The 121,896-nt window shown below is 37.0% G+C and overlaps 1 protein-coding gene and 1 pseudogene across 3 annotated transcripts; both read left to right on the plus strand.

The window, feature by feature from the left end:
- Positions 1 to 22,681: 22,681 nt before the first annotated feature.
- GLCE (glucuronic acid epimerase) lies at positions 22,682 to 120,554 on the plus strand. 2 transcript variants are annotated; one of them, XM_079118669.1, is made up of 5 exons: positions 22,682 to 22,876; positions 74,580 to 74,668; positions 107,100 to 107,698; positions 109,397 to 109,642; positions 116,536 to 120,554. In XM_079118669.1, exons 3-5 carry the CDS (start codon positions 107,113 to 107,115, stop codon positions 117,558 to 117,560), a joined length of 1,857 nt encoding a protein of 618 aa, XP_078974795.1. In that variant the 5' UTR covers positions 22,682 to 22,876; positions 74,580 to 74,668; positions 107,100 to 107,112; the 3' UTR covers positions 117,561 to 120,554. The 2 variants fall into 2 exon arrangements, with proteins under 2 accessions (XP_078974795.1, XP_078974796.1); XM_079118670.1 differs by lacking the exon at positions 107,100 to 107,698.
- Positions 31,311 to 31,979, plus strand: LOC306655576 (zinc finger matrin-type protein 2-like; annotated as a pseudogene). Its single transcript has one exon. The product of its transcript is annotated as a zinc finger matrin-type protein 2-like (transcript).
- Positions 120,555 to 121,896: the final 1,342 nt, after the last annotated feature.

The following is a 121,896-nucleotide window of genomic DNA, read 5'->3' on the forward strand; positions in this document are numbered from 1 at the left end:
CTAGAATAGAGGTTGAGCTTATTGCCAATGAGTAATAGTTTAATCAATCACATTATATAATGGAGCTTCCATAACCCCCCACTTCACCCCTCCAATTCACATGGATACCTGGAGCCTCCTGATAGCTAAACCTATGAAGTTTCCCGAAGGGTAGTGTGCTCAGAGAGGGCGTGGAAGCTCTGGGCCTCTTCCTCATGCCTGCCCTATGCATCCAATGATTCGTTTCTATCCTTCATAATAAATGGGTAGGTGTAAGTAAAATGTCTCCCTGAGCTCTGTGAGTCACTCTAGCAAATTCATCCAACCCAAGGAAGAGGTCATGGAAACCCCAAAGTATATCCCATAGTTCCATTGATTAGAAGCACAGACCACAACCTGTCCTTTTGACAGACAACTAAGGTGTGGAGGGAGGGAGGAGGCTTGGAGGACTGAGCCCTAACCAGTGAGATCTGATACTCACTTCAGGTAGATATGGCCAGAATGGAATTAAAGAATGCCCATATATCTGGGATCACAGAAGCATTGAGTTTAGTGTCGTGGTGAGTAGAAAATAAGAAAAACATGCTTTAACTTTTCTTCCACATGTTAAAGGTACAGATCCAATGAGGTTGTGCCTCATCATGTTCTCTACAGTCTCTAGTGCAACCGATGTGGTGGTAGTCCCTGAAAAAAGGCTGGCCAAAGGAACGAATAGAGGAGTGAATTAGTGGAAGGAAGGAAGGAAGAAGGGAGGAAGAAAGAAAGAGAGAGTGTGATGGGATGCCATCTCTGGAGCCAGTGCTACTGATCTCTTACTGATCAGCATTTGCATTTCAGTTTCCTTCCCATCCCTCTCCTCGTCTTTTTTTTTTTTTTTTTTTTTTTTTTGATACCAGGGATTGAGCCCAGGGGTACCTAACCACTGAGCAACATCCCCAGCCCTTTTACCTAACCACTGAGCAACACCCCCAGCCCTTTTACCTAACCACTGAGCAACATCCCCAGCCCTTTTACCTAACCACTGAGCAACATCCCCAGCCCTTTTTATTTTTTGTTTTGAGACAGGGTCTCACTAGCTTATAGCCTCAGTAAGTTGCTGAGGCTGGCTTTGAACCTGTGATCCTCCTACCTCAGCCTCCTGAGCTCTGGAATTACACATGTGCACCACCATGCCTGGCTTCATTCCCTTCTTTCAATAAATCTCTTGCTTCCTTTGTTTTCATCACCCTCATCTCATCTTTTCTCCTTTGTGAGCTTCCTTTCTCATGGTTTCACTCTTCCTAGATCAGAATGAAAGCCTGGATCAATTTTTCATTAATTAATTCATTAATTAATTGAGTCGATAACTATTTATTGATCTCCAGCTGTTCCTTCATCCATTCATGTAGTCATTTGACAAGATGTTTATTGAGCATCTGACCAGCAGTGTGTCTGATGTGGTGCCAGGAGTCAACTAATAGGGAGACAGAAAGATCTAAGCAAGATCTCTGCTCTCTAGGGTCCAACAATAAGAAGCACAAAACAGACAGGAACCGGCAATCACTGAGCTTTGCTGACCTGTGGTTCCCATCCTGATCAGTTGCCCCAGTTAAGGCTGTGAAGGCCAACTCTCAGACCCACACCTCCATGTTGTTTTGCCTCTTGCCCTTTGTTATTTGGCCTAACACACTGCCTGTGGTGGCCACATTATTAAAATGGCATTTATGAAGCAGCCAGGTCCTCTCTCCTCACTGCCTCCCTTCACCCTACTCCTCTCATTTTCCAGAGGCTCACCTTCAGTCTTCCCTGCTCCTCCCTATCCTCAGCTCTTGGAATTAGAGGAGACCTTGGAGTATTTTTGGCACTCTGACACCCAGCATGGAAGCCCTGTCCACAGCCTCCCCAAAGCTGGTCCCTCAGCTGGGGCCCACACCTCCAACAATAAGCTAGCTCTCTCTGCTTCATGAGCCTCCTATCTTGGCTCCACAGAGGCCAATTCACACGTTGAGCTCAAGTTGAACCACTTTGTCCAGATTGCACAAGTTAGAGCTCAGGATAATCCTTATTCATCTTTTGAGGTGCAGCCTGTCAGATATTAAAAGTATAGCTTTTATGTTCCTTTTCAGAATTGTGTTCTTTTTTCATTTTTTTTAATATATAAATTTTTAGTTGCAGATGGACAGAATATCTTTATTTTATTTATTTATTTTTATGTGCTTCTGAGGATCAAACCCCAGTGCCTCACACATCCTAGGCAAGTGCTCTACCACTGAGCTACAATTCCAGCCCCAGGACTTTCTTCTTGATGATAAATATTTCCAAATTCTTAAAGTTTTAAAATGTAAAATATGACCTCTCACAATACTGAAGAACTTTCTCTGGTCAGACTAGTTTTCCTCTAGACTCTGAAATGAACCCTGTCTCCACAATGGATGACTACCCAAAGGGCTGCCAGGCAATCGAGGTCAGCTGGGTCATTGTCTGGTTGTAAGTGACCATTATATCCCCATTTGTTTAAGTTTGCATTAACTATGCTTTACATACTCTTCCTCTTATTGAACTGATAGACAATAAAAACCACCAAGTCTTCTTGAATGGATAAAATAAGAGAATTCTATGTTGAAGATAAGAGAAACCACAGAATTATCTAGTAGTCCAATTCACTAATTTCACAGGATAGGAAACAGGACCAGAGAGGGCAAGGCACTATGCAGAGGCTCACAGCTTATGCAGAGTGGAGGTGGTTTGGGGCTCCTGACTCCTGGTGCTCCTTCTGCTACAGCAGACTGCCTCCTGATTGGCAGCCATTTCAGTCAGTTTTTCTCATTCAGTATTTTGTGCTGTTGGGTTTCTGAACTCCATGCATGACCCCAAGTGTAACCCTTTTAGGTTTCATCTTACCTATTCCTTCAGTCTGTCAAGATCCTCCCAGCCTTGATTTTGCCAGGCTTGGCTGTGTCAGGTCCTCTCTGTCTTGTGTCAGACTCATATATGGAACTTCCTCTAGCTCTGGAGGCTCTTGTTCTGTGCCATGTGCCAGCTTGTCCCACTGCAAGCCTGGCAGGGAGGACATACTGCCTGGAGACAGACACTGTGGCTTCCTCGTCCGCTCCCCTGCTGCCTGGCTCTTGCCTTCCATGTGAGTCCTTCTCCTTCCACTTGCTCCCTGTCCTGCTTATTCTATTAGGAGCCCCACAAATCCATTTCAGACCCTACTATCAGAAGGTCATAGTGGAAGTTCCCGGACTAGGCACACATAGATGCTGGGTCCTCTCACTTTCTGGACTCACATTATTTCTCTCTTTCTCCTCTACTTTCTCATCTATGTAGTGGGAGGAGATGGAAACTCACAGTTAGCGAACATGTGTTCTGTACTAGTAGCTGCTAGAGGCTTCTTATAATTGTCACCAACATCCCATTTCCCTCCCACTCAATAGACAATTTCCCTGTTTCAAAGATGCGAAAACTGATGTCAGAGAAGTTAATTTGCCAAGGATTTTCCAAGCTGGTAAGTGACAGAGTTTCTTTACCCACTGCCCTCCCTTGTTGAATTATTATAAAAATCAAATAATTTAGTAATGAATGTGAAACTGCTTTGAGAAATATAAAGCATGTTGTAAATATAAGGGAGTATTATAAAAGACTGAGGTTCCTTGCTTGCATTCTCTGCTTCTCCTTTTCTGTCACCTCCCTAAAGTATAAACTGCTGCCTTTGGTCCAGACCTATCAAAGAAATGTCATAAAACCATTTTTCAAAATGTCAAGTGCCCATGTACTTTAGCCCAAAGTAATTAAGCCCTTTTATTTTCTCTAAGTCACAAAGCAGAAACCTGGGAGCTTCCAGAATGTGCCCTTTCTCCTCTATCCTGGACTAATGGAAATCAAGACTGAAGGCTGAGCTTGCTGGGGAGTCCTCGAGAGCCCTTCAGTGCCACAGAGGCCTGGCCTGACTTTGGCAGGTCTCCAGCAGTGACCACAGAGTGCTAAATAATAACAGGGTTGAATTATTTATCCAGGGGCCAATGACTCGTGATGGCATGGTCTACTTCTAGCAGAATGCCAAGGTCCTGGGTCTAAGGTAAGTGGGTGCCAGAGGGAGGACTACAGTCCTGGTGTCTGGACTGCCAATCCTGCCACCTCCCCCACTGCTCCCCAGAATCATCCCACCTGTGTACAGCAATCCAAGCAAGAGCACCATGCCTGGGGGCAGCTGACATTTCAGTGACATTATTGGATGTTATTCTGAGCTAGATATTTGTTCATACATTTTCCCACACATCTCCACAGCAACCTTTATTTTGCCTATTCCCTGATAAAGAAATTGAGGCTTATCCTCCCAGTGACACAGTTGGCAAAGGGCAGAACTAGAATAAAAGCCTGGGTCTGGAATGTCTAGGATACCATGTGTACTGTCTCTTAGAATTCCTCCTCCCTGACAATTGTATTTATGAGCACAATCCAGGAAGTTTAGATGGTGCCAGGCACAGTCTTGGGGAGCAATGGATTCTTGACCTGGTACTTACAGCCCTTCATGATCTGGTTCTGTTCTAGCTTCTTTTTATCAATCCTCCATCAGAACACCTGGAAGCTTTAAACTACAGATTCTTGGATCTCATTTTTAGTTCACTATAATCCTACAAAAAACAGTGCTGGGACCCAGGAATTGGCATTTTTAAGCCCAAATGATTGTGATGATCAGTTAATTTGGAAATCATCATCTTAGGCCAGCTTTCTCGTTAGTCCCTTTCCAAATTACCACCTATATGCCCATGCCAGTGACCTTGCTCAATTCCACGTACTTCACTTAGATTGACTTTTCTCTTCTTCCACCCATAATTCTGTTAACCCAGCTTATACCCCAGCTTGCAGGAATGGCCCTTTGTCTGTATTCCATTATCACTGCTGGCTCTCAGCTGGCACATGTGAGTTAGAAGCTATGAGAGACCCAAAATCTTAGTTTTGCCTCATTTGACACCAATAAATACATGTCTGTCTTCTCTAACAGTGCAGGAATGATCAGTTCAGTTGTGGTTCCAGGACATCAGGAACCCAGGCTCCCACAATTTCGATACTCATCCACAGGGTAGTTAGTGTCTTTGGTTCCATGACCTGACTCAGCTCATCACCATGCCCACACTCCAGCCAGTGAGAAAAGGAGAGATGGAGGAAGGGAGACCAGGAATTGCCCGGAACAATTCTGATCACATCTCACTGTCCCAGGATTGGATCACATAGCCATGTTCAGCTGCAACCAAGGCTGAAATTTTTAATTTTATTTTACTCAGTATAAATCCTATTAATTGTGCTAGAGAAAGGGGAGAATGGATATTGGGGAACAACCTTTCAGGTTCAACTTATACCTTGGTTTGTTATTCTCTGCTTGTATCTCTGTTCTCAGCTAGACTATGAAAGCTCTGTAAGAACTGGTTCCCAGACTGTACCTGTTCGTGATCATTCTCTATGTCTAACATATGGAAGCACTAGATGAGTGCTGCTGATTGGCAGGATAGACTAAAGTGATTGACAAAGCTCTGGAATATGTCATTTTTCTCCAGTCTTCAGTTTCATAGAAATATAACATTTAGTTGAAAGGCACCTTAGATCTTATCTAGTTCAATCCTCTCATTTTGTAGATGAGGAAACTAAAAACCAGAAAGGGTAGTGACTTATCCAGGACACAAAACTTCGTAAATAGAAGAGTCAGAGTCTAGACCTCCTGGAAACCAACCTAGGACTATATGAAGTTCTCTTGCCACATCTGGAAAATGTGTTCTAGGGACAAGGTGTTCTTGAAACTTCCTTCCAACCCAGAAACTCTGATGCACATACAGAATATTTTTACCTTTCAATCAAATTAAATACAAAACTGGGATAATTTCTGAGCACTCAACCACTGCATCTGCTAGATGTTGCTATGTATTGTAGCAGCTTAGATAGGTGACCAAGAGGTAGAAAAGTTCAAAGTGTTGGGCTCCAGGGTCAGTGAAGATGCAAAACTGGTGGAGAAGGCAAAGGAGAGACTTGTGAATGGGCCCCTACTGCCTGGTCACGAGCAGCAATATCCCCTGTGAGCTTCTCTAAGATGACACTGTTCTAGGTGCAGCTGTGGAGCAGCTGCCCTTTGGGATTTGGGAACCAGGTCACACACAGTTAAATGGCAGTAGAAGAGGACATGTGTAACATTCAACAGAAGAAATGTCACAAGGCAAACTGGTCATCCTAGTAATAACAGCTTCCATTTATTACTAACTGCAATGTGTGCCCCACACTGTGATAGGTATTTATTTTATAGGCTTGATCTCATTAAATTCTCACGACAAGCTTCTGGGATTACTGAAGGTCATACAGCTGGTAAGTGGTGATTAATTGTCGGAGGAGTGGTGGGAAGAACATAAATTATGGAGCAGTTTGGAGAGAAGCCTGTGGAGAGAGAGTGGTCTGCAAAGGCTCTGTGAGGGAGGAGAGAGTTAAACTGGGTCCTGCATGTAGGTGGGATTTGTGGGGGAGGGAAGAGGAAAAGGGAGGGTGGATGGCAAAGGCAATTCTGGTGAGGGGAACAGCCAGTGAGCGAGGTCCCAGGTAAAGTACAAGTCAAAGCCAAGGGCAAACACCGAAGCTGTGGAATTGCAGGGTTAGGGAGTGGTGAAGGGAAACAACACACCAATAATCATTCTCAGGGGAAAGGAAGGGATAAAAGTCAATGGACTCTCCATGGCTCACCTGTGGCCTACTGCCAAAGAGAAGAGAAAATGACTGGAAAACTCTGAAAGCAATTTGTGTCAAGTACCTTACAAAGCAGTATATATCCTTTCATCCAGGAATCTTGCTTCTAGGATTAACCCAAAGAAAATTTCAGAGACAGAGTGAAACCTGGAACCAACCAAAAGTCTTAATAGTAGGGAAATCGTTGAATACATTATGGTACATCTGCATGACTAAATGTTATATAGCTTTTACAGAACATACATTTGAAGAATGTGTGATGATAGCACATAATGTCAAGTAAAGAAACATAATGCAAAACTGCACAGAAGTTCTTAACTTTAAATTATACACATTACATGAAATTGTGAGTGTGTGTGTACATATACACGGGGAAAAAATGAAAGGATAATGTATTTAGTGTGGTTAGCATCACATAGTAGGAATATGGGTCATTTAGTTTTATTTTAGGCTTCAATACTTACCAATTTTTATTTAGTGAGTACCCACTTTTATAGTAACGAAATTCTCATTTTAAATTTTTTAAAATTTTAAATCTCTAAACACTGTGATACCATACCTTGTTTTGTCTTTAGAGATAATTCATTATTTATTCCCCCAGGCTGCAGACACAAATAGTCCAACTAAATGATTGCTCTGTGGTTGCTCCATGGAGTCTTTAGAAGCTCATGCAAAGCTGGTTTTCCTGGGTTCCCATGTAAAGCTTCCCGCCTCACGGCTTCCTCTGCATTGCCAACACTAAAGTCTCCCATTAATGTTCTGTGTAGCCATTTAGATAAATTGTCTTCCCCAGGGTCATAAATCCTAAATGAACAGCACTCTTATTTTAGAGGACAGGCACCAATGCTTCTTTCCAATTTGAAGATGTATATATCTATGGCTTTCAGAATGTCAGGGGTCCTTCATCAATATCTGCAGGGCCTTCCCAAGTATAGGAATGTACCTTGTCTGGTGGAAAGACATCACTGTACTTGGTTAAGTACTTTTCACCTTTATCCTTCCTGCTGGATATTTATTTTTATACCTTCCTTTGAAATAGTTGGGATTTTAACAGAGTAGGAGGCAGTGCATTAAATATAACTTGATCATAACACCCCCTGTCTTCGCCCTCACTGCTAGAGGGGCAACAGAAAGGTTAATAACTGAGAGAAGCCCCCATGCACTTAACCACAGTGCAGCACCCCATCACCAGGTGACAATGAGAAACCTTCCATGAATGCCAATGACCAGTGATCAAGCAGCGCTTCATCCAAACCAGGCGGACCACTGCATTAGCTCAGCTCTCCATTCATCATGGAGCTGACAGCCTGCTGAGCTCCAGGTTGAGTGCCCACTGTATTTCCCAGTGAAATGGTCCATGCTGCTAGGACTGAGTGGGAGAGGAGTAGGGGAGGGAACGAGGGAAATGAAATAGGCTTGTCTTGGGCGTGCTTGGGCAACAGCTCAAAGTGTCTGTTTGAGACTTGAAGAGAAATATTGCACAAGGATTTTGCTTGTTCCTACTTGCAACTTTCTGGCTCTCATACAAGGATGGTCCTACCTCAAACAGTTTTCACTTTTTGGAAGCAGCATGAGAAATTGGAGCAAACACCTAGACAGTTGTATGACTTTAGACAAGTCACTCTGGGCCTGTTTTCTCATCAACCATAGAATAAAGGGGTTATATGAGAATCACAGTTTTAAAACTGGACTTCTTGGGGTATCAAGTTCCACAGAGATGCCTCAAACCCTGCAAGGTGTGCTTCCTGTGTGGGCAGGAGTTGGGGAGGCTGATAAATACTAAACAACATTGCTCCATGTGAACTCATTGAATTGTATTTGTAGACTACTAAAAAGGGGCATATCATGGTCTTACCTATGAATCTCGTTTGATCCTCACAACTGTTGTGACTTTCTGCTCCCCTCATTGTGTAACAAACCACCCCAAACTTGATGGCATAAGACAACCACTGTGTTATGTTCATGGATTCTTTGAAACAAGAATTCAGCTGAGCACAATAATAATGCTTTTCTCTGCTCCATGATGTCTGGGACCTTAACTGGAAAGACTCCAAGAATGGGACAACTCAATAGCCAGGGGCTAGACTTACCAGGACGTGTCTTCACTCACACGTCTGTCAGGGCACCTCAGGTGAGCTATTGATTGGCATACCTACACATGGCCTCATTCTTATGGTCTCATCACCTTGGCTAGTTCGGGCTTTCTCACACAATGTCAACTGAATTTCAAAAGCTCTTGTCCCATGAGTGCATCAGAATTGCACTGCATTTTTATAATTGAACCTCAGAAGTCACATAATATTGCTCTTACCATGCCCTCATGATTGAGTCAATCCCAAATCACCCAGCATCAAGGAAGAGGACACAGTGGGAGAAGAATCAGTGTCACAGTGCAAGAAGAGTATGTGGATGGGAGATAGCTTTGGAAAAATATGATCTGCCAAGCCCTCTTCATTTGAAAGATGAGGAAACAGAAGGATTAATATACATCTAGTAAGAGCAGAACAGGGACTAGAGCTGATTCCCTCAGATTTGAGCTCCTTCTTCACCATGCTACTTTGGGCTCTTCATTTTATCTTTTTGAGTTAACTCATTAATTTAGTAAATAGATTGATTTGAATATGAATCCTAACAACCAGTATCAGAGAACAATATCTTCTGGTGAATAGAACATTTTGATTTTATCTCTTAGAAAATTGGAACAGAAAATGTATATAACTTTCATCAATGTTAGGGTAAAAGCAAGGGTTATTCATGTTTCCTTGTAGCCTCCAGCCCAGTATTAGGAACATAATCAGTACTTAGTAAAGTGTCAAAGTTTCTGTTTGTTTTTGTTTTATGAATTGACATTTTAAAACTTTTCCAAAATCAAAGCCATGTAAGCCACTCTTTAAGGTTGCTTTGATGGTTTCTATGTGAAGTTTATTTTTATCTGTATCCTCACAACACCTAAGTATGTATTTCTAACTTATTAACAAGAAAAATGAGAGCTAAGTGATCAAGAGAGACCTAAAAACACAGGGTGGAGTCTGAAAAAACAGACTCTGGGGAAGTTGTGAAGTGGAAAATTTTTCATTGATCCAGCAGCTATCTACTGAGACATGGAAATGCCTGGTCCTATGTTCAACATAGAATCCAGAGGTGAGGCAAGAGTGCTCTCTCTCATTGAAGGCCTCACATTCTAAGGAAAAAGGTATACAACACAGTCAGTGCTGAAAGGGAGCTTGGACAAAGTGCTGATGGAACACAGAGGGAGCAGCAGTGGGTACTGCCTGGGAGATCAGATGGCTTCACAGAGGAAATAACACTGAACTTGTCCCTGGAGGGAGAGGCAAGAGCTTCCCAGGCAGAGACAGTGGGGTAGAAAAAAATCCTGAGCTAAGGAAAACACACAGAAGACACAGGGACATGAAAGGACAAACGTGTCTTGAGAAAGGTAGGCGGCTGGCAGTGTTAGAGGTTAGGTGTGATGGGTGAGCAGACAAGCAGGGAAGGAGACTGGGAAAGTTGAGGTCAGATTGTCAAGGAGTGTCAGCAGCATTCCTAGCTACTCTCTTTCTGTGAACATTCCCTTCTTCCCATTTATCCTTGCTTCTGAGTCCCTGCTCCCTTGGTCTCTGGATAAGATTTTAATTATCTCAAGAGCTGCTAACACTTCTCCCAATACAGTACAGTACATCCCTTAATGATCAACTTGCAGAACTCCTATCCTTTGCATACAGCAAGCCAAACTCCCAGGCACAGGCAGAATGTAAATGTTAATGACTTCCTAGCTCATTGCCTATAAAAACCACCTTCATGGGTGCCTTAATGGCAGGCCTTGTCCAGTGCCTCCAGCTACAGCGATGACCCTGCTTCTACTGGCTGAATGAGAGGAGTGTTGATTCTCTGTGTGACAACGTGCAGGTTGTAGTGGTGTTCACGGAACACAGACCTTGCCAACACATGAACACAGTGCCTTCATGATGCTGCAAGGGAGGGAGGAGGACCTTCCCTGGGGTGATTGGTTTCCTTTCCTTGTTGATTGGGGTTGGGTACTGCCTGATCTCTCAACTCATCAGAGCTTGTTTTCATCTCCCACTTGTGGCTGTCCTCCAAGTCTACCTCATCTGCTACTAGAAGGCAGAAGGCAGCTGGCTGATCATTAAACTCCATTCTTGCTAATTTTTTCTAGCCTCTTATTCCCACCACCTCACCACCTAACCACACAGATAGCCTCCTGATCCTTTTCTCACCTCTTTTTTTGGGGCAGAGGGGAGGCTACCAGGGATTGAACTCAGGGGTACTCAACTACTGAGCCACATCCCCTGTCCTATTTTGTATTTTATTTAGAGACAGGGTTTCAGTTGCTTAGTGCCTCACTTTTGCTGAGGCTGGCTTTGAACTCATGATCCTCCTGCCTCAACCTCTCGAGTCACCTGGTTCACCTCTTGAGCTCTGGTTTCCTGACCTCCACTTGCTGATTGGCTTTGCTCCATGGCTTGCTGTCCTTTGACTGTGGTTGTTAAGGCCACCTTTTGCCCACTTATATGTCCAAATCTATCCACCTTCTTCTTGAGTATTATTTCCCCAGAGGATTGACATTACATCACCATGCTGTGGCTACCACTTTTGTTCCCCTGACCTGAAGGGAAAAGGTTCTTGTTTATTCCCCTGTGTCCAAACCTCTGCCTGTGTCATGGTCCAAGTTGCCAGGAGTATGTCTTACCCTTTGCTTAAACCTCTACCTCATTCTTTTCTAAGTGTTCTAAATGTTTTCTTTGGAACAGAGGACTTATCTGCCCTCACTGTGCAAACTGTGCTTCCTGGGTTGGAATCCAGTGAGAATTCCAATCCTTGCATTTCAGGACCTTGACTTCTGGGCTCTGATTCCTTACCTGTCCATCTCATTGCTGGTCACCGTACTTTGTTTCCCTGCATGGACTTCCTGTTGTCATCTGTTGCTGGGTCTGCCTAGAAACATGCCATATCTCACTGATTAGTGCCAGGGTAGGTCAGTAGCTTAACACAAGAACAGGTTTCTTTCTAATTTACCTCAGTTTGAGTGTTCAGTAGTGTACTATATGTTGGTTCAGTTTCTATCCAGTAACCTTCTCCAACTTCTAGGAACATGGAATCCTTAACTGCTTCCTTTGTGTCCAGTCAGCCAGTAGATGAGGGTAAGGTAAGGTAATGAGTAGGTAAGGTAGCAAAGGGTATCTCAGGAGAGTTTAGGAGCTGGTCAAGAAGTGGCATTCATTGCTTCTACCCTCATCACTGGCTAGAACTAAAAATGAAAACTTCCCTACTTAAAAATGAAATTTTCCTGAGTGTCAAGAGGAAATAAAATGCTCTAGGACACAAGTAGCACTGGCTCTGCTACTTAGGGGAGGCATCTGTTTCCTAAGGGTCATCTCCTCTAATCTAGCCCACCCCTTCATTTTCTCCAGTCTAAAAAGATTTGGACTCCCAAAAAGACCTGTAAGAAGTGGCAGAAGATGTGATGTGGGCTTCTATCTTCTCACTACCTGAGCAGAAGGTAGATCCCATGGAAAGGCCCTCTAGGGAGAACCTCAAACTGAACATAACATTGGAAATTAGGCTCTTTTTGACAAGTGACAGCCTTTCATTTCTCCCAGGAAATATTCTTTTTCCCCTCCTGTGGACTTGTTCAGAGAAGAGATACCCAAGTGATAGGTGCTTTGCAAATATCTAGATGGAGGAGAAAAAATGGCACTAGGAAAATTTTAGACAAAACAATGTAGATCACCATGGAAACAATCTTGAGAACACACTAGGGGGAAGGAATCATTGTTAACATGGTTCACATTTTGAAGACATATCTAATCACCAAATTCGATTTAAGGCCCTTCAATCATGCTACCTTCAAAATGCTGGATTGTTGTGACCACAGAGCACAAGCTGATTTTCAGGAAGCCCTTCTCTTACCCATCTATCTAATCATCTTTAATGAAGATAATGTTTTAATGAAGGCAACTTACTGTTATCCCATTGGTTAATTTGAAATCAGGGAAAGGTCAAGTCACCATTAACACAGCAAATTTACTCAGTTATTTCAGGAGTGTTTTTATTCTGATAGCAGAGGCTTATAAGAACATGGCAAAGATGCATATTTAGTTGAAATGTGCACAAGGAAAACCGAAGGTTAGTCTTTTGTATATCATTGAAAGAAAAATGGAAACTTCTTCACTGCACAAAAGCAGTTTTTCTTAGACTTTTCTACCCTAACATATGCAAAAATACCTATGGGTATAGATGATACTCTGGCAAAAATACTAATTCATTATGGCTGTTTAACCAAAACCTCTGGAGGTTGCAAATAAACAATTTGTTCCAAAATGGAGAGTCTCTACAGTCCAGGGCTGGGTCTCAACCTTCACAGGCATGGGAATGCAGAGTCTGTCCACTGTTACCTGCCCACCAGCTTCCCCGGATTCCCATACTATCTACCTATTCCCCAGTTTCCCAGTCTTCTTGGGAAAAATTGGGTGTCTTCCTCATTTTCAGGCAAAGCCATAGTCTGATCTTGTAGTCCCAGGATCACAAATCATGAAATATGCACCCTAAAGCCTTCTGGAAAATATATTTGTGTGGTTTCCTGCTTTCCTTGGCCCTAATTTTCCTAATATGGCCATCCCTTATTATGAGAGATTGCTTCCAGGAGCCCCTACAGACACCAAAATCCACAGATGCTCAAGTCCCTTATATAAAATGATTTAGCATTTGTATATAACATATGAACATCTTCCCATATACCTGAAGCCATCTCTACATTACTTATAATATTTAAAACAATGTAAATGATATGTCAACAGTTGCTATACTACATTATTTAGGGAATGATAATAAAAATAAGCAGTTATTCAGACACAATTTTTTCCCTATATATTTTCAACACAAGGATGGTTAAACCCATGGGTGGGGAACCCAAGGATACAGAGGACTGACCATGTATGGTATGTTTGGGTTTGGGGAGAAAAGAGCTTTCTTGAAATAGAAGATAAGTCTAGATCAAAGCATGAGCTTTCTTTTCCCTCCCTCCCTCCCTCCCTCCCTCCCTTCCTTCCTTCCTTCCTTCCTTCCTTTCTCTCCTTTCATTTCTTCCTACAAATATATGTCAAGCATGTGGCATGTACTGGGTATTCTGACTGGTGCCACTAATATTTCTTTTGTGTGCTTCTTACCCCTCTCTGTGACTTTTCTTCCAACTTTAGCTACCAGATTTCCTCCTGTACTCCAACTCCTTGTGACCTCAAAATCTGTTCTCAGGAAAGTTCAGCTACCTGTTGTTTGTGCTTTCGTGCAAATAAAAATTGCTGCACTCCTCATCCTAGAAGAATTAGCTTTTGACGTTTGATCTTCATTGTATCAAATGATTCCCTGTTCAAGAATTTTTAGACATCAATTTGCAAGCAGGGGTGATATTTTTCAAAGCAGAAGCCCTTTTCCAAAACCTTAGAGTCATACCATCTGTTGACCACCCACTTGAAATATGCATGAAGTTGGTCCCTTCCTTTGCTCCTTTTGGTGATCAAAACAGAGGATGGAATTGATCAACCTCAGAAAATATGCTAACATTGCTCTTAGGATAAGAGCAGAAAAGCCTGCATAATCCTATCTCCTACCTAACTCTTCAGACTCTTTCTACATCACTGGAGGAAAGCCACACTGGAATTTTATCAGATCTTTGATCAAAATACCATCTAATCTTAGCATGCTGCTGCAGGAGCATACCACTCACCAACCCCTTCGGCATGCTAACTCCTACTCCTGCCTCAGGAGTCTTTGTAGATGGTTCTTCTGGGAAGTCTTTTCTAACTTTCAGGGATCTGAGAGGACTGGGATAGACCCCTTGATACATAATCTCATAGCACCCAATACTTTTCTTTTTTTAAAAAAATTGTTCTAATTAGTTATACATGACAGTAGAATGCATTTTGACACATTGTACACTAATAGAGCACAACTTCTCATTCCTCTGGCTGTACATGGCATAGAGTCACACCAGTCATAATCATATGAGTACACAGGATAATACTGTCCATCTCATTTCCACATCCTTCCCACCCCCATACTACTCTCTTCCCTCCCCTCTGCCCAATCCAAAGTTCCTCCATTCCCCCCTATTATGGATCAGCATCTACTTATCAGAGAAAACATTTGGCCTTTGGTTTTTTTGGGTTTAGCATTTCACTTAGCATGATATTCTCCAGTTTCATTTACCTGCAAATACCATAATTTCATTCTTCTTTAAGGCTGAGTAATATTCCATTATGTATATATATACCACATTTTAAAAATCTATTCATCTATTGAAGGGCATCTAGCTTGCTTCCATAGTTTAGGTATTGTGAATTGAGTTGTTATAGACATTGATGTGGCTGTGTTACTGAAGTATGCTGATTTTAAGTCCTTTGAGGATAAAACAAGAGTGGGATAACTGGGTCAAATGGTGGTCCATTCCTAGTTTTCTGAGGAATCTTTATACTGCTCTCCATAATGGTTGCACTAATGTTCAGTCCCACCAGCAATGTACAAGTGTACCTTTTCCCCCACATCCTCACCAACACTTATTATTGCTTGTATTCTTGATAATTGCCATTCTAACTATAGGGAGATGAAATCTTAGAGTAGTTTTGATTTGCATTTCTCTAATTGCAAGAGATCATGAACTTTTTTCCATATGTTTGTTGATCAATTGTATTTTTTCTTCTGTGAAGTGTCTCTTTAGTTCCTTAGCCCATTTATTGATTGGGTTATTTTATTTTATTTTATGTTTCTTTGGTGTTCAGTGTTTTGAGTTCTTTATATATCTTGGAGATTAGGGCTCTATTTGAGGTGCATGTGGTAAAGATTTTCTCCCATTCTGCAGCCTCTCTCTTTACATTATTGATTGCTTCCTTTGCTGAGAAGAAGTTTTTTGGTTTGAATCCATCCACTTATTGATTCTTGATTTTACTTCTTGCACTTTAGGAATTGTGTTAAGGAAGTCAGGTCCTAAGCCCACATGATGAAGATTTGGGCCTACTTTTTCTTCTATTAGACACAGGGTCTCTGTTCTAGTGCCTAAGTTTTTGATCCACTTTGAGTTGAGTTTTGTGCAAGGTGAGAGATAGAAGTTTAATTTCATTTTGCTACATATGGATTTCCAGGTTTCCCAGTATCATTTGCTGAAGAGGCTATCTTTTCTTCAATATATGTTTTTGGTGCCTTTGTCTAGTATGAGATAGTCATATTTATGTGGGTTTGTGTCTATATCTTCTATTTTGTACCACTGGCCTACATGTCTATTTTAGCACCCAATACTTTTCATAGCACTTATGGTGATTGTGCTTCATCATTTGTTTCATGGAAGTATACACCCCATTGACTTAAGTCTTCATAGTTGTCTTATCTATTGTTGTGTATCAAATGTGCTAGGCACATAGTAAATAACTGTGGAACGTGTAAGGACCAATCTGAAGTACTGTTTCCAAGTCAAAACGTCACTAGGAGTTACCTATTTGGTAATAAAACACTGATTAGCTCTGCCTTGCGGAGTGGTCACCTACTGTTGAGATTACTAATCTTGGGATTTTAGGTTCTTCCCTTATTGTCTCATGCCTGGGATATCCCCACTTCAGTTCAGCTCGTGAGATCATTCAGGATTAATCTTCACAAACACTGGTTTGATCAGGCTACTGTTCTGCTTAAAAGCCTCTGACAGACTGGAGTTGGCTACAGAATAAAGTCTATCCAGACTCTGTTGGGCCTTCTGTAATCAGACCCTGACCTGTAATTCTTATTAACTTAACTTACTCTCTGTGGTGAGTTGCTTGTTCCATCACACTTTTTTTTTTCTTGTTTACTCCATTCAGAAGTGACCTTCTGTTTAATAAGCTTCCACCCATTCTAAAAGTATACTCATATCCCTCTTTCTTTGTGTAACAGTACCTGGCCACCAGTTTTAGGATTCCTTTAGGTACAAGTAACAAGGTCCATTTCACATTGTTTTAAGTAAAAATAACTTACTACATGCAAGATATTATATATTTCTGATTCTCATCTAGTCCAAGTGGCTTTTTTTCAAACCCAAAGGAAAATCGTCAGAAGGGTAATAGTGTCTCAGGTTTCCTCTGGGGACCATGCAACTCAAGTTCCATTCATGCAGTTCTGTGGGGTTGATTCACCATGGGTTCCAGGGATAGATGTTTTTTCTCTCTCTGGGAAGGTCCTCTCCCCATCTGTTCTCTTCCTCCTTCTGTTTCTTGTAGGAACTATGATTGATAGCTTGCATTCTTCACCATGCTTTATACTTTGCAGCTATCCAATAAGTGTTGATTATATTTGACAGAAGGGGTTGAGAGCAGTGTGGAGAACTAAGATATTCTCTGGGATCATGTGGTTCAGACTGAATTTTTCCCCTCGCTGCTAAGGAAAATGGAAGGTTTATAATACATTCATGTTATAATCATTTGAATTGTGAAGATGCAAATCCATCTCAAATATATTTTCTTAGCTGTAAGTCATTTCCTGGTCAACTTACAAAGTTATTTGATGCTTTCATTGTATGAATGGCTAATCTATGTAGCTCTTTATATACGTAAAATGAAGTTAGACATGCAATATACCTGACTTGGCTAATTGGTTTCCTTTTTATGTGAATTTCTTCATTTTTAATTTAATAAGAGAATTTCTCCTCTTACTGAACCTTAATTCACAGCAGTAAGAAATATAGTATTATATTATAGAATTCAATCTTCCTGCTGTCAAACATACTTTATTCTCATATGGACACTTTATGTTGTCAGGATGTCAATTATTTTGACAGGGTCCTGAGAGATGGAGTTTTCAAGTTTTTATTCTTAGCCAATATGGATAGGTAAGAGGATGTTTTCCCCCTCTGTTTTCATAGAAACATATACTTTTCCACAAGATTGGATGAAAGTGGTACATTTGTAAAGCACTGTAAGCTTTGGGGAGGAAAAGGTTTCCCTACTGCTCAAGACCTACTATTAACTGCCTCCAAATGGCTCCACAGTTGTTGTTATCTCCAATTGCCGTAATGCTCTGAAGGGTCTGAATCTTAAAGCACTGAAAATGTGTTTGTTTCCACCAAGAAATGACTTCCTCCACTTTCTTTGAGCATAGTGCCACTTGCATTTTGTATGCAGTAAGTTATGGTACCGATCCATTGTCGTTTGCTCTTTGGGTAATGTTAGTGCCTGATGATTAGTAGGCTGTGAGTTTGTCAGGTATTTTATTCCAGGAGTAGGAGTAGATTGAACTGTTCTCAACACTCTTGTATTAGCCATTGATTGTTGCATAACAAGTGATCTCAAAATAAAGTGTCTTTACAATAGACATTTATAAACTCACAGTTTCTTTGTGGAATCTGAGAGAGGTTAGGCTGGGTAGTTCTGGCTCAGGGTCTCTTATGAGGTTATGTCAAGGTGTTGGCCCCAGGCTATAGTCATCGGAGGCTTAACTTGGGCTGAACTAGGCTTTCTAAGATAGCTCACTCACACAGGTAATGTCTGGAGGCTTGTGTTTCTGGCCATGTGAACCCCTGCTTGAATGTCCTTATGCTTTCGTTACTCCAGAGTGTGTGATCAAAGAAAGAAATCAAGGAAGAAGCTTCCGTGCCTCTTATAACCCATCTCAAAAGTCACACACTAATTTCTGCTGTATCTATTCAGAAGCAGTGAGTCACTAGGTCTAGCCCATGCACAGTAGGGAAGGGAATTAATTAAGCTTCATTTCTTGAGAAGGTGTATCAAATAATTTTAGGACATATTTTAAACAGTTCTATTGATTTCCCCCCTCTTTGTGGCTAGTTATTTGCAAAACACAAACCAAAGTCAAGGGTTTAGTCAGGGGTCAGCAAATGGACAGATGAATACTGCTCCCTCAATCTTAGGATAATTCACACAGAATTTCAGCCTTCTAATCTAACCAAATAGGTATCCCCACACACTCTAAAAAGATGGAAGAGAAGTTGGAGAGTCAGATTTCTTCGTCTACTTTTTTAAACAATATTACTTGTGAATATGCAGTGGCCAGGGAGCACTTGGTAAAGCTTCAGAATAGGGACTTAGACAAATAGGTCAGAACAAGGCAGCAGTGGTCAGAACTGAGTAAGAAGCAGATGGGTTCTGTTCTGCTGCTGGTTGGCAAAGACCAATCACAGATGGTGACAGTGAGGCTATGAGCAGACAGACCCCAGTGCTGGATCAAGCAAAGTGCCAATGCCTAACACTGAAATCATCTGCAGCACCACTGAGAAGTATGCAGGATCCACGAGCAGAATTCCAGGCTTGGAGCTCTAAAAGAGACCAAGGTGGCTCTGGCCCCTTGGTGACTTTCAGTGCAAAACACCAGGAAGGGAGCACTTGGTAACAGATGGAGAGGTTGCAGGAACAGAGCGTGACTGTCAGGCCACGGAATGACGCATCGTGCCATAAAGACAGATGGGGAGAGGGTGCCCCTGTGAGCGGTGGCTTGCTGCCTTTTCAGTACTCACACTGCTTGCATACCCTTCCTGGGGCCTCAAGAGCTTCTACTTCCAAAGCATTTTATTTAGAAGGCAAAGTAAAGTGTGACAAGCTTTAGTCCAGGCTGAGAACACTTCAGAGCTTTCTTATTTTTCTCACATTTACAGTCACACAGATTTCTGATATACTAAGTAATAAGGGAATCTTATGGGATGATATAATTTATGAGACTGAGCATTGGAGAAAAGATGCCCAAAAGGATACAGAGTATTCTTTCTAGTACATCCCTGCTGTTAAGACAAGAGCCAAGGGGGTGGGAAGCATAGAATACATGCAGATTTTTGTTTCAAGATACAGATAGAATCTACTTGTCACTATTAAAAAATTCATTGGATCTGCTAGTACCATATTTAGAGGCAGACAGGAGGGGTCTGCCTTAAAAGGGCTCTACTGAGTTCTCCAGTTGTACTCCTACAAACTGCCAAGGAATGTGCCCACCTGGAGCTGACTGGAGTTGACTTTACCACTTTGGACCTCATCAGGTGCTCAGCAGCCAGAATTCCCTGCCCAAAGTCCCAGAGTTAACTTGCAGGGCCTCTGTGAACTTCTCCCTAGATCCTGAAATATGTACCCCTGGGCTTGTGGCATGCCCATGAAATTCCAGGGGTGGAGAAGTGGAAATGGAGCTTGGACATGTGTACCCACACTGGGGGTTAACTTGTAATGTGGGGTTGCACTGACTATAGAAAGTAATGAGAAAAGGCTGCTCTCTTTAACCTGCCTTTTTTTTTTTTTTTTTTTTTTTTTTTTTTCAGCAGGGTACTATGAGAAGTCCTATCCCAGAACTCTAAATCCAAACACGGTCTTTCAAGTTATTATCAAAGTGTATTTGTAAAAGGATACAATTTTTTAAAGTTCACAGTTTGTTAGCTTGTTTTATAACTTTTACATATTTAGACATTTGATATGTGGGCCTCCAGATGTAGCTTTTCATGGGTCCTACAAATGCTAGGATTGGTCCTGGCTCCCCATTTAATACAAAATCAGGCCAAATCAGCGTGGCTTGGTATTTAAGGCCTTTCATTCTTTGGTTCCTTTCTGATCTTATCTCCCACTACTTTTCTGCAGCAATCAATCAAACTGGCCAACTCATAGCCAGGCTCAGCCCTCAAGCTTTTCTTTCACATAATTTTCCCCCCCAAAGCCTCCATTTCTGCCCTGCATTTGTGTGGTCAACCTACTGTCTTACCACTCAACTCAAGACTCACAGCCATGTCTCCTCCCTTTGGACTAACAGTTTTTAAAAATTATTTTTACAGAATGCATTTTGATTCATCGTATACAAATGGAACACAACTTTTCATTTCTATGGTTGTACTCGCTGGAGATTCACACAATTTATGTAATCATACATGTACATAGGGTAATGATATTTGTCTCATTTCACTATCTTTCCTTCCCTTGCCCCCTTCCCTCCGCTCTTTTCCCTCTCCACAATCCAATGCTCCTCCTTCCTTCCCTTATCCCCTCCCTGCTCCTCGTTATATGTCAGCATCCACTTATCAGAGAAAACATTCACCTTTGGTTTTTTGGGGTTGACTTATTTCACTTAGCATGATATTCTCCAACTCCAGCGATTTACTTGCAAATGCCAAAATTTTATTCTTCTTTATGGCTTAATAATATTCCATTGTGATATATACCAGTTTCTTTATCCATTCATCTATTGAAGGGCATCTAGGTTAGTTCCACAATCTAGCTACTGTGAATTGAGCTGCTATAAACATTAATGTGGCTGCGTTACTGTAGTATGCTGATTTTAAGTCCTTTGGGTATAAACAGAGGAGTGGGATAACTGGGTAAAATGGTAGGTCCATTCCAAGTTTTCTGAGGAATTTCCATACTGCTTTCCAGAGTGGCTGCACCAATTTGCAACTCCACCAGCAACATATGAGTGTACCTTTTCCCCCACATCTTCACCAACAACTATTATTGCTTGTATTCTTGATAACAGCCTTCTAACAGTTTTTGTCTGAGCCAATTATTGGCACTAAAGTGTGCAACCATGTGTGGACATTTTTCTTATTATGCATATGGTGAGGTTATAAGATAAGGATACATCAATAGGCAACAGTTTTCAAACCAGCAAAGGGGACTGGGGAAAAAGAAAAAAGAGAAGTAGCTATAGATTCAGAAGGTAGTTAGGCAGATACTAAAAGGAGGCAGTCAGCATTGTTACTTAGTTGCAGAGAGGTTAAAGATGACCCCCAAATAGACCTCCATTAGGAAAGAAGTCTTTTGAAACCATTGAGAACAGCAGATTGTGGGCAAAAACAACATTTTAGCAGAGAAAATAGGAGATGAAAAGGTGGAGACAGTAAATATACTTTGATGTTTCTCAAGATGAGTGATTCTCAGAAGAAAGGAGCTAGGGCAGGTTGAGTGGGTGGAAGAGGTAAGGCGGTTTTGTTCTGTTCAAAGATTGGGGGAGTCTGAGTATATTTGTGGGAGAAAGGAGTTAGAGAAAGAAATTGATAATCTGAAAAGCTGATTAAACCATGGTTGTGATCCAGTGCACAGGTGCGGGGGTTAACCTTGATGAAAAAGAGCACTATTTGCTGTGGCAAGACGGGAAAGGAGGGGGAAGATGAATGAAGGCTACAGGATAGGCATAATAATGGAGTCTGGACTTAAGTGTAAAGGGATTGGCTGTCATTGTAGAGGAAAGGATAGGAAAGCCCAAAATTTCTGGGCTCGGTCCAGATTTCATACATTTAAATATCACAGTCTTCATTCATTCTTTTCATGTTTATTCAGTGCTCTGCGTGTGCCAAACACTATTGGGCACTTGGGTCTACGAAGTTACTTTTCATCTAATTTTGGAATTTGTTATGTTGGTGACTCAAGTGAGATTTACTTTTTACTGTATGGGAAGGCTTTAAGTAGAAACAAATGCATGAACCACAAGAGTCCTTTGTCAAACCAGATGTCCCGGGCTGGGGCATGAAAACCATGGGCATCTTAACAATTGTCACCCTGTTTGAAGGAGAGAGGGAGGAGAGGCCGAAATGAGGGGAAGAGGGGAATTTTAATTTGCATTAAACGGACGTTACCACGCGGCAACCCAAGGCAGATGCACCTTCAACCTGGAAAATAAGAAATCCCCGCGCTACTTCAGGTTCGGCTGTTATCAAAGGTGCGCCCCGTTCGTACCAGTGTAAGACCGGCCGGCTTGTTCCTCAAACCGTCTATCTACGGCGGCCGGGCAGGACCAAACGCTAGCCAAGGCACGTCATCTATACCTCGCCACCAAAGTCGGTCGCCGCTGACTACTTCAGGTCACTACTACCTTTGCCCGTGGTTTATTGATGAAGGGCGGGGAGGATCACCTTTCCTCTTCTACAATTGGTCACAGTAGGCTTCGAGTCCCGCCTCCTGCGCTGCCGCCAACAGGCTGCCGGCGCTGTCGCTCAAGGAGCCCCAGCTGCCGCCCCTCGCCGCGGCCCCGCCCCTCGCCGTGGCTGCGATCTCGCGGGAAGAGCGGCGGGCACGGCGGTGGCTTGGTCTCCCGGCTGCGCGCGGAGCTGGAGGTCTCTCTTCACACAAGCGCTTCCTCGCGGAGAGCTTGGAGCTGCGGCACCGCAGGCCTGGGCCGCCGCTTACCTGCAGCCTCCTTCTCCTTCTCAGGGCTCCCGGTCCGCTTGTCCCCCGACGCTGCTCAGGTGAGGAAGCCCAGCGCGCGTCTGCGCTGAGGAGCGGTCGGGGAGCGGCGACACGGAGCCGCTGGGGCAGGCGGACTCCTGACGGGGGCGGCTCCTGGGGCTGCGCTGCGCTGCCTGGTGGGCGCGAGGCTGAGTGGGGCTCTGGAGTGCGGTGGGCGAGGAGGCGCTGCGGTGGGATCCGGGGGCGGGCGCCGAAGGGCGGCGTAGCGAGTGAGGGGGCTCTCGAGGTGAGAGGGAGGTTCGTTGGGGGTCCTGGGGCTCTTCTGGCTTTGGGTGGGGGTGGGTGGTGGCAAAGAGGGTCCCTGGTGTTCGGGGTCGAGGGAGATTTGTCAGGTCTTCAGATTCCTTGAGGTGGTGTAGCGGGGTTCCAGGACAAGGGGACTGTTTATTGGGGTCTTGGGCTGTTTGGGGGCAGCGGAAGCAGTTTAGCAAGATCCCAGGTGTCCGGGGGCACATCACTGGGGTATTGGGGAGTCCTTTGAGCGGTGGTGGGCGTCTACGCTTTTCTGAGATAAAGAAGCGGAGTGTCAGGGTTCCGGGGAGAGGGGTGTGTTTATCGATGTCTCGGGGCGAGAGGGCGGTGTATCTGTTCCGCAGGGGCGGGGGCCGCCTTGGTGAGTTGCTGGGGCCGAAGGGTGTCCCGCGGATACCAGAGAATATACTGGGGTTTCTGCTTTGCCTAGAGTGGGGCGGTAACTGGGCTTTGTCCCCAGTCTTTTTTTGGGGGGGGTGTGGGGGTAGGCGACCGGCTGAGTTAGCGGGTCCCCGGGCGATCTAGCGGCGTGGGCGCGGCTCAGCAGGCGCTGAGTCTCCAGGGGACGGGAGGGAGCTTTCGTGGCTTCCTTCTTAAGCTGGCCCAATAGACTGCCTGTGGCTGTTTAGCATCCTGAAACGGTTTCGGTCTGGTCTCTCTAGATGAGATTTACTCAATGTTTAATGGGAGGATTGATCCGAGTTGTTGCCTAGCTGTTGAAATAGTGAATTTGTTCTGCAGTTCTCTTTTCTGTGCCCCGGGATCCCTGTGGGGGCGCGCTGGCCTCTCTGGAGCCGTGGGAACTAGAGAGTGGCACTACCTTTAGTGGGCATGTGGTCTGTAGGTTTTTCAGGAGGCGCGTGTCCGCAGGTTCCGCGAAGATACAGCTCCTGAGTAACTGGAAATTGCCAAGCGCGAGGAAGGCTGTGTCGTCTTGGCTTCCCTTCCTAGGTGGTCTACTTTGCTGATCCGACATTTTTAGATCTGTCCTAAAGTCTTGCCTGAGTTTTAGGCAGAATTAAGTAGTGCTGGAAAAGTGTGTTCTGACTTCTGTGTTTTTTGAAAAGCATTTGTGGAGAGGGATGAGTCCAGCTTCCAAAAAACATTGGAATTTGAAGTTCTAAAGCTAGACCTTTGCAAAAGCATCTTTTACAACCTGTTAAGGATGGCGAATAGAGCTCTTTTACAGAATCTTGCTTATCAGTTTTATTGTTTTGGGTCTTAGAGTTTTTGGTGACTAGCCCAATTTAGGTGGGATTTAGATAAAATGACCCAAAAGTATAAATCAGAAAATCTGGCATTTACCTGGCATTTCTTCTCCTCAGGAAGTCTGTTTTGACAGGCAATGGAGCCTCTACCCATAGTAGTTCTGTAAATTTGTAATCTGGGGTAAAGGGCAAATTTGACTATGCCAAAGCAAAGTCTACCGCAGTCTTTTTCTCATTGACAGTTTTTTAAAATGACATTTTATTTCATCTTAGAATCAGAGTAAGGATAACATACTGAATTTTTAAATTTTGCTTTTTTTTTTTTTTTTTTTTTAGAATTTTGCAATCATTTTTTAAAAACAAGGGAATGCTAGGTAGGAATATTTAACCCTTTGAGGGGCTTCTTGTAGATTTTTGTTGTTCAAACCCAAATATCTGCTTGGCCGTTACCACCATCAAGACCCATTAGTTCAGCAGGTATATGACACTGTAGCCCCCAGAACTCTAAATAGATCCATTTTCCCCCATTTTTGAGAGAAAGACAAATGATAAATTAAGCAGATTTTAGAAATGTGGCTTTCATGACTTCTAAGTAAGCATAGACTGATCAAATTTTTTATTTTCTGCTTGGTGTCACAACATTGAAGGTACAGTGATTTTAGCAGTCACCTATATCAAAAGGGAGCGAGATAAACAACTGGTGATGATGCTAAGAAAGAAGTATACAGGGAACTTGGGATTCAGCTATTTTTAAAAGTATGAGTAGTAATATAATTGATGTCTGTTAAAATAACCAAAAACCAAGCAAGGTAGTACTCTATCTGAATTATTAATATGAGATTAAATTATTATCAGGAGTTTGGGTGTTAAATATATATTGACTCTTTAAAAATACTTCTGTATGTAAGCATAAGAAAGTCTGTCAAACTTATATTTAAAGGATTCTCTAGGAGGGAGTTGCAGAGGCATGGTAGTCCTATTTAAAAATTTTATACTTTTTTCTTGAATATTTCAACAAGCACACATTAAGTGCAAATTAGAGAAGTTCAAAAATTAACATTTTGAACACTATGCAAATTTGTGAAATATACAGTATTTATAAGGCTCAACATTTCCACTTCCACCTGTTTTTACTAATGAAGAAAAAAGATATTTCTTTTTGTATAAAAATTATAGGGGCAAGGTGAGATGGTAAGCACAACAAAATAAGATGTAGACCTAAGTAAAATGTTAAAGGTGTTGAGTATTTAATTATATAAATATAAATTAATTTTAGCCCTTCTTTAAACTGTTTCCTGAGTTTGAGAAAGTAAGTTTGTAAACTCTCTAGAGAAGAAGAGGGCAGTTTTTTTTTTTTTTTTTTTTTTTTTTTTTTTTGAGGGGTGGGGAGGCACGGTGTTCTTATTGTGGGACAAGCTTCAGAAAAGATTTTTTTTTTGTCAATCGTATACCCATCAAATAGATGTTTTTATTGTGAGACATATGAGCTCTGAAAAGCTTTATAGTATCATTATTACACTGATGAAAGTGACAGTACCAAAGTGTCTTTTGAATTATTCAAAATTCTAAAATCATACATGTGATATACTAAAGCAATTTCTAGAAGGGAAATTGTCAGACATGACTCCAGTCTTCACTGTACTACTGATAGCATGACCTTGGATAATTCCTTACTCTTTCAGGGCCCTGGTTTCCACATATACATATATGTACTATATATACATATATGGCTGTGTAGAGGGCTAGTTCTCAGGATACAACTAGTTCTGTATAGTTTTTATATATTATACCTAATTTTAGAAGCCTCTTCTTTTTAAAGATACATGATAAATGTTTAACCACATTGTACATTCACGAAGGTAAATGATTTGTTTTGGATCATTTAGTTTTGTCTATTAAAGGATTGTTTTTAAATTTCTGATCCCTGGCTCTGTCATGGAATATCTATATAGTAATGTTATGTCCTTATTTAACTCTGAGTGGAGAATGAGATCTAGACTCCCTTTAATCCATTCATACACTACTACCAAGGTAATTTTTCTAAAATGCAAATCTGTTCATTACTTTTTCTTAAAACCCATACTTCCTTTGTACTTACAGTATTTAGTCTTAACTGTGTCATTACAAGGCCTTTCATCATCTGGCTTATTTGTGTTTCCCCTACCACAAATCTCAAGTTCCAGTTTTACAAATAAAGCAGGTTACTAAATGAACATTATTGCTTCCTAACTCAGAGCCTTCACCTTTGTTCTCTCCACTGTCTAGCATGCTTTTCTTTCTCTTGTGTTATAGTAAATTCTACTTATTTTTCAAGATAAAACTTAATGTTATGCTTTTTAGGACTCTACCCTTGGATTCTCCATCTTCCCACCGCACCCAGTTATTTACCCAGTGTATTTTGTTCATTCATTCCATTAAGTTCATTAGTGTTCTGTAGTTATATCTCTTTTCCTGGATTCAAAGGCAGGTTTATATTTACTGTTTTTTGAATTTGTATTGCTTATTTACATGTAATTGACTCTCATTACCTGTTTAAACTCTCAAAACCAAGATTAATGTCTTTATTATGTCCCAAATGAATTAAACTCAAATCTCAGTGTTGTCTGTCCTATTTTCCTAGAACTTTGGTGCTTCTAAATTATCTTATTTTCTTGCCTTGTATTTAAGAAGTGAGACTGCCAACACAATAAGAGTTAAGCTTGCAGTAAAGTCTTATAGAATTTTGAGGCAACCATTAATTCCTATTTTTAAAATTGCTAGAGAAAATAACTAATGTAGGAATTTCAAATTTTGATTTGGTAGGTATTTTACCTTGACTGCTTTTTACTTGGAAATTGGTGATGCCAGTGTATGAGTTTTTATATTGGCCTAAAAATTGCTTTACATATATTCATTGCCTTTAATTTTCAAAACAAATCCTGACTTAATAACTTTCCCATGATTATTATCTACTAAGAAGCAGACAATGACTATATCTGTCTGAGTAACTTCACATTCTATGCTTTTTCATAAACACTACACTGCTTTCTGAATAAGTGTTAAATTAACTGATATTTTGCTCATTTTATAAATTGAAGAAGTAGTTTGTAAGGATTATCCATTCAGTTCTTCCAAAAAAAGCTTAAGTGGAGAATTTGAGATTGATTGGACTTTAGATACTATTTAATCCATCTCCTTCCTTTAGCAAGCATATAAGGAAACTGACATGTAAGAATGGTTGAGTGGCTTGCGCAAGATCACACAGCTAGTTGGTCTGTATGATTTTCTTTGTTAAGCTGGTTGTGTACACTGACATTGTAAAATTATTATTTGAAAGAAATAGGAGATGGCTGATTGACCCCTTGGGGAGGGGAAGCTTAGAGTTGCTTTTTAAAAAGTGACATCAAGAATCTTAGAGTCTTAAGGACATGGCTCAGAGAAAATCCTGACTTTGGATCATGACACACAGAGATACCTCATTACCTTTACTCATGTGAATCCCTAATCTTGTTTTCTTGTCTTCCTTTTTTTTTTTTAAGCCTATCCACAGTTTACTGATCTTATGCCTGATTAGTTATTAGCATCAACCTTACCAGTTCTTAATTAAGTTTCAACCATGCGCCAAATAACAGGAATGTAAAACTGCATAAAATCTTGTCACTTCCCTGAAGAGGCTTGATGTGTATGTGTATTTAAATGAAGTTAACTTAAATAAAGTTATTAGCAATGAAATGAATTCTTATGAACAGAATAATGAATTTTTATACATGCAAACATATACCAAGATCAAGATGTTGATCAAGATGTTGATACTTCTAGAACTTAGGAACTTAGAAAACTCCTTTATGTTCTCTTCTAGTCAGTACTTTGCAAAGGTGACCACTTTTCTGATCTCCATCACTCTAGAGTAGTCGTGCTTATTCTTGAGTTTCATATAAATGGGATCCAGCCTTTCTTCTATGTCTGCTTTCCTTTGTTAAATGTGATGTCTGTAAGATTCATCCATGTTTTTTAAATTAACAATAGCTTATTCTTTTTCGTTCCTAAATGTTTTTCTATTATGTGAGCATGTATTCGTCTATTCTACTGTTGATAGACATATAGATACTTAGGCTGTTTCCAGTTTATAACTTTTAGAAATAAAACTACTATAAACAATTTTGTACATGTGTTTTGGTGGGCATAAGATTTCATTTTTTTGGGTTGGGGATATAGCTCAGTGGGTTCAATCCCTAACCGCACCAAAAAAAAAAAAAAAGAATTTATTTCTGTTCTTATATAACTAAGAGTTAACCTCATTCTTTTATACACACACACACAGACATATACATATATATGTATATGAGGTATTTGGAGCAGGTCTACCCTGAGTGCCATCAACAGGGTTTCTTTTCCATAGAGGAGGGACCTTCTTTAGGCCTTTCCTGCTTCTGTCTTAGTTCCTGCCAGTGATTTACAGGTTAGGGAAGAGGCTAGCTCCTCACTGGTATAAAATGTTGTATAGTATTTGCATGTAATGCACACACATTCTCCTGTATACATTAAATAATCACTAGATTACTTGTAATCCCTAATACATTGTAAAAGCTATGTAAATAGTTGTTATACTCTGTTGTTTAGGGAATAATGATTAGAAAAAAAATGTTCAGTGCAGACTCAATTTTCTCTCCAAATATTTTCAACCTTCTATTGGTTGAATCCACAGATGTAGAACTGGTAGATACAGAGGGCCAACTGTGTATGCATGTATATGTATGTGTATAAATGTGTAAATGTGTATTTATATATGTGTGTGTACATATATATTTGCCAAAACATTAGATGGATTATGTAGAGCATTCATTAAAATGCTATCTGATTTAGATGTGGTATCATGTGCTAAATTCATATACTAAAAATAAGAAAGGGTCTAAATATCGTTAGTGTCTGGCTACTGGTCCAGAAGGAAGAAAAGCAGGGTCTGGTGGCATTTGACAGTAATTTTCTATAAGACAGGTGATTTCAGCTCTTTTAATTAGTGAATCAATTCTTTGACATAGCACTACTGTTTATAGTACTGATTCTGTAGTACTTTTCATAAAAGGAAAGCCAAGTTTCTGAAAATTAGTTGATACTTAAAAGAAACTCAAGTACAAAAGCTATTTGAAGGTATTTAGGAGAGCATTTTAGAGAAAGATACTATATTCTTAGGCATTTTTAGTATTTCAGTGTTTCGGTTAACAGTTTTAGCAGAATTCTCATGACTTTGTTGTTTAACAGTGAAAATTTAAGTTATTGTAAATAAATTCATCATTTTCCTAAACTCTTATTTGTCTAATTTAAAAACTAATCAGGGCTGGGGAGATAGCTCAGTTGGTAGAGTGCTTGCCTTGTAAGCATAAGGCCCTGGGTTCGATCCCCAGCACCCCCCCAAAAAAAAAGAATCAGTCTTGATATAACATTTTTAAGTATATATTTTAAAGTGTTTTATGCTAATGGTATAGTAGTAATTTGTATCATACATCAAAGATCTTTTAGAGCTTGACTTGAACATGACTGCTAAATAAGTGGTTTGAGCAATACAAGCAGAAATTTTAATTGGATTCTACAGAGTTTTTATGGTTTAGGGAAAATATATTTGCTTTTGGGATCGATTTCTTAAGGCCCCAAAATAAAATTTTTAGATGACTGTTGTTTACTGAATACTAACTCATTGTGTGACCAAAGATTATAAATAGGGGTATTATAAGGGATTCTGTTTACTGGAATTCATGTCTTCTGCTCAAGATAAATTACAAGATCTCCTCAAAGAATTTATACCTAATAGTGGTTGGTAATATTTGCTGAGTTTTAAGAAAGAATTCATCATAATGGGAAGATATTATCTTGATTGTTTTAAAATATTCAGTTTTAAAATAGTCACGTATTTGTAGGAGAATTGCAAAATAGTACAGAGAATTCTCATGTACCATATACCCTTCATTTAACTTCCCCTAGGGTTAACATCTTATATAATCTTGGTGTCTTTATCAAAAGTAAGAAATTCGTCTTAATTTTTGAAAAGAGAATTGAATAAACCTTGTTTTTTTAAAAATCCACTTTATGTATAAATCGTGTTAACTCCTAAAATAAGTACAGTATTGGAAAATAAGTGAAAGTTGCAGGTAATAATAACAACAGATAAGCTTGGTGTCATTTCTTGAACAAATTGAATTCAGCAACTTATTGTATTCTTGTGTTTATGGTACTTATAAAATAAAGTACTGATCACTAGGAGTGGGAATCAGCATGAGTTCTCAAAGAACAGGTCTTGACATCTAGCCTCACTTCTAGGGTAAGTAAACTGGTAGTTATATCAGGAAATACTCTGGCCACAGTGTATCTAGAATTATAACTACATTTATTGGATTTTTAATGTGTTGGACACTGATTTAAATGCTTTACATAGGTTGTCTCATTTAGTATTCATTTTACAGATGAAGAAAGGGGCCCTCAGGGTTATAAATATAGCATTTGACAGCTTCTTCAGATATATTTGTGGACCAGATAAAGAAATGTGGTCTGAGTAATTACATAGATAGGTGGATTTGTAATTTGATTCAAAGGTCATATTCAAAGCCTGATGATTAATAGGCTGATTTTAATATTGAACTGCAGTACATTCTTAGGAATGTGCCTCAAAAATCTGTTTTCCCCCATATACTAGTTAAGATTTTTATCAGTTCCTCTTGAACTTATAAGGGAGTACTAGTGAACGTACAGAATCAGGATCCTCACCTACCCTTATTCATCTGTTTATTTATTTATTTATTATTTTTGGTACTAGGGGTACTCTATCACTGAGGATATATCCTTGGTCCTTTTTACTTTGAGGAGGTTCTTGCTAAATTGCCAAGACTGCCCTTGAACTTGGCGATCCTATTGCCTCTATTACTGGGGTTACAGGTATGTGCTACTATGCCCGACTTTCTTTATTTTTATTAATAAGAACAGGCTATATGACTTCGCAGTGAAGATGGCATCAGGCAGAGGGACAAAAACTTGGACTTTCGCCGAAAGTGGGACAAAGATGAATACGAGAAGCTCGCTGAGAAGAGGCTTATGGAAGAAAGAGAAAAGAAGGATGGAAAACCAGTGCAGCCAGTCAAGCAGGAACTCCTGCGGCACAGGGACTACAAAGTGGACTTGGGATCTAAGCTTGGGAAGACAATTGTCATTACCAAGACCACCCCACAGTCTGAGATGGGAGGATATTACTGCAATGTCTGTGACTGTGTGGTGAAAGACTCTATCAACTTCCTGGATCACATTAATGGAAAGAAACATCAGCGAAACCTGGGTATGTCTATGCGTGTGGAAGGTTCCACCCTGGATCAAGTGAAGAAACGTTTTGAAGTCAACAAGAAGAAGATGGAAGAGAAGCAGAAAGATTATGATTTTGAGGAAAGGATGAAGGAGCTCAGAGAAGAGGAGGAAAAGGCTAAAGCATATAAGAAAGAGAAACAGAAGGAGAAGAAGAGGAGGGCCAAGGAAGACTTGACATTTGAAGAGGATGATGAGATGGCAGCTGTGATGGGCTTCTCAGGCTTTGGTTCCACCAAGAAGAGTTACTGAGGTTTTCTGTGCTTGGCCTAACTTTGGCCTATGCTGGACCTAACTCTGTGTGTTAGGGGGGGTCATTTCTTTTTGGGTACTAGGGAAAGTCCGTAAGAGCGTTAATGGGCAGGACTAAGGGGTGGGTGTTTGTTGATTCCCTCTACCATGGGAGAGGGCACAGAATGCAGAGGTAATGCTGTGGCATATTCCTTTAGCTTCATTATATCACTGGAGTCACAAGATCTTTGCACATCTGAGTTCCCAATAAAGAAAGGCCTTCCCTTCTGAGACTGCTTTCCCAAAACTCACTCTGCATCTTTCGGTCTTCATCTATCTAACCTCTTGTCTGAGCATCCTACTTTTATTCTGTGTTCTGCCTTTGTTTTAATTCTGACTTGTTCAACCTGCAACAGAAGGGTTCTCTGAGTCCCCATTTTCCAGCTGATGGCATATTCTTGACCAGCCCTGCCTCCCATCCTGCTCTGTGGTTCTCTAGCCGCCTCCTGTGCATGCGTGTGTACTTCTGCCTGGGTCAGTGGTTTGTGTGGATTGTGTGCATGAATCTGTCACAGAGGGGAGACTGAGCTAGAATCTCAGAGCATTGCTGCCCTGGGGCCTGATGTTCTTGGTTTCCTTTAGCGCATGTAACAGGAAATTAAATGGGATGAGTGTTTGGTATGGTTTGTGTCTGGTGAGTTCTTTAACATTGTTCTTCAGATGTGGACTGTTCTACCTTCTCCAGTTTGTTTCATTTTACTGAAGATTTCTTTGTTTTTGTCTTCCTTGTGAGCAGGCTCTTGGAAGAACCTGTTTGATGCGAAAAAGAAAATGGAAAAAAAAAAAAGAAAAAAGAAAAAAGAAAACCACCAAAACCCAAAAAATACAACCAAGCACACAAACTCACAGTGGGAGCCCTTAGGTCTCAGAGGTTATTCAACGTGTGTAATAAATGGCATTGACTTGGGCCTATTTAAAAAAGAAAAAGACCAGGCTATATTTAAGAAAGTACTTGTTACAGACATTTTGTATTTGATTGTACAGATTTGATAGGGATAGACAAATTCCTATAATTGAAGATTTTAAAGAAGTTTGTATAGGTGCAATGTAGAAGACCTGGAAGGCTAAGAGCAGTAGGTGTTTTTTTTGTTTTAATGTTCATTCTTTAATGTGTTCATTCTTTAATGTGTGTTTAATATGTTCCTGCTTGGGTATGGCTCCCTTTTTGTCTGAAGTTGATTTGTCAGTGGTCCAAAAGCTAACACCTCCTTAAGCTACATTATTTTGAAGCATGTTGTTTAAAACACAGTTAATTATCCCTTTCTAGTCTTCATCTTTGATTTTGATTTTCTTGGCCACATTTTAAAGAAGACGTAGGTGAATAGTGTATTCAGAGAAGAATAATAAGAATGAAGTAGTGTGTACAAAATAGGACTGGAGATATGGTTCAGTAGTCGAGTGCCCCTAGTTCAATCCCCGGTACAAAAAAAAGAAAAGAAAAAGAAAAAAGAAAGAAAGATAGAAAGTTAAAGGAAGGGATATATTGGTTCATAAACAAATAGAAATAGCTCTTTCTGACAATTGAAATGAAAATGGGACTGGAGATCAAAGCATGTACTCAGTAGGGGTTTAATCAAACTGTCGTCCTCTAAGGACTTTAAATTCGAGGTTTTTTTTTTAATTACTTCATTAGTTATAATTCCATTTTGTAAAAATTTCTTTTGGGCATCAATTCTAAACTACCTTACAACTTCACATAGTATCAAATGTTTGTAGGAAAAACTATTCTTCCTTGATTATCAACCTCTGAAATTAGAATATGAAATAACTTACATGAGAATTTTAAAAAGTTTATTTGCAGGTCCAAAGGAAATGAGATTTTAGTTTTCTTTTAAAAGTGCCACAGACTATTTGCAGTTGCTTTTACATGTGATGGCATAAGTACTGTTACATTCAAATACTTAAACTTTGTCTCCTGCATTTGTACAAAATAATGTAATGCCAAAATCTGAAACAAAGGTTAACTTCTAAATGATTCAGTTGTTTAAATTCATACTGAAACAATAAACTTTTATTTACTGCCTCTTGAACAAACCAGGAATCCAGAAATGGTTTTTCCCCCCCTTTTAGAGTAGGGGGGACTTTGTGACCTTTTTTTTTTTTTTTTTTTAAAGAGGAAAAAAAAATTATTTGGTGCTCATGGTTTCAGAGGTCTCAGCCCATAGACGACCAACTCCATATCTGGGCCTGAGGTTAGGCAGAACATCAAGGCAGAGGGACATGACAAAGGAAAGCAGCTCAGGACATTCCCACCAAGAAACAACTCTGCTCACCAGGGACAAAATGTATACCTGCAAAGACATGCCCCCAATGACCCACCTCTCCCAGCCACACCCTATCTGTCTTGCCCAAAAGTCCAAGTCCAAAATCTTATCTGTGACTCAAGGCAAACTCTCAGTATGAGCCCCTGTAAAAATCAAAAGCAAGTTACATATATTCAGTATATAAAGGCACAGAGTAAACATTTCTTTCCACAAGAGAGAAATAGGGGCATAGAAAGAGGGGATGGAACCAAGGTAAGGCTGAAATCCAGCTGGACAAACAAGTCCTGTAGCTCTGCCTACATGGCCTCTGTCTTGGCGTTTTTCTGCTTTATTCCTGCAGCTTTCATCAGCAGAACTTTCATAGTATTGGCTTTTCTTAATCTCAGGGTCTCCCCTGCATTTTTGGCTTTCTTCTCACATCTTCACATTGTCCTCTCAGGGGCTGCTCACAGGTATTCTGATCTTGCCACTTTGCTTAGGCTCCCAGGATTCCTTGGAAATCTTGGTGGAAGCCTCCCTGACTCTCTAACTCCAGTATCCTGTAATCTTGCAGAACTGTCTTCAGGTGGTTGATGCCAAAGTCTGCTGCCATCTCAAGCAGCAGCCAAACCTGGCTGTGCAGAAAGGGTGAGAAATGGCCAGAGTCCCCTACACCTCTGAGTCTTTATGAATTGAACTTTTTATCGCCATAGCCCGTTGGAGTGCCCCCAACCACCCTGAAGTCGGTCAAGGAAAATTTCTTAACTAAATAAGCTCCAAAGAGCCAAAGTATCAACTTATAGATCATTTTTAAAGCTTAAATTTATTAATCACCTTTGCAGTAAACAATGAATTATGAATACCTCAGGGACAGCCTTCTTAAGTGACATGTAAAAAAAAAAGACAGAGAGTTTGTGCAGTGATTGTTATTCTACTCTCTGTGATTTATCTTAATTTCAAAACCTTGCTGTTACAAATTGGACCTTTGTACTGTTTTCTGAAAATATTGAAAACAGCATATTTATTCCATCCTGACTGTAATTGGTTAACTGCTGTAACTGTTGTGTACCCAAGGTGTGCATGTCCTGCATTATGTACAATTGTTCTCAGTGCTTCCAAGAATGAATCTAAATGGTTCTGGAAAATTAGCGAATGCTATTGCAGACAAAGCCAATAAAAAATTTTGGACTTCTTTTGGGGACAAGTTTGAAAGAGAAATGCAGTCCACATGCACAGACAACCAAGATTTTGAAAAAGGTATACATAGCGACATGTTTGGTGCATTGGTTTTGAGAAAGGCTTTTTGTCAAAAAGGAGGTGTGTGACCTTTCCCCACAGACCTGAGAGATGTGCCTTTTCTATGTAGTATTACAGATGTTGGAACCCAGAGGGCTGTGTTCAATGTAGGTTTGGGCTGTAATCAAAACAATTAGACAGATTAAATGTACCTGGAAATGAGCAGTCTTATTTTTGTGGTTTTATATTATACAATAAACACTTAAAAGATGAAAAAAAAAATGCCTGTGCAGAACTTCCATATATTTAATTGCTACTTTTTATCTTCAGTGCATCTTTATTTTTGTCTTTATTTAGTAATTAGTTATAAATGATAGCATTATGTCAGCTTAAACATTGAAAAATAAGAAAATAGAAATGATTTTTACTTATCCTGACATTCTTCATACCACTCTCCCCAAAGTTTGGAACTTCCCTTTAGTTGGTTTTCTATGAATATGCCAATTTTGGTGTCATTAACCAGCAGAAGTGGCAGATACGTAAAACTGCTATTTCCAAATGAGCATTTTATAAGAAATAAAGCAAAACCAGGAGATAAATTCCAGTAAATGTACTTTGCCTGTAGTATATTTTTTACTTTGTCATATTAATACAAACCCAAAAAAGTCTAGTGAAAGAAAAAGGAATATATTTTAAAATATTTGAGAAATAAATGTCTATGAAAATATCTAATTGAACCATAGATGAAATTAGTTTACAGTCATCAGCTCTATTTTCTCTATTCTCCGTACAAAATTTTTCCCAGTGGGGTTCTAGCCCATATCAGAGATCTTTTTGCCTTCTCAGTGAAGCTAATCATATAGGTTTTCCTTGATTCTTCTTGGGGGGTGGCGTGGTAAGGGTGTGAGGGAGGGGACTTTTTGTGATGTAAATTGTTTTTTTCCCAGTTATTATTTTACTTGAATTTTTACAAATCCAATTTCTGAAAATACTCAAGAAAGTGTGAATTTACCAAACTTAACCATAGAACCTTTGAATAGAAAATATGACAAACTAGGAAAGCAAATGTACTGGCTGGGAAGTCTTACATTATACTAAGTCATGTAGTGCTATGTTCATTTGCTAAAATTTAGAAACCGAATATCCTTTATTTACTAATACTATCTCTCTTGAAAAATTATACTAAAGAAAACCGGGTAATTCAAAGTTACTGGATAATTTAAAGTCACTCTGGCATGGGAAGTGATTTCATTTGCATGATCACATATAGTATTACAGCTTAAAGGGAATTAACTACTTAAATTAAGTAGTTTTCAGGGTAACTTTTTTTCAAACTCCTATTTGGCATTGCAACATAAAATACAAATAAAAATAATATTTTCATATAACTTTAAAATACACATTTATAGCTAATTTATCATAAAGTCAATCAGTGGCATTGGGGGTAGACTCTTAAATTATTTATCTTTACAGAATTCTGTTGCTTACTAGTTTTAATTCTAGCACTTAATTGTACCTGGTATATAACAGATTCCAGATGTAGTTAGAGAATAAGTAAATGAATGACTTGAGGGTGGTGGACGTTTTGATGTACCCAAGAATTTAAAAATTGAATAATGGATGACCATTGTAGTTTTTCAGTCTCTGCATTAAATTCATTTGTCTGTTTTTCTTGATTATACAACATCTGCTACAAATGGAATGTTGTTTCAGTTGGGTTCTGAGTCCCAGCTTAGATCAGAATACTCCTTGTCATATTGAATTAAAACATTGAAAAAGAAATGGTAAATGTTTGTTTCAAAGCTAAATCAAGACCCTGCAGATTATAGAAGAAGAAGTAGGTCCAGATCTTCAACATGTCGGCTTAGGACCAGACTTCCTCAACAGGACTCCCATAGCACAAGAAATAAAAGCAAGTATCAATAACTGGGATAGATTCAAACTAAAAAGCTTTCTCTCAGCAAAGGAAACTATCAGCAATGCGAAGAAAGAGCCTACAGAGTGGGAGAAAATCTTTGCCAATCGTACTTCAGATAGAGCACTAATCTCCAGAATCTATAAAGAACTCAAAAAACTCTATACCAAGAATACAAATAGTCCAATCAACAAATGGGCTAAGGAAATGAATAGACACTTCACAGAAGAACTACAAGCAGTCAACAATCATATGGAAAAATGTTTTAACATCTCTAGTAATAAGAGAAATGCAAATCAAAACCACCCTAAGATTCCATCTCACCCCAATTAGAATGGCGATTATCAAGAATACAAGCAACAATAGGTGTTGGCGAGGACGTGGGGAAAAAGGTACACTCATACATTGCTGGTGGGGCTGCAATTTAGTGCAGCCACTCTGGAAAGCAGTGTGGAGATTCCTTAGAAAACTTGGAATGGACCCAGCTATCCCACTCCTTGGCCTATACCCAAAGGACTTAAAATCAGCATACTACAGAGATACAGCCACATCAATGTTCATAGCTGCTCAATTCACAATAGCCAGATTGTGGAACCAACCTAGATGTCCTTCAATTGATGAATGCATAAAGAAACTGGTGTGTGTATGTGTATATATATATATGCAATGTATATATATATATATATATACAATGGAATATACAATGTGTATATATATATATATACAATGGAATATTACTCAGCCATAAAGAATGATAAAATTATGGCATTTGCAGGCAAATGGATGAAATTGGAGAATATCATGCTAAGTGAGATAAGCCAATCTCAAAAAACCAAAGGACGAATGATATCGCTAATAAGTGGATGATGACACATAATGGGGGCAGGGAGGGGTTAGTGTTAGGGTTAGAGTTAGGGTTAGGGAGGGGGGCAAGAAGGGAGGAAGGAAGGACTGTATAGAGGGAAAAGGGGTGGGAGGGGTGCGGGGAAGGGAAAAAATAACAATGAATCAAACAACATTACCCTATGTAAATTTATGATTATACAAATGGTATGCCTTTATGCCATGTACAGAGAAACAACATGTATCCCATTTGTTTACAATAAAAAAAGAAAGAAAAAAAAAGCTAAATCAATCAGGAAGAATTCACATTTGCTTGTATTGTTTATGATAAATATAAATAAGATCAAACTATTGATATTTGCTGAAACAACAAAATATATGGAGTAAGTTCCCCCCTTTTTTTTTAACAGCTTCATTGAAGTATAATTAATATATAATAACCTGCATGTATTTAAGGTATATAGTTGAATAAGTTTTGATGGACTCCATGAAAACATTACTACATTCAAGTTGGGTAAACATATCCATCATCTCCAGAAGTTTCTTCATGCCCTTTTATGATCTTTCCTTCATGCCCCTTCACATACCCACAGCCCACTGCCACAGAGTGACCATTGAACTACTTTCTGTCACTATGGATTGTTTTGCATTTTCCAAAGTTTTTTATGAATGGAATGTGATTTTTGCTGGGAATCTATTTTCTTTGATTCAGCATAATTATTTTAAGATTTTTCTTGTTTGTATTGATAATTTGTTTTAATTGGTGTTTAATATTCTATTATAAGGACATACAAAACTTTTTTTATCATTCATCAGTTGGTGAACATTTGGGTTATTTGCAATTTTATTTACAAATAATAAAGTTGCTCTGAACATTGGCATATACGTCTTGGTATGAACTTTTTCATTCCTTTTTTAAAATATTTTTTAGTTGTAGATGGACACAATACCTTTATTTTATGTATTTATTAATTTTTATGTGGTGCTGAGGATCGAACCCAGTGCCTCACATGTGCCAGGCAAGTGCTCTACCACTGAGCCACAACCCCAGCCCCAAGGGTTTTCATTTCTTTTAGGTAAATTCTTAGAAGTAGAAGGGCTGGATCACACAGTAAATGTGCTTTAAGTTTGGGATGTAACATATTTACTATTAAGGGCCAATTTTCCTAATACACAAAGAAATCTTATAAGTCACAGGAGTAAGATAAAAAACCCAACAGAAAAATGGGCACAGGACATAGACATGTGGTTCATACCAAAATAAATTTTAAAATAGCCTTAAACATAAGATTCCTGGAAAGCTAAATACAAAACATGTTATTTAAAAATTCATACTGCTTGACTTCATAGATTTTCTCACAATCAACAAGGTTTTTAAAATATCAATAAAATTGTAATAATACCTACCTCAAAGATTATTGTGACAATTACATGAGTTAATATATGCAAAGTTCTTGGAAAAATACAAAGAACACAGTGTTCAATGAAAGTTAATTATTATTATCAAAAGGCAAATTTAAACAAGATAGCATTTTTACTTACCAGATTGACAAAGATTAAAAAGTTCAGTAATGACAATGATGTGTAGAATTGCTCTTCTGTACCACAGACGGGAATATAAATGTGTGCAGTTTCTTTGGAGGACAAGTCGACCTTATTAAAATGATAAGTGTTCAAACCTTTTGAAGCAGTCATTATAAATTATCTTTGGTCATTGTATTAGCATTTCTGTAAAAAAAAAGGTATAAACTTATGGGTATAAATACATAAATGCACAAAGTAATAAACACATTTATGCTTCAGTATGCATGGATTTGTCTGGAAGGATATATAAGAAAATGAACAGTAGTTACTTCTGGAGAGGAACTGAAAAAAGGGAGTAGGGGATTGGAAGTCTGAGATCTCAGACTTTGGTTGTATACACTTTTATACTGCTTCAAGATTTTTTGTTAAAAAAGTGAAATAGATTTTTTAAAATTTGTAAGTGTAGATTCTCAGGAAGTTGCAAAATTAATACAGAACTGTCCCACCCTTCATCTAGTTCCTTCCAGTGGTAACATTTTACAGAACTCTATAACAGTATCAAAACTATGAAATTGACATTAGTACAATCCACAGACCCTATTCAGATTCTGCCAGTTTTGTATGTACTTATTATGTGTTTGTAATTCTTTGTAATTTTATCACATGTGGAGATTTGTGTAATTACCACAAAAATCTCTGTGCTCTTCCTTTGTAGTTGCATCCATCAGCCTAACCCCTAGCAACCTAACCCTTAGCCTTATAAAGCATATAGTGTTTAAGGAGAAATAATAGAGATATATAAACAGTCCTGTATGAAGAGTAGAACATGTGTGTTATCCGATTTTCTACTCTTCTGTTAATATTGCTATACAATGTCTGAGATTAAATCATTTATAATGAATAGAAATTTCCTTCTTTTAGTTCTGGAGGCTGGGAAGTCCAAAGTTGAAAGCCTACATCTGGCAAGGACCTTCTTGCTGCACATGGGAAAACTCTTTCTTTTTATTAGGAACCCACTTCAGTAATAAAGGCATTGATCCATGCATGAGGGCAGAGCCCTCATAACTTAATCACAACTTAAAGGTCCCACTTCATAACTGTTGCATTGAGGATTAACTTTCTAACATATGAACTTCGGAGGAAACATCCAAACTATAGCACTTGGCAAGTGCCATAATGGTAGACTATATTTCTTGCTTTGAGAGTTCCAAGAGACAAAAGATTAAAAGAGCAGGATTAGAAATATCTTCATGGAAGAACATTAGTATAGTTATTAGGTGAACTGACTCTAGTTCTGATCCTTCATTAGTCACCACTTAATTAACCAGATGTGTGAAGTAAGAAAATTGAGAGTTTTTAGTGGTCCCTTTCAATATAATCTTGATACTGTGGATAATTTCACATTATCTTTGGAGGATGGCTATGATTTTGTTCATTTATATAAATATTTGTATGACTCTTAATGCCAGTCGCTGCTCTAAGCCCTGGAAATACATCAGTGAACAAAACAGACCAAAATTCCTGTCCTCATAAAACTTACATTTTAGTGGGGCAATAAAAAGGTAAATATATAGCATGTTTGATTATAAGTAAAAATGAGGAAAAATAAAAAAGGGTAAGTGGGGTATGGGAAGAGTTGTACTTCAGGAGACAGTCAGGAAAATTCACTGATAAGGGGACCTTTAAATAACACAAAGGAGCCGGGCACGGTCACACACACCTGCAATCGTAGCGTTTGGGAGGCCTAGACAGGAGTATCACAAGTTCAAGGCCAGCCTCAGCAACTTAGTAAGACCCTGTCTCAAAAAAAAAAAAAAAAGGACTGGGAATGTGGCTCAATGGTAAAGTGCCCCTGGGTTCAGCCCCCAGTATCAAAACAAAAAACATGAAGGCAATCAGTGACTGAAGTATTCAAAATACAAAACTTTGTAGACCCCAGGGATAACAAATGCCAAGACCTGGGACTGGAGCATGTCCGAACTGCCCATCACTGGATTAGAGTAAAGGACAGTAATGGAGGATGAAGTCAGAAGGAATAGTGGTAGTGTTTAGGTCAAGCAGGATCTTATTATATAGGTTGTTTAAGGACCTCAGTTTTTAGTCTTTTAGGTATAGAAAGACATTGGGTGAGTGATTGGACTTTCAAAGAGAATCATTCTGGCAACTGTGTTGAGAACAAATGGAAGGAGATAAGGGCAGAAACAGTAATTCAGGTGAGAGGTAATAACTTGGACCAAGTAGTAGAGGTAGGAAATAATTGGTATTGTAAAGGTCAATGGGATTTGTTGACAAAGGGTGAGAAAGGAGGCAGGGAATGAGGGAAAGTGGATGGTTAAGGAGGATACAGTTTTTGGCCTGAGCACCCATAGAATTACACATTTGCTGAGATGGGTAAAACTGTGAGGGAAAAGATTTTGGAGGAGGGAAATTTTGGACAAAGTAAATTAAAGATAAATATCAAGCATCAGATGGAAAAAACTTGTACATGTTTGACTATAGTTCAAAGGAAGGGAATGGCCTAGAGATTAAAGTTTGGGAATTATGTATGGATGTTCTTTAAAGAATCAGATCACTTCACCAAGGGGATAAGTGTAGAGAGGTGAAGTTCAGAACTGAGATTTGGAGCACTACAATGTTTGAAGTTTGGGAAATGAGAAACCAGCAAAGGAAACTTTGAGAAACTGTTTAGGCAAGAGGAAAACTAGGAGAGTATGATGTCTTGGAAACCAAATGAAGAAAGTGTTTCAAGGAGGGAGTAATGAATCTCTGTCAAATACATCATTAAGAACTCATTCAAGGTTCCTAGTCTTAATTTAAAGAGAAACCAACTATCAGCGTGTGTGTGTGTGTGTGTGTGTGTGTGCGCGCGCGCGCGTTGAGAAAAGGAGGTTTGTATCCTTCCAGCCACATTCAGTTGTATAGTTACCAACATGGAATAGGCAGAAAATTGGGTTGTTACCAATTTACCCATGCAAGATTGACAAAGTACGAAGGAAAACAAGTAGTTAAGGGTTTGTGCAAGGAAGATAAGTAATGAAATTAATTAAATGTAGATTTAACTAGAGTAGGAAGGGGATTGAAGGGAACATGGAAAGGAGAAAGAAAGGGAAAAGGTGATAAGATTAGGATACTGTAGAGCTCTTGGGTTGGAGGATTTTTGGAGTTAGGGTATTAGAGGGAGTGAGCTGATAGTGTGATTCTTGAAAGTGGTATTTTGGAGGAGTTGCAGTTAGTATAAAATTTAAGATGATCAAAATTTTGACCATGGGAATGAGTGTCTAATATAAGGTGAGGGGTAGGATCATTGGAACAGACGATGTCATGGAACCAGTAAGCAAGGATTTGGGAAGCATTGTCTGTGTGAATTCTGAAATTTCCAAGCTTTATCACTATGTTAATATTGGAGATGGTGTAATGAGCAAGTAGCTAAAACCTTCAAGAAATAAAGTGGAGAGTTTGATAACTGCAGTAGGAGAGGAAGTGAGTGATTACAGTCTGATGGCAATAGATTCCATGTTGGATATTTTTAGGGAAGAGGGAAGAAGAATGGTTTGGAGTGGGCAGGGAGGACACTAACTCCACCTTCAGGGCCCATGAAGAAGTTGGGAGAGAAAACACGTAACACATGAAAAAACTCCAGGGGATGTGATGGTAAGGGAGAACCAAGTTGTAGTTAGAGCTAATACCTTAAACAGGCAAAGAAGGTAATAGTTGATGTTGGAGAATAGAAAAACCTGCAGTGCAGTTTGCAATTGAAGGCTTATTCCTTTCTGTTTGATGTCTTTGCACTTTTTTCCTTTTAGTATCACTTGGAATTTTTAAATAATCTGTTCCAGCATCCAGAAGTTTTTCCCAAAAATGAATGTCAGCCCAAGACTGAGATTAGTAGATGAGATTAGTAGATGGTTTAATATTTCCAAGGATGGAGCCTGACCCATTAATAATGATTTTGTTACATTTTCCCAACAACCACTTCCTCAGTTCAGTTGTAGCTCTGGGCATGCAGTGCATAATAACAACATCTTTCCTCACTTATGACCTGCTCTTCCTCTAAATCTTTTAGGAATATCCAAATCAGATAAAAATTTCAATGATAAGAAGCCAGCATAGAGTTGCTCCATTTCTTTTCCAAAGTTCTATAATTTGTTCTACCTATGATATACCATTACATTTAAATTATTTACTAATAGAATAACAGTTAATTTTTTTTTTTTAATCCAAGAGGGCATTTTGACTCAGGCATCTTTTGTAGTCCCATCAGCTAGATGAATTAGCTCATTAAATTCTGTTTCAGTTAGGCCTTTTCAGCTTTAAATATCAGAAAGCCCAATTCAAACCTTCATACAATAAGGATGTTTATTAGCTTAACATAACAGGAAGTTGAAAGAAAGGTAAGCTTCTGGATTAGTCAGTCACTACCAAAGACACCAAAGATTCAGATTCTTTCATTGTTCCACTTTGTTTTGCATAGTGCTGGCTTTATTCCAAGGCAGGATTCTCTCTGTAGTGTGATGGTTGCCAGGAAGGAACCATATGGCCTATGAGGATGAAAAACTCTGACTTCCTCCTAATAGAAATGATAAACTTAACCAGAAACCACCAACAAAACTCATATTTCAGTACATGATTTCTTCTTCTTTCTGAATTTCTGGCAGTGAGGGTAGGGCACCTTGAGCTAAAGTTGGTTCTTCAGGTTGTTGCCACTCATGGTTATGGAATGGATATTGGAGAAGACAGTCACAATGTCTATTATGCGTTGTCCGTCTTGGTTGTTTTCTAGTGCTACGAAGTTTTTTTAATCCATTATTTTTCTGTTACATTTTCTTAATGAGTCAAAATATGCTTATTCATATGTTCAGAGCTTTCTATCATGTAAAGCATTGCAACAGCTCTTAAATATTCCTTTCTGAAAAAAGAAAATAAAAACTGTTAAAGTAGTGAAAAGATTGGAAATAGTGGGCAAATTTGAATTAGTACCTCCATGGAATCAATAATTCTTTAACCTCTTTTACCTCCAGATAATTCACTTAGCTACCATTTACATAGAGGCTTTAGTGATTTGAATTCTATCTCCTTTCTGTCAAAAGTTGCCTGAAGCATTGTGGTAAAGTAGAAAGTGAGCTGGGTTATGATTAAGGTTCTAATTAATTATAGCTCCACTGCTTTCCAGTTATGTGGGATCATAGGCAAATCACTTCATTTCTTAGACCTGTGCTGTTTTCTCTGTTAAGTTGAAAAGAGCTCCCTCCCTTCTCAACAAGTTTTTATTGAAGTTAAATAAGCTGATATTAAAAAATTGAAAACAGAGTAGCACAGAATTTTAAATTGCCTTAATTATAGCACTAATTAAATGAAAGGCAGTTAAAGGAAATAAACCTGAATAACTTGATACATATTGATTCTAAAAAATAATTTATCTTAGATTTTTTGAGAATCTAAGGTAGTGAAAGAATATAAGCAACTTTTTTGAAATTAGATGCTTAATGAATAAAATAAAGAAATTTTATCATAGGACAGCTATTTGAATGCTTGATTCTAGTTAGTAGATCCTGCTTAGTACCTACTTTTTTTCTTTTTTTTTTTTTTAACTTCAGATTTTTTGCCCAGTTTTTTGTTTGTTTGTTTTTGGTAAAGCTGTTTTCAAAGAAATCAGCCATTAAGTAGCTTGTAAACTGGAGTGCTTTATATGATTTACAGAGGGTGTGATAGATGTATTTATTTCAGTTATTGACTGTTTTTTCATATGTGTGCACTCTGTTCTTTTCCTTTCTTGGAACATTAAAGAACCCTGAAGTTTCACATCAAAACGTGGGTAGAGTTTGGTTGTTAATACCAAATAAGATAATATTACTTAATTGCTGAGACTCCAAATAGCAAACTTTTCTATTTGGAGTTGGATAAAATTAAGATGACCCTAAGGAATTTGACTTTTACAAAACTAATGTATGCATTCAGATGTTATGTTAATGTTCATGTTGAATTTGAATATGTTAATTGTAGAGCACCAAATTTCATTTTGGTATCTTAACTACTGTTAGTGAAAAGAGGTATGCCTGCTTCTTGAATTGATATCATTTGCCTTTTATTTATTTATTTTTCATTAGTTGCTGTTATGTTGGATTTTGACCAATACCCTTTCCTAAATGAAAAGATCAATCTTACTGTATTCCCAATTATTTATATAGGAGATGTACTTGGTCTATATACTCTGAATAGATGTTGAAGAAGGACGCCTAACATGTTGATTGATTTTGGAACTATGTACAGATTCTAACATTTATATCATTTAATTCTTCCTTCATCTTGGTAAGAGAATTAGTGACCCCATTGGGCAAAAAAGAAAACATTGAAATTTAAAAATTAATAAACCAAGTTGCCCTCATGATATAATCTTAACTTTTCCTCTCTTCCTCTTGCTCTTTCTGTCCTCTGGGCTTTTTTCATCCCTTCTTTCATTTAATTAACATAATTCCTCTTTGAGGAAGATGTTATTCTTATTTAGCAGATAAAAAAAGTATGACTGAACAATTTAAAGAATAAGAAAATGAAAACATGTACTATATTAAAAAATAGAACTTCATGGGGTATAATTTTTTTGCATTGCTTAATTCTCAAATATTAAACCAGTGTTGCTTTTCTCATATAAACACACTTAATCATGATGACTGGTACTTTTGACATATTGGTCAAGTCTGTCCAGAGTATTAGATCTGATTTACAGAAATGTTAAGAATTTTTACACTTACATTTATGGGAGATTTGATTCACAATTTCTTATAATATCTTTGGTTATAGTCAGGGTCATGATGGCCTAAGTTTAGAATGAATTTAAAAGTCTTCAGTGTTCTGGGTAAATTTTTAGAGTAGTTATTGTTTCTTTTTTAAATGTTTGGTAGAATTACCAGTAAAGTCAGTTGACCTAGACATTTTTGTTTTGTGGGAAGGTTTTTACCTATAATTTCTATTTCTTATGAAAATATAGGGTTATTCAGATTATCTCTTTCTTATTGAGCGATCTTTTAGCAATTTGCCTTTCAAGAAATTTGTCTGTTCATCCAAGTTGTTAAATCTATTGACTTAAAATTATGTATAATGTGCCCTTATCATCTTTTTAAGTCTATAATTTTATCTCTCTTTTGTAATATTGGTAACTTGTGTTTCCTTCTCCTCCTTCCTCCCCTATCCCTCCTTCCCTACCCCTCCTTTACCTGATTAATGTAGATAGTTATTTATCACCTTTACCCATCTCAAAGAACCAGCTTTTGCTTTCATTGACTTAATTTTTTTAAAAAAATTAGAGTAGTTTTAGGTTCAAAACAAAATTGACTGAAAAATACAGTTCCTGCATATCCCCTACCCCTCCCTACAATCTTCTTCATTAACAACATTCAGCATCAGAGTGGTATATTTTGTTATAATCAATAAACCTATATTGACACGTCATTATCTGCCAAAGTCCATAGCTTACATTAGGGATGACTTGAGTTTATACATTCTATGTTTTGACAAGTCTATGATGATATGTATCTAATGTTATAATACCATACAGAATAGTTTTATAGCCCTAAAACTCCCCTCTCCCCAACCCCTGGCAACCCCTTGTCACTGTTTTCATAGTTTTGTCTTGTATTTTCTAAAATGTCACACTGTTGGAATCATTTAGAATGTAACCTTTTCAGAGTCACTTCTTTCACTTAATATACATTTAAGGTTCTTTTCTGTCTTTTCAGGGCATAACTCATTTCTCTTTAACACTGAATTATATTCCATTGTCTGTATGTACCACAGTTTATTCATTCCCTACCAAAGGACATAAATTTTCAACTCATTTGGGTCAATACAAAGGAACATGATTGCTGGATCATATGGTAAGGGTATATTTAGTTTTGTAAGGACCTATCAAATTGTTCCAGAGTGACTTATTTTGCATTTTACCTGTTTGAAAAAGCCAGCTTTTGGTTTCATTGGCTTTTTTTCTATCTTTTTTCCTGTTTTTTTTTTTTTTTTTTTTTTTTTTAATTTCTACTCTTCCTTCTATCTTGTCTTTTCTTTTCCTCTGTTTCTTCCCTTATGGAAGAGTAGGGTACACTTTACTTTCTACTTAGGTTTAACCTTCTCTTTCTAATTCTTAAGATAAAAGCTTGGGTAGCCAATTTGAGGCCTTTCTTTTTTTTCCTGAGATTTAGATGCATGTTATTTTATTGGTAGATGTTTGGGGGATTTTAAAATGTCTTTCTAATTTTTAACTTCTAATATACTTCCATTGTGAATATACTTTGTATAATTTGAAACCCTTAATATTTATTGAAAATGGGTTTATATATAGTTAAATGATATATCTTGGATAATGGTTCCATGTGTACTTGAAAAGATGTACATTCTGCTGTCATTGGGTGAGTAGTCTATAAATGTTAACTAGATAAAGTTGATTGCTAGTATTATTCAAGTCTGATACTATTTCCTTACTGATTTTTTGTCTACTTATTTATTCTATCAATTATTCAGAAAGAATTGTTGAAATCTCCTGACAATAGTTATGGATTTGTCTATTTGTCCTTGTAATTCTATCAGTTTTGCTTTACATATTTCAAATTTCTGTTACTAATTTAGAATGTTATATACTCTTAAATTGATTCCTTTATCATTATGAATGACAGTCCTTGGTAATATTTGCTTTAACTTATATACTTTATCAGATATTAACATGACTACTCTAGCTCTTGTTTGATTAATGTTATTAGCATGTCTTTATCATTCTTTAACTTTTGTTTTTATATTTTAAAATATAAAAATTTTGAGATATTTTTGTTCGTTTTCATGTTGCTGGGATTGAAACCAGGGCCTTGTGCATGCTAGGCAAACATTCTACCCATAAGTTACACCCCCAACCCTTTTTATTTTAATTTTTATTTACTAAGTTGCTCAGGCTGACCTTGAACTTGTGATCCTTCTGCCTCAGCCTCCTGAGTGGCTGGGATTAGGATTTGCCACCATGCCCATCTTAAAGTGAGTTTCTTGTAGACAGTATATAATTGGGTCTTGCTACACACACACACACACACACACACACACACACACACACAGAGTCTGACATTATCTCTATTTTTCAGTCGTTTGTGCTAATTACACTTAATTCATGATTACTGGTGTGATTGGAATTATGTTTGGCCCATCTGTTCTTTGATTTTTACTCTTTTCCTATATTCTTTTGGATTGAGTACCTTTTATGTTCCATTTTTTCCTCCACTGTTGTCTTATAAACTATGTCTTTATTCTGTCTTTTCTACTAGTTGCTCTTGAGTAACGTTCTGCATTTTTAACTTATCACAGTGTTCCTACAAGTAATATTATGCCACTTCACATATAAAGTGTAAGATGAATCACAGTATAATTTCATTTCTCTCATTCCATCCTTTGTCTAAACGTTGTCATACCTTTTATTTATATTTGTTACAATATTGTTGTAGCTCATGTTTTCTTGTTATATTTGCTTTAACCCATTAGTTTTCTTTTAAATGTTTTAAAAATTTAAAAACCTATCTTTTATACTTATATACATATTTATTCATATCAGTATTTGTATTCCATGTTTTTGTCTGGTATCGTTTTTCTTCCACAAAAAATAAAAGAAACTTCTCAACATTTTTATTTATTGATATTTCTCAGCTTTTATTTTTCTGAAAAGGTATTTCATCAGCACTTTAGAAATATATTTTTACTGGGTATTCAGTTTTGGTGTGTCAGAATTCTTTAGTACCACCTCCAGGTTCGGTGGTTGGCTAAGAGGACTCCCAGATCTCAGTATGTAGCTAAATTCATAATTAGGATTTATTACAATGAAAAAATACAGTGCCAGATTAGCAAAGGGGAACGGTTTATGTGCAAAGTCTGAAGGAAACAAGGCACAAGTTTTCAAGAGTCTTCTCCCAGGGGAATACCAGATACTTTTAATTACTCCAGCAATGGAAAACTCTTAGAGACTCAATCCCTGAGGTTCGTTTTTTGGATGCTGGTCTGGGTAGACCTCCTCTGCCTAGCATGTTTCAAGATACCAGTTTCCCAAAAGGAAAGCAAATGTTCAGAATAACTACAATCTTTGCATAAATACTTTAGTCATAGTAAGCCGCCATTATCAGTTAGGGAATGTTAGAAACCTTTCTAAAATGCAAACTCCCAGGCACCACCCAAAACTAACCTGGTAGTCAGACCTTTTTAAGAATGGCAGGCATACTAGATTGCCTTGCTTTCTCCTTTTTTCACTTTAAAGACTTTATTTTGTTGTCTTCTGACTTGCATAGGTTCCCAGGAGAAATCTGTGATGATTTTCTTTTTTCCACTATAGGTAATGTGCCCTTTTACCTCTGGATGTTTAAAAATTTTTTCATTATCACTATTCTCAGCAGTTTATGATGTACCTTACTATATGTGTGAATGTGTGTTTATTCTACTCAGTATTACATGAACTTCTTGGAACTGTGGTCTTATAGTTTTCAACAAATTGAAATTATATAAGCCATTATTTTTTCCCATTATTGACCCATCCCTTTTGCTTTCTAGTGTTCATGACAGATAGACTGCCCATACTGTCCTACATGTCACTGAGACTTGGGGAGAGATGCTTTCTTCCTCCTTTCTTTGTCTCTGTTTTTGAATAGTTGTATTTCTATGTCTTCAGGTTTACTGACATTTTCTTTTACAGTGGCTAATCTGCTATAAATCCCATTCAGTGATATTTCTATTTTACATGTTATGTTTATCATCTGAAGAAGTTCTTTTTTCATATTTTATCTCCTCATTATGTTTAGGTGTTCTGTTATTGCTGAGTGAACATTATGCTAGCTGTTTTAATGTCCTAAATTATCTCCTAATTTAATTGTATGTTTCATGTCTGACTTTATTAATACCGACTTTTTCTAGTTCAGGAATCATATTTTATTGCTTCTTCATAGGTGTGATAGTTTTTGATTTGATGCTCATCCTTGCAAATTTTATGCTTTTGCTGTATTTGCTGTATTACTTTAAAGAATGTTGGAATTTTTTTCTGATAAGGCACTGAGTAATTGCAGGTACATCCTTCTTGCAAGACTTATTTTCAAGCAGTTTCAGGGCGAATCTAGAGTAGTCTTTACTCTCAGCTAATGTAATCTCACCTTTAAGTCATGGTCTTTCTAAAGTCACTATTAGCTACCCTGCTATTCAGGGAGATCTCTTCACTTAAGAGTAGTAGGAATTTTAACAATTCCTGGTCCTTTGTGAGCTTTGACAAATATTTTTCTTATAGCTTCCTGATAATTTTCTTTCCCTAGAGGTTGATTTTGATTGTGCCCAGCCTCTGGGGTTTTCACCATCCACATATTTGAATTGTATTCAGCCAAAGATAGAAACCCTATGCATTTTTTTGATTCCTTTCTTTGCGCAGATTTTGCTACTCAGGTTTTCAACCCCTCACCCTATCCCCACATAAGATCTCGCCATTTTTGCTTCCTCAAACTCTTGATATATATCTTTTCTATTTACAGTCTTGCTAGGTTCTTTTGAGGTTACCTTTCCCTACGCCATTGTCTAGAAATTACCTCCAGGAGGAAAGCTGAAGGCCTCTCTCATTTATTGCCCTTTTAAGGAAGGTAGTCTGGAATCATCATCATGATCACCTTGTCCTGCCTTTGTTCAGCTTCAGAAAATAATTGTTTCCTGTATTTCTTCCAATTGCTAGTTGTTCAGGCAGAAGAGTATTTCCAGACACTCTTTGTCCTTTGAAATCTCTCTATAAACATTTCCAACTTTTCCATTTACCCCATAAACTTTTCCCTTTTCTAAAATAACTTTTATCATATATAATATGTGTGAAAATGTCAAACCCCCCCCCCCCCACCTTTGTGTTCTTACTGTATTTGGAAGATAACCATGCATGATGAATGGGATTAGGATCTCAGATTTCAAATTCTGCTCAGGTGCTTTCTACAGCCACAAAATTTGCTATGCCTGTGATGAGGGTCTATGTATCTCACTTGTGGATTTGGGCCCCTACTGGCAAATAGGTCACCTAGGTTCTAAATTTAAGAAGGTGCTTACTCTCAGCTGCCAATCCTATACTTGTACTACTTGAAGAGGCAGTGCCTCTTTAAAATGCCCTGGGTGCCATGCTTGCCTCACTCTAGTCCAGGCTTTGCAGTGGGTGTGTCAGACAAAGATCACTTTTAGTACCTATGGTATTGGTCCCAAACCATTATTAACTAGGTCACATATTTCCTTTAGAGTAATTGTGAGTCTTTTTCACCTTCATATTTAAATTATTTTAACTTATCTCCATACATATATTTTCCTAAAGGAGCTGGAAATGATGTAATATGTCAGTACCTCGGGATTGATTGAGAAATGGAAGAAAGAAAAAGAGTATCAGAGGAAGCAAATACTATTCCACAAGCCAAAGCTCTATGTAATGAAGCTGTATCTGTATCTATTATTAGATTAGGCTGTCCTGGCCTTAGAAATGAATGGCTGTCCCCACCCAGACCAGGTTCTATTAATTCCAGCTATTTGCCCAGTAGGCTTACAGCCATATTTACAATTTCAGAGGTCTAAGTTGGCCTGAATAGGTGAAATGAATCCAGAGTTCTATTAAGAGGAACTTTTTTTTTTTTAAATTTTTTGCTGTGCTGGGTATCTAACCCAGGGCCTTCCACATCATAGGCAAGCACTCTACCACTGAGCTCTGCCGCTGAGCCCTAAGGAGAATTTTAACTTGGGTAAGGGAGAAAGATTTGGACCCTGATGGTGGTGAGAGCAAAGTTTAATCTCAACATAAAAGGTACTTTTTGAGGTGTTTTGGGCTCTTGATCTACTTTTGGGTTGCTTTAGGGTGTTCATATAGTTGAAATGGTAAATCTCTCCTCCTGGAATATTAAAGGTGGGGTCTGGGAATATAGCTCAGTTGGTAGAGTGCTTGCCTTGCAAGCACAAGGTCCTGGGTTCAATACCCTGCACTACAAAAAAAGAAAAAAAAAAAAAAAGAAAGAAAAAAAAAAGAATATTAAAGGTGGACCAGGAAGATGTCCACATGAAATGAGTTAAGGAGCTTTTTGTTCACCAAAACCTGAGCAAAATCTTAGGGAAGAAGGATAAAAAGAATTCTTTTTTACTATTTCAGTCAAAATTACCAGGATTATTCAGATGGGAATCTTGATATGACCTCTACCTAAAAAGTGATTTTACCTGAAATGATCTGTTAAATATATTTTTCTGGCACTTGCAGTGATAGTTACTATCTGTTTGCTAGTTCAAAAGGCCTGAAATATTGATCTTGTGTGTGGAAAAGTAGCCATTATAATTTCATGTTTTATACTGCTTTGATACTTAGATTTTTATATTTTATTCTTGGGCTTGTCTTCTTTTTTAAAATAAGAATATTAGCACATTTATACTAACTGCAAAGCATTTTTATAATAAATTGGAATGTGAAAATTCCCAGTTCTAAAGGAAGATGCAGATAAAGTGAAGTATTTGTAGACACATGTACCGGGTACCTTTCTTTAGTCACTGGATGAGGTAATATGTTGTGATAGAAAACAATGGATTTGGATTTAAAATTTTTCAATTATGGTTCCAGTTGACTATGTGTAGCTTTGTGACCTTAAACAGACCACTAATTTCTTTAAGATTCATTTCTTTCCATTTTTAAAATATGTGGGAGGTGTGGGAAGATGTGATATTATGTCTGCCTGTTGCACGTCCTTGTGAAGATCATAATAAAGATGTGAAAGCACTTTGGAAAATGTGTAAAGTACTATACAAATGTACGAACAACATTTATAGAAATAGTTTGTCTTTGTTCGATCTAGTATTGTTTTTATCTTTAACTGTATAAATCTAGTTTCTCATCTAGATATTTTGTTTTATCACTGATGAGTTAGAAGAAAAATGAAATATGTGTAGGTTGAAAAATGAATGAAAAACATCATCTTAGGTAGAGGATGTGAAAAAATTTATGTAATTACCTTATTTTTTGTGTTAATAACATTTGAAATTTGTACTTCTCTTCCATTCCTAGACTTTAACAATATTTAATAGGTAGATCCTATGACATGTTGTGTGTGAACTTCCTACCTTAAATTTTTTATGAAAAATTATTTTTTAAAAACAGTTTGGTTGCTACTTGCCTAACATGTTTCTGGATAATCTTCCTTCTCCTAATTATATATATTCAGGAGAATGCAAACTAACTTAATATAACCCTAGTATGAGTATAATTAGGAAGTTAAATTGATCAGAACATAAATTGCAATGATTAAAGTATGATTGAATAATTTCAAAGGCAACAAAATATTACAGACTATTCTCCCACATTAGAATAGATCAGCAAGAGAATCTCTTTGGTTGGTTCAGTCATTCACTAAACAAACATTGATACAGTGCCTACTATTGCCAGGTATACAACAGTAAACCAAACAGACAAAATTCCTGCCACTGTGGAGCTTACATTCTAGTGGAGGGAGACAGGAAATAAAAGGTAAAATGCATAGTATGTCAGATAGCAGTAAGTACTATAGAGAAAAATTAAGGAGGGAAGTGGAGGATGGGGAGGTTTTTGAAGGCATGGTGACATGGAGATTGAGGAGAGCAGACCTGAAGAATTTGACCTGAAGATCTAAATGGATATGCCAGAGCATTTATATTCTAAGGTGTAGCAAGTGTAGCAGCTCTTAGGAACCAATATACCAGGGACATTCCATGCTGAACGAATAAGGAGGAAGCCGGTATGACTGAGTAGTATGAGACTAGAGGAGGTCAGAGAAGTAATGAAACTTTGTAGGGACTTTGCTTTTTAATCTGAGAGAAGATACCATTGGAGAATTTGGAGCAGAGTGACCACATGATCCTTTTTTAAAGGATCACCATTGGTGAGAGGACTGAGAATTCAAGGCAGAAGGATTATTTAGGAGTCTCTTGGAGAATAATCCATGTGAGCTGGTAGCAATGGAAATGGTGAGTGCTGTTTTTAAATTAAAGTCATTGGATTATTTTTAAAGTAAAGCTACTGGGTTATACTGATGGATAATAGGTGTGGAGAGGGGCAGAAAACAAGGCTAACCCAGGGTTTTTGGCCTGAGCAACAGGAAGCTTAGAGTTGCCATTTACTGGGAGAGAGGAGGAGGTTTGTGGGTGGTAGGATAGTAATGAATTGAATCAAGGGTTTAATTTTGAACAAATGAATATTAAATGTACAAGCAAAAAATGTTCAGTAGGTAGTTGGCCGTATTAGAGGGCAATTATGGAGAGAGAACTAGGCTGTTTACCTATCTATAAATAATTTTTTAATTCATCAGTTTGTAGATGATATCTAAAACCTTCAGTCTGGAGAAGACCATCCTGGGAGATGTGGAGCTGGTGAATGAGTGCACATAATATCTTTGAGTTTTATTATTAAGGGGACACTATGCACTTGTGGTGTGTAGAGTTAAAGGAGAGGGTCTTACTGTGTTTTAAAATATTTTGGTTCTATATTTAAAGGGATGGGAATGATACCAAGGGAATATTTGACAACACAGTAGAAAGAAATAATTACTGGAGCAATTTCCTTGAATAAGTAAGAAGGAATTGGGGTGTAGTGCCAGGTAGAAGAGTTAACCCTACTCAGGTCCTATCTTGGAACATGGACTGTTCATTCATAGTGACATTATTTCATAACAAAATGCTGATCTGTAATCTAGTGGAGGTCCAGGGTTTGTTGCTATCCAATATGACTAAAGTCACATTATGAACATTACTGTAGCCTTCTTAGACTACCTGAAATGCTTGCACATTTTTGAAGTTGAAAGATGAATAATCATCTTTTCCCTCCGTGCTTCAACGCTGCTGCCCCACATGCCTTTCAAATGGATACTACTATCCAGGCATCTAAAGCATGTTATTACCTTTATGTACATGTCTCTATTACTAGATTGTTGATACCTTAATCCAACTTGTTACTCAACTATTATTTCCTTGAGTACAGTGTTTTTATTCATTACTACATGCCTGTTAATTAGTTAGCTGTTGCTGTATAACAGACTACTCCAAAATATAATAGCTCAAACACACACACACACACACACACATTGTCTCACAGTGGATCAGGAATCCAGGGGCAGCTTGAAAGAGTCTCTTACAAGTCTCCCATTAATATGTTCACTAGGCCTGCAGTATCATTCAAAAGGTCACAGGGGAAAGATCCACTTTTTAGCCCATTCAACATGTTGACAGGTTTGCTTCCTCTCAGGCTGTTGGTCAGAGGCCTCCCTCTGGTCCTTGCCACATGGACCCATAGACCACCTCATAGCAGCGTAGCTACTTTCATCAGAACAAGCAAGAGGAAAAGAAGAATGCCAGCACAGGGAGTGCTGGCAGGAAAGACATCACAGTCTTCATAACCTAATCACAGAAGTGGCATCCCATCACTTTTGTCATATTTTATTCTTCATAAGCAAGTTACTAGGTCTAGCCCACACTCAAAGAAAGATGGGATTACATAAGTGTGTGGCAGAGATCATTAGGGGGCATCTTTGAAGCCTGCTATCCAGTCCTCAAACCCTGGTACTGTACAATAAGATGCTTATCTTATTAAATGAATTACTCATTTTTTCAAGCACCCTCATTACTGTAGCACATTTGTAAGAGAACTGGGTAAGGGTAAGAATTCAGTTTGAGACTGTCAAACAGTAATTTACTACTCAGGGATTCTTTGAACTCATGTTGCTAGTTTTGTTAATAATTTCTTTTTATAAAATTGTAAAAATTTAAAATTGTTTTACATTTTTAGGAGCTAAACAAAACCAGGAGTGCTGTTAAAATTAGAATATATGCAGTATATTTTAATAGGAATTCAAGAAATAGTTATATTTTTACATAAGTCAAGCTTCCAGTCATTCCCAACATATATACCATTTTGACTTGGATGAAGGTGGACATAAAGGTATATAAAAATCTATGCAATTGAGGTATAGCTGAATTTGATACCTATATAAAATATTTTTCCTTGTAAAAGTAATAATAGGCAGGAATAATCATTATACCATGGATTTCAAGATTTTGTTTGGTTTTTGGTTCTTGTTTATTTTTTTTCCTTTGCATAGTTGAAGCAATTCAGTCTTAAGAACTAAAGAATCTTAGACTCATAACTTAATAGATTTTAGAAGTAACTTGTCCAACTTTAGCTTTTTCCACATAAACAAATAGCTACCCAGAGAGGTATCCAAACGTGCTGGTGGCAGAGTTAGTGCCAGATCCCAAGCCTCCTGATTTATTCAGTGTCCTGTACCATGCCAAATTGCCAGTAATAAACCCTACTGAAATTGCTTAGGGATCTTTAAAAATGCATATGCTGTTTCATTCTGAAACATTCAGATTTAATTGACTTTGGACACTGGGATTTTTAAGTGATCCTGAGATGGCTTCAGTGTGCAACATGGTTTGAACTTGCCCCCACAGGAAATTACTGTGCTTAAGGAACTGAAATCAGTAGGACAGACTTGTGCCCATTCCGATTCTGTAATCACGTTTGGCTAGATTTTTATCAGGGAAGAAAGAAAAATCTTCACATTGAGAAACAACCCATGATTTTTGTGACACACAGGCTTTCTTAATAAAAGTTGTTTTTTTTTTTTTTTTTTTTTTAATGTGTATGTGTGTGCTGGTTTTGTGTTTTGTAAATAAGATAGCTTGCAACAAATTTCTTCTTAATCATAAAATAGGAGAACAGTTCTTTGACACTGATCAGGCAGGGAGAATGTCTTCTGCCATCTGTGTTGTGGCATGATCTGCTGTTGTTTTAACTAGATAAAATTCTAATTACTGTTAAACAGATTGTTTATGGGGTTGTTTTTAATATTTTAGAACAAGTATATAAATATAAAGAGGCAAAAGAAATGGTTCCAAATTTAAAAACAAAAGTCTATTCCTTTGAAAGTAAGTTAACCAGAATTTGATACAGGACTTTTAAATAACATTTATCTGTTTATGTCCTTGGTACTGTGTGCTGCAAGAAATGTGAAATTTGCAATTTGATCATAACCATTCTGTGGTGCTGTTGTGTACTCTTTGGCATAGTGCTGATAAGACATAGTGACTAGAAAATACTAATTCATGATTGGTAAGTGACATTTTGATCCTTTAAACAAGATCTTTTCTATATAATGACAGATGTGGGAGTGTGAAGTAGAAGAGTTAAGAATTAGGTGATTATTATCAGATTGAAGCATCTCAGAATTTTACATCTTATTTAAGCAGTGTCAGGGTTATGACAAGAAACTACGCATTTGGATTGCTAGAGTAGAGGTGGTAGAGGTAATTAGTTTTCTTTTGCTATCATCAAAACTCACAAACAGTAGCTTAAACAACAGATTTTTTTTTTTTTTTTTTTTTTTTTTTTTAATCCGAATAGTTCTGTAAGTCAGTAGGACAGTAGTTTTCACTGGGCTAATGTTTATGAAGTAAACATTTCAGCAGAGCTATATTCCTTTTTGGTAGCTATAGGGCAGGATCATTTTCCTTGTTTATTATACTTTTTGGTAGAATTCAGTTCCTTGTTCCAGCACTGAGATCCCAGTTGCTTTACGGACTGTCAGATGAAGGCCTTCCCAACACTAGAGTCCAACCTCATTCCTTGGCTTGTGGTCAAGCTTCCAGTATTTCCATTTTCCTTTTCACCTCTCTGTCTGACTTTCTGTCTTCTTCTTCCCCATGTGTTGAAATTGGACTCATCTGGATAATTAGGGTACAGTTCCCCACCTGAAGGTCCTTGACCTTAATTACTAATGAAAGTCCCTTTTGCCATGTTGAGGTAACCTAGGCTCCAGGGAACAAGGCAGAGACGTTATTGGAAGGTTGTTAATATGCTCCAAAGGTGTGGGGAGGGGGACTGGTTACTGGAGTCAAGTGTCAGTATTGACATAGCTGTTGAAAGCCTTCATTTATTCAACGTACAGTTTTTGAGTTCTTGCTGCATTATAGTAGACACCAGTGCTATCATGGTAAACAAGGCAAGACATTGTTCCTGAACTTCATCTTGCTTCTCTTAGTAAAGACTCTAAAGGGCTAAAGGTAACTCTACAAATACTATAATCTTTTAAGTTGGCAAATTTTTGCTTTTGCCCCCTAGATTCAACAGCTAAAAAACAATTACCTAATTAAAAAGAAAATCAGCAATTGCTTTTAACAGTGTTCATCAATAGCGAAGAATTGCCAACTCAGAAACAGATTAAAATAAACTTCTTAATTTAGCTTTTCTCTAGATAGACTTTTAAAAAATAATGGAAATAGTTTACTATTTTGCTTACTGTTCTTAGAAGTTCTTCCCCCCTCATATACAACTCCCTGTGTGCTCCCACTGTGTGTTGAATGATCTACTTTTCACAGAAAAGAAAAACTTTAGGATTCTTTTAGTTGGGGCGGGGGGGTTACCAGGGATTGAACTCAGAGGCGCTTGGCCACTGAGCCACATCGCCAACCCTATTTTTTATTTTATTTAGAGACAGGGTCTCACTGAGTTGCTTAGTGCCTTACTCTTGCTGAGGCTGGCTTTGAACTTGGTGATCCTCCTGCCTCAGCCTCCCGAGCTGCTGGGATTACAGGCATGTGCCACTGTACCTGGCTGAACTTTAGGATTCTTAACATTTGTTCAAAAATTTGTAAAGACAGTCTTAGTTTTCTCAGTGGTAGTCAAGGTTACAATTTTGTAATGTATATAGTTTTCCTTATCACTTTAGTAATGATGGATTGGAGTATGCATAGATATATGAGACTTACAAATAACTTACAAAGGCATTCATTTCAAGCTTGGTCAGCACGGAATTTTTTATCAGAACTATTAGTAAGTGGCTAAATGTACCCTGAACATAAGTTAGGACCACACAGTATAATGTCATACGGGGCTTTTAGAATGTTTTCATAATTATAACAAATACTATAAATACTATAATCTACAAATACTATAATCTTTTAAGTTGGCAAACTTTTGCTTTTGCCCCCTAGATTCAACAGCTAAAAAACAATTACCTAATTAAAAAGAAAATCAGCAATTGCTTTTAACAGTGTTCATCAATAGCGATAGTTCATCAAGCTTCCATCTCAAATCCCTTCTTGATTCTTTGGCAATTTAACATTAATTATAAATAAATTCTTATCATTCTAACTCTTTTTAGCTTTAAACAAATAGCTGAAACTTTATTTCTGAAAGAAACTTTAGAATAATGGATGAAAAGTTAATTTGATTTGCTTAAGTAGAGATGTCTCTTGTGTTACTGTTAGGATGATATTAACTTGACAGCTACTAATGTTTTGTAGAGGTAGGTGGTTTATGTACTGTAATCTTAAAATGTTACTAGGCATTGTTGATTTCTGAGTTGTTTGGGGTTTTGGGTTTTTTTTTTTTTAATCTTGATATCTGGAAAAGTATAGCATTCTGTTGGATTTAGTTAATAAGTAAAAATTCTCACTAAATGGAACATTTGAAGAGAATTGAAAGTTTATCAATGAATGGTGCAGTAATAATGACTGAGGTGACAGAAAGCTCATGACTTTTGGTTGTTTCTGTTTTGTTTTCTCCCCAGTTCTGACTGGGGAGAAAAAAAAAAAAAGTCATATGCTGAGCTGAAAACATTTACCCAGTTATCTTAGCTCATTGTCCATTCTTCAGGATTTTGGATCAGCCTTCATTTAATTGCGCTGCATTATCCTTCAAAGCTGCTAGTTTGTTGTGCTCTTCCCTTTTTTTTTTCTTGTCTCTGGACTAAGCTTATTTATTTACCCATAGTAAGCACACGATAGCAGAGAATTTTGTCTTGTTTTATTTTTTGTTATATCCTCAGTATATAAAACAATGCCTAGCTTATTATATTATCTCAATAAACATTTGTTGTTTATTGAATGCTTCTTACCTGTCAGATGTTACTGTAGGTACTAAAGGCAGAAACAAAAACAGAACCCTGTTTCATGGCGCCTAGGCCAAAAAAAGAAAAGAAAGAAGGGGGGAAAAATGACTGAGGTTTTCTTGATTCTTTTGAGAAGGGGGGAAAAAATCCCCTCTGTGTTTATGAACGTTAAAATATGGGCGGGGGATCCAAGATGGCGGACTAGAGGGTGACTGCATCTCCAGTCGCTCCAGATCCCAGGATTCAAGAAGGGGAGGCACTGAGAGACTCGGACTAAAATAGAACCACGGGGTGAGTCACCCCACCCAGTGAAGCTCAGCTGGGCGGTAGGCCCGGATTCAAGCGGCTTATTAAGAGTAGGACAGGGCAGATAGAGTCTCCCCCAGGCAGCTCTGTGCACTCTGGCGGTGGGCTCCACCCACAGGGACAGATTCTCCAGCCTCGCGGAGCAAGCCCCCCAGTGAGAGCCTTTCTGCACAGAACCAGCGTGGCCAGCTCTGGCCCACCACGCTGCCAGCTCCGGCCCGCCCGCAGGTTGCTTCAGAGACCAGCACAGGGCGCCAGGGACTTCCCCAAGCAGCCCAGCCCCCTCCAGCGGGAAGCGCCTCTCTAGGCTAGCTTCTCAGGGCAGACCGCCCAGTGAGAGCCTCTCGACGCAGAGCCAGCCACAAGTCCCCAAGCCAGCGGAGACCTCCGACTCACAAGCAGCTTCTGGGACCAGGGCTGGGCAGCCAGAGACCTCTCCAGGCAGCCTTGTCCCCCTCCAGCTGCAGGCTTTTTCCACGGGGTGATCCAAGATGGCGGACTAGAGGGTGACTGCATCTCCAGTCGCTCCAGATCCCAGGATTCAAGAAGGGGAGGCATTGAGAGACTCGGAATAAAATAGAACCATGGGTGAGTCTCCCTAACCCAGTGAAGCTTAGCTGGGCGGTAGGCCCGGATTCGAGTGGCTTATTAGAGTAGGACAGGGCAGATAGAGTCTCCCCCAGGCAGCTCTGTGCACTCTGGCGGTGGGCTCCACCCACAGGGACAGATTCTCCAGCCTTGCGGAGCAGGCCCCCCAATGAGAGCCTTTCTGCACAGAAGCAGCGCGGCCAGCTCGGCCCGCCCCGCTGCCAGCTCTGGCTCGCCCGCAGATTGCTTCAGAGACCAGCACAGGGCGACAGGGACTTCCCCAAGCAGCCCAGCCCCCTCCGGTGGGAAGCGCCTCTCTAGGTTAGCTTTTTGGAGCGGACCGCCCAGTGAGACCCTGTCTACACAGAGCCAGCCACAAGTCCCCAAGCCAGTGGAGACCTCCGACCTGCAAGCAGCCTCTGGGACCAGGGCTGGGCAGCAAGAGACCTCTCCAGGTCTCTCTCCCTGGAACCAGTAGCGGGCTAGGGGCAGCGTTCTTTGGAAGCACTACATTATCAAGTTAATCCAAGACTTCAGGCCACTGAAGGCTGGTAGGTGATACACTGGAAATCTACAGGGACACTATAAGCCAACAGAGGAAATCTACAATATAACAACGTCCCACTGACATCTGACCAATATTAGAAAACAAGGGAAGAAAATGTCCGAAACAAACCTAGATACTATATCAATAAAACCCAATGACAGCACAGCACAACAAATGTCAGAAAGGGAGTTCAGAATGTACATAATTAAAACAATCAGGGAAGCAAACAAGGAGATGAAAGAACAAATGCAGGCATTAAATGAACGCACCAATCAACAGTTAAAAGAGAAAATAAGAGGAGCAAAAGAGCATTTCAATAAAGAGTTAGAGATACTGAAAAAAAAAAAACAGAAATCCTTGAAATGAAGGATACAATAAACCAAGTTAAAAATGCCATAGAAAGCATAACCAATAGGATAGATCACCTGGAAGACAGAACCTCAGATATTGAAGACAAAATATTTAATCTTGAAAACAAAGTTGACCAAACAGAGAAGATGGTAAGAAATCATGAACAGAATCTACAAGAATTATGGGATATCATGAAGAGGCCAAATTTAAGAATTATTGGGATTGAGGAAGGGTTAGAGAAACAAACCAAAGGAATGTACAATCTATTCAATGAAATAATATCAGAAAATTTCCCAAATCTCAAGAATGAAATGGAAATCCAAGTACAAGAGGCTTATAGGACTCCAAATATACAAAATTACAACAGACCTACACCAAGGCACATTATTATGAAAATACCTAACATACAAAATAAAGACAGAATTTTAAAGGCCGTGAGAGAAAAGAATCAGATTACATTCAGGGAGAAATCAATAAGAATATCAGCAGATTTTTCAGTCCAGACCCTAAAAGCTAGAAGGGCCTGGAACAACATTTACCAAGCCCTGAAAGAAAATGGATGCCAACCAAGAATTTTATACCCAGCAAAACTTACTTTCAGATTTGACGATGAGATAAGATCCTTCCATGATAAACAAAAGCTAATTTACAAAAAGGAATTTACAAAAAGAAAGCCAGCATTACAGAACATTCTCAGCAAAATATTCCATGAGGAAGAGGTGAAAAACAATGATGTAAATCAGCAGCGGGAGGAACTAGCCTAAAGGAACAGCCAAATAAAGGAGAAACCAAATCATGTCAAAAAACAAAAATGAGTCCGATGACTAGGAATACAAATCATATCACAATAATAACCGTGAATGTTAATGGCCTGAACTCATCAATCAAAAGACATAGACTGGCAGATTGGATTAAAAAGAAAAATCCAACAATATGCTGCCTGCAAGAGACTCATCTCATAGAAAGAGATACCCATAGACTAAAGGTGAAAGGATGGGAAAAAACATACCATGCACACGGACACAGCAAAAAAGCTGGAGTATCCATCCTCATTTCAGATAATGTGGACTTCAAGCCAAAACTAGTCAGAAGGGATAAAGAGGGACATTACATATTGCTTAAGGAAAGCATAAATCAGCAAGACATAACAATCATAAATATCTATGCCCCGAACATTGGCTCATCCATGTACGTCAAACAAATCCTTCTCAATTCCAGAAATCAAATAGACCACAACACAGTAATATTAGGTGATTTTAACACACCTCTCTCACCGCTGGATAGCTCGTCCAAACAAAAATTGAATAAAGAAACCATAGATCTCAATAACACAATCAACAATTTAGACTTAACTGACTTATATAGAATATACCATCCAACAAAGAACGAATACACTTTCTTCTCAACAGCACATGGATCCTTCTCTAAAATAGACCATGTTTTATGCCACAAAGCTACTATTAACAAATACAAGAAGATAGAGATACTACCTTGTACTCTATCAGATCATAATGGACTGAAATTAGAAATAAATGACAGAATAAAAAACAGAAACTTCTCCAACACTTGGAGATTAAATAATACACTATTATATGATGAATGGATAACAGAAGACATCAGGAGGGAAATTAAAAAATTCTTAGAAGTAAATGAGAACAAAGACACATCATATCAAAATCTCTGGGACACTATGAAAGCAGTACTTAGAGGAAGATTTATTTCATGGGGCGCATTCAACAAAAGAAGTAGAAATCAACAAATAAACGACTTAACATTACAGCTCAAAGCCCTAGAAAAAGAAGAGCAGACCAACACCAAAAGTAGTAGAAGACAGGAAATAGTTAAAATCAGAGCCGAAATCAACGAAATTGAAACAAAAGAAACAATCAGAAAAATTAACAAAATAAATAGTTGGTTTTTTGAAAAAATAAACAAAATTGATAAACCCTTAGCCACACTAACAAAGAGAAAGAGGGAGAAAACTCAAATTACTAAAATTCGGAATGAACAAGGAAATATCACAACAGACACGAGTGAAATACAAAACATAATCAGAAGCTATTTTGAAAATCTATACTCCAACAAAACAGAAAACCTCGAAGACATCAACATGTTTCTACAGACATATGAATTACCTAAACTGAACGAGGAGGACATACACAACTTAAATAAATCAATTTCAAGCAATGAAATAGAAGAGGTCATCAAAAGCCTACCAACAAAGAAAAGTCCAGGACCAGATGGGTTCTCAGCCGAGTTCTACAAAACCTTTAAAGAAGAGCTCATTCCAATACTTCTCAAAGTATTCCATAAAAGAGAAGAGGAGGGAACCCTCCCAAACTCTTTCTATGAAGCCAATATCACCCTGATACTTAAACCAGACAGAGACACATCGAGGAAAGAAAATTTCAGACCAATATCCTTAATGAACATCGACACAAAAATTCTCAACAAAATTTTAGCAAATCGCATACAAAAATACATTAAAAAGATAGTGCACCACGATCAAGTAGGTTTTATCCTAGGGATGCAAGGTTGGTTCAACATCCAGAAATCAATAAATGTCATTCACCATATCAACAGACTAAAAGTTAAGAATCACATGATTATTTCAATAGATGCAGAAAAAGCATTCGATAAAATGCATCCCTTCATGCTCTAAACACTAGAAAAAATTGGGGTAGTGGGATCATTCCTTAACATTGTGAAGGCCATCTATGCTAAGCCCATGGCCAATATCATTCTAAATGGTGAAAAACTGAAAGCATTCCCCCTAAAACTGGAACAAGGCAGATATGCCCTCTTTCACCACTTCTATTCAAAATCGTTCTTGAGACTTTAGCCAGAGCAATTAGACAAACCAAAGAAATTAAAGGGATACGAATTGGAAAAGAGGAACTCAAACTATCCCTGTTCGCTGATGACATGATTATATATTTAGAGGAACCTGGAAATTCCACCAGAAAACTCTTAGAACTCATAAGTGAATTCAGTAAAGTAGCAGGTTATAAGATCAGTGCTCATAAATCCAATACATTCTTATACGTAAGTGATGAATCTTCAGAAAGAGAAATTAAGAAAACTACCCCATTCACAATACCTCGAAAAAAATAAAATACTTGGGAATCAGTCTCACAAAAGAGGTGAAAGACCTCTACAATGAGAACTACAGAACACTAAAGAAAGAAATTAAAGAAAACCTTAGAAGATGGAAAGATCTCCCATGTTCATGGATAGGAAGAATTAATATTGTCAAAATGGCCATACTACCAAAAGTGCTATATAGATTCAATGCAATTCCAATTAAAATCCCAATGATGTTCCTTACAGAAATAGAGCAAGCAATTATGAAATTCATCTGGAAGAATAAGAAACCCAGAATAGCTAAAACAATCCTCAGTAGAAAGAGCAAAGCAGGGGGTATCGCAATACCAGATCTTCAACACTATTACAAAGCAATATTAACCAAAACGGCATGGTATTGGTACCAAAATAGACAGGTAGATCAATGGTACAGAATAGAGGACACGGACACAAACCCAAATAAAAACAATTTTCTCATACTAGACAAAGGTGCCAAAAATATGCAATGGAGAAAAGATAGCCTCTTCAACAAATGGTGCTGGGAAAACTGGAAAACCATATGCAACAGAATGAAACTAAACCCCTACCTCTCACCCTGCACAAAACTCAACTCAAAATGGATCAAGGACCTCAGAATCAGACCAGAGACCCTGCATTTTATAGAAGAAAAAGTAGGTCCAAACCTTCAACTTGTTAGCTTAGGAGCAGACTTCCTTAACAGGACTCCCATAGCCCAAGAAATAAAAGCAAGAATCAACAACTGGGATAGATTCAAACTAAAAAGCTTTCTCTCAGCAAAGGAAACTATCAGTAATGTGAAGAGAGAGCCTACAGAGTGGGAGAATATCTTTGCCAGTCATACTTCAGATAGAGCACTAATATCCCGAATCTATAAAGAACTCAAAAAACTCTACACCAAGAATACAAATAACCCAATCAGCAAATGGGCTAAGGAAATGAACAGACACTTCACAGAAGAAGATGTACAAACAATCAACAGATATATGAAAAAATGTTCAACATCTCTAGTAATAAGAGAAATGCAAATCAAAACTACCCTAAGATTTCATGTCACCCCAATTAGAATGGCGATTATCAAGAACATAAGCAACAATAGGTGTTGGCGAGGATGTGGGGAAAAAGGTACACTCATACATTGTTGGTGGGGTTGCAAATTAGTGCAGCCACTCTGGAAAGCAGTATGGAGATTCCTCAGAAAGCTTGGAATGGAACCACCATTTGACCCAGCTATCCCACTCCTTGGCCTATACCCAAAGGACTTAAAATCAGCATACTACAGAGGTACAGCCACATCAATGTTCATAGCTGCTCAATTCACTATAGCCAGATTGTGGAACCAACCTAGATGCCCTTCAGTTGATGAATGGATAAAGAAACTGTGGCATATATATACAATGGAATATTACTCTGCCATGAAGAATGATAAAATTATGGCATTTGCAGGCAAATGGATGAAATTGGAGGATATCATGCTAAGTAGATGAACCAATCTCAAATAACTAAAGGACGAATGATCTCGCTGATAAGCGGATGAGGACATATAAGGGGGGGGTAAGAGGGGTTAGCGTTAGGTTTAGGGTTAGGTTTAGGGTGAGGGATATGGAGGGTGGTAAGAATGGAGGAAGGAAAGACTGTATAGAGGGAAAAGAGGGGTGGGAGGGGTGGGGGGAAGGAAAGAAAATAACAGAATGAATCAAACAACATTGCCCTATGTAAATTTATGATTTTTAATTAGAAGAAAAAAATATATAGGGGGGCTGGGGAGATAGCTCAGTCGGTAGAGTGCTTGGTTTGTAAGCCCAGGGCCCTGGGTTCAATCCCCAGCACCGCCCCCCAAATATATATATAGGAGTTATTTAAATAAATATGTTTAGTGTCACAGAGAGACAGATGGAATTTACTGTTTTACTAAAAACTATGGACAGGTGCATCGCATCTTTGGAAGTCAGAGTTGGATTATTAAAGCAGCCTTTGGTAAATTGAACATCTACTGAGAAAATTATATGAAGCAATAAGCATAAAGATTGGCAGGAGGTACTCTTTTTAATGTATTTGAAACTAAACTGACCATAGTGAATCATTATAGATAACACCATAAATGGCATCAGTTAGAAATGATATGATACCAGGTCTAAGTAATTTTTTCCCCCAGATCTGTTTCTGGGGAAAATAAACCTAAATTCTTGAAGCAGACCATTTCACTTCTAATTGAATTTAATATTAAGAGAACAAAAGGCCTTCAGGCAAAAACTGTTCCTTCCAGAGGCTTTTGGTCTTCCATTTTAAATTAGCATACTTCCAGGTTGGTTTTTAAAAAAGTATTCAGGAGAGTTTTTAATCTTTGTACATAGCTTTTTTTAAATTAATAAACCTAATACATAGATTTTTAAAGTTTTGTGATCACGTGTACGTATAGCATAATAAAGTACATTGAAAACTTATAGTATTACTATATTAGTTGAGGTAAAAGAAATAATTCTTACAGGAAAAATAGAATTATTTCTAAAGTATTGTTTTCTGGTTTACGTACTTGCTTCCCCTCATCCTACTTACACAAAGTAACTTTTTTCTAATAAAGTGGAGATAAATTTTCAGAATGCTCTCTATACATTGAAGTATAATTAATCACACCCCCCACTATATTCTGTACTTACTGTAAATCATTAGTCTTTAAAAATTTTTTGATGAAAGTTCTTTTATGATATTACTAAGCATATGCCAGAATTTATTCTTCAATTAGGTGGAATTATGGTTGGTGGCTGATGAATCCTTTGCAGGTGATACATTGCCTAGAGGAACTGACATTTAGGCTATTGATTCCCAATGATTTTTCTGTGTCAGGACTGAGCTGAGAAATTTTGTCACTTGCTCTGTCTTAAAAGTAGGCAGAGTAAATAAAAGAATTTTTATAGACTGTAAAATCCAAACTAAATATCCTAGAAAAGCCTTGATAACTTAAAGAAAGACTTTTTAATTATCAGGAAAAAAAATGAACATGCAGTAAAACTGACTTTACCTATGTACAGTTAATACATTTCAACAGGTATATAGATTTATTTAACTGTCATCACAGTCCATACCCAGAACAGTTTCATTAGTCAAAAAACTCTTACACTCTCCCTGTGTGTTCATACCCTCCCCTTGGCTCCCAGTTTTTGGCAGCCACTCTTTTTACTTTTCAGAAATGGTCATTAAATGGAATTATGTAGTGTGAAGCCATTTGAAATTGTTACATATGCATTTACTCAGCATAATGTTATTTAGGATTAAGTTATTCTGTATATTCATATTTCATTCCTTTTTTATCAATGAGCAGTATCCAGTTGTATGGATGTACCATAGGTTATTTGTTCATTAATTGAAGAACATTTGGGTTGTGTCCAGTTTTTAACTATTCTGAATAGAGTTGCTATAAACATTTATGTACAGGCTTTTGTCTGAATATGAATTTCCTTTTCTCTTAAGTGAAAATATACAGGGGTGGGATTGCTAGGTCATGTGGTAAGTGCATATTTAACTTCCTAAGAGACTGCTAAACTGTTTTCTAAAATGTCTATGCCAGCCAGGTGTGACAGCTTTTCAGGAAGCTGAGGCAGAAGGGCTGCACGTTTAAGGCCAGACTGGACAATTCAGTGCAACCCTTTCTCAAAATTTAAACAGGGCTGGGAAGTCACTCAGTGGTAGAGTGAGTAGTATGTGCTATGCCCTGGGTTCAGTTCCCAGTACTGCTAAATAAATAAATAGATAACCATAACATTTTGTATTACCATCAGCAATGAGTGTTCTTGTTCTACACATTTGTCAGCCCTTAGTATGGTCATTCTTTTTATTTTAGCCTTTCTAATTGATTCATATTGCTATCTGATAATGTTTTTAATTCACATTTTCCTAATAGCTAAACATCAGATTCTTTTCCTAATAGCTAAAGATCAGATGCGATTCTTTTTTTGTTCTATGCACAGTATATCCTTTTTAGTGAAGGGTCTGTTCAAAACTTTTGCCCATTTTTCAATAATTACAAACTTTTTATTTTGGAGCAATTTTAAGTTTATAGAGTAGTTGTAAAGATAATACAGAGAGTTGCATTATATTCCTCATACATCTTCCCATAAAGTTGACATTTTTACAAAACCAAGGGCATTTATCAAAAAAGCAAGAAACCAACATTGGTATCTTAACATTTACCAAAGTCCAAATTCCAAACTCAGATGTCACCAGACTTCCCATTAGCCTCCTTTTGTTCTGGGATGCAGACCAGGATTCCATGCTGTGTTTGTTTTATCTCCTTAGTCGCCAACCGTTTTTTTGTCTTTCCTTGTTTTTTATGACCTTGATAGTTTTGAGTACTAGTCAACTATTTGCTAAAATATTCCATAGTTTGCCTTTGTCAGATGTTTTTCTTATGATTAAACTCCAGTTATGGATTTTAAAGAATAGTAGCACAGAAATAAAGTGCCCTTCTCCTCACATCTTTTCAGGGAGTATGTGATAAAAACATCATTTGGTAAGGTAGAATTTGCCTGGTTTCTCCACTACAAATTTGTCTTTCCATATTCTGTCCTTAGTTTCTAATTCCAGCCCACACTTGAGAATAGGAGATTAAGTTTTATATTGTGGATAAGAGTGTATGTACATGCCTTATTAGGAATTCTGTAAGGAAACTTTTGTTCCTCTATTTATTTATTTAGTAACTTGTGTCAATATGTGTACTTACTACATTGGTTTATTTTGTTCTAATACAAAGTCTCCCATTTATGATGGTTTGACTTACAGTTTTTTTCAACTTTACTATGGTGCAAATATATACCCATACAACTGTTCTGCTTTTCCACTTTCAGTATAAGTATGCAAGAAAATACACATGAGACATTCAACACTTGATTATAAAATAGGCTTTGTGTTAGAAGGACTGGGGCTGGGGCTCAGTGGGTAGAGTGCTTGCCTAGCACGTGTAAGGCACTGGGTTCGATCATCAGCACCACATAAAAATAAATAAATAAAATAAAGGTACTGTCTCTGTCCTTAAAAAAGAAAATAGGCTTTGTGTTAGAAGATGTTGCCCAATTGAAGACCAATGTGAGTGTTCTGAGCATACAGTTAAGGTAGGCTAAACCAAGATGTTCAGTAGGTTAGTTGTATTAAATGCATTTTAACCTAGGGTGTTTTCAATATAAGATGAGTGTGTAAGTATGTAAATCTCATCATAAGTCAAGGAGTATCTGTACTATGTTGCTTAACATTTTGTTAAAATTGTTCCAGTTTTGGTCTCTGTATCACATTGAAATGTCCCCATCCTTATCTTTTTTGCATACTTTCTTGAATTCTGGCACTAAAACAACTAGAATCAGCTGTTTCTCCAAAGATACCCAGATTCCTTATATTGGAGAATTGTGTTAAGAAACCAGTTTCTGCTGGGTATCCTTATTGCTATTGGAATGTCATTGTTTCTAGATCTTCTCAGGAGAGCCAGCTAGATAGAGGTGTGCATGGTAACTCATATATCAGTACACATGTATAATTATTTCTCTTTTCAACCATAGGTATTAAGTATTAAGCTGTTTATATGTTAAGTTCACATTGATGTCTGTGATTTGGAACCCAGTACCACAACATTCATTCTAGGCTTTTCCACTTTGCTTATCTGTAACTTTCCTCCCCAGCTTCCATCATCCATTTACTTATTTGTTCCATTCCAGTAAAACAAGTTCAGAATCTTTAACCAGTACCACGATGAGAAATAAATATGCCCTAACCTCTTCAGTGAGGTTTTGTCATTAATTCATAATACAATCAAAATTCATTTGTCACAGACTGCAATCTGTTTTGAAACTCCACTAACATCTTAGTTGACTTTTTTTTTTTTTGTAAGTTTGATTTTTTTAAAATCTGCATTTATTAAAGTTCTCTCTTTGTGTTGCACAGTTCCGTGGGTTTTGACAAATGCCTAGGGTGGTGTATCCACCACCACAGACCATACAAATTTCATCACACTAAACATTCCCCAGTACATCTCCTTTGTAGTCACTTGCTCCTCTATCCTCCTGCCCCTGAAAACCACTAATCTCTTTTCTTTTCTTGTAGAATGTCATATGAATGTAATCATATCTTGGTTTTCCTTCACTTAGCAAAATGCATTTAAGAGATATCATGTTGTTACATGAATCAAATAGTTCATTTCGTTTTATTCCTGTATGACATTCTGTTGTATCAGTATACCACAGTTTATTTATTCACACATTGAAGAACATTTGGACTGCTTTTAGTTTTTGATGATTATGAATAAAGCTTCATGAAGTATTCATATACAGATTTTGGGGTAAATATATTAGTTCTCTCGAGTAAATTGCTAGAAATTCATTTGCTGAATAATAAGGTAAGTGTAAGTTAACTTTTCAAAACAATATATTGTTAGTTGTAGATGGACATAATACCTTTATTTTATATATTTATTTTTTTATGTGCTGCTGAGGACTGAACCCAATGCCTCACGTGTGCTAGGCAAATTGTGCTACCACTGAGCTACAACCCAGCCTGTAATTTAATTTTATAAGAACGTGCCAAACTGTTTTTGAAAGAGGTTGTGCCATTTTTCCTTCTCACTAGTAATAAATGAGTTTGTATTGCTCTACCTCCTTGGTAGCCTTTGGTATTACCAGGTTTTGTTTTTTGTTTTTTAATTTTAGATAGTCTAATCCATGAACTTTTGCTCACACTTAAATTTTTTTCTTTGGAGTTTTGGGGAGTTAATATATTCTGGCAGATTCTTTATTCTACATGTGATTTACAAATATTCTCTCTCTGTCTGTAGTTTATATTATTGTAAAGATATCTTTCCAAAGCAAAACTTTGTGATTTTAGTAAAGTCAGTACATTACTTTTTATTGTTTGGATTGTTTTATGCCTAGTTCCAGGTTACAAAGACTTTGCCATCTCTTTGGGTGTGTGTGTTTTTCATATTTTACATTTAGGTTTATGATCAGTTTAGGTCAAGATTTCCTTTTTTGTTTGCATACAGACACTCAGTTGTTCCAACACCATTTGTTGAAAAGACTGTCTAATGAACACAGTGTGTTCTTCCACATTATTTGATTTGCTTTGACTTATTTCATCAAGATGTTGTAGTTTTTAGCATATAGATCACGTGTGTGTCTTATTAGATTTATATTTGTAAGTACTTAAATTTTACAGAGCTATTTTGAATGGTATAATTTTAAAAATTGGGGATTCTAATTGCTAATATGTAGAAGGGTAGTTGTTGACCTTATATTCTTTGGCCCTAATAAACTCATTTATTAGTTCTGTGAGGTTGTGTGTATATTTGTAGTCCTTGAAAATTTCTGTATAATATCATTTGCAAATAGTTGTCTTTCTTTCTTTCTTCCTTACCAATCTCAACAGTCTGGTGGTACTTCTTTTTAAAATATCTGGTCAGTTTAATGAAACCTCATGGCCCTGGTTGTTTCCCTTTTTTTTTTTTAAAGGTTTTTACCTACAGATTCCATTTATTCAGTAGTTTTGAAATTATGCAGCCTATATCCTGAATGAATATTGGTACTTTGTGATTTCAGGAAATTGGTTCATTTAATCTCAGTTGTTAAAATTTGTGGGCCATAGAACTGTTCATAGTACACTCTTTTTATCTTTTGAATATTTGTGGAGTCTGCAGTGAGATACCTAATTTTGTCTGTGTCAGTCTTGCTAGGAAGATTGATATTGATCTTTTTAAAGAGCCAGATTTTGTTTTATTGACTTTTCTGTATTATTTCACTCTTTCAAATTTCTTCTCCTCATTATTTCATTCCTTCTGTTTGCTGGTGTTTAATTTGCTCCTCTTTTTTTCCCCTAAAGTAAAAGGGTAGATTATTAATTTTGCCATTGTTTTTCTAATATAAATATTTTTAATGCTATGAATTATCCACTAAATACTACTTTACCTACATTTTATCCACTTGGTTGAATCTACCAGTGCAGAATGTATGGATATAGAGGGTAGACAGTATAACATACATGTTATAATATACATATTATATTTATTTTACATTGAATTTTTAATATATTTTCTTAAAATATTTTTACTTACACTGACTCTTCTTTTCCCTTTCCAACATTTGAGTTTAACAAGTTCAAAAAAACTTCATTTTTTCCCCCAGTGTCTTCTCTCTATTGTTGAGATTGAATAACTTCTATCAGTAGTAAATTCCCTGATTTTTTCCCATCATCTCCATTCTGTTATTGAGTTCACTTAATAAGCTTTTTATTTTGTTTATTGATATTTTTCAATTTCCAAGATTTCCATTAGATTCTTCTTTATATTTTGCTTCTTTCCTGAGCCTCCTATCTTCATACAAGAAGGTTTGCTCTTACTTCTTGAAAGTTTATGATAATTACTTTAATATCTTCATCAAGTAATTCCAACATCTGTTCCTTTTAATGTTGGCATTTTTCCTATGCAAGTTGAAATTTTCCGGTTTTTTGTTTTTTGTTTTTTTTTGTATTCCTAGTAATTTTGGATTATATCCTGGACATTTAACTACATAATATGAGATTTTGGATCTTGTCTAAATCCAGTGCAGAATGTTGATGTATTTTGTTTTAGACAGTCAACTCGGTTATGTTCTGACTCCAGTTCTCCCTCATAGTTTTAGTGGCCTCCATTGCTACTGTTGCCACAGCTGCCACACATGGCTGGGCTGAGAGAATAGAAAAGGGGAAGAAAAAAGATTTCCCAGACTTGCTGGTGAATGTTAGAAAACTGTTTTTGCTCTCTTCCAGTCACAACTAGAGTGCCTTTCCTGAAACTTTCCATTTGGGCTAATCAAGTTCAGGCTGGATGATACCAGATGGGGTCAAAATGGTAACCTATCATTGCGCCAGTGGTACTTTAAATTCTGATGTTCTTATACAATCTACCTGCTACTGTTTACTTTTTAGAGTTCTCTAGTAGCTGCTCCAGGCATTCTATCTGAGTTTTGTAGCTATGTGCACTTGAAGAGACAGATTGTAGTGTGATTACCCCATTTTATCTGCAACTGGAACCCTGACTTAACGGTTTCTAATTTTGTTTCTCTAGGAATTTAACAAGAAACAAGTTTTGATTCAACTACATTTTGAATTGAAGCCAGAAATGTACTAGAGTTTAGATTCTTTCATTTGATTAAGGTAAGATTATTTAATAAAATATTATCATACCCTTACTTTATATTTTGATGTGCGTTTTATTAATACATTTTAATTTCTCAGTCTAACTGGAGATTCTGACCTCTGAAAAAAATTTCGTGATCCCTTTACCATTTAAATAGCTTGTAACAACTATCAGATGGAAGTGAAACATGATTTTTATTTTCACTGAAAGTATTATGTATTGGAAATGAAATCATTTCTGCCTAGAGTAGAAATTAGCCCTGGCCACCTATTTTGTAAATAATGATTTATTGGAACATAGCCACATCCATTTATTACATACCATCTATGGCTACCTTAGCACTATAGTGGAAGAGTTCATTAGTTGCAATAGTGTCTGTATAGTTCACATGCCTCAAATCTGACCCTTGAGAAAAGTTTACTCTTGTCCTAGAAGACTGAATCCAGGGTGTCTTACTGTACTGTGTAATTATGTACTGTGAAATGTACTGTACTGTGAAAGGATAGCTGATTTTAGTTTTCAGTAAGGGTTGTCATATAAAAACTAATTCAAAATTTGAATATGCATGTAAGAATGTATATATCTATACCAAGCTAGCATCTTAAAGTGAAAGGCCTATAATATTTCTTAGGGGAGATTAGTTTTCTAGAACAATTGATTTTAAAATTAAGACAATGCTATAAGCAGTTACATGTCATGGGCTTATTTCTAAATAGAACTCTTCATTTTGCTTATATTTTCAAAAATAAAAGTTTATATGATAAAGGTCAGGCTTGTTCCTGTTCTAAAAACGTCTTCACACAAATTAATTTTATTTTATCTTTTCTAGCAAATTTAAATTTGCTTGTATTCTTGTGAGGCAAATTTGAAATTAAAAAGTTAACTTTTTATAAGGTGAAATCTGACAATTTGAAAGATAAAAACATTTTGCATCTTTTTATACCATCATGTATTTCTTATTTAAATCACTATGGATTTAGAAATAGAGTGCTTATACATTTGAATTATGAAAGATGATAAAACTAAGTTGTAGAAGAGATGGGAATCTTGATAGCTTTAATATGTTAATGAGGCATTTTGTGTTTAGCTGTGGTCTAACCTGAATTGTTTGAAAAGTATCTTATCTGATTTGTAGGCTGAGACTTATAAGGAAAATAATAAATTTATTATAAATACATAAAAGTTTCTTTTAAATTATGATATTATAAAGTACTTCTAAAATTTTTGCCTGTATCAAAACCATAGCTTAAGACATATTTTTTAAAAACTTCTCTGATTTATGCTCCAGTTGTATTTAAAAGTAAAAGGGACATAAACCTACAGAAAACTCACACTTTGATTTTTTTTCCTTCCTTATAACCCTAGATTAATCAGATTTTTCTAGGTAAGCATAAAATTTTTCATTTTAAAAATCAAATACTGGCTCATTTCCAGTTTGACAGTAACATTAAAATAAAATTTGTGGGGCTGGGGAGATAGCTCAGTTGGTAGAGTGCTTGCCTTGTAAGCACAAGGCCCTGGGTTCAATCCCCAGCACCAAATAAATAAATAAATAAATAAATAAAATAAAAAATAAAATTTGTGTTAAAGATAGGGCAGAATTTTTCTTTGAATTCAGTATGCTGCTTGTGTTTTAAGGTACATGTGACCAGTTTGAAAATAAACCTCCAAGGTTTATCCTCACAAGAGATAATATAAAACATCTTGTTTGAATTGACTAGATGGGGTTTTCTTAATGTTTAAATTTTTTTTTCTAAATATGGTCTTCATATTATCATTTTCTATCCAATAAAATTGTTCTAGGAAAAATAATTTTATTCACTCAATTTGCTATTAAGAAAGGTGTACATTCATTTGAAAGAGAAGGATAAAGTCTGTGACTTATCTTTTTTCTTAAAACAACTTTTTATTTTTAAATCTAGATGTACAAATAAGTTGTAAAGATAGTACAAGAGAGTTTTTGTGTCCTATTCACTCAGCTTTTCTTAATGTCAATGTCTTACATAACCATGAAACAGTAATCAAAACTAAGAATCAATATTGACTTACTAAACTATAGACTCTTGAGAATTTTACCAGTTTTTCCACTAATGTCCTGTTCTAGAATAGAAAGGTAACACAGCTAAGATAGTCAGGATTTAAACCTTTATCTTCTGATCTGTAAGACTACATTCTTCTCCCATTACACTCTATTACTTCTCTTAAAAAAAGTAATAAAAAATTCTCTAAGCTTTTAGCTTCTTTGGAGGAAACATGTAATTAGGTAAGACTGAGATTAACTCATCTTTATGTAATGGTTTTCTCATCTTTAAGGGTTTCATCTTTTGAAAACCTGTTGTATATATTATTTGAGGAAACCACTGGCATAATACTTAAAGTGCTAATTATATGGCTAAATCTCCATTTGATATCTCAGAAGAGATTTTGTAATGACAATGATCATTAACAGTTTTCTCAAAAACAAAAATAATTTATGAATCAGAATACACATTTACATTGCCGTTAGCAGTCAAAATATCTCAAAAATTCAGTGCGTGTTCAGAAACTTCTCGATAGTCTAATTAAACTCTTAGAAATATTCTTAGTATAATATTTGCAAAACAAACTTGTATAACTGCAAATGCTTTAAACTGTTTTGTCAATAAACTCATTTTGTAGTGCATCAATAAACTCCATTTGTACAGTGATTAAACTGTCTTTATCTTAATATTTTACCCTATAGTAATTTTATACTGTCAAGATTAATGATTTTATGTGGAGTTGTCAGTTGTCAGAGTTTTTCTTAATATTTTTATTATATTAACAGCCTTTTTGTACACTTAATGTAAATTTAGCTATAGATTAGGCATTAGTTATTTAATGTTTATTTTCAGCGTGTTAATAACATTCTCAAATCAATAAATATAGAAAATATTTCAAGTAGAATGAAATTGTATGAAAAACTTTCTCAGTTTATATATATATAAGCAAACTATAGAATTTGTTTTAAAAGCAATAAATGTTAGTTAACATTTAGTAGGGAAAAAGTCCAACAATTCAGTATTTCTTTTGTAACATTCTAGGATAAAGTATATTGCAGTAGTATGTGTGGTAATATAAAAGCTTTACTTGAATATATTTATGTATTTCTTTTGATGTTGCAGGTAGATCAATAAAGAAAGCACAGCCTTAGTATTCAGAAGAGTTGTGTTCAAGTGTTAGTCAACCACAAGTCATTAAACTCTAGATATTAATTTTTTTGTCCATAAGCAAAGTAGTTGGAGTAGTGGTTTCTAAGATTATTTTCAACTTAATTATTCTTTTATTGTTGTTCTTCTAATTTTGTATTGGGATAAAAAATACGCATAACAAATTTTATTATCTTCAGCAGTCCATTGGGTAGTAAATGCATTCATGATGGTGTGCATCTGTGCAACTCTGTACCCACTAAAAATAACTGCCTAGTAACTTCCCACTTCTTGCAACCACCATTCTTCTGTCTCTCTCCATGATTTTGACTACTCTAAGTACTTCATATAAGTGGAATCATAAGTCATAGACTATGCGTCTTTTTGTGACTTTTTATTTCACTTTTAATGTCCTTAAGATTCATCCATATAGCCAGAATATTCTTCCTTTTAAAGACTGAATAATAGTCTGTTGTATGTATTTACCACATTTTGCTTATCCACTCTGCTGTTGATGGATACCCATTCAGCTGTTGATGGGTACACGGTTGCTTCCATGTTTTTGCTGTTGCAAATAATGCTGCTGTGAACATGGATGTAAGGATATCTCTTTGAGATCCTGTTTTAGTAGATGTGAAGTGGTATGTCACTGTAGTTTCAATTTTCATTTCCGTAATGATTTATGATAACGTGCATCTTTTCATTTGTTTTTTGAACAATTTGTTTATCTTTTTTGGAGAAATGTCTTTCAAGTCCTTTGCACATTTATGAATCAAACTGTTTTGTGGTTATTGTTGAGTTTTTTAGATTTCTCTTTACATTCTGGATATAAATCCCTTGTCAAATATATAATTTGGAAATATATTCTTTATTCTGTAGACTGTTTTTTTACTCTTGTCGATATTATCTTTCAGTGCACAACATTTTAACATTTTCATCAAGTCCATTTTTTCTTTTGTTACCAGTGCTTTCGGTGTAATGTCCAAGAAGTCTTTGCCAAATCCAGGGTTTTGAAGACTCTGTTTTTTTTTTTTTTTTCTGACTTTTATAGTTTTGGCCCTTACATTTTTGTGTATGGTATTTAGTATGGTCCAGCTTTATTATTTTGCATGTGGGTATTTGGTTTTCCTTTGCACCATTTATTGAAAAGACTATTCTTTCCTTATTGAATGGTCATAACACCTTTATCAAATATCATTTCACCATATATTCAAGAGCTTATTTCTGGGTTCTCTATTCTGTTGGACTCTCTCTACCTTTATGATAGTATAATGCTTTTGTAATTACTGTACATTTTGAAATCAGGAAGTGGGAGTTCTCCAGCTTTTATCTCTTCATCAAGATTGTTTTGACTCTTTGAGGTCCTTTGAGATTCCAGGTAGATTTTTATGGTGAGTTTTTGTATTTCTGGAGAATATAAAACACCATGGGGATTTTGGTAGGGACTGCACTGAATCTGTAGATTGTTTTGTGTAGTATTGACATTTTACAATATTATGTCTTCCAATCCATAAATATTGGATAAATTTCCATTTTTGTCTTTTAAAATTTGTTCATCAGTGTTTTGTACTTTTCCTTTTACAATTATTTCACCTCCTTGGTTTAGTTAATTCCTGACTATTTTATTTCTTTTTGGTGCTATAGAAAATAGAATTTTTTTGGTCATTTCGTTTCCAGGTTGTTCATTGGTAGTATATAGAAATACAACTGATTTTTGTTTGATGACTGTGTATCCTGCCCCTTTACTGAATTCATAGTTTTTTTTTTTGTAGTGAAATTTTAAATTCCTTTTTAATTTTCTTTTGTGTGTATTCCATATCTATTTTTGTTGTGGTTACCATGGTGAGTACATTTAATATCCTAGGTTGTAACACTCTAGTTTAAATTTGTTAGTTTAACTTCAGTAACAGAAACACTATGCTCTTCTTTAGTTCTTTCTCCACCCTTGTCAGTTGTTGATGTCACAGATTACTCCTTACACATCATGCGCCCTCCAATTTAAACTTAGTTAAATGCATTAATGTCTTAAATTGTATAGAAAACAAAAAATGGAGTTACAAACCATTGTTAAAATAATAATAACTTTTATAATTTTCCATGGATTTACCTTTATTGAGATCTTTATTTCTTCATACGGCTTTATGTTATTGTCTAGTGTCCTTTCATTTCACTTTGGCAAGATTCCTTAAGAATTTCTTACAGTGCAAATGTAGTAGTGACAAACTCACTCAGCTTTTGTTTATCTGGGAATGACTTAAAGTCTCCTTCCCTTTTAAAGGACAGTGTTGCTGGATATGTAATTCTTTGTAGACAGTTTTTTTCCTTCCTCTAGCGCTTTTTAATATATCAGCCGCTGCCTGTAGCTTTGTTTCTGATGAGAAATCAGATAATAATCTTGATAATCTCTTTTATGTGAGGAGTCTCTTCTCTCTTGCTGTTTTCAAGACTTGTTCTCTCTTCTGTCTTTCAACAGTTTGATCACAGTGAGTCTGGGGATAGGTCTCTAAATTCATCCTACTTGGAGTTTGTTGAGCTTCTTGGATGTTTCTATTCATACCTTTCATCAAACTTTGGAGGATTTTGGCCATAATATCTTCAAATAATCTCTCTGCCTCTTTCTCTTTTGTCTCCTGAAACTTCCACATTCACATATTGGTCTACTTGCTAATGTCCTGTAGGTCCCTTAGGCTCTGAGGGTTTTTTTGTTTTGTTTTGTTTTGTTTTATTTCTTGCAGTACTGGGAATTGAAACCAGGGGCTCTTTACCACTAAGCTACACCCCCAGTCCATTTTTATGGGTCTTCGTAAGTTGTTGAGGCTGGCCTCAAACTTTCCATCTTTCTGCCTCAGCCTTCCAGTCACTGAGATTACAGGCATGTTTCACTGTGCCCAGCCTCTGTTCACTTTTCATCAGTCTCTTTTTTTGTTGTTCCTTGTGAGGGTCCTCTCTGTCACATCCCACATGGAGGAGAAAAGGGTTAATACCCAGAGAATGATGTTGGCGGTTTTTCTCTTACCCAAAAAACTTATCTACTCAATGAACACACAAGAGCCAATACTCTTTTTAAATGAGAGAGGGCATGATGGGTCTGGCCATACCAGCTCTGGCCTCTTACAACAACAACTCTCCTAACTCTCTTATTTTTAATATACACGTAAAGGGGGCCAGGACCGGGAGGAGCTTCTTCTGTGATGGACAGGATAGGGTAGAGTTAGGGGAGCCATTCTCTTAAAGGGAAAATTCCAGAAGGAGACAGGGAACCATTCCATGCAGTACCACATGCTTCCCAGCAGTTCCTAGAAGCCATGCCTCTGCGTCCCATGGCTCAACCTAGTCTGATTCTGCTAAACGAGGTTGGCTTCCCACAGTTCCTTAGACTCAGAAATTACCCTGAATCAAGAGGGCTCTGTCCTGAAGACTTAATCACCTCTTAAATGTAATCACATTCTATACTAAATTCACGTGTATGTGTGTATGTGTATGTGTGTTAGGAGATGATTAAGTCTTGAGGGAAGAGCCCTCTTGAATGGGATCAGTGACCATAGAAAAGGGCTGGAGGGGTGCAGCTAGACCCTTTTGCCCTTACACCATTGTAGGACACAGTGTTCAAGGCTATTTAAAATGACCAAACACACAGAAGTAGAATGGTGACTGGCAAGGGCTGATGGGAGGGAGAAAAGGGGAGTTCTTGTTCAGTGGGTATTAAGTTTCAGTTATATATTGATGATGAAAGACCTCTAAAGATCTCCTGTGCTACATTGTGCTTATAGTTAACAAATACTGTTACCCTTAAAATTTAGAGGGTAAAAATAATAAATTTTAGAAATCCATTAATCCATTCATATTTGCTATAAATATTTTCTATTTTTAAGGAATATGTGATACATCCATTAGTAAAGATTAAGCATGCAAGATAAATATATTCATAACAAATCTGAAAAATTCAACACTCAACTGTAAAATTCTTAGTATCTTGCATCCAATAAAAATTATGTATACAAAAAAGCAGGAAAATATAATCCTTAGGCAGGACCAAAGTCAACCAATAAGAAGAGAGAAGAAAATGAACCACGATGGAATTAGCAGACAAGGACATTAAAGGACATATTATAAATATGCACCATATGTTCAAGAGAGTAGAAGAAAACATGAACATGCAAAAAGAGAGAAGAGGAAATTATAAAAAGAGAGAACCCAAGTAGAACTTTTAGAGATGAAAAATACAGTATCTGAAATGAAAAATGCAGTATCTAAATTGAAATTAACAGTGGTTTAGAAACTGTAGGAGAAAAATATAAGCTAAAATCTGAAGATATAGCAATAGCGTCTGTCCAAAATGAAACACCAAGAGAAAAAAATACTTGACAGGAAAAAAAGAACACAGTATCACTAAGTTATGGGACACTAACAAGCAGTTTAATACAAATTTTAGAAAATCACATTGTCAAAACCAGTGGCAAAGAAAAAAATCTTAAAAGCAGCCATAGGGGAAAAAAACCACCTTATATAACAGATGAACAAATATATAAAAGTTATTTCAGACTTCTTGTCAGAAACTATGCATGCCAAAAAAAACAGTGAACTTAGAGTCAACCTAGAACTCTTCCCTGGCAAAAAAAAGATCTTTCCAAAATATAAAGACTTTTGGATAAACAGCAACTAAGAGAATTTTGCAGCCAACAGAAATTGTGCTACAAAAAGAAAAAAATGTTAAAAGTTATTAAAAAATGAAATGATATCAAATGCAAATTTATTTATATTTACAAAAAAGGAATAAAAAGCACTAGGAACAGTAAATATGTAACTAGATATAAAAACCTTTTTTCTTCATTGAAGAATCTTTTTAAAGCATATTTTTAAAAAGCAAAAATAATGGGTTGGGGTTGTGGCTCAGTGGTACAGTGCTTGCCTAGCATGTGTGAGGCACTGGACTCTATCCTTAGCACCACGTAAAAATAAAGAAAGTATTGTGTCCATCTGCAACTAAAAAATTTTTATAAAAACAAAAATAGCAATACATTATGTGGTGTATAACATAAATAGAAGTTTAAAAAGTATAGCTAATAAACTAGTAATGGAGATTAAATAAAATTAAAAATTACTTGCCAAATAATGACCGAAAAGTAAAAGGAATGAGACAATAATCAAATAGCAGTATAGTAGATTCATATCCAAGTCTGTCAATAATCATATTAAATGTAAATGATCTCAACATTCCAGTTAAAAGAAATTGTCTGATTAGATTTTTAAAAGAAAGACTCACCAGCATGGTGACACTCACCTCTGTAATCCCAGCTGTTTGGGAGACTAAGGCAGGTGGATCTAAAGTTCAAAGCCAGCCTGGGCAACTTAGCAATGCTCTGTCTCAAATTTTTAATTAAAAAAAAAAAAAGAAAGAAAGAAAGAAAGAAAAGAAAAGACTTGGAATGTAGCTCAGTGATAGAGGGCCCTGGGATTAATCCCCATCACTATTTATTAAATCTCCTTCGCAGTTCTAACAAAAATCTTTTTTTTTTTTTTTTTCTCCTGGTACTCTAAATTTTACCAAGTACTCTACGTAGCCAGGGATTTTTTTTTTTTTTTTTTTTTTGGGTTTTCTACATATTAATTATTGTCCAGACATTTCTTTAAAATCATGTATCAGTTTGAGCACATGCCTGTGATCCCATAACTCAGAAGGCTGAGGCAAGCAGATGACATATTTGAGGCCAACTTGGGCAACTTAGCAAGGCACTGTCTCAAAATGTAGCTCAGTGGTAGGGCACCACTGGGTAATCAGTCCCTGGTCACACACCCCTCTGCCAAAGAAAAAAATCACAAATCAGGTAGATTAATGTAATATATTCATTGAGCACTTGCAGCATCTCAGCAAACACCCCCATTTTATTGTTTTGTTGTCATTTTTTCTCTAACTTAAAAAAGACTTCAGTGTTTTTGAACTTTTTCCATTTGGGATATATATGTTGGACCTTTTTAAAAAAAACTTTTGTATAAAGTAGGCTATTGTCTGAGTGATTATAGTTCCCTTTTATTTACAAGAAAAAAAGGTAATTCTCCGAGACACTTTCTTTCTCTAATATGTTGATGGGTCAAGCTAATTGTTTCGGTCTGGCTTGTAGAGTACGGTAGAATAGTCATTTAAGGCTTTTCTTACAGCTGTTGACCGATCCAGTGCTAATATTATGTTCTTAATAATCAATAATATTTCTGGATAGTAGTTCCTAAGATGAGATAAATAAAATTGTGTTATATTACAAAATGGTTTTCTAGGAAAAATTATCCTTTTTTTTTTTTTTCTTTTTTTCATTATCGGGCCTTGAATCCAGTAGCACTCTACCACTGAGCTTCATTCCCAGCCATTTTGGTATTTTATTTTGAGACAGGGTCTCTTTAAGTTGCTGAGGCTGGCCTTGAACTTGCAATCCTCCTATCTCAACCTTTGGGTAGCTGGGTTTATAGGAGTGCACCACCACACCTGAATATGAACAAAGGATCTTGATTTGTCAGTTTGTGCAAATAAACTGGTATGACTCCATGAGAGGGGTGGGGGCAGGAGGAGGTGGGGAGGCACATTCATGTGCCCATTTTTATTTGTCAGGAAAATAGAAACTGTTAAGTTGTACTTTTATTCTGCCCATTGTCTTAAGGATTTCAGGTATATTTTTTAAAAAATTGATGCATTGCTTTATAGTGTTCATTGTTTCAGAGATTAAGATCCTTCGTATTTCCTAAACTACCTACTACATCTTTTTACAGGGAAAAAATAGTGTAGTGTTCAGGATAGCAAGGTAGAATGTGAGGAGGCAATTAATATTCATAGACTTTTTTCACATGTATGGCAGGAATAATTAAAACACTATACAGAAAGAAGGCAAACCCAGCATTGCCCATTGCCCAAGGCATTTCAAGAGAGGGGGGGAAATACATTCACATTGTTTCTCCCCTCCACGAGTTTATTTTTTTATATAAGTGAAACACCAAGGGTATATAAGAAATTCATCCTTGAGAATTACAGGTTATCAGCTAGTCTAAAATCGTAGACTAGATGAATGTTTTCTGTTTGTGTGGAAGTTGTGCTCTTTGGGAAGAATGGCAGACAGGAGATTGGCAGAAAGTACACAACTGAGAAATGTTTCTAACAGTGTAATAAATTACTTATTTGACCTCAGTTATTAAAGATTATAGAATATCCATATATGGGTGTTTTAGGATTGTTTCCTTTTTCCCTGGAAAGGATGACAGGTGTACTAGCTTAGAATTCCTTGAGCTATCTTAAGGAATTCCTTACAAGAAAAGTATATTAAAGTTAGCATATTTAACTTTTAGGTGTTCTATAACTGCCAGGAGTTAGTTTGAGGTATATGAATAACATTTACATGAATCTGTATGGTCTCCTAAAGTCTTGAAGCTTGGCCTCCTTTGTCCCATCTTGTAACTAAGGTGGAAATATGAGAAAGCAAAATTTCATAGATTTTGTTTGTTTTTAGTTTATAAACAAAGTCTTCTTGGTTCTTCCCTGCATTCAGGCTGTGTAAATTTATACCAAGAAACTAAAAAAAGAAAAAAAAAGAAATATTAAGTCAAGAAATAGACATCAATAACATATTTGAGCACTCTTCCCCTTCAGCAATAAAAAAAAAATGGAAAATACTGGTGTCACATCTTCAAAGTCAGTATATGCTGTTAAACTTCTTTTCAAATTCATTCTCCTTCCTTGAGACAGAGTTTGGGCACTAAGAAATAAGAACAGTCTTGATACTTATTAAAAATATTCGTTGGATATGATAAGAATCTCAGTTGACAAACCAGATTCTATTGGATTGTCAGGAGGCTATAGCTGCTTTGTGGTTGGCTTAAGAGAGAGGAAAGATTTGTAAATCATCTTAATTTCTTGTTTCTTAATTACTGCTTGCCACATTTTGAAACGTAAAGCTTATGGAATGTTATGATTTGTTATTTTATTTCTGTGGTGCTGGGTGTCAAATCCAGGGCCTCATGCATGCTGGTTAAGCAGTCTACCACTGAGCTACATCACCAACTCAAGTAGTAATTTAAATTCTGTCTTGAAGGAGCAGTTTTGAAAAACATGAATGCAGTGAGTAAACTATATGGTAGGCCTTGTTGCAGTAAGAAAACACATTCACATATATATATATATATATATATATATATATATGATGCACATATGTATAAGGGATAAAGGATTTCAGTTTGGGGGGGTGGAGTCAAAGATACAGTTTTCTTTTTGCCAAATATTCATAATTCAAATTTTACCTTTGTAAATAATCATATCATACTGCTAAGATCTTAGATTGTTTATATAAATGTCAGTGAAACTTGGTTTTATCCTTTAGACAATGTGTAGTTATTTATAGGAAATATATTTCTATACATTAAGAAATACCCTTGGATAATATTTCATTTCTACTTCAGCTATCTTATTAGCTTAGGTAAATGGAATTTCTGTATTGTAATTTGCATTCATCTTAAAATTTAAAACCAACAGAAAGTATACCCTTTGCTCAGCATGTAGTAAGGTCTTTATTAGGAGGTAAATGAAGTTCCTACAGGGCTGAAGTTAATTGAATTTAGTAACCTTTCTATTTGTTTAGAAAATTGTACATCTGGGAAATCCGAGCTTAAATCTTACTTAATTCATATTTATTACTGTTAAAATTTAGTTTCTGGCCAACATATTATTCTGTGGAAAGGCAGATCTTGTTTGTTTCTTGATTGCTGTTCTTTTCAACTTTTATGAGATAATAAAAATTATAGGGGCTGAAGTTGTGGCTCAGTGGTAGAGAGCTTGCCTGGCATATGTGAGGCCTTGAGTTTGACCCTCAGCACCACATATACATAAACAAAATGAAAAATCCATTGAAAACTAAAAAATATTTTTAAAAAAACTATAGAATCTTAGAGAAAGGTATTCCTGTCAGGTGAACTTGTACTGTGTTGTTTTTTTTTTCATGAGTTATTTGGGAAAATGTTGACATATCTTATATATTTAGTAAATATTTTATTAAATGAATGAATATAGATGAAGATTGTTCCCTTTTTATTGACTTAAAAAAAGTGACATAACTTGATCCATAAACATTTTTTCTTTGCCTACCAGGAATGTCTGTTATGTGGCAGGCACTAAAGTAAGTGTCCATTTCATCTTGCAACTACTTTATGAAGTAAACAGTATTATCTCAGATTTACAGATCAGGAAATTGAGTTTTGGAAAGATTATCTAATTTATCCAAGATTGTCCAGTTTACCACAATTAGAATTTAGATCTCAGATTCTAAAGCTCAAATTCAACCTATTTAGTTTCTTTGATATTGTCATAGCATTTATAACTCAAAAATATGGAAATGCATTTATTCTAGGCTAATTTATCAGTTATTCTAGACTAATTTACTCACATTATTGATTGTTTCCTTTGCTGAGAAAAAACTTTTTAGTTTGGATCTATTCCATTTATTGATTCTTTTTTTTTTAATTTATTTTTATTGTAAACAAATGGGATACATGTTGTTTCTGTTTGTACATGGAGTAACGGCATACCATTTGTGTAATCATACATTTACATAGGGTAATGGTGTTTGGCTCATTCTGTTATTTTTTCCTTCACCTCCACCCCTCCCACCCCTCTTTTCCCTCTGTACAGTCTCTCCTTCCTCCATTCTTGCCCCCCTCCCACCCTCCATTATGTGTCTTCAATATTCTCCAGTTTCATCCATTTGCCTGCAAATGCCATAATTTTATCATTCTTTATGGCTGAGTAATATTCCATTGTATATATATATATATATATATATACCACAGTTTCTTTATCCATTCATCAGTTGAAGGACATCTAGGTTGGTTCCACAATCTGGCTATTGTGAATTGAGCAGCTATGAACATTGATGTGGCTGTATCTCTGTAGTATGCTGATTTTAAGTCCTTTGGGTATAGGCCAAGGAGTGGGATAGCTGGGTCAAATGGTGGGTCCATTCCAAGTTTTCTAAGGAATCTCCACACTGCTTTCCAGAGTGGCTGCACTAATTTGCAACCCCACCAGCAATGTATGAGTGTACCTTTCTCCCCACATCCTCTCCAACACCTATTGTTGCTTGTATTCTTGATAATCGCCATTCTAATTGGGGTGAGATGGAATCTTAGGGTGGTTTTGATTTGCATTTCTCTTCTTACTAGAGATGTTGAACATTTTTCTGTATGTTGATTGCTTGTAGATCTTCTTCTGTGAAGTGTCTATTCATTTCCTTAGCCCATTTGTCGATTGGATTATTATACACAATGGAGTATTACTCAACAGTAAAGAAGAATAAAATTATGGCATTTGCTGATAAATGAATGAAGTTGGAAAATATCATGCTTAATGAAATAGACCAAACCCAAAAAACCAAAGGCCAAATGTTTTCTCTGATAAGTGCATGACAATATATAACAAGGGGGGTGGCGGGTGGAAGAGAAGAATGAAGGAACTTTGGGTGGTGTATAGGAAAATGGGGTGGAAGGGGGTGCAGGGCAGAAAGATAGTAGAATGAAACAGACAGTATTACCCTATGTATATGTATGATTACATGAATGGTGTGAATCTACATTGTGTACAACCAAAGAAATGAAAAGTTGTACACCATTTGTGTACAATGAATCAAAATGTAGTCTGTAAAAATAAAAAAGACTTTAATAAAAAAAATTGAGGATGAAGAATTTGTTGACTGTTTTCAAAATTTGGAGAGTATGTATGACACTTGGGGAATGCACACACGCATGCACAACTTACCATGTTCTAGTAGTAGAAATATAAATAGAAAATGAAGGGCAGTGTAATGAATGGCAGGCACTAGATTAAGAGTGTAAAAATTGAGTTCTAGGCCTGCAATCTGATTTTAGTTTCCAGCTGTATCTCTTATTAGACTTTGGACAGATTGAGACTTTGAACAAATTAATAACTTCTATGAAAGACAAATGGAACCCACATTGCCACATTCTTTAGATATATGCATTGTCTTATACAGAACTCAGAACACCTCTGAGGCACCTAAGGGGTACATAGTACTAATCCTTATTTACTGATGAGGAAAGTGATACTGTTTAGGCACTGGTTTCTTCCACATGTAGATTCTTCTACATGATTAAAACTCTTTGTGTCTTGTGTTTTTTAAAATTACTATAAACAAGCTTCTTAATGAACCTTGTCATTCTTGTTTTGCAGGATGGCACCGTCTTGATAAAAGATGTTCCATAAAACTAACTGCCAACAGCTATTCTACAGAATTTCTTAGGATAGCTGTATCAATTTGTACTGTAAAGTCCCCCTGTGCATAAGCCCTGCAATGTAAATACATCATTAGAGTCTTTTTCTTGGCTTTCTTAATGAGTGAAGAAATCTTACACAGCTGCAGAAGCCTGGGACTTCTTTCTGAACGGATTTATTTACATAGCATATGCTTAGTTTGACACATTGCTTAGAAGCAAGCTGAGAGCTTTTTTCATTAAGTACTATACAAAACTTCAAAGAACATTTTAGCTACACTGTAATTGTTAAGCTTTTCTGGATATAAAGCAACTCTTTACTCTTTAAAAAAAAATTTTTTTTTGTCCTAGTTCTTTATATTATTGTTGCTGGAGACAATTAAGTTGAAAACATTTAGAGTTCTTTTCATAAGCATAGTTTAGTTTCAGAGGCTAATGCATAATGCTAGTTTTGTTTCTGAACAAACCAAGGGCAGATTATTCTGCTCTTATTTAGTTGTCAGGTAAATGTATAATGATTTGGAATACTATGATGTGGTCTGATGTAAAGAACTTACACCTTGAAGCCAGACAGAAGTAGGTTTAAATCCTATGTGCTCCCTAATAATTTTTCTTAAGCAGAGTTGAAAACTACTGTTTTCCTCAACTATCTACTGGTAATAACAAGAGCTCCTTAAGGTTTGAGTTCTATGATTTAAAGTATATATAGCACTTGGCATATGGCAGAACCACTCATTAAATGTTTCCTTTTTCTGAAATCCCCCTCCCCCAAAAGGAATAACTGTTCTCTTTCATTCAGATCAGTTTTTTTTTTTTTTTAACCTAAATATGTCTTTTGAAGGTTTGAGAATAGATGAGGATGTACCTTGCTGTGCAGGGCTGATGATGTTTCTAGTCCAAGCTCTGAATTTTGGGAAGATTAGGTTGCCTTGCAGATTATGTAACACAATAAATTTGATAGTATATGTAACTAGACACTATGGCTAAATATGTGAAATAAGGCCCATTTCAACTTACTACTTATTCTACAATGGATAAGATTGTGGTAGGCATTGATAGAGGGAGAACTATATTAATAAAATATGCCCTTCACCTTTAAGGAGCTTAACTGGAGAAGAATATTAATAGATTCATGATAATTTTAAACCATATTTTGGGAATTTGTGTAATTGAGATATGAGTAAAGATGCTGTGTGGAGAGAGAGTGGTAATTTTTACACTGAAAAGGACTTCCTGATGCTGGGGTAGTTTCCTTCCAGTATCCATTTTCTCCTTCTTAATAATAGTACCCTGATTTTTCATTTGGTGCATTGCTTTCTGGAACAAAAGGTATTTCCCATTCTCCCTTTAAACTGGGGGTGGCCATGTAACTGAGATTTAGCTAAAGAAATACCTGGAGTATTATATGAAGCTTCAGGAGTCTCATTAAGGTGAATCAATTCCAGTGAGACGTGTTCTTTTGCCCTTGTGCCTTTCTGGGCTACAGTAAAGACAGAGGCAAAGCTGAGACTTCAGTAGACTTCTTGGGTTAAGTGTCTGTGTCCTTGACAAGCATATAGCTACATCTAAAGTTCCAGAATCTGCCTACTTCTGAGTTTCTTTTATATGATTGAAAAATAACGATGGCTGGAATATATATATATATATATATAGAGAGAGAGAGAGAGAGAAAAGCAAAATCTAGCCCTCACAGATTCAGATAGTATTGTGGGTGGGCAGGCATCCTGACTCTCATCCTACCTTTAAGTACCATTGAAACAACTACAAATATATTTAAAAATGGTGTGCTAGCAGTAGGAACATGGGAAGGTAAGTATTCATGTACCTGAAATACAGAAATGTCAAGAAATCCCGCTTAGACATAATCTAGATGTTCACATTAAAAGGAACTAGAACTCTGAAGAATGGCTGTTTCATCTTTGGCAGGAAGTATACATAATTAACCTAGTATATTTTGTTATACAAGATAGCAGGAATGCTTTCAGAAACCAGTTGTTATACCAAAGGACTTAGAGGCCAACTTGAAGAGATTCACATTGGCTAAAGATAGGAGAATTTGAGCAACAAAAAGCAATAACAGCAGTAGGTTGAAATACAACAAATATGTTAAAAATCTATAAATATATGTTACTGTTTTTAAAAGCTCATTATTTTTGGAAGTTATTAAGGAGCCAACTCATTATTTTGCAAATTGGTAAGTGAAAGATCCAATCATTAATTGTCTTTCCTATACAACTATGTGATCTCAGGGTAACCATGTAGTTGGTAAGGGTCAGATTTTCTTTCTGAAGTATTCTAACTAATATATTAAGGACTGATAGAACTATTTTGTGAATGGAGAGCTTTATAATGACTGGATTAGGCTAATACACTTGAATACAGGGATTAATCATAACATCACAAAAAGATACAGTTGGACATTATATACTTCCTGATGAAAGTTCACACTTCTTTTTAATTTTTTAGTTGTAGATGGACACAATACCTTTATTTTATTTACTTTTATGTGGTGCTGAGGATTGAACTCAGTGCCTCACACATTCTGGGCTAGTGCTCTCCCACTGAGCCGCAGCACAGCCCTAAAAGTTCACACTTTTATCATGAAACAGTCTTGCTGAAAAATCCTACTCTTATCAAACCTCCAGATCTATCTTTTGACTTACAGGAAATCCTGGAGGAATGGAATCTAAGATTCTGCAACCGTGAAGAAAGAGGAATGTAGCATTCAGTAGAGGCCAAAAGCATATACTCTTGATATAAACATTTACTTCACTATTAAGAATTGTAGAGAGCATATTTTAAGCTTGCAGATTTAAAAACTTATGGAGTCTGCTGGGAATGATGGCACACATTTGTAATTCCAGCTACTTAAGAAGCTGAGACTGGAGAATCTATAAGTTCAAGACCAACCTGGGCAACTTGATGAGACTCTGTCTCAATATAAAACAAAAAGGACTGAGGCTGTAACTTTGTGGTAGGGTACTTGCCTAATATACTCAAGGCCCTGGGTTCAATCCCCAGTACCACCAAAAATAAACATAAAAATTAATGAAAAAATGTGGAGGCTGTGGAATGAGATGTGGAAAGTGAATTCACAAGACAGTAGGCTGGGGCAAAAGGGGAAAGCTAGCTAATTGAAAGGCATGTTAAAAGGATATTAGATTTAAAAAATAAGGAACAATAAGGAAACTAAAAAATACAGAATTCAGATAATAAAGAATAGAATAGAAAATTCATTGTGCAGTATCTAAATTAAAATGTGCACCAGAAGCAAATTCATGTTATGGAATACCAATTTGAAAAACTTCCCTAAAATGCAGAGGAAGAGGAGAGAGGAAATGAAAATGAAGAAAAATATGGTAGACATAAAGAACAAAGAGATCCAATGTATGGAATTAATATTCGGGAAGAGTCAGAACTCATTGAACAGGAACGGTTATTAAACACTGTAGGAAAAAACTTTCTAAGATAAAGGATGACCTGAACCTAAAATTCAAACAGGCTTATTGCCAAACAACAGGAACATCTTATGAAAAGAGACTAACAACTAAGCCTCTTCTGGTGAACTTCATTCTTCCCCTTGATAAATAGTCATCATCATCATCATCAGGCATCCAGGCAGGGAGAAAAGCAAACAAGTTAATTACAGGGAAGGTAAGACAGACTAACCTTAGGTTGTTCTTACAATTAAATTGTGTTTTACCACTGTGAACTATTGACTCAAAGTCAGTATTCAACTTTGCCTAAAACAATACCTCTTACTGTATGAGTTCAATTCACTGTCTGGCAACCTGTTATAAATTATTTTCCTGAGAAGGAAAAGCATTCAGTTTTTGAAATACAGTATTTGTGTATCTGCCCCAAATACCCTCTGATACTATAGAGCACAGGTTTTAAGAGTCAGACAAACAAACCTGAGTTCAGATCCCTTCTCAATACTATTTATGTGAACCATCAAATAATAATGTGACCTCAGTCAGTAACATCACAAACTTCAAATTCATCATCTATACAAGAGGGAAAACACAAAAGCTTTTTTAAAATCATATTTTTAAGTTCTCATCTTGGCTTTGTCCCTGTTCTCTTTAGTGAATCTCTTTAAGTTAGAGCTGTTGCTGAATATTTAACCAGTTGACTGTATAATGTAAATTTTGGTCTAACAGTAAACAACAGTAAATTGTAAATCTGTTTTAAAAAGTTGACCAAGACATAACATCTCAGTTGTGTTCAGTTTTTTTAAATTCGGATTATGATTTCTAAATACCTAAATATGGAGGAAAAAGCAAAGTTGCCTAGTAGAGTCATCTAGTTCAGATCACTGCTTTAAAAAACAATAAATTACATATTTAACAATGTTCCATCATTCAGCAAATCTTTAGGGAAGGCCTCTAGTGAGCCAGGCACATTTCTAGGCACTGGAGAAGCAGCAGTGACCAGGAAAAGCAAAATCCCAGACCTTGTGGAACTTAAATTCCAGTGGATTAGAGATGGGTGATAACTAAGTATGTAATTTACCAAACTGAGTAAAAACCTAGAGAAGGATGGGGTGAGATCTGCCATTTTAGATAGAGAAGTCAGGGAAGGCATTTCTGATAAGTGGACATTTAAGCAGTGACCTGAATGAAGTAAGAGAGTAAGCCAAATGGATAGCTAGGGAAATAAAGTGCCAGACAGAGGGAATGGCAGGAACAAATAATCCTTATTGGTGGTGGGGTTGTGGCTCAATGATAGAGCACTTGCCTAGCATGTGGGAGGCACTGGGTTTGATCTTCAGTATCACATAAAATAAATGAATAAAATAAAGTATTGTGTCTATCTACAACTAAAAAAAGATTTTAAAAAAAATCCTGATTGATAGTATGCAGTGGCTATCTGTCTTCTCTGTAGTCTACCTCAAAACTTTCCTGAACACCTTACAAAGGGAGAGTTCAGGACTTCTTTCTGTGTTTCCTAGCACATTCTACATGACTTTTTTAGTTTTTTATAGGATTATTATATTTACTTAGGGACATGGAGAGTGCCTTACATCCTACATAGTAAATGCTGAAAGATGCCGATTGAACCAATCTATTTCATTTTCTGAACAATTATTGTTCCCTTCTCTTTTCTCAGTATCAAGGAATTTTAAAAGATACCAATTTTTAGATATGCAAATAAGATAAAACAATGATCAAGCAAGCCTTGATCTCTGTTATTCAGGGAAGCCAATACAATTTTTCTTTAAATAAATTCTTTTAAAAACTTATTAAAAGATTATCCTTTACTGAAACACAACATTCATGTTTTGAAAACTCATGGTGATATCCACAGTGCCTGATGTTTACTGAATTACTTTTAATAGTTACTTGAAATGTTCAGGTAGAAAAATGAATCTGAAAAGGTATCACAGAAAAGTTCTTTGAATTGCAAATCATATATATTTGCTTTCCCAAGAAGAAAACTAAAAGTTGTATTTTACTCTCCCTAAGTTCTGCTATGTCCACAAAGAAATCGTTCAGTTACTTTATGATGCTTACCAAATGTTATTTTCTGTTTTAGATCTCTTAAGTTATTAAAAACAATTTTTACTTATTTTTTTTTAATTTTTAATTTTAATTAAAAATCATAAATTTACATAGGGCAATGTTGTTTGATTCATTTTGTTATTTTTTCCCCTTCCCCCCTCCCCTCCCACCCCTCTTTTCGCTCTATACATTCCTTTCTTCCTCATTCTTATCACCCTCCTTATCCCTAACCCTAAACCTAACCCTAACCCTAACACTAACCCCTCCTACCCCACACCCCCGTATGTCCTCATCCGCTTATCAGCGAGATCATTCGTCCTTTAGTTTTTTGAGATTGGCTTATCTCACTTAGCATGATACCCTCCAATTTCATGCATTTGCCTGCGAATGCCATAGTTTTGTCATTCCTCATGGCGGAGTAATATTCCATTGTATATATATGCCACAGTTTCTTTATCCATGCATCAACTGAAGGGCATCTGGGTTGGTTCCACAATCTGCCTATAGTGAATTGAGCAGCTATGAACATTGATGTGGCTGTATCTCTGTAGTATGCTGATTTTAAGTCCTTTGGGTATAGGCCAAGGAGTGGGATAGCTGGCTCAAAGGGTGGTTCCATTCCAAGCTTTCTGAGGAATCTCCATACTGCTTTCCAGAGTGGCTGCACTAGTTTGCAACCCCACCAGCAATGTATGAGTGTACCTTTTCCCCCACATCCTCGCCAACACCTGTTGTTGCTTATGTTCTTGATAATCGCCATTCTAATTGGGGTGACATGAAATCTTAGGGTAGTTTTGATTTGCATTTCTCTTATTACTAGAGATGTTGAACATTTTTTCGTATATTTGTTGATTGCTTGTACATCTTCTTCTGTGAAGTGTCTGTTCATTTCCTTAGCCCATTTGTTGATTGGGTTATTTGTATTCTTGGTGTAGAGTTTTTTGAGTTCTTTATAGATTCGGGATATTAGCGCTCTATCTGAAGTATGATTGACAAAGATATTCTCCCACTCTGTAGGCTCTCTCTTCACATTACTGATAGTTTCCTTTGCAGAGAGAAAGCTTTTTAGTTTGAATCTATCCCAGTTGTTGATTCTTGCTTTTATTTCTTGGGCTATGGGAGTCCTGTTAAGGAAGTCTGCTCCTAAGCCAACAAGTTGAAGGTTTGGGCCTACTTTTCTTCTATAAGATGCAGGGTCTCTGGTCTGATTCCGAGTTCCTTGATCCATTGTGAGTTGAGTTTTGTGCAGGGTGAGAGATAAGGGTTTAATTTCATTCTGTTGCATATGGTTTTCCAGTTTTCCCAGCACCATATGTTGAAGAGGCTATCTTTTCTCCATTGCATATTTTTAGCCCCTTTGTCTAGTATGAGAAAATTGTATTTATTTGGGTTTGTGTCCGTGTCCTCTATTCTGTACCATTGATCTACCTGTCTATTTTGGTACCAATACCATGCCGTTTTGGTTAATATTGCTTTGTAATAGAGTTGAAGATCTGGTATTGCGATATCACCTGCTTCGCTCTTTCTACTGAGGATTGCTTTAGCTATTCTGGGTTTCTTATTCTTCCAGATGAATTTCATAATTGCTTGCTCTATTTCTATAAGGTACATCATTGGGATTTTAATTGGAATTGCATTGAATCTATATAGCACTTTTGGTAGTATGGCCATTTTGACAATATTAATTCTTCCTATCCATGAACATGGGAGATCTTTCCATCTTCTAAGGTTTTCTTTAATTTCTTTCTTTAGTGTTCTGTAGTTCTCATTGTAGAGGTCTTTCACCTCTTTTGTGAGATTGATTCCCAAGATTTTTTTTTTTTTTTGATGGTATTGTGAATGGGGTAGTTTTCCTAATTTCTCTTTCTGAAGATTCATCACTTATGTATAAAAATGCATTGGATTTATGAACATTGATCTTGTAACCTGCTACTTTACTGAATTCACTTATGAGTTCTAAGAGTTTTCCGGTGGAATTTCCAGGTTCCTCTAAATATATAATCATGTCATCAGCGAACAGGGATAGTTTGAGTTCCTCTTTTCCAATTCGTATCCCTTTAATTTCTTTGGTTTGTCTAATTGCTCTGACCAGAGTCTCAAGAACAATGTTGAATAGAAGTGGTGAAAGAGGGCATCCCTGCCTTGTTCCAGTTTTTAGGGGGAATGCTTTCAGTTTTTCACCATTTAGAATGATATTGGCCATGGGCTTAGCATAGATGGCCTTCACAATGTTAAGGAATGATCCCACTACCCCAATTTTTTCTAGTGTTTTGAGCATGAAGGGATGCATTTTATTGAATGCTTTTTCTGCATCTATTGAAATAATCATGTGATTCTTAACTTTTAGTCTGTTGATATGGTGAATGACATTTATTGATTTCTGGATGTTGAACCAACCTTGCATCCCTGGGATAAAACCCACTTGATCGTGATGCACTATCTTTTTAATATATTTTTGTATGCGATTTGCTAAAATTTTGTTGAGAATTTTTGCGTCAATGTTCATTAAGGATATTGGTCTGAAATTTTCTTTCCTCGATGTGTCTCTGTCTGGTTTAGGTATCAGGGTGATATTGGCTTCATAGAAAGAGTTTGGGAGGGTTCCCTCCTCTTCTCTTTTATGGAATACTTTGAGAAGTATTGGAATGAGCTCTTCTTTAAAGGTTTTGTAGAACTCGGCTGAGAACCCATCTGGTCCTGGACTTTTCTTTGTTGGTAGGCTTTTGATGACCTCTTCTATTTCATTGCTTGAAATTGATTTATTTAAGTTGTGTATGTCCTCCTCGTTCAGTTTAGGTAATTCATATGTCTCTAGAAACTTGTTGATGTCTTCGAGGTTTTCTGTTTTGTTGGAGTATAGATTTTCAAAATAGCTTCTAATTATGTTTTGTATTTCACTCGTGTCTGTTGTGATATTTCCTTGTTCATTCTGAATTTTAGTAATTTGAGTTTTCTCCCTTTTTCTCTTTGTTAGCGTGGCTAAGGGTTTATCAATTTTGTTTATTTTTTCGAAGAACCAACTATTTATTTTGTTAATTTTTCTGATTGTTTCTTTTGTTTCAATTTCGTTGATTTCAGCTCTGATTTTAACTATTTCCTGTCTTCTACTACTTTTGGTGTTGGTCTGCTCTTCTTTTTCTAGGGCTTTGAGCTGTAATGTTAAGTCGTTTATTTGTTGATTTCTACTTCTTTTGTTGAATGCGCCCCATGAAATAAATCTTCCTCTAAGTACTGCTTTCATAGTGTCCCAGAGATTTTGATATGATGTGTCTTTGTTCTCATTTACTTCTAAGAATTTTTTAATTTCCCTCCTGATGTCTTCTGTTATCCATTCATCGTATAATAGTGTATTATTTAATCTCCAAGTGTTGGAGAAGTTTCTGTTTTTTATTCTGTCATTTATTTCTAATTTCAGTCCATTATGATCTGATAGAGTACAAGGTAGTATCTCTATCTTCTTGTATTTGTTAATAGTAGCTTTGTGGCATAAAACATGGTCTATTTCAGAGAAGGATCCATGTGCTGCTGAGAAGAAAGTGTATTCATTCTTTGTTGGATGGTATATTCTATATAAGTCGGTTAAGTCTAAATTGTTGATTGTGTTATTGAGATCTATGGTTTCTTTATTCAATTTTTGTTTGGACGAGCTATCCAGCGGTGAGAGAGGTGTGTTAAAATCGCCTAGTATTATTGTGTTGTGGTCTATTTGATTTCTGGATTTGAGAAGGATTTGTTTGACGTACATGGATGAGCCAATGTTCGGGGCATAGATATTTATGATTGTTATGTCTTGCTGATTTATGCTTCCCTTAAGCAGTATATAATGTCCTTATCTCTTCTTTGACTAGTTTTGGCTTAAAGTCCACATTATCTGAAATGAGGATGGATACTCCAGCTTTTTTGTTGTGTCCGTGTGCATGGTATGTTTTTTCCCATCCTTTCACCTTCAGTCTGTGGGTATCTCTTTCTATGAGATGGGTCTCTTGCAGGCAGCATATTGTTGGATTTTTCTTTTTAATCCAATCTGCCAGTCTATGTCTTTTGATTGATGAGTTCAGGCCATTAACATTCACAGTTATTATTGTGATATGATTTGTATTTCCTATTCATTGGACTCATTTTTGTTTTTTGACATGATTTGGTTTCTCCTTTATTTGGCTATTCCTTTAGGCTAGTTCCTCCTGTTGCTGATTTACATCGTTGTTTTTCATCTCTTCCTCATGGAATATTTTGCTGAGAATATTCTGTAATGCCGGCTTTCTTTTTGTAAATTCCTTTAGCTTTTGTTTATCGTGGAAGGATCTTATCTCATCGTCAAATCTGAAAGTAAGTTTTGCTGGGTATAAAATTCTTGGTTGGCATCCATTTTCTTTCAGGGCTTGGTAAATGTTGTTCCAGGCCCTTCTAGCTTTTAGGGTCTGGACTGAAAAATCTGCTGATATTCTTATTGGTTTTCCCCTGAATGTAATCTGATTCTTTTCTCTCGCGGCCTTTAAAATTCTGTCTTTATTTTGAATGTTAGGTATTTTCATAATAATGTGCCTTGATGTAGGTCTGTTGTAATTTTGCATATTTGGAGTCCTATAAGCCTCTTGTACTTGGTTTTCCATTTCATTCTTGAGATTTGGGAAATTTTCTGATATTATTTCATTGACTAGATTGTTCATTTCTTTGGTTTGTTTCTCTAAGCCTTCCTCAATCCCAATTATTCTTAAATTTGGCCTCTTCATGATATCCCATAATTCTTGTAGATTCTGTTCATGATTTCTTACCATCTTCTCTGTTTGGTCAACCTTGTTTTCAAGATTAAATATTTTGTCTTCAATATCTGAAGTTCTGTCTTCCAGGTGATCTATCCTATTGTTTATGCTTTCTATGGCGTTTTTAACTTGGTTTATTGTTTCCTTCATTTCAAGGATTTCCGTTTGGTTTTTTTTCAGTATCTCTAACTCTTTATTGATATGCTCTTTTGCTTCCATTATTTGCTCTTTTAACTGTTGATTAGTGCGTTCATTTAATGCCTGCATTTGTTCTTTCATCTCCTCGTTTGCTTCCCTGATTGTTTTAATTATGTACATTCTGAACTCCCTTTCTGACATTTCTTCTGCTGTGCTGTCATTGGGTTTTATTGATATAGTATCTAGGTTTGTTTCGGACATTTTCTTCCCTTGTTTTCTCATATTGGTCAGATGTCAATGGGACTCTGTGATATTGTAGATTTCCTCTATTGGCTTATAGTGACCCTGTAGATTTCCAGTGTATCACCTACCAGCCTTCAGTAGCCAGAAGTCTTGGATTAATTTGATAATGCAGTGCTTCCGAAGAATGCTGCCCCTAGCCCGCTACCGGTTCCAGGGAGAGAGACCTGGAGAGGTCTCTTGTTGCACAGCCCTGGTTCCAGAGGCTGGTTGTAGGTTGGAGGTCTCCACTGGCTTGGGGACTTGTGGCTGGCTGTGCGTCGAGAGGCTCTCACTGGGCAGCCTGCCCCGGGAAGCTAGCCTAGAGAGGCGCTTCCTGCCGGAGGGGGCTGGGCTGTTTGGGGGAGTCCCTGGCGCCCTGTGCTGGTCACTGAAGCAACCTGCGGGCGGCTGGAGCTGGCAGCAGGGCAGGCCAAGCTGGCCGCGCTGCTTCTGTGCAGAAGGGCTCTCACTGGGGGGCCTGTTCCGAGAGGCTGGAGGATCTGTCCCTGTGGGCGGAGCCCACCGCCAGACTGCACTGAGCTGCCTGGGGGAGACGCTATCTGCCCTGTCCCACTCTACTAAGCCACTCGAATCCGGGCCTGCCGCCCAGCTGAGCTTCGCTGGGTGGGGGAGACTCACCCCGTGGTTCTATCTTAGTCCGAGTCTCTCAATGCCTCCCCTTCTTGAATCCTGAGTTCTGGGGCGACTGGAGATGCAGTCACCCTCTAGTCCACCATCTTGGATCGCCCCGTGGAAAAAGCCTGCAGCTGGAGGGGGACAATGCTGCCTGGAGAGGTCTCTGGCTTCCCAGCCCTGGTCCCAGAAGCTGCTTGCATGTCGAATATCTCCACTGGCTTGGGGACTTGTGGCTGACTCTGCATCGAGAGGCTCTCACTGGGCGGTCTGCCCAGGGAAGCTAGCCTAGAGAGGCGCTTCCCGCCGTAGGGGGCTGGGCTGCTTGGGGGAGTCCCTGGCGCCCTGTGCTGGTCACTGAAGCAACCTGCGGGCGGGCCGGAGCCGGCAGCGGGGCGGGCCGGAGCTGGCAGCGGGGCCTTTACTTATTTTTAAAGAAACAAATCTATAGGTCTGTAGTAGGTGAGGTTTCAAGTATTTTTGATTTTATGGGATTTTTGTTTTATTTAAAAAATTAATCTAGTTCATAGATATGGCAAAGCTTTAAAATAAGTAGGAATTTTATCACCACTCATCAGAAAACTCTGGTTACTAACTTTTAAAAGTTGCTATTATTTGTCCCTAGCAGAATGTTCATGTAATCTACTTTTTGAAATTTGAAAGTATCTGTGATTAGTTTTTTATAATTTGGCAACATTATAATAAAGTTGTTGAATTTACCTTTATTTAATTGGTGGTGAATACTGCATGTCAACTGTTGGGGATTCTCCATGCTCCATTCATCTCCCTATCATTCTCCTCCCTCCATCAAAGTGCCTGTTTTGAAAATGAATTAATTTCTAGACATTTTAAACTTAATTTTTCCATTTCTTCCAATATTTAGCAAAATTGAATTTGCCCTTGGTAACTTTGCATTTTTGTGATTAAAAACTCAATAAATGTGACATATGGATTTAGAAAATAAAGTCTTATCTATGCATTGTTTACTAAAGTGAGATCATAGTAAATGTGTTATTTGGTAAACGGTTTGTTTATCTCAGTGTCTTTCCTTCTTATCAAGTCTATCATCAGAGTTCCCAGACTAGGACCAAGTTTCACATCTGGTGGTTATATCCTTAAGTGTCTTAAAAAAAAAAATCTAACCCAATCTCCTTTTACACATCTTTAATTTACTCAAGGAGGCAAAGCCTTCCAGATGTTTTTGGTTTTACTTCTTCATTTAATTCCTCTATTCCTTTTATTTCCTGTTAACTAGAAATTATATCTTAAGATCTGAGAGAACCAAGTTAAATCAGGAGCCACATGTCTAGATAAGTCACCATTAATCAAACCAAAACTGACCACTAAATTGGGGTAATGTACTGATCCCTTCATTGTAGAGTTTCATCTTTTTCTCCATTCAACTAGAAAATCTGTTTGGTGTTATTTGCACACTCTAAATCTTTAAGTCATAGCAAGCATATACCTGAATATAACACTTGCTTGAATCAGTAATTTCATGAAAGATTGCATAAGTTAATCTTCTGGGGTTTTTTTTCCTTCTATATTATTGTCTTTCTATAAAAGAGAATACTTTATTGACTGGAGCTATTGTTTTGTTCTGAAATACAGTTGCTCCTGCAGGGGCAGGACAAATAAATAAATTCTTTTACTTAATTATCAATATTCTCCAGCTAAGATTACCTAAGTTTTTATCTGGTCTTATCAAATATTTTTGTAGACTTATGAATTATTATTAAGTATATTTCAGTCAATTTCAGGCATCATTCTCACAGTTTTAACAAGTAGGAATGGGAACCTCCCAGGCTGAGTTCTGTGTCTTTGTTATGCCTCTATATTTTTAAGTTATGGAAATGCTTAAACATAAAGCCTAAGCTGTATACTACGGCACGTGCCTCTTATCCCAGTGATTCAGGAGTTGCGAGGCAGGAGGATATAACAAGTTTGAGGCCAACCTCTGCAACTTAACCAGACCCTGTCTCTAAAAACAAAAGGGCTGGGAGTGGAGCTCAGTGTTAGAAAGCTCCTGGGTAGATTCCCAGTTATACACATGCACACACATACACACTAAAAGCAGGAAGTATATGAAATAATACAGTGAACCTCAGTATTCCTGTCAGTCAGATTTAGCAGTTATTAACATTTTTCCAACTTCGTTCTATTCCTGCTGCTTTCTTGATCCCTGGATTATGATTCCATTGGTATTTGAAAGTTTCCTTGTTTCCTGGCTTGGCATGGTATCCCAGCCCCTCACCTAGAATTACCCATTTCTCATAAGAGGCCCCAATTACGTTTAGCAAGGAATGGTATCAGATACAAACATCAGTGAAAGGGTTGCTGAAAGTTTTTAAATCTTCGTTTTTCTTTATAAAGGTAGCCTTGCTTTATAAGCAGAGTTACTCTCAAAGATAGAACAAAAAAACTTTGTATTTCTATTTTAATTGGTCAAAATGTTAGTAGGCATAGCTGATACATTATTCAAATATTAACACATTAGTGATTTTGGTGAGGGATTTTTTTTTTTTAAAGTAAATATCATTTAGCATTATCAGGTTACCTTCTAATATAGTATACTCAGTTTGTAAATATATGACCTTTGAAGGTTTCCTTTACTGCACTTTGGTTTTTTGTCATTTAACATAGTTTCTCATGTAATAATAAAAACGATAAAATACATTGCATATATATTTGAATATCCCTAATCCAAAAATTTGAAATCCTGAGACAAGGTATGTAGCTGAGTAGTAGAGTGCTGGCCTAGCAAGCACAAGGCCCTGAATTCAGTCCCCAGCACTGGGGGGAAAAAAAGAAATCCTAAATGCTCCAAAATGTGAAAATTTGAACACTGACATGATGCCTCAAGTGGAAATTTCATAGCACAAACCTATTTCATGCATAAAATTATTAAAATTGTATAAAATTACCTTCATGTTTTGTATGTAAGGTAAATATTAAACATAAATGAATTTTGTGATTATATTTGGGTCTCACCTCCAAGATAATCTCATTATGTTTATGCATATATCCCAAAGCCTGAAGAAATCCTAAATACTTCTGGGCCCAAGCATTTTGTATACTCAACCTAGATTGAGTTTTCAACTTTTGAAATCTGTTTATGATTTTCAATACAAACCAAACCCTAATTTTTGTTTCCTTTCCCTCCTGATATCTGACTGAAATAAAATCTATAGAAGTGAGAAATAAAGAAACCAAGAGTAGTAAATAGGAAGACTACCAAAGGATGATAGTTGGACAGATTTCCATACCTCTGTTTGGGCACCAGAAGGCCCAACCGTACCTTCTCTTTGCCTCTCCATACCTCTCCTATCCCTGCATTTGGACTACTGATTGCTGGCATGAATCCCGGATTAAACACCAGGCAGACTTTCTTTACAGAAATTGGGAAAGACTAAGGCTTCTAAAGTGCACGTTATGTCCCCCAGAACAAAAGAGAAAAAACCATCTTTGGTCTGGCATTTAGGTCTGCTGTCTTCCCACCCACTTCCCCCAGAGGAACACTGCTGTCAGCTTGTGCCCAGCCCACACAGAGCTCTCTCCTTTTATCTCTCTCAGAAGAACAATGTGGCAGAAAACCAAAAAACAAAAACAAAACAACCACCACCGAAACAGACCATCTTCAACAATAAGAGATGAAACCTGTGTTGACTAATGAGTCATTCTGTCTTAAATATGAATGAGTAATCAAAGATCACCAGGCATGTGAGGAACGCTAAGGGCATGAAAAAGAGGCTAAATAACCAGGAAATTTGCCAGTGGAGAAAACATAAGTAATCATAGAGAACTTTATTTTTAAAAAAGAACTCATACTCAGAGATTCAAGAAGATACCACATGCAATAAACAAGAATAGAAGGGCACAAGTTTTCGAATTGAGAGGGTACAGCAAGTGCAGAAGTAGAGAATCAAACATCATACCATGGCATATCCTCTCAAAACCTGCAGAATTCCTAGAATAAACCGATTCAGAGGAAGTCATGTATGTAATGACAGTTAAAAGACTAAAATGAAACCTGTCATCAATAAACCTTAAAGCTTTAAAACATTAAGTATTGCCTCCAGCATTTTGAAAGAAAATAATATGCAACCAAGGGATTTTTATCCTGCCAAAATACTAAGAGTAAGAGTAAAGTTTTCAGACATTCAGTGACTCAAAGTTCACCTTCTCTTGGAATTAAAAGAAATGAGTGAAGTACATATTCACTGTTAGCTTTCTTAAGAAATAAAGTCAGCATTAAATTTTTCATTAAACACTTTCATTTTTAAAAAATCTCATTGCTACTGAAAAGGCTTATTGTAGGAAAAATGTAAAGAAGTGTTTATAAACAATAAAATTTAAGTAGTTGTGGCTTCACACCATACAACAAATTACAGAACGACCGTGACAAATATAACTCAGCCTCCTGACTCCACTCTCAGCAGGCTGAGATATTCCTTACATTGCACATATAACTAACACAATTTCTCATGTTTCCCAGTGATGCCTGCATTGTGATCTTGACTGACTGGTACAGCATATGGCTTGCAGGGCCAACAGCATCAAATTCTTCTCCCATCAGGGCTGCAGTGACATCATCTTGCTTAAACTTAAAAGCATCGTTCTGTTTGCTATGTTGAGAATAGACTTGGGGGTGGAATAGTGGCAGGGGTAGAAGCAGAGACCAGTTTGGATATCACTGAAGTGTTCCAGGTGAAAAATGGCAGTGGCTCAGATGTGGTAACAGTGGGATTGGTGAAAAGAAGTCAAATTTTGAATATAATTTGAAGGTAGAGCCAACAGAATTTCCTGTCTCAATGGATATGAAGTGAACAAGAGTAGAGTCAAAGTTTTTAGTTTAAGCAGTAGGAAAAGAGGAACAGGTTGAGGGAAAAGATAAGGAGATAATTTTTTTAATCTATTTTTATTGTAAACAAATGGGATACATGTTGTTTCTGTTTGTACATGGAGTAACAGCATGCCATTTGCGTAATCATACATTTACATAGGGTAATGATGTTTGATTCATTCTGTTATTTTTCCTTCCCCCCCACCCCTCCCACCCCTCTTTTCCCTCTGTACAGTCTCTCCTTCCTCCATTCTTGCCCCCTCCCACCCTCCATTATGTGTCTTCAATATTCTCCAATTTCATCCATTTGCCTGCAAATGCCATAATTTTATCATTCTTTATGGCTGAGTAATATTCCATTGTATATATATATATATATATATATATATATATATATATATATATATATATACACCACAGTTTCTTTATCCATTCATCAGTTGAAGGACATCTAGGTTGGTTCCACAATCTGGCTATTGTGAATTGAGCAGCTATGAACATTGATGTGGCTGTATCTCTGTAGTATGCTGATTTTAAGTCCTTTGGGTATAGGCCAAGGAGTGGGATAGCTGGGTCAAATGGTGGGTCCATTCCAAGTTTTCTAAGGAATCTCCACACTGCTTTCCAGAGTGGCTGCACTAATTTGCAGCCCCACCAGCAATGTATGAGTGTACCTTTTTCTCCACATCCTCTCCAACACCTGTTGTTGCTTGTATTCTTGATAATCGCCATTCTAATTGGGGTGAGATGGAATCTTAGGGTAGTTTTGATTTGCATTTCTCTTATTACTAGGAGATAAGTTTTGTGAGCCACATTTCAGCATTCTGTTTGACCTCAGTAAAGATAGCAATGAGTTGGATATATATATACCACAGTTCCAAAGAAAGGTCTGACCTAAAGATAGAACTTGGGGATAGTCAGAATAAAAATTATATTTAAAAGCATGAGATTGGGTGAGATCACTTAGGAGTTAATAGAGAAGTCTGAGGGCTGGGCATGGTGGCACATGCCTGTAATCCTAGCACTCAGGAGGCTGAGGCAGGAGGATCTCAAGTTCAAAGCCAGCCTCAGCAACTGTGAGGTGCTAAGCAACTCAGTGAGACCCTGTCTCTAAATAAAATACAAAATAGGGCTGGGGAATGTGGCTCAGTGGTAAGTGCCTTTGAGTTCAATCCCCATTACCCGCCCCAACACCCCCAAAAAAAGGAAGTCCTCAGACTGGGACCCTAAGACTCTCCAACATTTAAAGGATCAGGGAGGTAAAAAGGAAGGCTCCAGCAAGACTAAGGAAGAGCAACCTGTGTGGGATATAAGGAGAACCAAGAAAGAATGGTGCCTTAGAAACCAGTGGAAGAAAATGTTTCAAGAAGAAAAAGTTATTGACTTTTATGCTACTGAGAGGTCAAGTAGGATGAGCACTAAAGATTCACTGTTGGATTTGGCAACATGGGTGTCAGCGTTTTTCCTTTTAAAGGTCTGTTGTTTTTCAGACAGCTACCAAAATATTACGACGTAAGTACTGAAATTGTTTGGTCTTCACTGCTTATCAAATGAAACTATAAGATGTTTCTTTTGGCTTAGGAGGCATTTTGAAAAATTACCAAGATACCAAGAGAACACAAACTCAGAAAATTTGGGTACCTCTGCTTTAGAGGATTATGCCAACTTAGCATTTTACCAAAGATGGAGTACCTCTTAACTCTTCTTTGTCCATGCTGAAAAGTTTGAGTCAGTAATTTTAAATCTCATCAGATTACTTGCGTTTAATAATCCTAATGTTGTTGAACATTTTAAAAAAGAAGAAAATGTTATTTTGTGAAATACTAATAATAACATCTTTGCATACATTTTTCTTCTTGCCTCCATAGGTATGGTCTGAATATGCGTTGCTTGGCAGCTCGGGTCAACTATAAGACTTTGATTATCATCTGTGCACTCTTCACTTTGGTCACAGTACTTTTGTGGAATAAATGTTCCAGTGACAAAGCAATCCAGTTTCCACGGCACTTGAGTAGTGGCTTCAGAGTGGATGGATTAGAGAAAAGAGCAGCAGCATCTGAGAGTAACCATTATGTGAACCACATGGCCAAACAGCAGTCTGAGGAGGCATTCCCTCAGGAACAACAGAAAGCACCCCCTGTCGTTGGGGGCTTCAGTAGCAATGGGGGAAGCAAGGTGTTAGGGCTCAAATATGAAGAAATTGACTGTCTCATAAACGATGAACACACAATTAAAGGGAGACGAGAGGGGAATGAAGTCTTTCTTCCATTCACTTGGGTAGAAAAATACTTTGATGTTTATGGAAAGGTGGTTCAGTACGATGGCTATGATCGATTTGAATTCTCTCATAGCTATTCCAAAGTCTATGCACAGAGAGCCCCTTATCACCCTGATGGTGTATTTATGTCCTTTGAAGGCTACAATGTGGAAGTCCGAGACAGAGTCAAGTGCATAAGTGGGGTTGAAGGTTGGTATCTATCTGCTCCACTTGCATTTTTCTAGCCTGATATATTGAGAACTAAGAAACTAGATGTTAATTATGCAGCATATACATAACAGCGTCAAAAGACCTTTCATCGTTCTGTCTTAGCAAAAAGGAACAGGTTAAGTTTGAACCTCGGGTAGGATTCTAGACAATATGATTTAAGGGCTGCATTATCATCATACCTGAATAGATAGGACTATTCCATTAACCTTCCTCAGAGTCTAAGATTCTCACCAGTGAGGTCAAAGCATGGCATTTCCAGAAATTTTGCTTTAAAATATACCATTATTATCCTATGAGGGGAGATGAGAAAGGGAAAGAGGGCATCCCCTCGACCTCTCAGTTTTCCAGTGTTGTTATGTTACCTGATTAGACAGGTGTCATCTCTGGAAGGACGTTTTAAGTCCTCAGGAAGACAGTACGTAGACACTGAACTTATACCAGACTCCTACAGTCTATGCATGCTACCTTTCATTGTCTTTAGAAACCTGAAGCAGTTGTTCCTGAGGAGTTATTAGTACATTGTGGAATTTGCTTTCAAACCTAGGAATTGACAAGAAGGAAATTAAATTTGACATTAAAGTATATCATTTGAACAGGGGAAACTATGTATTTTGAGATTGGTTCAGGTTTTATTTCACTGTCCTCTTTTGGTTATAAAGTGATTTTAATATCATAATTTTAACTTTAATATTAAATTTTAATATTAATTTATTAAAATGTTGAAACAACTTTTAACTTAATGTATATTTTTGCTTTGAAAACAAGTTTGTGCTTACAAGATAACTCTGTAGATGTTTTCAGACTCCCTCAAGTCAAAAGTATAAAGCCATTGTCTCTGAAGTTAGTGGTCATCTATCAAATTGGAAATTGAAGTCTATATATACTACTAAAATAAACACTAATATCAAATAAGTGTTACTTAAAATTTTACAAGAAAATTTTTAATGAATTATCTCAAGCACTCTATACCTCAGCCTCACATTTAACTTTTTTTTAGTCCAGCTAAATTGATTTTTATTTTGGCAAATGGTGCAAGTTTGGTACTAATTTTAGATTTCTTTCCCCAAACATGTTTCAAATGATCTCTTTTCCTGATTCATGAATGCAGTCTTTATCTTTATGCTAAATTCATATGACTACTCTGGAAGATGTTGCTAGCCTACTATTCTGTTCCATTGAGAATTCTCAGTTTTTACACCAGTTATACATTAGTATAGTTATCACACACCTTTAATGAGCTTAATATAAACCTACCTTTTATTAAGTGATAGTTCTGTTTCAATTTTGGGGGAGCGCTATCCTTTGAAAAGAGGATACAAATATTAAAAAATCTTATTTATATCCTTGGTCTTTTGGCTTATACAGTCCCTGTATTATCCATCTTTTGTTGCTATGACAAAATACCTGAGGATGGGCACTTTATAAAGAAAAGAGTTTGGGAGTAAACTCAGAAGAGCATGATATTGGTTTTGGCTAGGACCCCCTTGGCCATGTTACATCATGGATGGCATCATGGAGCATCTGTGACAGCAAGAGACCAAATGGTGCTAGAGGAAGCCAGAGCATGGGAGGGGCTACACTTACTCTTTTATAAGAACACTCTCATGAAAACTAACCAAAGTCCCATAAGCAGTACATGTATGGATGTGATTATTCATTTTGTTTCTCTTTTTACAGGGGTGCCATTATCTACTCAGTGGGGACCTCAAGGCTATTTCTACCCAATCCAGATTGCACAGTATGGGTTAAGTCATTATAGCAAGAATCTAACTGAGAAACCCCCTCACATAGAGGTGTATGAAACAGCAGAAGACAGGGACAGAAACAGCAAACCTAATGACTGGACTGTGCCAAAGGGCTGCTTTATGGCCAGCGTGGCCGACAAATCTAGATTCACCAATGTTAAACAGTTTATTGCTCCAGGTAAGTTATATACTATATGTGTCTGCTAATTTTATGAATTTTATGTTGATTCATAGCCCCTGGTACTCCCTTTAAAATTTTACTATGGATCTTAAAAACATATTAGCAGACCCTTAATATTATATAAGTAAATAAATGTGTTATATAAGTAAATAAACAAATGGTGTCATCCAAGTGAAATCTCTAATAAAGGAACAGCTTAAAAAAAAATCAAGGTTATTGCTGGGTACGGTGGTACACACCTGTGATTCCAGCACCTTGGGTGACTGGAGGCACGAAGATCATAATTTAGCAAGACCCTGTCTCAAAGTTAAACTAAATAGGGCTGTGGATATAACTCAGTCATAGAGGACTGCTGGTTCAATCCCCAGTAACAGGAGAGAAAAAAAATCCAGGTTATATAAAGGAATATTTACTATGTGAAAAGCTTAGCTGTAGAGATTATGGGACTGGGTATGTAGCTCAGTGGTAGAGCTTTTGCCTAGTATGCCCCAAGTCATGGGTTCAGTCTCCAGCATCACACACACACACATACACACACACAGAAAAGCGGTATCACTACAGCGTGTACCTCCAGGGTTCCATATCCCATAGGAATGAAGTTTGGTGTTTGGTTTTTGCATTGTTAGGGATTGAACTGGGGCTTTGCACAAGATAGGTAAGCACTGTACCACTGAGCTATACCCTCAGAACTCCTTGATTTATTTTAATATTTCAGTACAGTTTATATAGTTTATTTGTAGTGTATATTATTTTATAGTTTATTCTGCACCAAGGTAGAAATTGTTTTATGAAAAAACCCATCCTTTCCTTTGCATATTTTTATCATTAGCTTTTTAGTTTTTCAAGAAAATGTAGCATTGCCAAGTAGACATGCTCCCTTATTGAATTTTGTTAATGTACTAAATTATCTCAAACTTCATATAAAACCATTTTCATTAATAAAATCACTTATAAAATCAAATTAACTTTATGCAACATTTCCCCTTTTACTAAGACAGTCTCATTAATTAGGATGTAATGTATTTTTCTGCGCTAATCAATATCCATGAGAATTAATGACTCCATTACTTAAAAAGACAATGAAATAATCTCAGCACCTCTGGCTTAATTCTCTATGGGGAAATGTTGTTAAGATCAGAGCTCCCCCCTCCCACCAACCTTGCAGTCAGTAAATAAAAAGAGAGGAAAAGTTTTAAGACCTCTTCTATATTCTTTCCTTGTCCTTTATTGATGACTGTGTAATTCATAGACCTTGAAAGCCACAATATAAATCTACTCATTCTAGATGGCCTTAAGTAATGGATTTATGAGTGCTTAATGCAGGGCAAATAATGGATGACCTTTAGTTTTTATTCCATGACTAGAACTTCTTTTCTCCCATGGTACTCTGTGATATTCCAGTACTTGGAACACTTTTGCTTATTAAACAATAGGCTTGGCTGGATGAGAAGTTACAAGAAAATGTTTTAATAATGTTTTGCTTGAGTTATTGCAATGGGGAAGTGTTACACTGAGCAAAAGAACATTTAGCTTTGGGTGTACCCAAGGAGCTCAGTTTTATATTCCTTAATTGGTCTAGATTAGGGTAGAAAATAGCAACCCTCATCTTGATTTCCTCAAATGTGTAGTTTTTCTTAAAACAATATTCTGAACTGTATCCTATTTAGAGCAGCAGATTTCAGTGTACACTTTTAGGTGCTCTGGGAAATACAGAAGATAGGTTCTCACATTCTACATGAGGGATCTTGATCTTAGCCCTTCAATCTGTGGCCAATAGCTCAAGGTAAACCACTTCCTAAGGTGGTTGTAAGCATATATAGGAAGGATCTCTGTGACAGCTACTGTGCCAGTGGGACATACCTACTCAGAGTTAGCACTTCCTGTTGGTTAAGTGTGATAGCTGGGAGTGGGATGCAGGTTTTGATATCCTGGGTGTTCTGTAGTTACAAGTCTGTGAGAGGGAATGAGTTGAGTTACATGAGAGTTACTTCTCAGCAGAGCAGGGTATGGGAGTCAGATTTGAGAGATGAGGATATTTAGAAGACACAGAGTTCATGAAAGGTAAATTCAGAGAATCACTGTTGAGAAGAAATTTGGAATTGTACCTTAAAGCATATGCCTAAGTGAGGCGAGGCTTTGGAAGACCAGGAGCTGAATTGTGTTGGCCTTTTATTTTTACTTTCTTTACCTTTAATTTTTTTCCCTGAAGTGGAACAAAATCATCTAAACAATCATTATATGAATCCGCAACATATTTTTATCATTTTATTTGTTGAATAATGTTTTCTTTTTCTGATTTTAAAATTGAACAAATTTAAACTTTATGCCTGTTCTATCCTATTTAATTTATTGTTTCCTTTTCCAAAACATTCTTTGTTTCATTTCCAGGACCTCGCCTTCCCCTCCTATCTCTGTAACCTTTCTTTTTTAGGCTCCTTGCAAGCTGCTGCTCTTCTGCCTTGATCCTCATCTCTCTCAGTGTTCTTTAAGGTTCTAAGTAGGACCTATTCTCATTCCACACAGTAAACCTGTTGATTAACGATAACAATTTGCATTCTATATGAAGACATTGATTTTTCCAGCCTTATTGAGGCATAATTGGCAAATAAAAATTGATTTAAGACATACAATGTGATGCTTTGATATATGTTTATCTTGTGAATTTATTGCCACAGTCAAGTTAGTTAACACACCTATCACCTCACATGGTTACCTTTTTTGTGCACATGTGGTAGTGAGAGTATCTAAGATCTCTACTAGCACATTTTAAGTATATGGTACAGTATTACTATCTGTAGTCACCATACTGTACATTAGATGCCCAGAACTTATCATCTTATAACTGAAAGCTTATATCCTTTGACCAACATCTCTCCATTTCCTCCACTTCCCAACCACCATTGTACAATCTGAGTTCAGCTTTCTTAGATCCATATTTAGTATCTGTCTTTCTCTGACTTACTTCACTATCATTATTCCCTCAAAGTTCATCTATGTTGTTGCAAATGGCAGAATTTCCTTGTTTTTATGACTGGATTATATTCCACCATACATATCACCTTATCCATCCATTATTTCTGCACACTTAGGTTATTTCCATATCTTGGCTATTATGAATAACCCTGCAGTTATGGGAGTTCAGTTATCTCTGAGATACTGATTTAATTTCTTTGTGTATATACCCAGAAGTGGAATTGCTGGCTCATATGGTAGTTCTATTTTTAATTTTTTGAGGAACCTCTATGACTGCCAATTTACATTCCCATTCACAGTGCACAAGAGTTCCCTTTTTTCCATATCCTCACCAGTACTTTGTTAGCATTTGTCTCTTTGATGGTAGCCTTTCCAACAATTGCGAGATGATATTTCATCATAGTTTTGATTTACATTTCCCTAATGATTAGGGATGTTAAACACCTTTTCTTGTACCTTTTGGCCATGCATATATCTTCTTTGGAAAGATGTTCATTCAGATCCCTTACCTGTTTTTTAACTGATTATTTTTCTATGGAGTTATATGAGTTTCTTACATATTTTAGAATAATAACTCCTTATCAGATAGATGTTTTACAAATACTTTCTCCCATTCTGTAGGCCACCTTTTCATTTTGTTGATTGATCCTTTTGCCATGGAAAAATGTAGTTTCATATAGTCCCACATTTTTGCTTCTGTTGCCTGTGCTTTTAGTGTCAAACCCCCAAAATCATTGACAAGATCATTTTAAAATGTTTATCATCCTTTGTTTCCTAAAGTATGTGCATGTACCCTATGTGCCAAAAATAAAGCTACAGTAACTCCTATGAATGGCTGTTCAGGAAGAGTAGGGGGTCAAAGATTTCATACAATAGAAAAATTAGAACTTCCTATTAGCAGATTTGAAGTAGGAGTCTTCAGATAGCATATTTCCAGGAGCCTTCAGAACCTTACCATATGACTTGCTACCATTCAAATCCTCCTGAGTGATGTTGGCAGGTTATTTAACCTCCTGTGTAGGTCTATAAAATGAAAATTAAAAGACCTGTTTCATAGAATTGTGAAGAATACAGTTGTAGGTTGCTTAATTGAAATAGAAGATTGTTCTCTATGTGACTCAGTAACCCCCTCTGCTGGTGTTAACATTTTAGGAAAAATACTAATGAATTTTTTCAAAGGTCATATCTCATGACATCATTCATTCTTGAATTCCTCGGACTGATCTGGTATATTGAGACATTATAAGGTGATTTATTTAACCATGTCATTTCATTACATTTTTATAAATAAATTGAGAATTAGAACAGAATTCTGGGAGGAAATGAATTCTTCAGTTTCCTCATTTGTACTTCTAAAGATGGGTCATTGTTATCCAGTTTGGCCAGAATAGATGTCAGAGTTAATAATATTGTCTGATGAATGAGACATTACCCTAAGAATGAAAAAATAAGGAGCACTCAGGATAGTCTGCTCTTGCAGAATATAATTTAATATTGAGTGATTCTTAAGTCAGTTCAGAATCCAGCAGTGTTTCAGCAAAATTATGCTGAACTTTAGACTCCATTTCACTCTGGAAGCAGGAAAATGCTAGTTAGGAGAGAAAGTATGTGTTGGTATTTTGCCAGATAAAATAGGTTTTTGCTCTTTTAAAGGTTACTTGTAAAATCAATTTTTAAAATGTCATTCAAAGCTTTATTTGAGATATAGGTCTATCATGATGTTCTCATTTTGTTTGCCTTTCTTTCCCCGTTGTTTTTTTTTGTTTGTTTGTTTTGTTTTGTTTTGTTTTGTTTTGTTTTTTGGTGGTGAGGTACAGGGGATTAAACTCAGGCGCACTTGACCGCTGAGTCACATCCCCAGCCCTATTATGTATTTTATTTAGAGACAGCGTCTCACTGAGTTCCTTAGCACCTTGTGGTTGCTGAGACTAGCTTTGAATTCACAATCCTCCTGTCTCAGCCTCCCAAGCACCTGGGATTACAGGCCTGTGCCACCATGCCTGGCTCCACATTTTTTATTGGTGCATAGTAGTCATACATAATGGTGGGATTTGTTGTTACCTATTTGTATGTGCACACAATCTCATAATAAAGTTTGACCAGTATCACTCCCCAGCACCTACCCACTCCCTCCCTCTCTTCCTTCCTCCCTTTGGACAGTGTCCTTCTCATTCTTACTACTGCTTCCATGATCGTTCCATTAAAATGGAGTAATTAAGAACCTGGGGCCACAAGTGTCCATACTGATAGAATCTGGTGCTACAAATTAAATAACAAACTCAACATACTGGCACTCTCCAAGTTGTTCACACCATATACACTCATAAGTTCACATTTCTAATTTTTACTTCCAGTGACATGCTAAAGATTTCCTCAATGACTTCCCAAAGCAGAGATATGATTTCATGATTTTGTCTAAGAGAAATAACCCTTCCATTGATACTCTCCTGAGGATGCCATTCCCAACAGCATTTGTCTTATAGTCTTTGAACTTGGGTCCAAAAAACCTGGGTTCTAGTCACTACCTCTAATTAGCTTTTGGCCTTGAGCAAACCCTTACTTACCCTTACAGAAATTTACAAAACCTGCATATGTTTATCTCAAATGGAAATAATTCCAGCTTTAATAGCTTCAGAAGATAATTTTAAGAATCAAATGAGATAATACATGTAGAAATTTAAGCTGTATAAAGATCATTTTATTGTTTTCCTTTAAAAATTTGTACCACCTGTAGTTTTGTTATTGTTCTTACTGCTGCTGTTTTGTTTTTGATATGCTCAGTTTCTTTGGAGATATAACTGTAGAATATATATGAATAGAGCAGTATTCAGAAAGTCATCTTTTTTGAGAATTCACCATCATTGTACTATATCGATGATGCAAAAGAATGTTCTGTTTAATAATTTGTCAGATGAAACAACTTTTACAATTTTATTATGTGATAATTAGTGATAGTAATCACTATCCCTATTACTGCATTATAAACCATTGTCTTTTTAAAAAATTCTCACAATTACTTTGCAAAGTAAAGTAATAACTATTTAACAATGAAGAAATCAAGGCTGAAAGAGGTATAATTTGTTTTCTCAAAGCTAGTGGTAGAGGAGAAATTCATGCTGCCCTCTCACACACACATTCTTACATTTTCTCTTATATATGAGTCCATTGCTTAACTTTCAGTAATTCTATTCTGAACCCTAGAGAATATCAAAAGCAAACTTACCCTTTTCATCATTAAGGACATGTATTGTGAAGCCATATTATATAACAATACTTTGTACCTTGGGCATGTTACATAACTTTTGTGTGTCTCAGTTCTTCAGCCATAAAGTTGGAGCAGTACTAGCACCTCTTGTAATTAAGAGAATTAAATGAGTTAATATATATAAAGTACTTAAAACATAGTAAGCACATATTAGATATTAATTAGATTAGAAATTGAAAACTTGTATATGGCTAGTCTTTCTAGAACTTCTAACCTTTCTTTTGAAATATGTGCTGGGCTAGCTTTTGGTTATTTTTTCCTTTTTGCAGAATGGATATACTAGAATAGTCATTGATTACTGATAGCTGGCATTAGATCTAGAAAAGACAATTTGAAAATACCCTTGTAACTTGCTCTAAATCCTTTAAACCAGAGATGGCCAAAGGTCTGAGCTTTGGCCCAGTGCTCAAAAGCTATCATGAACTCACCAATTCTGTCTTTGTTTATGGTTAATTTAGTTAAAAAAAAAAAAAAACACAAACACACACACACACACACACACACACACATACACATAAATAATGCTATGATACACAAAATGCCCAGGTCTTAATTTTGTATTGTCAGTGGTTATCAAAGATAAATTGCAATTACATTTCAAATACAAAAGTGCTTTTATACTAACAGTCTTTGTTGGTATTTTTCCCTCTAGAGACCAGTGAAGGTGTGTCCTTGCAACTGGGAAACACAAAAGATTTTATTATTTCATTTGACCTCAAGTTCTTGACAAATGGGAGTGTGTCCGTGGTTCTAGAGACTACCGAAAAGAATCAGCTCTTCACTGTACATTATGTCTCAAACACCCAACTAATTGCTTTTAAAGAAAGAGATATATACTATGGCATTGGACCCAGAACTTCATGGAGCACAGTTACCAGGGACCTGGTCACTGACCTCAGGAAAGGAGTAGGTCTTTCCAACACAAAAGCTGTCAAGCCAACCAAAATCATGCCCAAAAAGGTGGTTAGGTTGGTTGCAAAAGGGAAGGGATTCCTTGACAACATTACCATCTCCACCACAGCCCACATGGCTGCGTTCTTTGCTGCTAGCGATTGGCTGGTCCGGAATCAGGATGAGAAAGGTGGCTGGCCAATTATGGTGACGCGTAAGCTAGGGGAAGGGTTTAAGTCTTTAGAGCCAGGGTGGTACTCTGCAATGGCCCAAGGGCAAGCCATTTCTACATTAGTCAGGGCCTATCTGTTGACAAAAGACCATGTATTCCTCAACTCAGCTTTAAGGGCAACAGCCCCCTACAAGTTTCTGTCAGAGCAGCATGGAGTTAAAGCTGTGTTCATGAATAAACATGACTGGTATGAAGAATACCCAACCACACCTAGCTCTTTTGTTTTAAATGGCTTTATGTATTCTTTAATTGGGCTGTATGACTTAAAAGAAACTGCAGGGGAAAAACTTGGGAAAGAAGCAAGGTCCTTGTATGAGCGTGGCATGGAATCCCTTAAAGCCATGCTACCCTTGTATGATACTGGCTCAGGAACCATTTATGACCTCCGTCACTTCATGCTTGGCATCGCTCCCAACCTGGCTCGCTGGGACTATCATACCACCCACATCAATCAGCTGCAGCTCCTCAGTACCATTGATGAGTCCCCAATCTTCAAAGAATTTGTGAAGAGGTGGAAAAGCTACCTTAAAGGCAGCAGAGCAAAGCACAACTAGAGCTCAACCAAAATCACATTTCAGCCTCTTCTGAACCCAGAAACTACAGGCTCTGTCTCAGCAGAGCACAGGCACATTTTAAAAGGTCGTGTACTAGGTTTTTGTGGATTAAAGCAAAGTGATAAGTGATCCTTAAAACCTATCTTCTGAAATAATGGCATTCCATGGATTGGGTGTTTAGAAATGTAGGAGGCATTTAGAGCAGAGTGTAGTCAGCCAAACAAGGTGTTTATCATAGCCTTGCTTGACTCCTCGTGCAGCCCCACAGGTGGTCCAGTCCTGCCCCAGCGTGGGAAAATCATGGTAAGTAGCTATTACTGACCAGCTGTCTAGCACTTACCTGGGAACTTGGTATGGAGTTCTTTTAAAATGTGATTATTTATATTTATATTGAAAGCAGACTTTTCAAAAAATTATGTGCTGTAATACAGTAAAAAATGTACTTGTAGCCTGGATAGTGGACTGTGTTCAACTTTTTAAAAAACTGTTTCTTTTCTATAGATTAATTTCTTGGGGGTGAATGAACATTTGTTGCATTTATTCAATTTGTTATATATGGAGAATATTTTGAATTATGGTTTTCTTGAAATATGTAAATTAAAAACACAACCAGTGTTCAGGCTTCACAGTTATATAATTTAAGCACAACTAAAATGGAACTTGTTGACTGCACAAGAAATTACAAAAATGTTATCTGTTTTGTGAAACTTGATCTACAATCAGTAAAAGTTTGATAATCAGTCTGTCCCTCCCTCAGCCCCCAATATGATGGTTTCTTTCTTGTCACTATTTGGAATCATATATTTCATTTCAGACTACACTTTTGGGAGTTTTGTTCATGGGGAGGGGAGCAACTGGGGAGACATTATGTGGAATATTTATTACAAACCTAAATTTGGAAGGACACTAGTAATTTTAAGCCTACCATCACTTCCTTTTAGGATTCCCCACCCCCACACTTTAAGGAAAAGTACTAGGTTAAATATATTACATACATGAATCATAGTAAAGTTTTTTTTCTGCCTAGATTATTTTTATCGTTTTCAAAACCATTGATTCTGTCATTGTTTTTCCTTTGAAATTTAATTTTAAATTGTTCCAGCTGTTAAATAAAAGAAATGCTACTGTGTTTGCTGCCCATGTATAATCAGAGCTTTATTTAGGTTATTTGTCATACCAAACCTCACATAAATAGGTTTCATAGCCCTCGGATCATGGGCAATAGGGCTTTAGCTATTAGGTTAAAACAAAAGAGGTTGATTTTGCTCTGGTTTTTGTTTTAGGGTATGATAATGCACCAAATCAACACTATAACCTGCAGTTTGGAAACAGGAGACCCCACACTTCCAAGGGACTGTCAAACACAATGCAGTTTATCTGTGACCTCTATCAGATAGACATTTAAGAGCCAGATGGATTACCTGCCTACACACTGTATCTTAATTAATTCAACCTACCAACCACTACTTAGAAGCTGGGAACATATGTATGTGATATATATCTAAACCATAACAGCACCTAAGGGAGCAGGAGTCAAGAAGGTAGAGCTCTACACTGAAGGCAAATTCAAACTGGCCATAGAAAAATAAGCTGAAACTCCCAATTTTTATGGCCACAACTCTTAATTTTGCCCACAACAACAGTTGTGGGTTATTAGGCTTTACCCTAGCTTTTAACCTTTGTAGTTCTTATGCATTGGATGACTCAGCAATGTTTAAAGATATAAAATGTGTTTTATTGTCTTGGCAATAAAAATGAAGACTCCCTCTTTTGTTTTCAATGCCAATACTCGAAATAAACTTTTTCCCATCTGAGAACCTTATTCTTCATCATATTTGTTATTATTTAGAACGGTCCAGACTTCTGCTCCGTGTTTGCACACTGATCTTCAGATTAGGGGAATCAGTGAAAACAATGTGGTACTGCTTCTGTGACAAATATCAGTGCCTTAACAATATGGCCGTTCTTTCACACTAAAGAAGGAAAGATTTTTTTTGATCTAGAAATGACATTGTTATTTCACTGATTTTACACTGCCTGCCTTCCACATTGCAACAGCAACTTGATTTGTCCTGTGATCCCAGAATTTTTTAAGAGGTTGAGTTGAACCCATAGCAGCATTGTCAGTACGGATGCTTGTCAAAACTTCAGGATGCCTCAGGATCACCTGGGAGCTTATGGAAATGTAGATCCCAGATATTTTAAATCTGCCTGTGAAGCATGATAATCTGCATGTTTAACAAGCATTCAGGTGATTGTGATGCTGGAGAGCTGAGGCACACATGGAGGGACTGGGATCCTCCACTGCATTTTCTCTACAAACAACTACTGTGTTTGGGGTTTTAAATCCTGTAAAATGTTTTCTTAGTTTAGAACAGGGAGGGTCTTCTAAAGTTTTGATTTGTTCCTTTAGATTTCTCTTTAAGATTATAGGTTTGTTTTCCACTTATCTTGGGTTAGCAATGATGTTAAGTCTATTGCCACTTCAGTTGTAAAACAAGCCAAAAGTTTCTGGACGAAGGTCAAGTTTGACCCGGTAGGAGTTATTGTACATAAACACTTCACCCAAGAACCATGCAGTGTATATGAGCAAATGCAAAATGACACACAAGCACAACTCCCCAGAGGTGGCAGTCCCTTTCCTTTGTGTTATGCAAATTTTCACTGAAAGCTGCTGTTTTCATCCTTGTAACTGTTTTTCTTGTTTCTCCTCCACTGTACATGTGGGTTATATACCATGTGTTAAATATGCAATAAAGTGTTTACTGGATGCCCTTCTGAAGGGTAGTCCTTTGTAAAGCTGTACAGACTTTGCAGTTTAAGCACAATGTGCACATGTTAGTTTTATATACAGCAAAACTTGATTTTTTGCAGATGAAAGGTATTTTGTTTCTCTACAAAGTAAATGGATTGTTTGTGCTTAATGTAAAGCTGCTTTATAAAATTGTAAAATAAAGTTTGTATCTTAAAAGGAATACACCTGGACATTTCTCTTTCTTCTCTGATTATCTTAAAACTTTGAGCCCTGCAAGCTGATTGCTGACCATCATTTCCTTTTCAATCTGTGGCATCTAGTGAGGCTGAGATAGGAGAGAAAAGGATAGATAGAAGTCATGCAGGAATACAAGAGGGCCCAGGATTTAAAGTCCACTTTAATGGATTAAAAATTCAGGTTTAAAAGTCACTTTCACATACCTTGATCACAAACAGAACTATTAAATCAATTATTAGACTTGATTTACAGGTACTATGTTCAGCAAGTGGAATGCATCAAAAACAGAAGAAGATAACCCTTACATCCCAGTAATGGCCAATATGTCCTCTTACCAACACAAAGAAAAACTAAGAACACCTTCTTAGAGCACGTCCCTATACTACTGGTCGTACGTGTTTAAACATGCTTAGCTAAGATGTGACTGGTGTGCGCCTCCCTGCACGCTACTCCGTCTCAGAGTACATGCTACTTCCTATCTCTCAATACAGTCAATCTGTGCCTCACTTTGACCTATCCTCAAATTCCTTTCTGCAGCAACATGGAGTACACTTGGACCTGAGTTGGAGTCCACCTCCCTTTAGGGCACCTCCTCAGGACCACACCATCCTGATGACAAGGCAACAAATGTGGTTTAGATAAGCAATAGTAAGTGTCTTACAAAGAGGGGAACAAAACATGTAGCACCCTGGCTTTAAGGAGCGTTCATCTACAGGGGTACCAAAGCACATAAAACTCAAAAATAAAATGCTACACTGTGTGGTCAGTCAGTTGCTCACTCAGGCTGGTAACTGATGTAGATTTATTCTGAGAGTTTTGTACTTCCTATATTTTCTATACTTTCCTCTTCAGAATGATGAGCATTATTTAATGTTTCCTCTGCCCTCAGAGAATAGTGATTTAGGTTCCCAAATACATATGAAACCGGTCTATGACTTCATGGTATGTTTCAGTGCACCTTTTTTTTTCTTAAACATCTGTACTATTTTTGTCATGGAATTCCTATTGATCACCCATCAGCTTTTTTCTGTTGATGAATGTTCGGATTTCGACAAACTGCTAATCAGCATTCTCTCCAGCTGTTCCTTCTCTATCATTCTCAGTTGGGAAATAATCATAAGGTTGCAAACAGTCTTAGACTGAATGGGTCTTGGCTACTCTTGTTTGATTTTGCAGTTTGTAACAGAAGTGTTAATGCATTGGTCATGCCGTTTTAGCACCGAACATCTCATTTTTGTTTCCCCGTTGCCCCTGATGAGGGGGCAAGGCCCTCCAGGCTGCAGGGAACTGAATCTGTAGACTGACAAGCGCTCCTTTCCTGCCTCCTTATCCACAGGGCTCTGA

The sequence above is a fragment of the Sciurus vulgaris genome, assembly GCF_902686455.1.
Source record: "Sciurus vulgaris genome assembly, chromosome: 2".
NCBI classification, from domain to species: domain Eukaryota; kingdom Metazoa; phylum Chordata; class Mammalia; order Rodentia; family Sciuridae; genus Sciurus; species Sciurus vulgaris.

Excerpts from the sequence above, each read along its gene's own strand:
- GLCE (XM_079118669.1), top strand. The coding sequence starts at position 107,113 with ATGCGTTGCTTGGCAGCTCGGGTCAACTATAAGACTTTGATTATCATC. Across the intron at positions 107,699-109,396 it reads GTGCATAAGTGGGGTTGAAG|GGGTGCCATTATCTACTCAG; the intron begins GTTGGTATCTAT and ends CTCTTTTTACAG. Across the intron at positions 109,643-116,535 it reads TAAACAGTTTATTGCTCCAG|AGACCAGTGAAGGTGTGTCC; the intron begins GTAAGTTATATA and ends TTTTCCCTCTAG.